Source organism: Watersipora subatra, chromosome 11 (genome assembly GCF_963576615.1).
Source record: "Watersipora subatra chromosome 11, tzWatSuba1.1, whole genome shotgun sequence".
NCBI lineage: Eukaryota > Metazoa > Bryozoa > Gymnolaemata > Cheilostomatida > Watersiporidae > Watersipora > Watersipora subatra.
In genome coordinates, this window is record NC_088718.1 from 43,245,015 (window position 1) to 43,383,919 (window position 138,905).

Below are 138,905 nucleotides of genomic sequence, written 5' to 3' on the forward strand. Positions count from 1 at the left end.
GGCCAAGTAAATCATCTATCGTATTGTTAAGGCTCCACAAAACATTTCTCATCTTCACCCTTTCTTGTCCCATTATCAAATCTATTGTGCATTTTTCACAGACTCTATAAAGATTTTAAGAAGCCATGGAAATATCTAACATGTAAAAAACACAAATATAATAATAATAAACAATGAATAATAATAAAAATGCTCTTTGCGTCTTGCAACAAAATTCTTTAACCTTGAAAAAGTCTTTGTGTAATCATTAAAAATAAACTTTACTGTTCAAGAAGTTGCGTTTTCCACAAAATACTTTATTCTAAAAACCTTTGAACATGGTGAGCAGACTTCATTTACTGGTCCTGAATCAGTAAACTAACTCAGCACTGCCAGACATTCATCTAGTTTTCACATGATACTAAAAACCATTTATTGAAACAAGGTCACAGTAAATTTGTGAGCTTTTGTTGTGATAAAGTTAGGAATAGAATATTTGATTACAATGTATAAATAATTATTTATTATTAAATCAGTAACGGTGCATCTTAGGTTAGTACAACGCGCATACGCGTTGTGCGTTGTATTAATATGCATGCGCGTTGTATACACGTGCATATTAATGTATACACATTATTAATATTAATGTTTAATAATAGTAGTAATAATGTTATATTATTATTATTCAATATTCTATTTATATATATAGTCTGTTAATAAAACAGGTCTAAAACATAATACAAAGTATTCTATTTATTTTCTATTGACCGTTGTATATGCGTTGTGATGATAGTGTATGAGCGTTGCATCGGCAATGTTTGTGCATTGCAAGTGCCTTGTATGTGTGTTGCGCATGCATTGTATGCGCGTTGTACTGACCTAAGATGCACCGTTACCATTAAGTCTAATATAATATCTATCATCTATATATCTCGCCATCTCTCTCTTTCTCTGTCTGATCATCCATTTCTTCGTTCATTCATTCTTATGCTTGCCTCTCTATCTGATGTCTGATGTCTGTCTGTCGGTCAGGTGTCTGTGTGTTTGTCAGACTGCTTGAGTACCTGTCTGCCTGTCTGTCAGACTACTTGGGGTACCTACCTGTCTGTCTGTCTGGGTACCTGTCTGTCTGTCTGTCTGTCCCTTTGACTTGCTGTTTTCCTGTCAGTCTGGTTGTTTGCATGTCCATCTGACAGTTTAGTCTGTTGATGTCTGCATGAAGGGCGGACCATCTGTCTGTCTGTTCACCTGGCCGCCTGCCTGTTTTGATGTCTGCTTGTCTGTTGGTCGCGCTGTCTGACTATTTGACTTGATGACCTATTCATCAGTCAGTACCTCTATCTATCACTCTTCCCGTCTACATGCCTGTTTTATCGTCTGCCAATATGCACGTCTGTGTGCTTGCTATGATGAGTCTGGCCGTATGCTAACCAGCTACAGCTTTAGGTTGAAAATAGATCAGTGTAGCCATAATTGTTTTGAAATATCATGATGCAAGCGGCTCAGCCAAATATTTTCCTTTTCAAGTATTTTAAGCTAAAAACTGGATAGTTAAAACTTTAAATGCCATTGTAATAACAGTTATTTAGCAGATGAACTTTTGATTTGATAACATCCATTTACACATTAAGGACAAAAAGCCTACTGATCATTTTAAATTAACCCACTAAAACAGTAGCTTTCCTTATGTGTTTAGCTACTTTAGCAAAAATATAACTTGTTTGCAAATACACAAATATATTAAAATAAGTTTGAGATTGAGCCTCGAACCAGTTAATCATTAATAGTACTAGCTCAGTACTATCCATTTAAGTTACTTCTAATTATTAGTAGTAGTAGTTAAGTACTATCCATTGAAGCTACTCCCAGTAATTAGTAGTACTATCTATTCAGTCAGTCCCAGTCATTTTTCATCAAAGTGGAATGCTTAGAATGGCTGAGCTTTTCATCAATGTTTTTGTAATATCGCCTAACTTTAGCTTAAGCGTGAATAAAAGTTTTAACAAATGTGTTACCTTCGACCTGAAATCCCTTTAAGTGTCTTAGTACAAATTTCACACGCTTCATCCGTCTTAGGAGTTGTCGTGTTAACGTGATAGAATTTAGCCTCTTGTGAGTCAGATGGTTTATCAAACCTTGACACTGTTGTCATGTCTTTATGACCACCTCTAGGCTGGCTCACTATATGAGCAGCAGGTAAACACTGGTAGCTGCAATTTAGACACTATATTTTACAAATCTAAATTATAAAAAGGTTTTACTGTTCTAAGTGAGTAAACGAAACCAAAGATGTTAAATCATTTTTGTATGAATTTGCAACAACAATTTTTTTTATTTTTGCGGCCTATTTTCCTGATCTTGATAGACTTTCCGTGAGTTAATCTCCATGCGTTCACTATCATAGCGTACCAAGCACATCGCTTTCAATCAACAGCAAGTTCTCTATGAGTCATTCCATTACAAAAACATTACAAACGTGTTAGTTCTAATATGGCCTATAGGTCAGTCATTAATAAATGACCAGCCATAACCATATAGGTCTGTCATAACCATGTAAGTCAGTGATAACTATGTAGGTCAATCATCACTATATAGGCAAGTCCTACAGTAATTACGTAGGTCATTCATATTTATATAGGCCAGCTCTAACTAAATAGGTCATAGAAAAACTATGTAGGCCAGTCCTACCACATACATGCATTAGACACGCTGTTTATAATATCTGCTCTTCAGTATTATTCTTATAGTGCTATTCTTACCTAGTCACCAAGCAAAGAGCTAAGCTGTAAACTTAGCTCTTTGCTTAGCCAACAAAAGGAACTAGTTGTAAGTCAACTTGTCAACAGTTGATGACGGTGACGGGCGATAACTCACTAATCATTGTCAACAGGAAATGAACTTTGTTTGCTCACTAATAAACTCTGGTTTTATTAATAGACTTACCAACTATGAGTGTTGCCATTCACGATAGATCCAGTTCTGTTGATTATTCTGTTCATAGTCTTTCGACATATCTGCTGATTATCACCAATGGATGGGAGATGAGTTTGCCTGCTCGCTAAGTTCCTGATTTTAGACCCCAAAGTTGTCGCCTTCGTTGGAAAGGTTTGGTGCAGCGAAGGGGTTGTTTTGGTTCCTACACACAGATCACTAGGAAAAATGAAGCTGTACGCCATTAGATACGACGAGTATAATAAACAACTAGAATAGTTTTAGTATATGAAGTATGAAGAAATTTCTAAAAATGCAAAGTATGTAGGCCTACATGTAGATCTTTGTTTTCTTAGTAGATACATTTATTTTAAAGTTTTTGCCATTAAATTCTATTATGGTGTCACACAGCTATAAAATAGAGGACATCCACACAGGACATTTTTGCTCACACCTTTTAGTACATGTTTTTGTTTCATATTCTAATGTATTATTAAGTTTTTGCTTGTACAACTCGTAAAGAAACCGAATCATTCATGTTTTTTGTTTAACTTGCGTAGTAAGTTCCTATTTAGTAAGTAAGTAGTAAGTAGTAGTAGTAGTAGTAGTAGTAGTAGTAGTAGTAGTAGCAGTAGTAGTAGTAGCAGTAGTAGTAGTAGTAATAGTAATAGTAGTAGTAATAGTAAGTAGTAGTAGTAGTAGTAATAGTAATAGTAGTAGTAATAGTAAGTAGTAGTAGTAGTAGTAGTAGCAGTAGTAGTAGTAATAGTAGTAGTAGTAAGTAGATCTCTGGCATGAAGCAACTTAATGTGACCTAATTTGGTTAGATGGCGTCACAAAGTAACGTAATGTTGACAATATGATAATAATAAAGATACAAAAATAAACAAAATATATAGATAAACCGATTAAATAAGCAAGATAGGATTCCACTGTAAAATATTGTAACAAGAAACGATTCTGTGAAAGAACTGGCCATATTCAAACTCCTCAGAGCAAATTATTTTTATAGTCAGATGTTAAATATGTGTCCACATGTTAAATATAGGCACCACTTTTGCGTAATTGTAAAAATTATATTTTTCGAAGAATAGAAACTATTAAAGCCAAGGTATTATGATCAGAACACAACATACACATGAAGTAACAAATTAAAACTTTCATAACATTGTAAATAATCGCAAATGAATGTCATACTAATGTTAAACGAACTGGTGGTGTAGAGTGAGATAATTGGTAAACCTTTGTACCAGTCAATTTGCTCAGACAATTATATATACATGTATTTCAAAATTGAAATCTATTTTGACCTTTTCATTCAAAATGTGCTCAGCATATAATACTTTGAGAATTTGTGACACTAAATACCCAAAATAGAATGGGCCGTTAAATTTGGTCTAAAAACGAAGGTACGAATATGGTTAAGTCATTGAATATATAAACTTGTTCTGGAGCCTTTGTACCTGACAGCTACAAGAGTGCTTTTGAATTATCTAGCTTCTACAAGTAGCCTTGCCTGTTGTTCTATTGTCCAATCCTTGTCACCACTTTCTCAGATGCCTTCTGATTAGCAAATGCTGTCACCAAGCCTAACGGGTCGTCTTAGGTACCGATATTCAACAATAAATTTACAAGACAACTATGGCACGTTGTTAAAAGCAGGTGTGTGTGCTTTTATTGCTTTATATGTCTTACTGCAGCCAATAAATTCTTTTACATTAATAGGCCATGCGAAGAAGTGGTATTATTTGGAGTTGCCCTTCCAATACTAGATTGCAATGAAATATATTCTTATGAAGTTATATCTTTTTGGTTTTATCAGCCGATTTTTTGCTTTAACTTTGGAATCAAAACAGCTGATAAGACAAATCAATGAGCAGTAAGAAGTGATGTTAGTCACACTGTTGTTAGAACATACTGTGAACTGGCATTCTTCCTCATCAAGTCATCAAGGAACATTTTGAGAGCTTGAATGTGCGGGATAGACCATGCTGAAGGTAAGATGCGTGTGGCACACTTTTTAGGAAATCATATACTGGCTGTATAATATACAACCAGTATATCAACAAATCAGTCAGTACATCAATCACGCCAGTCAACAATGTACAATCACGCCAGTACAACAAATCAAGATATTATCTTGATTTGTTTAACATTCTGATTTTTCAAGTCTTAAATATAATATCTACTAGCATTAAGCCTGACGTTGCCTAATATTTGGTTTATTTTCAATCAGATAGCCTGCAGCAAGCACATGGATTTTCAATGCAAACAGCTTCACTGCTTGTGCAACCACAATCCATGAATGCATTCAGCAACGACAATTGTGCTAAATGCATGCAAAGGCGCTTTCTTGAGTTTTCAATTAGATGGATGCTTACAAAGCTAGTTTTCAGGAAACAGAAGGAACTTTGAAACCAAATATGTTTGGTGGGAGTGCTGAAGGCATAGAGCATAAGCATAGAACATTAAATTTTTTGGAATTATCATTGATAGCTCACTAAGCTGGAAAGACCATATTGACAGCCTCCGTTCAAAACTTAGACAAAGCTTGTGTCTAATTTATATAGCATCAGGATTATTACCTAGAAATGTTTTGATTTTACTTTACAACAGTCTGATCAACAGTAAAACTATCTATTGTATTGAGGCTTGGGGAAATGCACCTCGGAGTCGCCTAAATAAAATTTTGGTAATTCAAAATCGACTATTGAGAATAATTTTTAATAAACCCCCAACCATCATACTTCTGATCTTTGCAAAAAAGCAAATATTCTACCTATACATGAATTATATCTTTTATATCTCATCATTAAATATAGATTGATTTTTTTATTATTTTTCTGATTCTCTGATGAAAGTACAAACAAACAAACAAAGAACACGTAGTTGCCTGCCACTTGCCATTAGCCTAGAACATTGCCAATGGCTAATTTGAGTAAGCTAGTATCCCTATTGCTAAACTTTGTAATAAGAGCTGTGAGAACAAGCTTTAGTGCTGTTGCTCTGTAACGCAAAGAGCTATGTGCATTTTAACCTAGATAGCGACTCATATCGCCTGATGAATCCAATACATCTCGCGTACCTCAATAGGTTAGTTCATCGCCTGGTGAACAAGGGGTTTCGAGATCAAATTTTCTGTGATATGGAGAGACTGAGATTTATATAAATAAATATATATATATATGTATATATATAATTATACATGAATATATATAGAATAATAAGGTACATGTATGATTAGATGTGATGAGAATTATGTTGGCTTCTGCCTTGGTTAGTGTACTTAGTGATTGGCAATGAAGTTGATTAGAGTTCAGCGAAAGTAGATAAGAGTAATAATAGTGGTGAGTCACCAAACCCCATCGATTTGAGGTTTTTGTAAATATCTTCATGTTTGTAGGCCTCAATAATCAAACGATTGACTTATAACTACTGTGTTTGTAGGCCTCAATAATCAAACAATTGACTTATAACTACTGTGTTTGTAGGCGTCAATAATCAAACGATTGACTTAAAACTACTGTGTTTGTAGGCCTCAATAATCAAATGATTGACTTATAACTACTGTGTTTGTAGGCCTCAATAATCAAATGATTGACTTATAACTACTGTGTTTGTAGGCCTCAATAATCAAACGATTGACTTATAACTACTGTGTTTCGAGCTTGTTGATGAAATTGTTTAGCGGCTGTATTCGCTAGTTTTTGAAAAAATAATTTCCATGCGAGTCAGCTGTGACTGAAAATAGAATATGAAGAATAACTCCTTGTTCGTGGATAAGTACAATGCTTAACACATTATTGCACATTTATATTATTATATATTATTATATTATTATTATATTGCACATGAATATTATTACACATTGACTTCTTTGAGATACGTATAAGGAAGCCAAAAGCACTTTTAAAGACACTTTTGTGCAATCTTTAGTAGACAGCTACAAACCGATATAAAAAAAGGATGAGTGGTAACAAAGTAACAATTACATAATGCTAATTGTATCTTTGATTGCGGATTATTTAGAGAGAAACAAATGAGCAAAGTGCTGGCAGTTGATTAATTGGGATACTCTGGTGATAAAGAGATGCTAACTTATTTGGTGCAAATGATTTGTTTGAAATAGAGAATGGATTAGAACAATACAAACATTGATGATTACCTTGCTTTGCCAAATACATTAGTTTGGCTAACAAACGCTGTCATTAGAGCCGCGATTTGATGCATTTGCCAAACGCTTTACATTTGATGAGCATATTCGCTTGGGCTAATTACGTCATCAACATAAACACAATTTTCATTATAAAATTCTACTAGGAATGAGCTTATCAATATGTACAGTACTTCTGTTTGTTACTGCAAATAGAGTGCAAGATCTAAGAATAGCGTTAAATATGTAATTTCATGAATATATAATGCTAGCTTTAGCATTTTAAAAAGTTGCTGAGATTAGCTTGACTTTCTTTTCCATCCACTAAAACATTAATATCATGCCCAGCTATGTAGCCACTACCTAATAGCTATCAGTGTATTACATGTATATTGACAATGTATTTCTTACCAAGTTATGTAGTCACTATTTACTTAGTTACTAGCCTGCTTGCAAACTGCCATAGCAATCTCCCAAACCATCAGAGAGGCGCACAACTTGAGTACGGATAGCTATAACAAAACATTTTCTGCGCTTTCAATATGAAAATTAGAAAGACCAGTAGCTACAGTTTTTGGCTTATAGACATGAAGAGCTGTCCCGAATCAAGTAGAAATTGTTATTACTCGTGAAGGAGTCATCTTTACTCATGAAAAACCAGTTGGTCTCGTTGTAGCGGCAATCACTGTTGAACATTAACATCGACTTTGATTTATTTCTAAATGACAGTGACCAGTTTCTTGCAACTACCTCAGACTCTACATGTAAGTACTTTATTTTAGGTGATATAAATATTGATTATCTAGATAACAAAGCAAGACAAAACTATAAAAAACACAATTTCCTTATATAATTTTGAAAACGCTATTACAGTTCCAACAAGACTATTAAAACAAAAGCATTCCTGTTTAGATCATATTTCAACAAACACAATGGAAAACAACATATTTTTAGGAACTATTAAATGTGAGTTAAGTGATCATCTACCTACTTTTTACATAAGTACAAAAAACTCTAATTTTAATGATCAAATCAGTAACTTTTCAAAAATAAATAAACAATATATTCATTACGATAGATTAGCACAAAATATAACAAATACAAATTGGGATAATATCTTCATTTCTGAATGTCTCAGCACAAATTACTTTTTCTATTATATCAAAACTCTTTTCATTAAATCCCTTCAAAATCTGATAGCAAAATGCACTCTTGAGAGGTCTGGGTCCTTCGGAAACAAGAGATTCAAATATACCAAACCTTGACTGACCAATCCTTTGCTGAATAAAATTAAAAAGAAAAACAATATTTATTGCCAGTTATCTAAATCTCCTCTTCATACAAAATTAAAATTTAAATACAACAAATTCAAGAATCAACTGTCAACTGAATTGAAGAATACAAAGTTTTCTTATTTCGAGGACAATTTTAACAATTGCTCCAATGCTTCAAAAACTTGGAGAGTAATTAACACACCAGTATTGAACAAATCAACAACCAAAATTTGTCGAGTACCAACCCAACTTGAAGCTATTTTCAACACTTCCAATTCAATATGTTCAGATATAAAAACAGCTAATGAATTAATACATATTTTACTAATGTTGGACCCCCGCTAGCTAAAAAGCTTCGAACTGAAATTTTGAGCTACAGACTATCCAATTACAATCCAAGCTTTGAATTACATCCAGTTACCAGCCAAGAGATTATAGACACAATAAGTTCTTTAAGCGAAAAGAAAGCTGCTGTCTTATATGGTATTACAAACAAAGTTATTAAACGCAATGCTACTTCTTTATGCTGTATACTCTCCCGCATCATAAAAAAAGCATAACTACACAAATTATTCCAGATGGTATGAAAATTGCAAGAACTAACCCTCTGTATAAAAAAGGAAACATTAATAAATGTGAAAATTATAGGCCTATCTCGGTTCTTCCAATATTTAGCAATATTACAGAAACACTTATAAATTTCCCAATCATTGACTATCTTGAACGCAATAACATTCTAGACTCTAATAATTTTGGTTTTAGAAAAAAAATTGGAACAAGAGATGCAATTATTTCCTTTACAAACCAAGCATTCTAAGCTTTTAACAAGGGAAATTGTGTTCTTGGTATATTTGTAGACTTCAGCAAAGCATTTGATACTATTGATCATCTTATATTGTTATTAAAATTAAAGTCTATTGGTTTCATATTAACATCTATTAAATGGATAGAAAACTATTTAAAAGATCAAAGTCAAAGAACAAAAATAAATACTACCCTGTCAGCACCACAAACTACAAAATGTGGTGTTCCTCAAGGATCTGTATTGTGTTCAACTTTGTTTTTAATATATATTAATGACTTAGCATGTCAATTAGAAGTACTTTCACCAATATTATATGCAGACGATATTAATCTTTTTTTAAATCCAAAGACCTTCACAAGCAAATAAATTTGATAAATAAAGACCTAAAGATCCTTCCGAGTTGGTGCAACCAAAATAAACTAACAATTAATTTCAACAAAACTTGCTACATTTTATTAAAAACCCACAAAACTCGTACCACTTTAATGAACAATCACTACTAATTAATGGTCATCCAATAAATAAATCTAACAATATAAAATTTTTAGGAGTACTTATTGACCCTAAGCTGAATTGGAGCAATCATATATCTAAACTGTTAAAAGACTTTAGACCTTACGCTGGGTTGTTTTTTCGATAATTTCAGTACCTCTCTAAGGATGTTTTGCTAATTCTGTACAATTCCTTCATCAATTCCAAACTCTCGTATTGTGTTGAGGCATGGGGAAATGCTCCAGACGGCTACATAAACAACATTAAAGTTTTTAAAAACCATTTACTCAGAATAATTAACAAGAAAGCTTATGATTTTTCTGCTAATCCACTATTAAACCTAAATAGAATTTTAACTATTAAAAAGTTATACAAATGCAAAGTACTGATAAAAGCACATAATAAATTTTATGAAACAAACCAAAACAGGACAATAACACATTTAACTACTCGTCAAACACGCATAAACCTTAAAATACCATTGTTTAAATCAAAAGCTGGTCAATGTTGTTTGGATTATCAGGAGTCATTGCTATGGAATCTACTACCGGTTACACTGCGTAAAATTGTAAATGCTAATTCTTTCAAAAATGAACTGAAGCGCTACCTCAGACAACCAGACTAGACGAATTTAACTAGACAGGCTTCTGCTGACTCTACTTTCAGGTTCCATGCCTTGTTTAGCCTTGCTATTGCGCACAAGGACCTCACCATCACCTCCCTTGAGTGAAATTTTTTCCCCACTTTTCTTGTTCTTGTATACTGTAAGAAACACTCTTCATATTATTTTTTGTAGTTATATTTTAGAAGAAAATAAACAAAAACAAACAAACATATAGATACTGAAATATGATTGGACAGACTTGGCTAATTGCTTACCAGCCATAAACTGAGTTGGCACAAATGGAAGTAAACACTAAAACCAAGATCTGAAGCCCATGCTGATACAACAGCTAAAAGTCAAATATCAATATATTTAGTAACACAATAATTATATTTGTGATTATGAGTAAGATGACCTAGTCACTAAAAAGTCAAACGTAAAAAATACTCATATGTTTGTAATTATTTAAACAATCACCATAGTAGGTTATCTATTTAAATTGTTACCATAATAGGTTATCTATTTAAATTGTTACCATAGTAGGTTATCTATTTAAATGGTTACCATAGCAGGTCATCTATTTAAACTGTTACCGTTGAAATGAAAGAAAGACATGCATTAGCTATGCATCAGGATATCATCCATCTCCAATTATAAAAACAAGATCGGCTTTTGTTGAAATCTGATACATTTTTCAAAAAAGCGAAAGCTTCAAATTTTCACAAAAAATGGAGACCATCTTTAAAGCAACAAAGAAGTAACCTGTAATAGAAACAGTTGAAAGTTTTGCAAACTATTTAAATGGACAAAGATTGATCAAATTGGGACATTTATTAATATGCTCTGTATGTATTTGCTCCATCTAGCTGTTGTCTCATGCAGTGTAGGAATACGTGATCAATGCCGGGACCTTCTTGTATTCATAGCTCTAATTGACCTGGGCACATATTGATACGGAGTGGATCATTTGAAAAGGCACTAACTACTGAGATTTCATTGTGTGTTTACGCAAAGGACCATAAGTAATGATTACAGATGATTGGCTCGCTAAGTTTCCTTTAGACTTGTGTAAACATTAAGCAATCCTTTTCCATAACTTCCTTCATTGCTGCCATTGACAGCTGCCGCCTTGTATGCATTGAAGGGAGGCTCACACGACTATTAAAACCTTGTACAGATAATGCTGAAAACTCTCTGGTACGCGCTGTGAATCCGATAAAAAGATGGCTTCTGCTCAGATTGCGGTAAGTACTTCAGAGTTTAGCATTTCGGTAAAAAACACAGAATATTTAACAAAGCTTCTATGTTTGGAATCAGAAAGTAACCCTTGCAACCAACGAGTTTTAAGATGTCTCATACTTATTTATAATCTACTGATTGCATTATGGAGTTACATAAACTTCAACTTTTCATTTGCCGCTGTTCGCAAGCCTTTTGTGAAATATGAGGAGATGAGGAAGGCTAAACTCTATTGAATTGAGTATATTTTGTGTTTGATATATATACATCCTAACTTCATGATTGATGAAAGGGTGAATATCTAATGAAAAAGTCATGACGATAAAATTTATATCTGCCATGTTAAGCTACCAGAACATACATGTGTTAAAGGTACCCAACTTGCGAATACCACTACACTCTGCTGGTACGGTATGGCATTTTCTAAACCGATAGCTAACTTCTGTTTGCTGCTGTTTGCTAGCCTTGTGGCAAACTATAAGATGATTGATGCAAAACTCTATTCAATTTAATAGTTTTTAATTTGCAATAAGCTTAGCAAAGTACATGGTTAATCTAACTGAACAGTTAAATGTCAATCTACAAGGGACAAACATTCATACAAAGAAAACACAAGACATAAAAGTTGAAACTCATAGCTGCCACGCTAAGCTAATAGAATACATGCGTTAGAAAAACTCAGGGCGCAAACACCCTTTACCTTCTGCTGGTCCGGAATTTTCTAGACCGGTAGCTACTTTAAAGCAAAATCTTTTCATGTAAAAATAGCTGGTGGTATAGTTGGCCTGCCATACTTTACATGCTGGTAGATAAAGGTAAATTTATGTATAGCTTCCATAGCAATTCAAGTTCTATAAGGCTGACATGTCTGTAAAGTGGCTAAACTGGTAGATGTCATTAGAAAGCCAACTTCTTAACAACTTTTAACGTTAAAAATTTATTTCTTTCTCTGAACAGGAGTGTTTTGTTTAAACCAGATTTAACTTGTGAGTACGTACATAGAATTGTTACACTTTATATATAGTAAGTAATTGGGGGAATATACTAATGTCAGCTCGGGAGTAGGTAACTTGAGGAGGATATACTTAGTATATCTCTGAGGCTGCTTATATCTCACTTAGGCTGACCGGGTACTAGTCTAGTACCCTGTCAGCCCTGAAGTAGGTAACTGAGGGATATATACTAGTACCCTAACAGCCTTGCAATAGGTAATTTAGAAAGATTTACTAGTACCCTGTCAGCCCTGGAGTAGGTTACTGAAAGATATATAACAGTACCCTGTCAGCCCTGGAGTAGGTAACTGAGGGAGATATACTAGTACCCTGTCAGCCCTGCAGTAGGCAATTTAGAAAGATTTACTAGTACCCTGTCATCCCTGGAGTAGGTAACTGAGGGAGATATACTAGTACTCTGTCAGCCTTGAAGCAGACAATTCGAGGAGGATATACTAGTACCCTATCACATTTTGAGGAATTTGTATATAGCCCTAGTTTATCCTACTAAGTTGTACATAGTATAACTTGGTAGGACATACTGCGACCATGTAAGCCTTTTTACAGGAATAAGAGGTGATGAAGAGTAGTGTGTGAGAGAATTCAGGTGTACCTAGCTAACGCCATATCTCCTGAACAACTTCCTCTTTGATATCGAGTAACTCATCTGATAATCTGTACAACTTTTGTATGCATAAACATCATAGAGCCTTGACAAGCTCCATTGAGCACTCGCTTTGTTTTTTAGAAAAACAAATTATTCTATGCACTCAGGTTCAACCACTTATTAAGATGAAAACCAAACGCGATGAGAAGTGAATAGCTTTTGTGTGATGACAGCGATTAAACTATGTCATTCTCAGTATAACTCATTGAGGCTCTATTACATGTATTTTATAAAGCCTAGAAGCTGGTCAGTGATAGTTTCTGCTCAGTGATTGCTCAATCATAATTTTTTTTGTTAGTTGCAGCTTGTCTGCCCTAGAATTGTATTGCACTCTTCTATCCAACACGAATGCCAGATTTGATTTCTTGTAGAGACAGGTTTTGTCTCATCAGGTTGCACATGTCCAAGTGTTTGATTTGTGAAAGTGCAGGCCGCTTCATTTTAACAAAGTTCTTTTGCTCAGCTGATTTGAGACTGACACCCTCTAATATTCTGTAATTGTAGCTTCACACTATTGTTAGAAAGTGCCTAAACTACTATTTTCAGATAGAAACCATCTATGAACTTTTACCTCAGTTAAAAGCTAACTGAAAACTTGCAAATTTGTTTGTTATATTATCTGTTAGCTAATCTATGTAGTTGCTCCAAATTACATGTAGTTGTTTACGGTTTTGCTGTTATAAAGAGTTGTGTCCTCTTTAAGATGCCTGCTATAACAGATGCAGCCAGTGGAATAGTTTAAACATTCTTTTTAGTATGAGATGTTTAACTAGGTGCTGAGGCTATTAATAAGAACCTCTGCAAACATAGTCTATGACTTAAACACTAGATATCCTTTAAACTTGCATATCAAACCACTGCTAGTATTGTACTAAGAAAGTTTGAAAGGCGCTGTAACTACCGCTACTAGATAAATATGCAATGTATCATAATCAGGTTGCGTCAGAATTTTGTTTTAAAGTGAAACTTCAAAGTAAGTTGAAAGTGTAAGCGATAAGCAGTGACTGCACTTGCTGCCACTTATCAGTGATGAGTTACACACTTACCGGGGTGCAGCATCCAGCATGTTGGTGTTTGTTGAGTGGTCTTTTACATAACTTGTCTCTCATTGGCTAGTTGTGCACTGCTTTTTCAATAACAGAAAACTCGGTTAAATAACGCTGGTAGAGGAACTGCCCTGACCACTATACAGTCAAGGTAAACATTAGTAACAAAAGAACAAGTCATGAAAACACGAGCATGAAATCTTCAACAATGACTAGATGACGCTCAATGAACATTTGTGTTTACATCAATCTATGTTGGCCTTTATTTAGTCTGACAAGTAGTACATACGCGTTTTAATGCGCATACAGTGGAGTTGTACATGTGCAGTACAAGTAAATAAATGTTGTAATGGTAAACTCCGCTGCTTTCACAGTTATATCAGTCATGGCCTAGTGGTCTAAAGGGCCAGATCTGTGACTAGGAAGCTGATGTTCAATTCTCACAAATGCCATCAAGCATGTTTCCCTTGCCACTGGGTTCAGGCATGACTAGTCAATACTACAGGGTCATCGCTTGTGCAGCTCTTAAAACCTGCATAACTTTCGCTGCACATAGTCAAGCAGAGATTATACTTCATATTTGAAAAAACTTTATGCGTTCATTTGAGAGAAAATAACATTTTCTGTTCCAGTGAATGACTCAAATAAGTTTGTCCAACATTTGCAAGGTTAAAATATCGAAACAAATCTTTACTATAATAAGACCTGTGCCTGTTTGTCCCCACGAGTAGATGTTGGGATTAAAATTGCATAATGCTGGATTCAAACTCATGAGTTTTGGGTTTACAGACAGACACTCTAGCAACTAAACTAACCTATCAGCCAACATTTTTTATAAGTGCGCAGATAGTTATTACAACTGATGTTCCGGTCCGTCTCGGTGCACTGGTCAGCTCAGGTACTTGTAGATATATCCAAACATAATTGTTGGTCAATTTCAACTCATTTTTTGAGGAGCATAAAGTTTAGACTGACCCTATTGTGAATTACTAACACCTGCGAAGGAAGAGTTACAGTGGACTCTCGCTATTTGATTTTAATTCGTTCCAGTGTTGGCATCGAAAAGCAAAACTTTGTATAGCGGAGTATAGAAATCCATAGCAAATATCTAATGCAAACATTTCCTGGTAAAAATAATCAAAATTTGATATACTTACTGCCCATATTTAAAATTAGTAACAGAATAATATGTTAACCTTAGTAACTATAGTTACCTTCAGTAACTTTAGTATATTTAGAGATTATGAAGTGATAGTGAATTTAGTGATAGTGATTATGCAACAAAATGTAAGGGTACAATGAAATATGCGCTGTACATACTATAGGGCATTCTTACCTTTGAGGCAGTTGTATAATATAAACGTTGAATGTAACTTAAACAAGTTTAGTTTACTAAACAATTACTTGAAGCTAAGTTTTATTATGTATTTTTAACTCTTTTACCGAACTTAAACTTTTTCCTCCCAAAAATTTCATCTTTTTTCTGTTTCCAGTTTCGTTTTGACAATGATTAGTAATGAATATCACCAAACTGAGTGATATCGAGCATTGCATCTCTTTTACTCGTTAGTAGAGAGGTTTCGGTGAATAGCATATCGGCATATTTGTTATTCCGACCTAGTCAGCACACTGACTGCCAAATTTGAATTTTGATAAAAATATTTGTTGATCTCAGATGACAAAAATATTTTGTATAGAAGGCAAAAAATCAGTGCATTCTATATTGCAAGGCGAAAAAATTGTATAACAGGTCCATCGTAGCCTGAAAGCGCAATGTACCTCACTCTGCTACCATATTGTGAACACGTATGGATAACATAGATATGATCAGCCTCACAAACCAGAGAGACAATCGATTAGCATTTCAATAATGACTAAGAAGTATGTTTGCCAAATGCTTGCTCGTACCTTTGGCTGTCAATCAGGTGCCTCGATCATAGCAATAGTGTTTATATTGGTCTAGCCTCAGTCACTGTGTAAATAGAATATTACTAGATGGTTGCAATAATGCAGTACAATACATATGCATTACAACTAAAAGTGTGATAATTATTAGTGCAATTAATATGCATTACAACTAAAAGTGTGATAACTATTAGTGCATTCCATATGCATTACAACTAAAAGTGCGTACGTATTATAGCTATAAATAATTATCAAGTTGCATTGCAAATTAGATTCTATAATAGTCTAAGCTTTAATTATATCCTTTATAGGAGTTATGCTTTCCTTTAATAGGTATATGCTGATTCTCATGCAGGTAGAGGTTTGTTAGCTGAAAAAGCAGTCAGCTCATTTACCTAAAAACTACTGAGTGTTTTTATCCTAGGGTTAGTAGTAGTTAATATTTTAGTGATAATTTATAGTTTGAATTTCTGGTTTTAAATTTAAAGTTGTGCAAAGTTAAATTTACTACAATCCTACATAAGTATGAACTTAATATCACGTGTAGGGGGAGACTGAGACTACTATTAAACTCATGCATTCAAGAAAAATTTAAAGATATAACAGGTGTTCTTTAAAAAATTTGGCTGGTTTAACGATAGATGTGTTTTTGTGAGATTCAATTCACAAAATCATGTTGTTAAAGACAATCATCAATGCAGGCAAGCATAGCCCTAGGCCTAATTGAACAACTGCACTGATATACTCAAGGTCATTCTTTGTTTTCTCATTGCTTAGAAAACTGACATTATAATATATCATTTAACTTTCCTATATGAACGCTATAACTAAGTTAACAAATTACTTTGATATTATGGTTTTTGCGTAAAAGATATCTACTCTTCTATAGAATGAGAGACTGGTAGAAAACATACTGCTTATATTAGTATTTGTACTACTGGTGTACAATGCTGATAAAATTCTAATTGAAAAGGAACTTGATAGTGTTTGAAGGGAAAAATTAGGACTATTACCGAGCTCATGCACTCAAAGATAGAAAACATTTCATAAGAAAGCCACCGATTTAAGAAAATCAAATAGATTCTACAATGATTGTGTCTTTGTGAGATTCGATTGATGAAATCATGCTTCTTAAGGCAATCATCAAAGCATCGCAAACATATACTATGTATCCATTGTGTGGATGGCGTAAGTTTGAAAGTTTCCCTTTAGGTTATCTTGTTATAAGCATTTCAATGGACATTAATGTGTTGGAGATCAAAGTAGACGCTTTGTTAAACAAGATAAGGAATTGCCTACTCATATTTCATTTAGCAGCAAACTTTCAAAATAGGAATGAATAAATTGTCGAAAATGTTTATAATGGAATAACTTGCTTGGTGTTTTTTTATGCGTCATTCACAAGAGCCGTTTCCATCTTCTGCATTAAACATTTTATCTAAGTTACTGAGTAACAAATTTCGCCAGACTCGCTGGTTTTCGCCATTTTAATCTGATGGGTGATTCAAACCTTCTGATTAACTGCATTATGAACACATAATGGTAGCCTTAGCTCAAACATAATAGTATCCCTAGCTCACACATAATAGTAGCCTTAGCTCAAACGAAACACAGAACTGACATACTCAAGGTCATACTTGATTTTATTATTGGTTAAAAAACTGACCTGATAATATACCATTGAACAAGTTCATATGAATGCTATATTTAAATCACACAAGTTGCACTGAAATTATGATAATACCTAAAATTTATTTTTTCTGCTACGAAATGAGAGACCAATAATAAACCAACTGCTTATACTAATATTTGTATCACTCTGGTGTACAATGCTGATGAAATTACCTCAGTCAGAGCATAGAAAGAAATGTTTCCTTGTTCTTCATTGTTGAACACTTATAACAGCATAGCCACTGCTATGACTAGCTAGTGAGTGGGTTGTCTTGAAGAGAAAAGTAAACATAGAGATATCAATGCTTACAATGACATCTTCAATGAACTCCCTGTTTTTGAAAATTTGCGTTTGAAAATATATTTAAAGAGTAACTGGTGGTAATAACAATGAAGGCTCATGTTTTACGAGTTGATATCCAATGATGAGTACATGTTATGGGATATTGCCAACATTTTTATTTGTGTTAGCTATTGACTTTGAGAGCTTTATAGCCAGTTAAGTAGAGTTTCTCATACAAGTACTAGAAGCTTATGACTCACCTAATCGCTATAGCGTTTCTCTAACAGGAAGTTTGATGGCTTCCGTCACTAGAAGAAAAGAGAGTTTCTGTGTCGAGTTGCTTCGTTTATTCTGTAGATAGTGTATTGCTGCTCTAATTTGTTATATAACTTCAAAGCTATAATCCTTGCGATTGTATTAAAGTGCCACAGAAAACATGGATAGACTGAAGATCCTTACATATTTCTATGTAAAGTTTCTGTGATAGTCTACTAATAAACAAAAATGAATACAAAATAAATACTGCTTTAAATTCAGGTTGAAAGCAAATAGAAACAGCATAACATTGGCTATAAGTGAACGTTGTTTATATAATTTAGTCAAACGCTGAGATTAAGGAGCATTTTTTAATAAATCAGAATTAAAATACGACTTGGCATAGATATGATAAACAATTTGTCATCTATTAGAGTAAAACCACCAAAGAAACAGCTTTTTTCATTTTATGGCAGATTTCAACTCATTGTGAGGAAATGCTGACTTCGGAAATAATCATTTTTTTACGAGTAACTCTAATAGCCAAAACTAGTACCTCTGCAACAGCTCTGTTTTTTTGCTTTGAAAACATTGTTTTCTTTTTTTAAACAGTTCAACTTCTAGCAGTTACATAGAGCTACATAAGCTTTATGTTGGAGTGAGAGTGCCTCATTTATCATGCATGTAGCTTTTGTATATTGAGGTAGCTTCTGTTGAAATCTTTTGCTAACTGGTAGCCAAATCGAAAGTGCCAGAAATAATAATCACTTATTTTATAAACCACCACAGTTGATATTTCAAAGTTTGTCAACCAAAATATCGAAAATAATCTAAAAACCTAAACATGGTTAAATGTTAGGCTTCTATTATTATCAATTTACACCTAGAATTAAAAACAGCCTTTATGCTGATTTGAAAGAAACTAACTCACTACTTTTGACTACAGGTCAAGAAAAATGAAAAAATATTTTAAATCCAGCTGTAAATTTGAACATCAGAAAAAGCCGATATCTCTGTTTAAATAAGGCTCCCTTATGCACGGGTGATATAAGACTGCTGTCATAGTAACAAACTTAAAAATACACCCACAATCAACTCAAAAGTTGGTTTAAGAGAGATTAACCCGAGTTCTTAATCTCTAAATGATTTGGTGTTACAGGTTAAAGTGCTGGTGCTCATGCTTGCACTCAGCATGGCTGCCGCATCAACTACAAAGACTATGATGATGACAACCTCTTCAATTTTATCCACTGCTCAAAATAACAACTCTTCATCCTTTTCTAATGGAAGCCAAGCTGATGTTCAGTCAAATAGCACTCATAACTCATCACCTTCAACCAATTCAACTAATGATGACATCTCTCCCACTGCTGCCAACACAATGACCTCTGCTAATCTAGCAGGCATTGACAATACAAAACAAGCTGGTTTAGATGTCACCACAACGGAATCTATTACCAACACATCAACAGAAATCTTTAGCACCACCGCAACAACATCAACAATTGATCCTAATACTATTACAACGACCACTATGTCAGAAAAATTTTCTACGTCACCTTCTGTCAATACAACACCAGCTGATTTTAGCACCACCTCATCTGAATCTTATACCAGCACCACAATAGAATCAACAAGTGATCCAAGTATGAAATAAGTTTCATACTAAATCAGTCTTGCATATGAAAGTTTTAGCACCCACCTAGCGCTGCAGTATTAGATTTAACGTATTGTTTACTTGCTTCCTTATAGTCATTATACTGCTAACCTCTTTGAATATGATAACTGTTATGTACTGCTAGTCTCTATGCCGATGATAACTGTCATCTGCTGATATTGTCTATGACTATAATAACTGTTATGTGCTGCTAGTCTCTATGACTATGATAACTGTTATGTACTGCTAGTCTCTATGACTATGATGACTGTTATGTACTGCTAGTCTCTATGACTATGATAACTGCTATGTAGTACTAGTCTCTATGACTATGATAGCTGATATGTACTGCTAGTCTCTGTAACTGTGATAACTGTTATGTACTGTTAGTCTCTATGTCTATGATAACTGTTATGTACTGCTAGTCTATATGTCTATTATAACTGTTATGTACTGCTAGTCTATATGACTATGATAACTGTTATGTACTGCTAATCTTTATGACTGTGACAACTGTTATGTACTGTTAGTCTTTATGTCTATGATAACTGTTATGTACTGCTAGTTTATTTGACTATGATAACTGTTATATAGTGCTAGTATCTATGACTATGATAACTGTTATGTACTGCTAGTCTCTATGACTGTGACAATTGTTATGTACTGTTAGTCTTTATGTCTATGATAACTGTTATGTACTGCTAGTTTATTTGACTATAATAACTGTTATATAGTGCTAGTCTCTATGACTATGATAACTGTTATGTACTGCTAGTCTCTAAGACTGTGATAACTGTTATGTACTGTTAGTCTCTATGACTATGATAACTGTTATGTACTACTTGTCTATATGTCTATGATAGCTGTTATGTACTGCTAGTCTATATGACTATGATAACTGTTATGTACTGCTAGTCTGTATGACTATGATAACTGATATATAAGTATATTAGTTATCTTAGTCATAGACTCTAAGGATATCCTTAATTTGTGTTAATTTTAGACATTAATTTATTTGGCAAATAGTTTGATTGAACATTTTCTTTTCTCATGATTATTTGGCGACAGAACTGCTCTTCTTGTGATCATCCACTTCAGTCGTCTACCTTTTCTCATGGTTATTTGGTGACAGAACTGCTCTTCTTGTGATCATCCACTTCAGTCGTCTACCTTTTCTCAGTATATCATTCAGTTGTATTACAAGGTTGCTGTTTAAAGCAATAAATCCTTTTAACCATTATTCTTGAGTACAATCCGATCACGATACTCATTTTCTAAGTATTCTAAGAAGTTTTCCTTGACTGGCTGCTTTGACTTCCAAGTCAATCTGTGGTTAAATGTGAGCTCCATCCTGAATCAGCCTTATGTGTATAATGAGTACCTAGGTTCTCCTTCAAAATGCTAGAGCTGCATCCAATTTAAATTGTAGTACACCGCTACGTTGTTTCCCATTTAAGCTTCTACAAAATCTTTTCTAACCATTTTCATACAGCTAGTTCTTTAGGAGTTGTCTTATATTGTCACTGTGTTACTGTCACACTGTTCCTGCTTTATTTATCATTCATTGTCTCGAACCTTTTTCTTTCTATTTTATATTTGTACTTCATTCATTAATTCTCTAAATATTTACACCCATTACTTAACTTCTTATTCAGCCTGTACTCCCAGTCTTTTGTGTTCATCTAATCTATTCTCTAACTGAATTGGCAACAATCATGATTCTAAGACTATGCTTGCTCCAGCATGTATTAAGTCGTTGGTTCTCATTTCGTTGGTGAACTCAAAACAACTCACTGATTTGTTCAGCTTTTTTTTGCCTCTTATTTTATCCTTCGGTAACCTGAACACCGTTGCTGTTATACTTTTTGAATGCTCGTTTACATTTTTTCTCAGATCCTGTATTTTTTTTCTCCAACAGTGTGGCAACTTCCTCAAATATTCCTTGTTTCATTTTTATATCTCTTCCAGCTACTTAAATTATCATTTATAAATAAATCATCATCTACTTTTAATCATTTTTAATCTCATTCTTACCTTCTTTTTCAATTTATTCTTGTGTCTCTTGTCCTTGTACCTGGAATTCCTCAGCCTTATCTGTTAGTGTCCTATCAAAAACCTTACTCTTTATAACTTCAACTATAATCTCAGACACCAGCCTATGTGTTTTGTTTAGCCTGATTTGGTCAGCAATCCTTTCACCTGTTACACTAAATAAACTTCTCTCTTTCCAGATTTAATGCATTCCTTTTGATGGTTCTCAATAACTGGCTAGTTAAGGAAGTAAGAAGTTCATACCATGAATTTATTTTTTCTGTTCCATATTTTATTGCTTCGTAGTTTTGATTTAAGTAGCAGGGTGAAGAATGCCCTCTACCTGTTTTCCTAAGTCTGTATGACAAGAGTTGTTTAGCCTGGCTATTTTCCTCAGTGCTACAGTTTCTCTTTGTTGCTTTGTTAACTATTAAAATGAGTGAAGATGGTTATATATGTTGTCTACTCTAGTACTCCACAAAACTGCCACATTTTCTGTTGGAGTTTTTCCCCTTAGTATTTGAGCTTAACACGAGTCTATCGTTCAAAGCAGCAAGAGCACAGTTTAATGTCAGTCATCAGAAAGATATTAGTAAATTGTAGTGCAGATGTGCCCACCTATGAAGTTATTGTTGTGACTCGATACATCTGTTGCACTCTGTCTACATCACCATCACTGTGTGTGACATAGTAGCTACATCTTTATAACTGTGTATAGCATTGTGGTCAATCCATTACCACTATGTATAACTTTGCAGCCACATGATGCCCCTTGAGTCTAATATACGTAGTAGCTAAATTATCATCCTGAACATAACATTGTATCTACATTATTAACACAGGGTATAGCAATGAAAGGACATTATTAGCATTGTGTATAATGTTGCAGCTATATACTTAACTCAGAACATGTTTTAACCAGACCATTTGATTTCACTGTCATTTCTATATTACAGGTTACCTGGTTGTTGCGTTAGCAATAGATATTCCACTAGAAACAGAGTTGACAATTTCTTGGACAGGAAATGCTACTGGCTATTATATGGTGAGTAGAAACCGTAACATCTCTTAATTTTAATATTGTTCTTTGTATGGAGAATACACTAGTCAGTTCATTTTTCTCATATGCTCCAACAAATCATTATACAAACACCAAATTCAGCAAGTACCTTTCTGTTTTTTGTGTTCAGATTTTTCCAAAAAACTCATTTCTACTTGAAACTGTAGACTTTAAAGTAGTCCATTGACAACAATTACTCCTGCCATAAACTGCTGAATAGCTTGCAAAATTTGAATGTATTTAGCTACGTAAGTGTTTTAAGCTCCACATAAGTGGACTTACCTAAATACCTTCCAGTTATGTTTTAAAAGAACCAATAACTTACATATTTATCACTGTTTTTCACTGTGCTTATCACTGAACATGAGTATCAAAGATGTGAAATAACAGTCATTATACACTTATTGATTACTATTTAAATTTTAAATCTTTTGTGAAATATTGTGATGCTGCTGTTTGTGTGTTGTTTGCTGCCATTACCACATTTTATTCTCATATTACTATTTTAAAAAGTAACTCAATTTTTAGTAGAGCCACTTGGGTGTAAAAAACTGTGATTACTAAATCTTTCTGCTACCACAGGTTCAGCATGCTGTAACAGGGCAGACTTTGAACAACTCCTTCAACAACAGGACTAATGAAACTACTGCTACTATAACCAACTTAACACCTGGACAGAGCTATGATATTCGGGTTAAAGCCTTTGAGACTGAAACTGGTGATGCTGGAACACCGGGTCCCCTAGCTACTCTCACAACACGTAAGAACTAATCAGTGTCTGTTTCAAATGTTAGTAGTAACATTGTAGTACAGCTCATAGCAGAGTCAACTAGGTGTATTATGTTAAAAGAGTAGAAAACAGTATAATTAAGTACATAAACAGCTGGAAATATAACAACTTGAAGCAAAGTAATGATAGATCTGAATGGAGAGTGCTAAATCTAAAAACAGGGGTCTTCGATTTGAATTTTAGTTACAACAAGTTCTCACGTACAGTATTTTAAATTACTGTATTTTAAATTCTACTAGGACCTTCTCAGCCTACAGCCCTCAAAGCACAAGCCTTTGGAAGTGATATCATACTGACCTGGAACTACACGGAAGGTCACATAGTTGAGAAGTTTGCTTTGAGATGCTTTCCTTCTATCGGTAAGATGATAAGTAAGATTGAGTGATTCTCTCCTCTAATGTTTTTATAATTTCTTAAAGAACTCATCAAAAAGAATTGATTTGAAGTTGACAACTCTGATAAACATTCTAAAATATGTTTGAGATACTATAGTTGGTGTTAAGGTAGGAAGTTGACTCACTCACTGATTTTCATCGGCACTATATATTAGTACATATCTACTATATAAATGGCAATCGTTGTGTGTGTGTCCACCTTATAGAGTACCATACTTTTCAGACTATTAGCCGCTACTTTTTTTGATGGCATGAGCCATGCGCCTTATATAAAGGTAGAGCTATTCTGTGCTTTATTCTTTCACCGCTAGGTCGCATTAACAGGAATCTCCGGTTAGTGCGCCTCTATACCTAACCTATTCGTCGTTTTCCGTTTTCACACAAAAATGACGCATAATTACAACTCTATGAATTTCTTTTAGCTTCATGACATGCGATGCTTTTTTGTCCTCGACGTATTAGGGCTAATTTGGTTTCGACAAAACGATATCGACAATAGACTCTCTCTGTATTAGAATTTAGTGATTATATTCTATTAACGCTATGAAAAACGATGGCTTTTTTGCGTTGTTGTGAACCTTTATTTTCGGCTTTTCTTAAAGTTTAATTGCTAAATCGCCATAAAGGTTAATACTTTTCACGCAGACAATTGTATTATCTCGAGTAGGAATAGCCTCTACATGTAGAATCTAGATTTTCTCACCTTCGATCAGACAAAGACTCTACAATATTTGATTTTTACATTACATATCATCGTCGTACCAGTATCGTCGTATTCAGAGTTTTGATGGATAGCTGTTGGTGGAACAGTAACTTTTTTATACACACACTTCTATGCAAGAATTGTTATTATTAATTCAACATATTCAACAATTTTATTTTGTTTTCTCAGTTTGGATTAATTGTTTTATTACCGAATCATCTCATATTGTAATCGTAGCAAAACATTCAATTTAGCTATTACTTGCCAATTATTTCACTTTTACATCTAAACCCTTTTATAGTCATTTTATTTTTTTAATTTACTTGAATTGTACAAAACATTTTTCTCATGATACGGAGTTTAAAAGATGTTTGACAAATTTCAAAACCTTTACAGTTGTTTTAAGGTAGAACGGAAAATGTTGTTATATGTTAAATACAAATCAATTTTCTGTTCACATCCTTTTTTATTACCCGGACAACGTTGGGTTGTACAGCTAGATGTATTAGCTTACACATCTTTCCTTTTAAACCCAACCAATTAGTTTTTCGTAATTAATTTCACATTTTACAACAAACATTTGTAAGATTACTGTAAGATTTACCGTGTAAGATTGCAAGTATCAGATATTTTTCACTCTCTTATATTTACATACATTTACATACTTTGAGAAATATATATATATATATAGATATATAAATTTACATCCTCTTATTACATTTATAAATTTTTAATAACTTCTGAAGTTCATAATATAAGTTTTTTAAAGTTTGTTTCATTGTTGTTATTATTTCAACTTGCATTCTTTTAAACACAATTTGAGTATCGTGTTCAAAGTTTAAACATTATTCATTTTCCTATCACTGTTATTATTACTTGCTTAGTTTCCAATCTTTATTAATAATGCTATTCTTTTATTCAACCATTTTTGGCAGACATTGTTCTAATAAAACTTCAACTACAAAATACTACCCTATTTTGTCATAATATTTAGTATCGTTGTATTCAATGAATTGATAGATAGCTTCTGGTGGACCAGTAACCTTTTTATACCCACACACGTTTATGCAAGAATTGCTATTATTATTTCAGCATTGTCAGGAATTTTATTTTGTTTTCTCAGCTTGTATTAATTGTATCATTACCTTATCATCTTTTATTGCATTGTTGCAAAACCGACTTAATTTAGCTATTACTTGCAAATTATTTTACATTTACATCTAATCCCTTTTACAATTGTTTTATTTTTTTTTATTTTTTCAGACCGGCAGAAAACATTTTCCTCATGATATCAAGTTTGAAAGTTACAGTTGTTTGACAAAGTTTTACAAAGTTTACAACCGTTTTTATTTTTGCTCAAACTATTTCAACTACACAAAACACTTCTCTCATGATATGTAGTTTAAAAGTTAGAATAGCAAATATGTTGTATGTTAAATACAAATACATTTTCTGCCCAAAGACTGTTTTTACTACCCGGGCGACGCCGGGTTGGACAGCTAGTCTACATATACATATGTATATGATATATCAGCACTATATATTAGCACATGTCTACATATATAGTATATATCAGCACTATATATTAGTACATGTCTACTTATCTACTATAAAAATGGCAAAACATCTGTCTGTATATTTGTGTGGGTGCATGTGTGCGTGTGTGTTAGTCCACTTTGTAGAGCGATCTTTCCTTTTTTCGATTCGGTCGTATGAAGCGAACTGAATTAATAGGAGTAGTCAATATATTATAGAGCGGTCTTTTCTTTTTTGATTTGGTCGTACGAAGTGAACTGAATTAATATGAGTAGTCAATAAATTGCATAATGGTCTTTCCTTTTTTGATTCGGTCGTACGGTGAAATTTATAAACAATCTATTTCAGCATAGATGCCATTTAGACCGCCTATCGTTAAACCGAAACAGTCATGTTTTGCAGAAACATCATTGGCGAAATAGATTGTTTATAAATTTTACCGCAGTCGCGAAGCCAACAGAAGGTCACGTGATCGTTTGTCTTTTCCGGCTACCGAGAAAATATTTTCGCTTCGAAAATTATCTACTAAGTTTCTACTTTAAGAAGGTAAGTACTTATCATTCAATGTTGTATTTTCAATGATTTGCCACATTTCCACTTCTAAAAACTTTGCATTTGCCACTGTTGGTGATCGTAAACATGTTCATTTCCTTCCGCGGCTGAGTTACTTTTATTTTTTCCAGCTATGAGTACTACGGCTACTACAGAACTTGCACGGGTATCGCTACTGCATTTTACCTACTAAATTTCTGCTTCTAAAAAGTAAGTACTTATCATTCAATGGTGTATTGTCTATGAATTGCCACATCTCCACTACCTAAAAACGTTGCATTTGCCACTATTAGTGATAGTAAGCATGTTCATTTCCTTCCAAAGCTGAGTTACCTTTATTTTTTTCCAGCTACGAGTTCTGTAACTTACTACTACAAAACTTGCACGGGTGCTCCGAGCGTTGGGATAGGCGACGGTGAGAAGAAAGAGAGCAGCTGGTATCGACTTACTGTCACCTTGCTTTAGGCATGGCCAGCTGCACGTTGCCTGCTCAAAAGTAGGCACAAGCTGAAAACAATTGGTTCATACACCCGACAGAAAAACTAAAAAATGTTGTCTATCCGCAAGTGTTGCGTTGAACTAACATTGTGTTATTGTTATGTCATGCTATGTTCTTCATGTTCTGTTATACCTACATGTACATACTACCCACATGCAGCATTTTCTAACATATATTTCAGCAGGCCTATATATATATATTTTCATGCATTCGTTTTCCTTATTGTATCTCATAAAAAGGCTACCATGTTGGTGTTAAGTTTTATTATTGTAGGATGCTAATGCTGTATCTGCCTTGAAATCATGTTGTCTGTGCTGTTATACATATACATTTTATCAACATAGCCGCATTACTGCAGCACTGTTTGTATATACCATGTCATAACACAGGCTATAGACGAAGAACTGGTGAGCCAGAATTAGTGTTTCAAGCATGTAGAAGTCTCCATTCAATAAATGCTGGCCATAGCAAAATATTTTGTAGAATCTCTTGAAAGATGCGAAATTTTTTAATATTGCCAGTTTCAAAATTTCAGTTTGCCTAGCAATGTCAATTTTATTATCAGCTCTCTATACAACAATAGGACAACTCCAATTTGAGTGGCTTGAGACTGATGCATTGTAGACTAGCTGTAAAACATATTGCAGATTTCCATTGTTCTCCCCAACATTATTGACATGTATGACTGCATATGTGTGTGCATAGTCTGATCAGGCCAACCATTTCAGTAGACTGCATATTTGGAGTTGTTTTACAGTATGAAAGACAATTCTCAATAAAGCTTGCTGTACGTGAATCTGCTCCCGTAGACGGGTAATGCAGCTAGCGGCTTGGGTTTGGGGCTGTGGCTTCACTCGGGGATGCGCGAGGCCTTTTTTGCCTTGACTGCAGCTGGAGTCTTCAGGTGCGGTGCTCCGGATGAACGAGTTGGCGAGTGCTAGGCGATTGATTGCGAGGCAATTGATCGCAAGATGAGTTCAAGGCAGTTGATTGCGATGCAAGTGCGAGGCAATTGATTGCGAGGCAATTGATTGCAAAGCGAGTGCGAGGTGGTTGATTGTGAGATGAGTGTGAGGCTAGTATGAGACAGCTGATTGTGAGGCGAAAGCGCGGCGATTGATTGCGAGGCGATTGATTGCAAGGGGAGTATAAGCGTGCGGTTGTCAACTGCTCGGCAGGTCAAGACTGGATGGCCGAGTCGGGAACTCGGCGACAAAAGCGCGTAATCGTCAACTGCAAATATAGACGGGTATGAACGGATACATGAATCTAGAAGCATGAATCTAGAATATTCACTAGATTTTACATGTATCTAGCTGTAAAACACATTGCAGATTTCCATTGTCCTCCCAACATTATTGACATGTATGACTGCATATGTGTATGCATACTCTGATCAGGGCGACAATTTCAGTAGACTGCATATTTGTAGTTGTTTTTGCAGTATGAAAGACAACTCTCAATAAAGCTCTTGCTGTACGTGAATCGGTTCCCATAGATGGGTAATGCAGTTAGTATAATATATATCGGCACTAAATATTAGTACATATTGATATGTACATACATAGTATATATCATCACTGTAGTTTTAGTTTTATGTAATCATATTCATATACTTTGTTATTTTGGGATATTGGTTAAACAGCTTAATCTGTAAAAATGTTTAAACAATCTAAATGATCGATATACAATTTTAAATGCCATAAACTGGAAGTGGTTGATATACAGTTTTGAATGTTGCAAACAGGAGCTAAACTGATAGTTAAACTAATGTGATCATTACTGTAGCTCTGTAGTGATTTAGTCTATCAGTAAGTATTCACAGCCATAGAAACTAAGCAGCCATACCGCTATGTGCAGATCATATAAACATGTCTAGCTAGCTGAGTAAATGGGTGTGTTGATAGCCTGTGTTCAGGCATTTTATTTCTTGCACTTAGATATTGCGGCTAATGGCCTGAATCTATGTTTGTACATGTATTTATGGGCTAGAGTTTTGACCTACCTCAGTATTATACTAACTTAATCTTGAAAGTATATGTTCTAGTGTAGTTTTCATAACATACAATATATTAGTAGGCTGAGTACAGCACAGAGATAGGGCTTCTGCGGCATCTTCTAAATTTTTATCTGAGTTAGAACATTGACTCACCTCAACAAATATTAAACCATTTAATTCGAGAAACGCATGATCTAGTATAGTTCATATGGTATACAATATTTCAGCAGGCTGAGTACCAGGGCTACTACAGTATCTGCTGAAGAGTCTTGTGAGTTTTGTGAGAAACAGTTGTTATTTAAAGGTGGTTTCAGTCCATTTTTAGCAGATTGCCACTTAGTGTTAGCTGATCAGAATATATTTGCTAGTTACAACAACAGCAACAAGCAGCGTGGTGACTTTTCAGGTTTGCACCACGATGCTTTTAATAAAACCAAAAGTTACATAAAACTTTCACGTTGATAAAGTATAAATCTCAGAAGCGAGCAAAAGCTTTGGTAAAACTTAACATTCAGTGTATTGCTTAACAACCGGTTGTTTGTGGTTCAAACAAAAGTAGTCCCAGAAGTTGTGTGCTCATAGAGTTCTTACTGTGTAAAGGAGTGTAGCAAGAATAAAAATTGTTGCAGCAAAAATTAGTGTAGAGTAAACAGGTACATTAGCCAGGAATAAAAGAACTGCATTAATTTTATGTTTGTATTTAGAGAAACATAAGTTTCACAGAATGTACTATTTCTAAATAAATCGAAGCAAACATTTTTATTTTCCAATTTTGAACTTAACCAAAACTTTTACAACTAAACAGCAGTAAAGAAACCTTCAGATTAAAATAAATTAAGCATGCTTTATTATTTGCTGCTTTTTAGTTTATACAAAGAAAATTTTATGAACATACAATTACAAAATTATGACCATGAGACAAACTACAGTTAACTATTAACAAAAGCTATTTAAATATAAAATTTGGTGTAAAGTAGGACCCTTAATAACATATTCGTAAAAAATACATGTTCACATTTTACTTTTTAAATATATTACCTATAGTTACAAAGTAACAATATTACTTGTTTAGGTTGAACAATTGCTTCCTGTATACGTATTACACATGTATATAATATGATTGTAGGAGAATGTGGAAATACGTCAAGTATGAGCACAGACAATTCTACCAGACAATTCACACTTCCTAATTCTGTATTTGAAACAGAATACACATTCACCCTTACAGCTGTGTCACGCTCAATATCTAGCAAAAACACTGAAACTGACATAACTCCAGGTATTTTGCCATATACGTTACCATATTGTTGCAATATTTTTGATAAAATAACACAATAAGTTAAAAATAGATAAAAACACTTAGATTGCTGCTCTTTATTTATACCATTATCATTATCTATATATATTTCTCAAAGTCTGGCTGAAAATCTGTCTGTTGGAAATCCGGCTAAAGCTATTATTAGAACAGCTGAGCTGGACAACAATACAGACTCAAAGTCATGGCTTACCGTCATTGTAAGCCTAACCTTATTAACTAGCTTGGTGGAATTTTCCATTGGCAATATGCCAACCTACTAGCTTGAAAGGTACAGTTGTTTGAAAAAGTGTTAAAACCTTTACAGTTGTTTTATTTCTCTCTTAATTTATTTCAACTACACGACACACTTCTCTCATGATATATATTTTGAAAGTTAGAATGGCAAATGTTGTTATATGTTAAATACAAATCAATTTTCTGTCCAAATACTCTTCTATTACACGGGCAACGCCGGGTGACACAGCTAGTCATTAATATAGTACAGCATTAGCTAATTAACATAAATTTACATAAAAATTTTTGAACAATAGTATGGCTAATTTTTTCATGAAAAGATATAAGTAAAAGCATCAACACTGCAAAATATTTTACAGATGGACCAAGAAATCTCAGCGTTGTAACTGAAGACAAAGAAAATGTGACTTTAGGTTGGAGTGACATTAAGGGAGATGTATCCTACTATAGAGTCTACTGGAATGCTACAGTAAATATATAGCATTTCAGCTATACTAACTGATGTTTAATAAAAATTAGAAAAATATATCGTGTTGAAAGCGTCAGTAAAATTTATATTAACAAAGTTGCTGCCAGCACTGGTTACGTTAAAACTAGCAACAAAAAATATAATGGCTGAAAACTTTCTGTGTTCAAGAATTGCATATGCATAAACATAAGTGTACTTTTCATGGAAGGCAATATATGCTAATATATAGAAATGTACTTTTATATAATTCATCATTTTTGTTTTAGACCAAAAACTGTTGTAACTAATTTAAAATTTGAATTGTTGACTAGTCAACATACTAACTGTCACAGATCACCAGTTAGAATACCTATAAGTCTGATGTAATTTATCGAAATACCGTAGCGTACAATTTTGTAGTTTCGATGGCACACATGCTGCTGAGCAATAGGTTTCTAGCTTGTTTCAGCCTTTTAAAGTAAACACTTGAAGCAATGAATTGAGTAGAACATTTATACAAGTGGGTCTAAAGTGTAGCACAACTCCAAATTAGCTTAACTCACTCCAACTTGAAAATTATTAAACAGAAATCCTACACGTATTTAGTTTTTGTTGAGCTTTGCAACTAACATATTTTAAAGTAGCTCATCTGACACAAACATAAATGAAACTTTTTAATTTTTCTTGTTTTATTATTTTCTGATTATGTTATTAAGGAAAATGGAGCTAATAGCAGCTACAAAAACACTTCTGATGCCATGAAATCTACACTCCTGAGAACCCTTGAACCAGGCTACAGCTATGAGCTATCAGTTGTATCTATCAACTCTAACAGCTATATGAGTTCTTCAAGTAACATCATTGACTACACAGCAAGTAAGTGTTTGTCTACTCAAAATGCTGTAAAGATACGTGTCATAGAGAGGTGAGTGACAAAAGGGTAGCAAAGAGAAACTTAAAAAGGAAAGAATGGAGTGTCATTGAGCCAACATACATAACATATATCTAGAATGTTTGCACATATCTATAAAGGGATTAATTACCTGATGTGTAGACTGCTTAAGGTTGATGATTGTTTTTTTTTCAAAGTTAGATGACTGACTTGTTGCTGGCTAAACATAAAAAGATCAACAATGGCAATAATAACGACAATATTAATAATAACAATACAAGCAACATTAAGCAGTTCAATGAAAAGCTTGGTTGAAAGGCTCAATTCCACTAACTGGTTTCCACATTATGAGAAAACAACTTTGTTCTTTTTTAAGTTTTTTAAGCTTTGTTAGATATTTTTTTGATTTGATGGCAAAAATTGATAAAACTTCAAAATGTGCTTCATAAGTATTTCTATAATAGTTTATCTATCTTTAAAGTAGTTCCTCATGAATTAAAAGCCATTCTCTGAAAGAAGTTAATTTAGTAGACCAGATTGTCTAATGTTCATTGCAAACTGTTTGAAATGAGTTCATTAGCGAAAAAGATGGAGAAGGAGAGAAAAAGCGAGAGAGATGGAAAAGAGAAAGAAATAAAAGAGAAGAGAGAGGGAGAAAGATGGAGAGAGAGGGGGAGAGGGAGAGAGAGAGAAAGAGTGAGAGGGTGAAAGGGGGAGAGAGAGAGAGAAAGAAGTTAAGAGAGAAGGAAAGAGAGGGAGAGAAAAAGAGAAAGGAAAGAGAGGGAGAGGAAAAGGGAGCGAGATAATGAAAGAGCAATATATTGTGCGATAAAGCAAAGAGTGAGATGGAGTGAAAAAGAGCAAAACAGAATAAGATGGAAAAGGTTATGAAGACAAAAAGAATAAGATAAGGAGAAAGAGAGGATAATGAAGAAATTATAGAGTGGGAGAGAGACAAACAAATAGAAAAAGAGAAAAATAAGGGAAGCGAAAAAGGCAGATAAATGAAACGAGGAAGGGTAGATGGGAGGGAAAAAGAGTTAAAAAATGAGATAGAGTCAAAGTACAGCATAGAGTGAGAGTACAACATAGAGTGAGAGTACAACATAGAGTGAGAGTACAACATAGAGTGAGAGTACAACATAGAGTGAGAGTACAACATAGAGTGAGAGTACAACATAGAGTGAGAGTGCAAAATAGAGTGAGAGTACAACATAGAGTGAGAGTATAACACAGAGTAAGAGTACAACATAGAGTGAGAGTACAACATAGAGTGAGAGTACAACATAGAGTGAGAGTGCAACATAGAGTGAAAGCACAACATAGAGTGAAAGCACAACATAGAGTGAGAGTACAACATAGAATGAGAATACAACATAGAGTGAGAGTATAACATAGAGTGAGAGTACAACATAGAGTGAGAGTACAACATAGAGTGAGAGTACAACATAGAGTGAGAGTACAACATAGAGTGAGAGTACAACATAGAGTGAGAGTGCAAAATAGAGTGAGAGTACAACATAGAGTGAGAGTATAACACAGAGTAAGAGTACAACATAGAGTGAGAGTACAACATAGAGTGAGAGTACAACATAGAGTGAGAGTGCAACATAGAGTGAAAGCACAACATAGAGTGAAAGCACAACATAGAGTGAGAGTACAACATAGAGTGAGAGTACAACATAGAGTGAGAGCACAACATAGAGTGAGAGTACAATATAGAGTGAGAATACTACACAGAATAAGAGTACAACATAGAGTGAGAGTACAACATAGAGTGAGAGTACAACATAGAGTGAGAGTACAACATAGAGTGAGAGTACAACATAGAGTGAGAGCACAACATAGAGTGAGAGTACAACATAGAGTGAGAGTACAACATAGAGTGAGAGTACAACATAGAGTGAGAGTGCAAAATAGAGTGAGAGTACAACATAGAGTGAGAGTATAACACAGAGTAAGAGTACAACATAGAGTGAGAGTACAACATAGAGTGAGAGTACAACATAGAGTGAGAGTGCAACATAGAGTGAAAGCACAACATAGAGTGAAAGCACAACATAGAGTGAGAGTACAACATAGAATGAGAATACAACATAGAGTGAGAGTATAACATAAAATGTTGTACTCTCACTCTATGTTGTACAATGAGAGTACAACATAGAGTGAGAGTATAACATAGAGTGAGAGTAAAACATAGAGTGAGAGTACAACATAGAGTGAGAGTACAACATAGAGTGAGAGTGCAACATAGAGTGAGAGCACAACATAGAGTGAGAGTATAACATAGAGTGAGAATACAACATAGAGTGAGAGTACAACATAGAATGAGAGTACAACATAGAGTGAGAGTATAACATAGAGTGAGAGTGCAACATATAGTGAGAGTACAACATAGAGTGTGAGTACAACATAGAGTGAGAGTACAACATAGAGTGAGAGTACAACATAGAATGAGAGTACAACATAGAGTGAGAGTATAACATAGAGTGAGAGTAAAACATAGAGTGAGAGTACAGCATAGAGTGTGAGTACAACATAGAGTGAGAGTATAACATAGAGTGAGAATACAACATAGAATGAAAGTACAACATAGAGTGAGATGGAGCAAAACAGAAAGTTAGAGAGAGGGAAAGAGAGAGAGGGTGAGAGGGGGAGAAAGGGAGAGAAAGAGGTTAAGAGAGAGGGAGAGAAAGGGTGAGAGAAAGGGCGAGAGAAAGAGAGAGGGAGAGAAAAAGAGAGTGAGATAATGAAAGAGCAATATATTGTGTGATAAAGCAAAGAGTGAGATGGAATGAAAAGGAGCAAAAGAGAAGAGATGGAAAAGGTTATAAAGACAAAAAGAATGAGATAAAGAAAGAGAGAGGATAATGAGGAAATTATAGAGTGGGAGAGAGACAAAAAAATAGAAAAACAGAAAAATAAGGGAAGCGAAAAAGACAGATAAATGGAACGAGAAAGGGTAGAGGGGAGAGAAAAAGAGTTAAAAAATGAGATAGAGTCAAAGTACAGCATAGAGTGAGAGTACAACATAGAGTGAGAGTACAACATAGAGTGAGAGTACAACATAGAGTGAGAGCACAACATAGAGTGAGAGTACAATATAGAGTGAGAGTACAACATAGAGTGAGAGTACAACATAGAGTGAGAGCACAACATAGAGTGAGAGTACAATATAGAGTGAGAATACTACACAGAATAAGAGTACAACATAGAGTGAGAGTACAACATAGAGTGAGAGTACAACATAGAGTGAGAGTACAACATAGAGTGAGAGTACAACATAGAGTGAGAGTACAACATAGAGTGAGAGTACAACATAGAGTGAGAGCACAACATAGAGTGAGAGTACAATATAGAGTGAGAATACTACACAGAATAAGAGTACAACATAGAGTGAGAGTACAACATAGAGTGAGAGTACAACATAGAGTGAGAGTATAACATAGAGTGAGAGTACAATGTAGAGTGAGATGGAGCAAAACAGAAAGTTAGAGAGAGATAGAAAGAGAAAGAGGGATAATGAAAAAATATGTAGTGAAACGAAAAAAACATAGTAAAGATGACAAGCTACTCATCTCACTTTTTGCTAAAAAATCAAGAACAAAATTTTCTTAAAATTAAAGTTTTCATTATTAAATATATAAAACACTAGCATTGAGCGTTGGCAGGCAAAATGTAAACTGTGTGTGTGCAATTTTTACTTGAAACTAAAAGATTTTTTTCTAAACTATTCAGTAAAGTAAATTAATAGTTGTTTAAGGATCTGCCGTATTTAAAAAGTAATTATTGCCAATAAAGTAATATAACAAAGTAATTTAATGTAGTGATATGTATGTTGTCTACTGCTTGCTAAACAGAAAAAAATGTATCTTCTGACAAATAAACATTAAAATGCTTTTTTTCTAGTTTTCAATAACGCTTCTTGACAAAATGGCAGCAAATGTTTTCAACTCATAAAATGTTATGAAACAGAATTTAAACCATAACTGTCACATACAACTTTTATCGGATTCTGAGGTAAATCAGACACGCTGATTCCGATTTTGTACTCAAAATATCGATTGGTTCACTAACCGTCAAAGCCATGAAGGCTTTTTTAAAGCGTTTCAATATCTGTCTCGAAAACATCACAATTGGCTTAACAAGCTCTGCCCATAAATATTCGACGCAACCTAGCTTTTTAAGAACTCAAATTAAGAATGTTTAGACCGATTTAGAATAATAGAGATGGGTGTCTTAAAACCCATTATTATCTAAATTCAGCCTGTAAAATAATCTCAGTCTTTTATGAAAGGTAGATAAATTATTTAAAATTGTTTGTAGCTTGTTACACAATGTTTAATAGGCTGAATGCCAAGAAAAATGAGCTCAAAAAGCCCAATTTTATCACAAAATAGCATTGTTTTTGCGCTTTTTGAGCTCATTTTTAAATATGCAACGCTAAACAGCTTATCTGCCATTCAGGAAAGACTGAGGTTATTTTGAAGGCTGAATTTAGATAATAATGGGTTTTAAGACACCCATCTCTATTATTCTAAATTGGACAAAACATCCCTAACTTCCATTCTTAAAAAACTACGTTACGTCATGTATTTATGGGCGAAGCTTGTTGTGCCGATCGTGTTGTTTCCGAGACCGATATTAAAACGCTGTAAAAGAGCCTTCATTACTCTAAAAGTTAGTGGACCTACCTTTATTTTGACTACAAAGTCGTAATCAGCGTGTCTGATTTACCTAGTAAATACAATAGAAATTGTATGTTACAGTTATGGTTTAATTGCTATAATCACCAAGTTACATTCAGAATTGTCTGGGTAAAAACAGAAACATTTTTTCTTTATTAACAAAGTTGATCAAATTAGGAATGGCGTTAAATTGTCAATTTAATTTATTAGTGTTTAGCATCTGCTTGTCTTCAACGCTTCGTGTAAAAAAATATTTAAAACTTGGGGCCTATTTTTTGTATGAACTGCATACTATTTTGTTATACGCTGTTGTTAAATGCATTCAAAGTGTACTCAAAGAAAAAGGTGTTAACTAACAAACAAAGTTTCAATTTATTTTATAGTTCCCAAACCGGTGACAGGACTGCAGCTCACAAAAAACTCATCTTCTCTCACTTTTACCTGGACCTTTTCTGGTAGATATGACAAGTTTGACCATAGCCTCTCACCTAGCCCACCTCAAGGAGAAGGTAAATTATATCTTGTGATGGAATTTCAGCTGAACACTAAAATTATACCATAGCACAATATAAATTATTTTATTCTTTACCTACTTTAAATTTAATTGTACCAAAAAGCTTGATAGGCCTTTTCTGTATTAACTGCAAGAATAGTGCAAAGATCTGGTTAAAATGACACTCAAAACAAACAATACATATTTAGGTTTTTTGCGTGAAAAATATTACACAATCTCATTTTTCAACATTTGAAAAATTTTCAGCGGTCACTCGTAAAAAAAGATGCTGTCTAATTTTAAATCAGCGTGTGCTTCTTTTGAATCCAATGCTAATAAGGATACATAAAAACTTATGCACTAAAATGCTAATTTTAAGAAGAATGGGAAGGCTGTAAACCTGTAGTATGTGGTACTTTAGTTCTTCATACATGTAGGCTCCTTTGAGTACAAAACTATGCATTTTGCACAATGTTACCTCAAACATTGCAAAACCTTCATTATCAGAGATTTAAGTATGTATATATTTGTATGACAGGAAAACGGTGAAAAACTTTTGTTTTTATCATGTAAAATATAAGACACTTTTACATTAAGATTATGTAACAAACCAAAATTCAATGTTTCTACAAAATTTTCCTCTCAAAAACAAAACTAAAAAATGTTGTAAAGCCATTATAGCCGTCAAGATGCATTTATACAAGAAAAATTGGTTAGTAACTTTGAACTGCAAGCTGGGTATTTTCAAATCACATGAAGTTATTATTTTTATGTGTTACCTATTTTTATTTCTTTAAATTTATTACTGTTTAACGTAAAAAATACATAAGGTGATATGATCTGCACCATAAGGTTTCGTAGTTTACATTAAAGGTATCTGCATTTAGAAATCTATACTATAATAAGATCAGTGTCTGTCTGTTTGTCCAAATCCACTCTAGCAGACTTAGAAAAAAGTTGCACTCACACTGGAATCGAACACCAGACCTTAGACTCATAGACATTAACACTACCTTATCACCACTAAATTACCGTATTATATTGGTACTTAAACAAAAGTAAACGATTATCTGCGTGCATTCAGCTAATAAAAATATGTTAGCATGTTGATCTTAGTTTTGATGTGCAAAATGTTTTATTTTTGTCGTCGTTTATCGTTAGCAATGCCCAGTCGTGATAAACGCATTACAGCTAGAAATTTTTTCTAATGTTAGATCTATGGACTTTTGGTGAATGTTATTAAACAATAGTACAACCAAAAATTATTCACATTTATCAGTAATAATAATGCTGTAAAGTGTAATAATATTGATAAACCATCTGACTCGGATATAATCACAGTATTTTTGACAACAGCTGAAAGAGTGTTCGTTCTCATTTTGCAAGGCATTTGTGGTATTTTTTGTGGCATCAGCCCATTTAAAATTTCAGGATAATTAATTTAGAATCAAAATGTATTTATAGTGTTTATATATAATGTGGTTGAAAAGCTACGTCAATTGATATGCATCCTTATCAAATATCAGGTTTATTGAACCCGTAATCCCAGTATATTCAAGCAAATAAATTTTTTTGGTAGAGGAAGAATCAACTATTCACATAGCAATTATTAATTACAATCTTTCCTGAGGCTCGACATTGCCAATTTTCTAGTAATTATAAAAGTTGCAAAAGGAAATTTTGGCAATAATCTAAAAATTCAATAATTAAAGCAAATACTTTGCAAAAATTCTTTCGCTATTAATGATGATTATTAATTTGGTATCAAAAAGTTTTTATATACCATGTGAGTTAAAAGTTATGATGATTTATATACGTTCCTATCAATTATTAAGCTTCACTGAATATGTAATTACAGTATATTCAGGCAAAAAAAAACAAATTTGATAGCAGAAGAGTTAATTATGCACATACTGGTTACTCATGACAATGTTTCCTTGTGCTCGGATGGCCTAGTAATTACTTGTATCAGTAATTATAAAAGTTGCAAGATTAAATTTTGGCAGTCCTATAAAAATTCAGTAACTAAAGCAAATATTTTGTAAAAAACCTTTAGCTTTTAAAATTGTTAAAATATATTGTAATAGGTTGCTAGTAAAGTTATAAACAAATTTGGCACTGACCAAAAACAGGTATTTGTGAAATTTATTAATTAACAGAAGCATGACTACAACTGGTAGTTATCTAATCTTAGCAAGGTAAAGTAATAAAATTGTATGACAACTGTCTACTTGTGTACTGTTAATTAAAGACTGCTAGTAGTTAGTGTATGCATGTCAGGTGGCTGGAGAAAATAAGGAAAAGTTTTTACATATATACTTTAACAAAACCTTTATAGATTTTATCAGAAAGTATCAATATTTTTCTATGGTTTGCGATTGTTTTTTATGTTCGGTGTGACATGACTGCCAAAATACTTAAATATTAAAATCAACCAGACTTTATACCAGTTCAAATACTCGAGAGAAAAATACATGCAAAAGGATGCCACTAGCTGTTATAGTTGCAGCATTACGCGTCTTTATTCTGTCAGTTCATTTGCAACTATCAACGTCATAATCACACCTTCGCATTATCTGATCATTTTAATCGTAATCAAGTTTTATTGATTCTAATCTTAAAATCGTCCTGGCAATCAGATCACCTCAAATATCAAAAACAATCACAAACAATAGAAAAATGTTTATACTTATTGATAAAATCTATTAAAACTTGGTGGAAGTTCTTCTTTAGAGGGAATGCTGTATTTTACTATAAACATAGAAATCATTGCATCAGTACTGGGTTTTTCTTTAAGGGGAATGCTGTATTTTACTATAAACATAGAAAGCATTGCATCAGTACTGGGTTCTTCTTTAAAGGGAATGCTGTATTTTGCTATAAACATTGAAAGCATTGCATCAGTACTGGGTTCTTGTTTAAAGGGAATGCTGTATTTTACTATAAACATAGAAAGCATTGCATCAGTACTGGGTTCTTCTTTAAAGGGAATGCTGTATTTTGCTATAAACATAGAAAGCATTGCATCAGTACTGGGTTCTTCTTTAAAGGGAATGCTGTATTTTGCTATAAACATAGAAAGCATAGCATCAGTACTGGGTTCTTCTTTAAAGGGAATGCTGTATTTTGCTATAAACATAGAAAGCATTGCATCAGTACTGGGTTCTTCTTTTAAGAGAATGCTGTATTTTGCTATAAACATAGAAAGCATTGCATCAGTACTGGGTTCTTCTTTAAAGGGAATGCTGTATTTTGCTATAAACATAGAAAGCATTGCATCAGTACTGGGTTCTTCTTTAAAGGGAATGCTGTATTTTACTATAAACATAGAAAGCATAGCATCAGTACTGGGTTCTTCTTTAAAGGGAATGCTGTATTTTGCTATAAACATAGAAAGCATTGCATCAGTACTGGGTTCTTCTTTAAAGGGAATGCTGTATTTTGCTATAAACATAGAAAGCATTGCATCAGTACAGGGTTCTTCTTTAAAGGGAATGCTGTATTTTGCTATAAACATAGAAAGCATTGCATCAGTACTGGGTTCTTCTTTAAAGGGAATGCTGTATTTTGCTATAAACATAGAAAGCATTGCATCAGTACTGGGTTCTTCTTTAAAGGGAATGCTGTATTTTACTATAAACATAGAAAGCATTGCATCAGTACTGGGTTCTTCTTTAAAGGGAATGCTGTATTTTACCATAAACATAGAAAGCATTGCATCAGTACTGGGTTCTTCTTTAAAGGGAATGCTGTATTTTACTATAAACATAGAAAGCATAGCATCAGTACTGGGTTCTTCTTTAGAGGGAATGCTGTATTTTGCTATAAACATAGAAAGCATTGCATCAGTACTGGGTTCTTCTTTAAAGGGAATGCTGTATTTTGCTATAAACATAGAAAGCATAGCATCAGTACTGGGTTCTTCTTTAAAGGGAATGCTGTATTTTGCTATAAACATAGAAAGCATTGCATCAGTACTGGGTTCTTCTTTTAAGAGAATGCTGTATTTTGCTATAAACATAGAAAGCATTGCATCAGTACTGGGTTCTTCTTTAAAGGGAATGCTGTATTTTGCTATAAACATAGAAAGCATTGCATCAGTACTGGGTTCTTCTTTAAAGGGAATGCTGTATTTTACTATAAACATAGAAAGCATAGCATCAGTACTGGGTTCTTCTTTAAAGGGAATGCTGTATTTTGCTATAAACATAGAAAGCATTGCATCAGTACTGGGTTCTTCTTTAAAGGGAATGCTGTATTTTACCATAAACATAGAAAGCATTGCATCAGTACTGGGTTCTTCTTTAAAGGGAATGCTGTATTTTACTATAAACATAGAAAGCATAGCATCAGTACTGGGTTCTTCTTTAGAGGGAATGCTGTATTTTGCTATAAACATAGAAAGCATTGCATCAGTACTGGGTTCTTCTTTAAAGGGAATGCTGTATTTTGCTATAAACATAGAAAGCATAGCATCAGTACTGGGTTCTTCTTTAAAGGGAATGCTGTATTTTGCTATAAACATAGAAAGCATTGCATCAGTACTGGGTTCTTCTTTTAAGAGAATGCTGTATTTTGCTATAAACATAGAAAGCATTGCATCAGTACTGGGTTCTTCTTTAAAGGGAATGCTGTATTTTGCTATAAACATAGAAAGCATTGCATCAGTACTGGGTTCTTCTTTAAAGGGAATGCTGTATTTTACTATAAACATAGAAAGCATAGCATCAGTACTGGGTTCTTCTTTAAAGGGAATGCTGTATTTTGCTATAAACATAGAAAGCATTGCATCAGTACTGGGTTCTTCTTTAAAGGGAATGCTGTATTTTGCTATAAACATAGAAAGCATTGCATCAGTACAGGGTTCTTCTTTAAAGGGAATGCTGTATTTTGCTATAAACATAGAAAGCATTGCATCAGTACTGGGTTCTTCTTTAAAGGGAATGCTGTATTTTGCTATAAACATAGAAAGCATTGCATCAGTACTGGGTTCTTCTTTAAAGGGAATGCTGTATTTTACTATAAACATAGAAAGCATTGCATCAGTACTGGGTTCTTCTTTAAAGGGAATGCTGTATTTTGCTATAAACATTGAAAGCATTGCATCAGTACTGGGTTCTTCTTTAAAGGGAATGCTGTATTTTGCTATAAACATAGAAAGCATAGCATCAGTACTGGGTTCTTCTTTAAAGGGAATGCTGTATTTTACTATAAACATAGAAAGCATAGCATCAGTACTGGGTTCTTCTTTAAAGGGAATGCTGTATTTTGCTATAAACATTGAAAGCATAGCATCAGTACTGGGTTCTTCTTTAAAGGGAATGCTGTATTTTACTATAAACATAGAAAGCATTGCATCAGTACTGGGTTCTTCTTTAAAGGGAATGCTGTATTTTGCTATAAACATAGAAAGCATTGCATCAGTACAGGGTTCTTCTTTAAAGGGAATGCTGTATTTTGCTATAAACATAGAAAGCATTGCATCAGTACTGGGTTCTTCTTTAAAGGGAATGCTGTATTTTGCTATAAACATAGAAAGCATTGCATCAGTACTGGGTTCTTCTTTAAAGGGAATGCTGTATTTTACTATAAACATAGAAAGCATTGCATCAGTACTGGGTTCTTCTTTAAAGGGAATGCTGTATTTTGCCATAAACATAGAAAGCATAGCATCAGTACTGGGTTCTTCTTTAAAGGGAATGCTGTATTTTACTATAAACATTGAAAGCATAGCATCAGTACTGGGTTCTTCTTTAAAGGGAATGCTGTATTTTGCTATAAACATAGAAAGCATAGCATCAGTACTGGGTTCTTCTTTAAAGGGATTGCTGTATTTTGCTATAAACATAGAAAGCATTGCATCAGTACTGGGTTCTTCTTTAAAGGGAATGCTGTATTTTGCTATAAACATAGAAAGCATAGCATCAGTACTGGGTTCTTCTTTAAAGGGAATGCTGTATTTTACTATAAACATAGAAAGCATTGCATCAGTACTGGGTTCTTCTTTAAAGGGAATGCTGTATTTTGCTATAAACATAGAAAGCATTGCATCAGTACTGGGTTCTTCTTTAAAGGGAATGCTGTATTTTGCTATAAACATAGAAAGCATTGCATCAGTACTGGGTTCTTCTTTAAAGGGATTGCTGTATTTTGCTATAAACATAGAAAGCATTGCATCAGTACTGGGTTCTTCTTTAAAGGGAATGCTGTATTTTGCTATAAACATAGAAAGCATTGCATCAGTACTGGGTTCTTCTTTAAAGGGAATGCTGTATTTTGCTATAAACATAGAAAGCATTGCATCAGTACTGGGTTCTTCTTTAAAGGGAATGCTGTATTTTACTATAAACATAGAAAGCATTGCATCAGTACTGGGTTCATCTTTAAAGGGAATGCTGTATTTTGCTATAAACATAGAAAGCATTGCATCAGTACTGGGTTCTTCTTTAAAGGGAATGCTGTATTTTGCTATAAACATAGAAAGCATTGCATCAGTACTGGGTTCTTCTTTAAAGGGAATTCTGTATTTTGCTATAAACATAGAAAACATAGCATCAGTACTGGGTTCTTCTTTAAAGGGAATGCTGTATTTTGCTATAAACATAGAAAACATAGCATCAGTACTGGGTTCTTCTTTAAAGGGAATGCTGTATTTTGCTATAAACATAGAAAGCATAGCATCAGTACTGGGTTCTTCTTTAAAGGGAATGCTGTATTTTACTATAAACATAGAAAGCATTGCATCAGTACTGGGTTCTTCTTTAAAGGGAATGCTGTATTTTGCTATAAACATAGAAAGCATTGCATCAGTACTGGGTTCATCTTTAAAGGGAATGCTGTATTTTACTATAAACATAGAAAGCATTGCATCAGTACTGGGTTCATCTTTAAAGGGAATGCTGTATTTTGCTATAAACATAGAAAGCATCGCATCAGTACTGGGTTCTTCTTTAAAGGGAATGCTGTATTTTGCTATAAACATAGAAAGCATTGCATCAGTACTGGGTTCTTCTTTAAAGGGAATGCTGTATTTTACTATAAACATAGAAAGCATTGCATCAGTACTGGGTTCTTCTTTAAAGGGAATGCTGTATTTTGCTATAAACATAGAAAGCATTGCATCAGTACAGGGTTCTTCTTTAAAGGGAATGCTGTATTTTGCTATAAACATAGAAAGCATTGCATCAGTACTGGGTTCTTCTTTAAAGGGAATGCTGTATTTTGCTATAAACATAGAAAGCATTGCATCAGTACTGGGTTCTTCTTTAAAGGGAATGCTGTATTTTACTATAAACATAGAAAGCATTGCATCAGTACTGGGTTCTTCTTTAAAGGGAATGCTGTATTTTGCCATAAACATAGAAAGCATAGCATCAGTACTGGGTTCTTCTTTAAAGGGAATGCTGTATTTTACTATAAACATTGAAAGCATAGCATCAGTACTGGGTTCTTCTTTAAAGGGAATGCTGTATTTTGCTATAAACATAGAAAGCATAGCATCAGTACTGGGTTCTTCTTTAAAGGGATTGCTGTATTTTGCTATAAACATAGAAAGCATTGCATCAGTACTGGGTTCTTCTTTAAAGGGAATGCTGTATTTTGCTATAAACATAGAAAGCATAGCATCAGTACTGGGTTCTTCTTTAAAGGGAATGCTGTATTTTACTATAAACATAGAAAGCATTGCATCAGTACTGGGTTCTTCTTTAAAGGGAATGCTGTATTTTGCTATAAACATAGAAAGCATTGCATCAGTACTGGGTTCTTCTTTAAAGGGAATGCTGTATTTTGCTATAAACATAGAAAGCATTGCATCAGTACTGGGTTCTTCTTTAAAGGGATTGCTGTATTTTGCTATAAACATAGAAAGCATTGCATCAGTACTGGGTTCTTCTTTAAAGGGAATGCTGTATTTTGCTATAAACATAGAAAGCATTGCATCAGTACTGGGTTCTTCTTTAAAGGGAATGCTGTATTTTGCTATAAACATAGAAAGCATTGCATCAGTACTGGGTTCTTCTTTAAAGGGAATGCTGTATTTTACTATAAACATAGAAAGCATTGCATCAGTACTGGGTTCATCTTTAAAGGGAATGCTGTATTTTGCTATAAACATAGAAAGCATTGCATCAGTACTGGGTTCTTCTTTAAAGGGAATGCTGTATTTTGCTATAAACATAGAAAGCATTGCATCAGTACTGGGTTCTTCTTTAAAGGGAATGCTGTATTTTGCTATAAACATAGAAAACATAGCATCAGTACTGGGTTCTTCTTTAAAGGGAATGCTGTATTTTGCTATAAACATAGAAAACATAGCATCAGTACTGGGTTCTTCTTTAAAGGGAATGCTGTATTTTGCTATAAACATAGAAAGCATAGCATCAGTACTGGGTTCTTCTTTAAAGGGAATGCTGTATTTTACTATAAACATAGAAAGCATTGCATCAGTACTGGGTTCTTCTTTAAAGGGAATGCTGTATTTTGCTATAAACATAGAAAGCATTGCATCAGTACTGGGTTCATCTTTAAAGGGAATGCTGTATTTTACTATAAACATAGAAAGCATTGCATCAGTACTGGGTTCATCTTTAAAGGGAATGCTGTATTTTGCTATAAACATAGAAAGCATTGCATCAGTACTGGGTTCTTCTTTAAAGGGAATGCTGTATTTTGCTATAAACATAGAAAGCATTGCATCAGTACTGGGTTCTTCTTTAAAGGGAATTCTGTATTTTGCTATAAACATAGAAAGCATTGCATCAGTACTGGGTTCTTCTTTAAAGGGAATGCTATATTTTACTATAAACATAGAAAGCATAGCATCAGTACTGGGTTCTTCTTTAAAGGGATTGCTGTATTTTACTATAAACATAGAAAGCATTGCATCAGTACTGGGTTCTTCTTTAAAGGGATTGCTGTATTTTACTATAAACATAGAAAGCATTGCATCAGTACTGGGTTCATCTTTAAAGGGAATGCTGTATTTTACCTTAAACATAGAAAGCATAGCATCAGTACTGGGTTCTTCTTTAAAGGGAATGCTGTATTTTACCTTAAACATAGAAAGCATAGCATCAGTACTGGGTTCTTCTTTAAAGGGAATGCTGTATTTTGCTATAAACATAGAAAGCATAGCATCAGTACTGGGTTCTTCTTTAAAGGGAATGCTGTATTTTGCTATAAACATAGAAAGCATAGCATCAGTACTGGGTTCTTCTTTAAAGGGAATGCTATATTTTACTATAAACATAGAAAACATTGCATCAGTACTGGGTTCTTCTTTAAAGGGAATGCTATATTTTACTATAAACATAGAAAGCATAGCATCAGTACTGGGTTCTTCTTTAAAGGGATTGCTGTATTTTACTATAAACATAGAAAGCATAGCATCAGTACTGGGTTCTTCTTTAAAGGGATTGCTGTATTTTACTATAAACATAGAAAGCATAGCATCAGTACTGGGTTCATCTTTAAAGGGAATGCTGTATTTTACCTTAAACATAGAAAGCATAGCATCAGTACTGGGTTCTTCTTTAAAGGGAATGCTGTATTTTACTATAAACATAGAAAACATTGCATCAGTACTGGGTTCTTCTTTAAAGGGATTGCTGTATTTTACTATAAACATAGAAAACATTGCATCAGTACTGGGTTCTTCTTTAAAGGGATTGCTGTATTTTACTATAAACATAGAAAGCATAGCATCAGTACTGGGTTCTTCTTTAAAGGGATTGCTGTATTTTACTATAAACATAGAAAGCATAGCATCAGTACTGGGTTCATCTTTAAAGGGAATGCTGTATTTTACCTTAAACATAGAAAGCATAGCATCAGTACTGGGTTCTTCTTTAAAGGGAATGCTGTATTTTACTATAAACATAGAAAACATTGCATCAGTACTGGGTTCTTCTTTAAAGGGATTGCTGTATTTTACTATAAACATAGAAAGCATTGCATCAGTACTGGGTTCTTCTTTAAAGGGAATGCTGTATTTTACTATAAACATAGAAAGCATAGCATCAGTACTGGGTTCTTCTTTAAAGGGATTGCTGTATTTTACTATAAACATAGAAAGCATTGCATCAGTACTGGGTTCTTCTTTAAAGGGAATGCTGTATTTTGCTATAAACATAGAAAGCATTGCATCAGTACTGGGTTCTTCTTTAAAGGGATTGCTGTATTTTGCTATAAACATAGAAAGCATTGCATCAGTACTGGGTTCTTCTTTAAAGGGATTGCTGTATTTTACTATAAACATAGAAAGCATAGCATCAGTACTGGGTTCTTCTTTAAAGAGAATGCTATATTTTACTATAAACATAGAAAGCATAGCATCAGTACTGGGTTCTTCTTTAAAGGGATTGCTGTATTTTACTATAAACATAGAAAGCATAGCATCAGTACTGGGTTCTTCTTTAAAGGGATTGCTGTATTTTACTATAAACATAGAAAGCATAGCATCAGTACTGGGTTCATCTTTAAAGGGAATGCTGTATTTTACCTTAAACATAGAAAGCATAGCATCAGTACTGGGTTCTTCTTTAAAGGGAATGCTGTATTTTACTATAAACATAGAAAACATTGCATCAGTACTGGGTTCTTCTTTAAAGGGATTGCTGTATTTTACTATAAACATAGAAAACATTGCATCAGTACTGGGTTCTTCTTTAAAGGGATTGCTGTATTTTACTATAAACATAGAAAGCATAGCATCAGTACTGGGTTCTTCTTTAAAGGGATTGCTGTATTTTACTATAAACATAGAAAGCATAGCATCAGTACTGGGTTCATCTTTAAAGGGAATGCTGTATTTTACCTTAAACATAGAAAGCATAGCATCAGTACTGGGTTCTTCTTTAAAGGGAATGCTGTATTTTACTATAAACATAGAAAACATTGCATCAGTACTGGGTTCTTCTTTAAAGGGATTGCTGTATTTTACTATAAACATAGAAAGCATTGCATCAGTGCTGGGTTCTTCTTTAAAGGGAATGCTGTATTTTACTATAAACATAGAAAGCATAGCATCAGTACTGGGTTCTTCTTTAAAGGGATTGCTGTATTTTACTATAAACATAGAAAGCATAGCATCAGTACTGGGTTCATCTTTAAAGGGAATGCTGTATTTTACCTTAAACATAGAAAGCATAGCATCAGTACTGGGTTCTTCTTTAAAGGGAATGCTGTATTTTACTATAAACATAGAAAACATTGCATCAGTACTGGGTTCTTCTTTAAAGGGATTGCTGTATTTTACTATAAACATAGAAAACATTGCATCAGTACTGGGTTCTTCTTTAAAGGGATTGCTGTATTTTACTATAAACATAGAAAGCATAGCATCAGTACTGGGTTCTTCTTTAAAGGGATTGCTGTATTTTACTATAAACATAGAAAGCATAGCATCAGTACTGCGTTCATCTTTAAAGGGAATGCTGTATTTTACCTTAAACATAGAAAGCATAGCATCAGTACTGGGTTCTTCTTTAAAGGGAATGCTGTATTTTACTATAAACATAGAAAACATTGCATCAGTACTGGGTTCTTCTTTAAAGGGATTGCTGTATTTTACTATAAACATAGAAAGCATTGCATCAGTACTGGGTTCTTCTTTAAAGGGAATGCTGTATTTTACTATAAACATAGAAAACATTGCATCAGTACTGGGTTCTTCTTTAAAGGGAATGCTGTATTTTACTATAAACATAGAAAACATTGCATCAGTACTGGGTTCTTCTTTAAAGGGATTGCTGTATTTTACTATAAACATAGAAAGCATTGCATCAGTACTGGGTTCTTCTTTAAAGGGAATGCTGTATTTTACTATAAACATAGAAAACATTGCATCAGTACTGGGTTCTTCTTTAAAGGGAATGCTGTATTTTACTATAAACATAGAAAACATTGCATCAGTACTGGGTTCTTCTTTAAAGGGATTGCTGTATTTTACTATAAACATTGAAAGCATAGCATCAGTACTGGGTTCTTCTTTAAAGGGAATGCTATATTTTACTATAAACATAGAAAACATTGCATCAGTACTGGGTTCTTCTTTAAAGGGAATGCTGTATTTTACTATAAACATAGAAAACATTGCATCAGTACTGGGTTCTTCTTTAAAGGGAATGCTGTATTTTACTATAAACATATAAAGCATTGCATCAGTACTGGGTTCTTCTTTAAAGGGAATGCTGTATTTTACTATAAACATAGAAAACATTGCATCAGTACTGGGTTCTTCTTTAAAGGGAATGCTGTATTTTACTATAAACATAGAAAGCATAGCATCAGTACTGGGTTCTTCTTTAAAGGGAATGCTGTATTTTACTATAAACATAGAAAACATTGCATCAGTACTGGGTTCTTCTTTAAAGGGATTGCTGTATTTTACTATAAACATTGAAAGCATAGCATCAGTACTGGGTTCTTCTTTAAAGGGAATGCTATATTTTACTATAAACATAGAAAACATTGCATCAGTACTGGGTTCTTCTTTAAAGGGAATGCTGTATTTTACTATAAACATAGAAAACATTGCATCAGTACTGGGTTCTTCTTTAAAGGGATTGCTGTATTTTACTATAAACATAGAAAGCATTGCATCAGTACTGGGTTCTTCTTTAAAGGGAATGCTGTATTTTACTATAAACATAGAAAGCATTGCATCAGTACTGGGTTCTTCTTTAAAGGGAATGCTGTATTTTGCCATAAACATAGAAAACATTGCATCAGTACTGGGTTCTTCTTTAAAGGGAATGCTGTATTTTACTATAAACATTGAAAGCATAGCATCAGTACTGGGTTCTTCTTTAAAGGGAATGCTATATTTTACTATAAACATAGAAAGCATTGCATCAGTACTGGGTTCTTCTTTAAAGGGAATGCTATATTTTGCCATAAACATAGAAAACATTGCATCAGTACTGGGTTCTTCTTTAAAGGGAATGCTGTATTTTACTATAAACATTGAAAGCATAGCATCAGTACTGGGTTCTTCTTTAAAGGGAATGCTGTATTTTACTATAAACATAGAAAACATTGCATCAGTACTGGGTTCTTCTTTAAAGGGAATGCTGTATTTTACTATAAACATAGAAAGCATTGCATCAGTACTGGGTTCTTCTTTAAAGGGAATGCTATATTTTGCCATAAACATAGAAAACATTGCATCAGTACTGGGTTCTTCTTTAAAGGGAATGCTGTATTTTACTATAAACATTGAAAGCATAGCATCAGTACTGGGTTCTTCTTTAAAGGGAATGCTGTATTTTACTATAAACATAGAAAGCATTGCATCAGTACTGGGTTCTTGTTTAAAGGGAATGCTGTATTTTGCTTTAAACATAGAAAGCATTGCATCAGTACTGGGTTCTTCTTTATAGGGAATGCTGTATTTTACTATAAACATAGAAAGCATTGCATCAGTACTGGGTTCTTCTTTAAAGGGATTGCTGTATTTTACTATAAACATTGAAAGCATTGCATCAGTACTGGGTTCTTCTTTAAAGGGAATGCTGTATTTTACTATAAACATAGAAAGCATAGCATCAGTACTGGGTTCTTCTTTAAAGGGATTGCTGTATTTTACTATAAACATAGAAAGCATAGCATCAGTACTGGGTTCTTCTTTAAAGGGATTGCTGTATTTTACTATAAACATAGAAAGCATAGCATCAGTACTGGGTTCTTCTTTAAAGGGATTGCTGTATTTTACTATAAACATAGAAAGCATAGCATCAGTACTGGGTTCTTCTTTAAAGGGATTGCTGTATTTTACTATAAACATAGAAAGCATAGCATCAGTACTGGGTTCTTCTTTAAAGGGATTGCTGTATTTTACTATAAACATAGAAAGCATAGCATCAGTACTGGGTTCTTCTTTAAAGGGATTGCTGTATTTTACTATAAACATAGAAAGCATAGCATCAGTACTGGGTTCTTCTTTAAAGGGATTGCTGTATTTTACTATAAACATAGAAAGCATAGCATCAGTACTGGGTTCTTCTTTAAAGGGATTGCTGTATTTTACTATAAACATAGAAAGCATAGCATCAGTACTGGGTTCTTCTTTAAAGGGATTGCTGTATTTTACTATAAACATAGAAAGCATAGCATCAGTACTGGGTTCTTCTTTAAAGGGATTGCTGTATTTTACTATAAACATAGAAAGCATAGCATCAGTACTGGGTTCTTCTTTAAAGGGAATGCTGTATTTTGCTATAAACATAGAAAGCATAGCATCAGTACTGGGTTCTTCTTTAAAGGGAATGCTGTATTTTGCTATAAACATAGAAAGCATTGCATCAGTACTGGGTTCTTCTTTAAAGGGATTGCTGTATTTTGCTATAAACATAGAAAGCATTGCATCAGTACTGGGTTCTTCTTTAAAGGGAATGCTGTATTTTGCCATAAACATAGAAAGCATTGCATCAGTACTGGGTTCTTCTTTAAAGGGAATGCTGTATTTTGCTATAAACATTGAAAGCATTGCATCAGTACTGGGTTCATCTTTAAAGGGAATGCTGTATTTTACTATAAACATAGAAAGCATAGCATCAGTACTGGGTTCTTCTTTAAAGGGAATGCTGTATTTTACTATAAACATTGAAAGCATTGCATCAGTACTGGGTTCTTCTTGAAAGGGAATGCTGTATTTTGCTATAAACATAGAAAGCATAGCATCAGTACTGGGTACATCTTTAAAGGGAATGCTGTATTTTGCTATAAACATAGAAAGCATAGCATCAGTACTGGGTTCTTCTTTAAAGGGAATGCTGTATTTTGCTATAAACATAGAAAGCATTGCATCAGTACTGGGTTCATCTTTAAAGGGAATGCTGTATTTTGCTATAAACATAGAAAGGATAGCATCAGTACTAGGTTCTTCTTTAAAGGGAATGCTGTATTTTGCTATAAACATAGAAAGCATAGCATCAGTACTGGGTTCTTCTTTAAAGGGAATGCTGTATTTTGCTATAAACATTGAAAGCATTGCATCAGTACTGGGTTCTTCTTGAAAGGGAATGCTGTATTTTGCTATAAACATAGAAAGCATAGCATCAGTACTGGGTACATCTTTAAAGGGAATGCTGTATTTTGCTATAAACATAGAAAGCATAGCATCAGTACTGGGTTCTTCTTTAAAGGGAATGCTGTATTTTGCTATAAACATAGAAAGCATTGCATCAGTACTGGGTTCATCTTTAAAGGGAATGCTGTATTTTGCTATAAACATAGAAAGCATAGCATCAGTACTGGGTTCTTCTTTAAAGGGAATGCTGTATTTTGCTATAAACATAGAAAGCATAGCATCAGTACTGGGTTCTTCTTTAAAGGGAATGCTGTATTTTACTATAAACATAGAAAGCATTGCATCAGTACTGGGTTCTTCTTTAAAGGGAATGCTGTATTTTACTATAAACATAGAAAGCATTGCATCAGTACTGGGTTCTTGTTTAAAGGGAATGCTGTATTTTGCTATAAACATAGAAAGCATAGCATCAGTACTGGGTTCTTCTTTAAAGGGAATGCTGTATTTTGCTATAAACATAGAAAGCATAGCATCAGTACTGGGTTCTTCTTTAAAGGGAATGCTGTATTTTACTATAAACATAGAAAGCATTGCATCAGTACTGGGTTCTTCTTTAAAGGGAATGCTGTATTTTACTATAAACATAGAAAGCATTGCATCAGTACTGGGTTCATCTTTAAAGGGAATGCTGTATTTTGCTATAAACATAGAAAGCATAGCATCAGTACTGGGTTCTTCTTTAAAGGGAATGCTGTATTTTGCTATAAACATAGAAAGCATAGCATCAGTACTGGGTTCTTCTTTAAAGGGAATGCTGTATTTTACTATAAACATAGAAAGCATTGCATCAGTACTGGGTTCTTCTTTAAAGGGAATGCTGTATTTTACTATAAACATAGAAAGCATTGCATCAGTACTGGGTTCTTGTTTAAAGGGAATGCTGTATTTTGCTATAAACATAGAAAGCATTGCATCAGTACTGGGTTCTTCTTTAAAGGGAATGCTGTATTTTACTATAAACATAGAAAGCATTGCATCAGTACTGGGTTCTTCTTTAAAGGGAATGCTGTATTTTGCTATAAACATAGAAAGCATAGCATCAGTACTGGGTTCTTCTTTAAAGGGAATGCTGTATTTTACTATAAACATAGAAAGCATTGCATCAGTACTGGGTTCTTCTTTAAAGGGAATGCTGTATTTTACTATAAACATAGAAAGCATTGCATCAGTACTGGGTTCTTGTTTAAAGGGAATGCTGTATTTTGCTATAAACATAGAAAGCATTGCATCAGTACTGGGTTCTTCTTTAAAGGGAATGCTGTATTTTACTATAAACATAGAAAGCATTGCATCAGTACTGGGTTCTTCTTTAAAGGGATTGCTGTATTTTACTATAAACATAGAAAGCATTGCATCAGTACTGGGTTCTTCTTTAAAGGGAATGCTGTATTTTACCATAAACATAGAAAGCATTGCATCAGTACTGGGTTCTTGTTTAAAGGGAATGCTGTATTTTGCTATAAACATAGAAAGCATTGAATCAGTACTGGGTTCTTCTTTAAAGGGAATGCTGTATTTTACTATAAACATAGAAAGCATTGCATCAGTACTGGGTTCTTCTTTAAAGGGATTGCTGTATTTTACTATAAACATTGAAAGCATTGCATCAGTACTGGGTTCTTCTTTAAAGGGAATGCTGTATTTTACTATAAACATAGAAAGCATAGCATCAGTACTGGGTTCTTCTTTAAAGGGATTGCTGTATTTTACTATAAATATAGAAAGCATAGCATCAGTACTGGGTTCTTCTTTAAAGGGATTGCTGTATTTTACTATAAACATAGAAAGCATAGCATCAGTACTGGGTTCTTCTTTAAAGGGATTGCTGTATTTTACTATAAACATAGAAAGCATAGCATCAGTACTGGGTTCTTCTTTAAAGGGATTGCTGTATTTTACTATAAACATAGAAAGCATAGCATCAGTACTGGGTTCTTCTTTAAAGGGATTGCTGTATTTTACTATAAACATAGAAAGCATAGCATCAGTACTGGGTTCTTCTTTAAAGGGATTGCTGTATTTTACTATAAACATAGAAAGCATAGCATCAGTACTGGGTTCTTCTTTAAAGGGATTGCTGTATTTTACTATAAACATAGAAAGCATAGCATCAGTACTGGGTTCTTCTTTAAAGGGATTGCTGTATTTTACTATAAACATAGAAAGCATAGCATCAGTACTGGGTTCTTCTTTAAAGGGATTGCTGTATTTTACTATAAACATAGAAAGCATAGCATCAGTACTGGGTTCTTCTTTAAAGGGATTGCTGTATTTTACTATAAACATAGAAAGCATAGCATCAGTACTGGGTTCTTCTTTAAAGGGATTGCTGTATTTTACTATAAACATAGAAAGCATAGCATCAGTACTGGGTTCTTCTTTAAAGGGATTGCTGTATTTTACTATAAACAAAGAAAGCATAGCATCAGTACTGGGTTCTTCTTTAAAGGGATTGCTGTATTTTACTATAAACATAGAAAGCATAGCATCAGTACTGGGTTCTTCTTTAAAGGGAATGCTGTATTTTGCTATAAACATAGAAAGCATAGCATCAGTACTGGGTTCTTCTTTAAAGGGAATGCTGTATTTTGCTATAAACATAGAAAGCATTGCATCAGTACTGGGTTCTTCTTTAAAGGGATTGCTGTATTTTGCTATAAACATAGAAAGCATTGCATCAGTACTGGGTTCTTCTTTAAAGGGAATGCTGTATTTTGCCATAAACATAGAAAGCATTGCATCAGTACTGGGTTCTTCTTTAAAGAAAATGCTGTATTTTGCTATAAACATTGAAAGCATTGCATCAGTACTGGGTTCATCTTTAAAGGGAATGCTGTATTTTGCTATAAACATTGAAAGCATTGCATCAGTACTGGGTTCTTCTTGAAAGGGAATGCTGTATTTTGCTATAAACATAGAAAGCATAGCATCAGTACTGGGTACATCTTTAAAGGGAATGCTGTATTTTGCTATAAACATAGAAAGCATAGCATCAGTACTGGGTTCTTCTTTAAAGGGAATGCTGTATTTTGCTATAAACATAGAAAGCATTGCATCAGTACTGGGTTCATCTTTAAAGGGAATGCTGTATTTTGCTATAAACATAGAAAGCATAGCATCAGTACTGGGTTCTTCTTTAAAGGGAATGCTGTATTTTGCTATAAACATAGAAAGCATAGCATCAGTACTGGGTTCTTCTTTAAAGGGAATGCTGTATTTTGCTATAAACATAGAAAGCATAGCATCAGTACTGGGTTCTTCTTTAAAGGGAATGCTGTATTTTGCTATAAACATAGAAAGCATAGCATCAGTACTGGGTTCTTCTTTAAAGGGAATGCTGTATTTTGCTATAAACATAGAAAGCATAGCATCAGTACTGGGTTCTTCTTTAAAGGGAATGCTGTATTTTGCTATAAACATAGAAAGCATAGCATCAGTACTGGGTTCTTCTTTAAAGGGAATGCTGTATTTTGCTATAAACATTGAAAGCATTGCATCAGTACTGGGTTCTTCTTTAAAGGGAATGCTATATTTTGCTATAAACATAGAAAGCATAGCATCAGTACTGGGTTCTTCTTTAAAGGGAATGCTGTATTTTGCTATAAACATAGAAAGCATAGCATCAGTACTGGGTTCTTCTTTAAAGGGAATGCTGTATTTTGCTATAAACATAGAAAGCATAGCATCAGTACTGGGTTCTTCTTTAAAAGGAATGCTGTATTTTGCTATAAACATAGAAAGCATAGCATCAGTACTGGGTTCTTCTTTAAAGGGAATGCTGTATTTTGCTATAAACATAGAAAGCATTGCATCAGTACTGGGTTCTTCTTTAAAGGGATTGCTGTATTTTGCTATAAACATTGAAAGCATTGCATCAGTACTGGGTTCTTCTTTAAAGGGAATGCTGTATTTTGCTATAAACATAGAAAGCATAGCATCAGTACTGGGTTCTTCTTTAAAGGGAATGCTGTATTTTACTATAAACATAGAAAGCATTGCATCAGTACTGGGTTCTTCTTTAAAGGGAATGCTGTATTTTACTATAAACATAGAAAGCATTGCATCAGTACTGGGTTCTTCTTTAAAGGGATTGCTGTATTTTACTATAAACATAGAAAGCATAGCATCAGTACTGGGTTCTTCTTTAAAGGGAATGCTGTATTTTGCTATAAACATAGAAAGCATAGCATCAGTACTGGGTTCTTCTTTAAAGGGAATGCTGTATTTTGCTATAAACATAGAAAGCATAGCATCAGTACTGGGTTCTTCTTTAAAGGGAATGCTGTATTTTGCTATAAACATAGAAAGCATAGCATCAGTACTGGGTTCTTCTTTAAAGGGAATGCTGTATTTTGCTATAAACATTGAAAGCATTGCATCAGTACTGGGTTCTTCTTTAAAGGGAATGCTATATTTTGCTATAAACATAGAAAGCATAGCATCAGTACTGGGTTCTTCTTTAAAGGGAATGCTGTATTTTGCTATAAACATAGAAAGCATAGCATCAGTACTGGGTTCTTCTTTAAAGGGAATGCTGTATTTTGCTATAAACATAGAAAGCATAGCATCAGTACTGGGTTCTTCTTTAAAAGGAATGCTGTATTTTGCTATAAACATAGAAAGCATAGCATCAGTACTGGGTTCTTCTTTAAAGGGAATGCTGTATTTTGCTATAAACATAGAAAGCATTGCATCAGTACTGGGTTCTTCTTTAAAGGGATTGCTGTATTTTGCTATAAACATTGAAAGCATTGCATCAGTACTGGGTTCATCTTTAAAGGGAATGCTGTATTTTGCTATAAACATAGAAAGCATTGCATCAGTACTGGGTTCTTCTTTAAAGGGAATGCTGTATTTTGCTATAAACATAGAAAGCATTGCATCAGTACTGGGTTCTTCTTTAAAGGGAATGCTGTATTTTGCTATAAACATAGAAAGCATTGCATCAGTACTGGGTTCTTCTTTAAAGGGAATGCTGTATTTTACCTTAAACATAGAAAGCATTGCATCAGTATTGGGTTCTTCTTTAAAGGGAATGCTGTATTTTGCTATAAACATAGAAAGCATTGCATCAGTACTGGGTTCTTCTTTAAAGGGAATGCTGTATTTTGCTATAAACATAGAAAGCATAGCATCAGTACTGGGTTCTTCTTTAAAGGGAATGCTGTATTTTGCTATAAACATAGAAAGCATAGCATCAGTACTGGGTTCTTCTTTAAAGGGAATGCTGTATTTTGCTATAAACATAGAAAGCATAGCATCAGTACTGGGTTCTTCTTTAAAGGGAATGCTGTATTTTGCTATAAACATAGAAAGCATAGCATCAGTACTGGGTTCTTCTTTAAAGGGAATGCTGTATTTTGCTATAAACATAGAAAGCATTGCATCAGTACTGGGTTCTTCTTTAAAGGGATTGCTGTATTTTGCTATAAACATTGAAAGCATTGCATCAGTACTGGGTTCTTCTTTAAAGGGAATGCTGTATTTTGCTATAAACATTGAAAGCATTGCATCAGTACTGGGTTCTTCTTTAAAGGGAATGCTATATTTTGCTATAAACATAGAAAGCATAGCATCAGTACTGGGTTCTTCTTTAAAGGGAATGCTGTATTTTGCTATAAACATAGAAAGCATAGCATCAGTACTGGGTTCTTCTTTAAAGGGAATGCTGTATTTTGCTATAAACATAGAAAGCATAGCATCAGTACTGGGTTCTTCTTTAAAGGGAATGCTGTATTTTGCTATAAACATAGAAAGCATAGCATCAGTACTGGGTTCTTGTTTAAAGGGAATGCTGTATTTTGCTATAAACATAGAAAGCATTGCATCAGTACTGGGTTCTTCTTTAAAGGGATTGCTGTATTTTGCTATAAACATTGAAAGCATTGCATCAGTACTGGGTTCTTCTTTAAAGGGAATGCTGTATTTTGCTATAAACATAGAAAGCATTGCATCAGTACTGGGTTCTTCTTTAAAGGGAATGCTGTATTTTGCTATAAACATAGAAAGCATTGCATCAGTACTGGGTTCTTCTTTAAAGGGAATGCTGTATTTTGCTATAAACATAGAAAGCATTGCATCAGTACTGGGTTCTTCTTTAAAGGGAATGCTGTATTTTACCTTAAACATAGAAAGCATTGCATCAGTACTGGGTTCTTCTTTAAAGGGAATGCTGTATTTTGCTATAAACATAGAAAGCATTGCATAAGTACTGGGTTCTTCTTTAAAAGGAATGCTGTATTTTGCTATAAACATAGAAAGCATTGCATCAGTACTGGGTTCTTCTTTAAAGGGAATGCTGTATTTTACCATAAACATAGAAAGCATTGCATCAGTACTGGGTTCTTCTTTAAAGGGAATGCTGTATTTTACTATAAACATTGAAAGCATTGCATCAGTACTGGGTTCTTCTTTAAAGGGAATGCTGTATTTTGCCATAAACATAGAAAGCATTGCATCAGTACTGGGTTCTTCTTTAAAGGGAATGCTGTATTTTGCTATAAACATAGAAAGCATTGCATCAGTACTGGGTTCTTCTTTAAAGGGAATGCTGTATTTTGCTATAAACATAGAAAGCATTGCATCAGTACTGGGTTCTTCTTTAAAGGGAATGCTGTATTTTACCATAAACATAGAAAGCATTGCATCAGTACTGGGTTCTTCTTTAAAGGGAATGCTGTATTTTACCATAAACATAGAAAGCATTGCATCAGTACTGGGTTCTTCTTTAAAGGGAATGCTGTATTTTGCTATAAACATAGAAAGCATAGCATCAGTACTGGGTTCTTCTTTAAAGGAAATGCTGTATTTTGCTATAAACATAGAAAGCATTGCATCAGTACTGGGTTCTTCTTTAAAGGGAATGCTGTATTTTGCTATAAACATAGAAAGCATTGCATCAGTACTGGGTTCTTCTTTAAAGGGAATGCTGTATTTTGCTATAAACATAGAAAGCATTGCATCAGTACTGGGTTCTTCTTTAAAGGGAATGCTGTATTTTACCATAAACATAGAAAGCATTGCATCAGTACTGGGTTCTTCTTTAAAGGGAATGCTGTATTTTGCTATAAACATAGAAAGCATTGCATCAGTACTGGGTTCTTCTTTAAAGGGAATGCTGTATTTTGCTATAAACATAGAAAGCATTGCATCAGTACTGGGTTCTTCTTTAAAGGGAATGCTGTATTTTACCATAAACATAGAAAGCATTGCATCAGTACTGGGTTCTTCTTTAAAGGGAATGCTGTATTTTGCTATAAACATAGAAAGCATTGCATCAGTACTGGGTTCTTCTTTAAAGGGAATGCTGTATTTTGCTATAAACATAGAAAGCATTGCATCAGTACTGGGTTCTTCTTTAAAGGGAATGCTGTATTTTACCATAAACATAGAAAGCATTGCATCAGTACTGGGTTCTTCTTTAAAGGGAATGCTGTATTTTACCATAAACATAGAAAGCATTGCATCAGTACTGGGTTCTTCTTTAAAGGGAATGCTGTATTTTGCTATAAACATAGAAAGCATAGCATCAGTACTGGGTTCTTCTTTAAAGGAAATGCTGTATTTTGCTATAAACATAGAAAGCATTGCATCAGTACTGGGTTCTTCTTTAAAGGGAATGCTGTATTTTACTATAAACATAGAAAGCATTGCATCAGTACTGGGTTCTTCTTTAAAGGGAATGCTATATTTTGCTATAAACATTGAAAGCATTGCATCAGTACTGGGTTCTTCTTTAAAGGGAATGCTGTATTTTGCTATAAACACTGAAAGCATTGCATCAGTACTGGGTTCATCTTTAAAGGGAATGCTGTATTTTGCTATAAACATTGAAAGCATTGCATCAGTACTGGGTTCTTCTTGAAAGGGAATGCTGTATTTTGCTATAAACATAGAAAGCATAGCATCAGTACTGGGTTCTTCTTTAAAGGGAATGCTGTATTTTGCTATAAACATTGAAAGCATTGCATCAGTACTGGGTTCATCTTTAAAGGGAATGCTGTATTTTGCTATAAACATTGAAAGCATTGCATCAGTACTGGGTTCTTCTTGAAAGGGAATGCTGTATTTTGCTATAAACATTGAAAGCATAGCATCAGTACTGGGTTCTTCTTTAAAGGGAATGCTGTATTTTGCTATAAACATTGAAAGCATTGCATCAGTACTGGGTTCTTCTTTAAAGGGATTGCTGTATTTTGCTATAAACATTGAAAGCATAGCATCAGTACTGGGTTCTTCTTTAAAGGGAATGCTGTATTTTGCTATAAACATTGAAAGCATTGCATCAGTACTGGGTTCTTCTTTAGAGGGAATGCTGTATTTTGCTATAAACATTGAAAGCATAGCATCAGTACTGGGTTCTTCTTTAAAGGGAATGCTGTATTTTGCCTTAAACATAGAAAGCATAGCATCAGTACTGGGTTCTTCTTTAAAGGGAATGCTGTATTTTACTATAAACATAGAAAGCATAGCATCAGTGCTGGGTTCTTCTTTAAAGGGAATGCTGTATTTTGCCATAAACATAGAAAGCATAGCATCAGTGCTGGGTTCTTCTTTAAAGGGAATGCTGTATTTTGCCATAAACATAGAAAGCATAGCATCAGTACTGGGTTCTTCTTTAAAGGGAATGCTGTATTTTACTATAAACATAGAAAGCATAGCATCAGTACTGGGTTCTTCTTTAAAGGGAATGCTGTATTTTGCTATAAACATAGAAAGCATAGCATCAGTACTGGGTTCTTCTTTAAAGGGAATGCTGTATTTTGCCATAAACATAGAAAGCATTGCATCAGTACTGGGTTCATCTTTAAAGGGAATGCTGTATTTTGCCTTAAACATAGAAAGCATAGCATCAGTACTGGGTTCTTCTTTAAAGGGAATGCTGTATTTTGCCTTAAACATAGAAAGCATAGCATCAGTACTGGGTTCTTGTTTAAAGGGAATGCTGTATTTTGCCTTAAACATAGAAAGCATTGCATCAGTACTGGGTTCTTCTTTAAAAGGAATGCTGTATTTTGCCTTAAACATAGAAAGCATAGCATCAGTACTGGGTTCTTCTTTAAAGGGAATGCTGTATTTTGCCTTAAACATAGAAAGCATTGCATCAGTACTGGGTTCTTCTTTAAAGGGAATGCTGCATTTTACTATAAACATAGAAAGCATAGCATCAGTACTGGGTTCTTCTTTAAAGGGAATGCTGTATTTTGCCTTAAACATAGAAAGCATAGCATCAGTACTGGGTTCTTCTTTAAAGGGAATGCTGTATTTTGCTATAAACATAGAAAGCATTGCATCAGTACTGGGTTCTTCTTTAGAGGGAATGCTGTATTTTGCCATAAACATAGAAAGCATTGCATCAGTACTGGGTTCTTCTTTAAAGGGAATGCTGTATTTTGCCTTAAACATAGAAAGCATTGCATCAGTACTGGGTTCTTCTTTAAAGGGAATGCTGTATTTTGCTATAAACATAGAAAGCATTGCATCAGTACTGGGTTCTTCTTTAAAGGGAATGCTGTATTTTGCCTTAAACATAGAAAGCATTGCATCAGTACTGGGTTCTTCTTTAAAGGGAATGCTGTATTTTGCCATAAACATAGAAAGCATTGCATCAGTACTGGGTTCTTCTTTAAAGGGAATGCTGTATTTTGCCTTAAACATAGAAAGCATTGCATCAGTACTGGGTTCTTCTTTAAAGGGAATGCTGTATTTTGCTATAAACATAGAAAGCATTGCATCAGTACTGGGTTCTTCTTTAAAGGGAATGCTGTATTTTGCTATAAACATAGAAAGCATTGCATCAGTACTGGGTTCTTCTTTAAAGGGAATGCTGTATTTTGCCTTAAACATAGAAAGCATAGCATCAGTACTGGGTTCTTCTTTAAAGGGAATGCTGTATTTTACTATAAACATAGAAAGCATTGCATCAGTACTGGGTTCTTCTTTAAAGGGAATGCTGTATTTTGCTATAAACATAGAAAGCATTGCATCAGTACTGGGTTCTTCTTTAAAGGGAATGCTGTATTTTACTATAAACATTGAAAGCATAGCATCAGTACTGGGTTCTTCTTTAGAGGGAATGCTGTATTTCGCCATAAACATAGAAAGCATTGCATCAGTACTGGGTTCTTCTTTAGAGGGAATGCTGTATTTTGCCTTAAACATAGAAAGCATAGCATCAGTACTGGGTTCTTCTTTAAAGGGAATGCTGTATTTTGCTATAAACATAGAAAGCATTGCATCAGTACTGGGTTCTTCTTTAAAGGGAATGCTGTATTTTGCTATAAACATAGAAAGCATTGCATCAGTACTGGGTTCTTCTTTAAAGGGAATGCTGTATTTTGCTATAAACATAGAAAGCATTGCATCAGTACTGGGTTCTTCTTTAAAGGGAATGCTGTATTTTACTTTAAACATTGAAAGCATAGCATCAGTACTGGGTTCTTCTTTAGAGGGAATGCTGTATTTTGCCATAAACATAGAAAGCATTGCATAGGTACTGGGTTCTTCTTTAAAGGGAATGCTGTATTTTGCTATAAACATAGAAAGCATTGCATCAGTACTGGGTTCTTCTTTAAAGGGAATGCTGTATTTTGCTATAAACATAGAAAGCATTGCATCAGTACTGGGTTCTTCTTTAAAGGGAATGCTGTATTTTGCCTTAAACATAGAAAGCATTGCATCAGTACTGGGTTCTTCTTTAAAAGGAATGCTGTATTTTGCTATAAACATAGAAAGCATTGCATCAGTACTGGGTTCTTCTTTAAAGGGAATGCTGTATTTTACCATAAACATAGAAAGCATTGCATCAGTACTGGGTTCTTCTTTAAAGGGATTGCTGTATTTTACTATAAACATTGAAAGCATTGCATCAGTACTGGGTTCTTCTTTAAAGGGAATGCTGTATTTTGCCATAAACATAGAAAGCATTGCATCAGTACTGGGTTCTTCTTTAAAGGGAATGCTGTATTTTGCTATAAACATAGAAAGCATTGCATCAGTACTGGGTTCTTCTTTAAAGGGAATGCTGTATTTTGCTATAAACATAGAAAGCATTGCATCAGTACTGGGTTCTTCTTTAAAGGGAATGCTGTATTTTACCATAAACATAGAAAGCATTGCATCAGTACTGGGTTCTTCTTTAAAGGGAATGCTGTATTTTACCATAAACATAGAAAGCATTGCAACAGTACTGGGTTCTTCTTTAAAGGGAATGCTGTATTTTGCTATAAACATAGAAAGCATAGCATCAGTACTGGGTTCTTCTTTAAAGGAAATGCTGTATTTTGCTATAAACATAGAAAGCATTGCATCAGTACTGGGTTCTTCTTTAAAGGGAATGCTGTATTTTGCTATAAACATAGAAAGCATTGCATCAGTACTGGGTTCTTCTTTAAAGGGAATGCTGTATTTTGCTATAAACATAGAAAGCATTGCATCAGTACTGGGTTCTTCTTTAAAGGGAATGCTGTATTTTGCCTTAAACATAGAAAGCATTGCATCAGTACTGGGTTCTTCTTTAAAGGGAATGCTGTATTTTGCCTTAAACATAGAAAGCATAGCATCAGTACTGGGTTCTTCTTTAAAGGGAATGCTGTATTTTGCCTTAAACATAGAAAGCATTGCATCAGTACTGGGTTCTTCTTTAAAGGGAATGCTGTATTTTACTATAAACATAGAAAGCATAGCATCAGTACTGGGTTCTTCTTTAAAGGGAATGCTGTATTTTGCCTTAAACATAGAAAGCATAGCATCAGTACTGGGTTCTTCTTTAAAGGGAATGCTGTATTTTGCTATAAACATAGAAAGCATTGCATCAGTACTGGGTTCTTCTTTAAAGGGAATGCTGTATTTTGCCTTAAACATAGAAAGCATAGCATCAGTACTGGGTTCTTCTTTAAAGGGAATGCTGTATTTTACTATAAACATAGAAAGCATTGCATCAGTACTGGGTTCTTCTTTAAAGGGAATGCTGTATTTTGCTATAAACATAGAAAGCATTGCATCAGTACTGGGTTCTTCTTTAAAGGGAATGCTGTATTTTACTATAAACATTGAAAGCATAGCATCAGTACTGGGTTCTTCTTTAGAGGGAATGCTGTATTTCGCCATAAACATAGAAAGCATTGCATCAGTACTGGGTTCTTCTTTAGAGGGAATGCTGTATTTTGCCTTAAACATAGAAAGCATAGCATCAGTACTGGGTTCTTCTTTAAAGGGAATGCTGTATTTTGCTATAAACATAGAAAGCATTGCATCAGTACTGGGTTCTTCTTTAAAGGGAATGCTGTATTTTGCTATAAACATAGAAAGCATTGCATCAGTACTGGGTTCTTCTTTAAAGGGAATGCTGTATTTTGCTATAAACATAGAAAGCATTGCATCAGTACTGGGTTCTTCTTTAAAGGGAATGCTGTATTTTACTATAAACATTGAAAGCATAGCATCAGTACTGGGTTCTTCTTTAGAGGGAATGCTGTATTTTGCCATAAACATAGAAAGCATTGCATCAGTACTGGGTTCTTCTTTAAAGGGAATGCTGTATTTTGCTATAAACATAGAAAGCATTGCATCAGTACTGGGTTCTTCTTTAAAGGGAATGCTGTATTTTGCTATAAACATAGAAAGCATTGCATCAGTACTGGGTTCTTCTTTAAAGGGAATGCTGTATTTTGCCTTAAACATAGAAAGCATTGCATCAGTACTGGGTTCTTCTTTAAAAGGAATGCTGTATTTTGCTATAAACATAGAAAGCATTGCATCAGTACTGGGTTCTTCTTTAAAGGGAATGCTGTATTTTACCATAAACATAGAAAGCATTGCATCAGTACTGGGTTCTTCTTTAAAGGGATTGCTGTATTTTACTATAAACATTGAAAGCATTGCATCAGTACTGGGTTCTTCTTTAAAGGGAATGCTGTATTTTGCCATAAACATAGAAAGCATTGCATCAGTACTGGGTTCTTCTTTAAAGGGAATGCTGTATTTTGCTATAAACATAGAAAGCATTGCATCAGTACTGGGTTCTTCTTTAAAGGGAATGCTGTATTTTGCTATAAACATAGAAAGCATTGCATCAGTACTGGGTTCTTCTTTAAAGGGAATGCTGTATTTTACCATAAACATAGAAAGCATTGCATCAGTACTGGGTTCTTCTTTAAAGGGAATGCTGTATTTTACCATAAACATAGAAAGCATTGCATCAGTACTGGGTTCTTCTTTAAAGGGAATGCTGTATTTTGCTATAAACATAGAAAGCATAGCATCAGTACTGGGTTCTTCTTTAAAGGAAATGCTGTATTTTGCTATAAACATAGAAAGCATTGCATCAGTACTGGGTTCTTCTTTAAAGGGAATGCTGTATTTTGCTATAAACATAGAAAGCATTGCATCAGTACTGGGTTCTTCTTTAAAGGGAATGCTGTATTTTGCTATAAACATAGAAAGCATTGCATCAGTACTGGGTTCTTCTTTAAAGGGAATGCTGTATTTTACCATAAACATAAAAAGCATTGCATCAGTACTGGGTTCTTCTTTAAAGGAAATGCTGTATTTTGCTATAAACATAGAAAGCATTGCATCAGTACTGGGTTCTTCTTTAAAGGGAATGCTGTATTTTGCTATAAACATAGAAAGCATTGCATCAGTACTGGATTCTTCTTTAAAGGGAATGCTGTATTTTACCATAAACATAGAAAGCATTGCATCAGTACTGGGTTCTTCTTTAAAGGGAATGCTGTATTTTGCTATAAACATAGAAAGCATTGCATCAGTACTGGGTTCTTCTTTAAAGGGAATGCTGTATTTTGCTATAAACATAGAAAGCATTGCATCAGTACTGGGTTCTTCTTTAAAGGGAATGCTGTATTTTACCATAAACATAGAAAGCATTGCATCAGTACTGGGTTCTTCTTTAAAGGGAATGCTGTATTTTACCATAAACATAGAAAGCATTGCATCAGTACTGGGTTCTTCTTTAAAGGGAATGCTGTATTTTGCTATAAACATAGAAAGCATAGCATCAGTACTGGGTTCTTCTTTAAAGGAAATGCTGTATTTTGCTATAAACATAGAAAGCATTGCATCAGTACTGGGTTCTTCTTTAAAGGGAATGCTGTATTTTACTATAAACATAGAAAGCATTGCATCAGTACTGGGTTCTTCTTTAAAGGGAATGCTGTATTTTGCTATAAACATTGAAAGCATTGCATCAGTACTGGGTTCTTCTTTAAAGGGAATGCTGTATTTTGCTATAAACATTGAAAGCATTGCATCAGTACTGGGTTCATCTTTAAAGGGAATGCTGTATTTTGCTTTAAACATTGAAAGCATTGCATCAGTACTGAGTTCTTCTTGAAAGGGAATGCTGTATTTTGCTATAAACATAGAAAGCATAGCATCAGTACTGGGTTCTTCTTTAAAGGGAATGCTGTATTTTGCTATAAACATTGAAAGCATTGCATCAGTACTGGGTTCATCTTTAAAGTGAATGCTGTATTTTGCTATAAACATTGAAAGCATTGCATCAGTACTGGGTTCTTCTTGAAAGGGAATGCTGTATTTTGCTATAAACATTGAAAGCATAGCATCAGTACTGGGTTCTTCTTTAAAGGGAATGCTGTATTTTGCTATAAACATTGAAAGCATTGCATCAGTACTGGGTTCTTCTTTAAAGGGATTGCTGTATTTTGCTATAAACATTGAAAGCATAGCATCAGTACTGGGTTCTTCTTTAAAGGGAATGCTGTGTTTTGCTATAAACATTGAAAGCATTGCATCAGTACTGGGTTCTTCTTTAAAGGGAATGCTGTATTTTACTATAAACATAGAAAGCATTGCACCAGTACTGGGTTCTTCTTTAGAGGGAATGCTGTATTTTGCTATAAACATTGAAAGCATAGCATCAGTACTGGGTTCTTCTTTAAAGGGAATGCTGTATTTTGCCTTAAACATAGAAAGCATAGCATCAGTACTGGGTTCTTCTTTAAAGGGAATGCTGTATTTTACTATAAACATAGAAAGCATAGCATCAGTGCTGGGTTCTTCTTTAAAGGGAATGCTGTATTTTGCCATAAACATAGAAAGCATAGCATCAGTGCTGGGTTCTTCTTTAAAGGGAATGCTGTATTTTGCCATAAACATAGAAAGCATTGCATCAGTACTGGGTTCTTCTTTAAAGGGAATGCTGTATTTTACTATAAACATAGAAAGCATAGCATCAGTACTGGGTTCTTCTTTAAAGGGAATGCTGTATTTTGCTATAAACATAGAAAGCATAGCATCAGTACTGGGTTCTTCTTTAAAGGGAATGCTGTATTTTGCCATAAACATAGAAAGCATTGCATCAGTACTGGGTTCATCTTTAAAGGGAATGCTGTATTTTGCCTTAAACATAGATAGCATAGCATCAGTACTGGGTTCTTCTTTAAAGGGAATGCTGTATTTTGCCTTAAACATAGAAAGCATAGCATCAGTACTGGGTTCTTGTTTAAAGGGAATGCTGTATTTTGCCTTAAACATAGAAAGCATTGCATCAGTACTGGGTTCTTCTTTAAAGGGAATGCTGTATTTTGCCTTAAACATAGAAAGCATAGCATCAGTACTGGGTTCTTCTTTAAAGGGAATGCTGTATTTTGCCTTAAACATAGAAAGCATTGCATCAGTACTGGGTTCTTCTTTAAAGGGAATGCTGTATTTTACTATAAACATAGAAAGCATAGCATCAGTACTGGGTTCTTCTTTAAAGGGAATGCTGTATTTTGCCTTAAACATAGAAAGCATAGCATCAGTACTGGGTTCTTCTTTAAAGGGAATGCTGTATTTTGCTATAAACATAGAAAGCATTGCATCAGTACTGGGTTCTTCTTTAGAGGGAATGCTGTATTTTGCCATAAACATAGAAAGCATTGCATCAGTACTGGGTTCTTCTTTAAAGGGAATGCTGTATTTTGCCTTAAACATAGAAAGCATTGCGTCAGTACTGGGTTCTTCTTTAAAGGGAATGCTGTATTTTGCTATAAACATAGAAAGCATTGCATCAGTACTGGGTTCTTCTTTAAAGGGAATGCTGTATTTTGCCTTAAACATAGAAAGCATTGCATCAGTACTGGGTTCTTCTTTAAAGGGAATGCTGTATTTTGCCATAAACATAGAAAGCATTGCATCAGTACTGGGTTCTTCTTTAAAGGGAATGCTGTATTTTGCCTTAAACATAGAAAGCATTGCATCAGTACTGGGTTCTTCTTTAAAGGGAATGCTGTATTTTGCTATAAACATAGAAAGCATTGCATCAGTACTGGGTTCTTCTTTAAAGGGAATGCTGTATTTTGCTATAAACATAGAAAGCATTGCATCAGTACTGGGTTCTTCTTTAAAGGGAATGCTGTATTTTGCCTTAAACATAGAAAGCATAGCATCAGTACTGGGTTCTTCTTTAAAGGGAATGCTGTATTTTGCTATAAACATAGAAAGCATTGCATCAGTACTGGGTTCTTCTTAAAAGGGAATGCTGTATTTTACTATAAACATTGAAAGCATAGCATCAGTACTGGGTTCTTCTTTAGAGGGAATGCTGTATTTTGCCATAAACATAGAAAGCATTGCATCAGTACTGGGTTCTTCTTTAGAGGGAATGCTGTATTTTGCCTTAAACATAGAAAGCATAGCATCAGTACTGGGTTCTTCTTTAAAGGGAATGCTGTATTTTGCTATAAACATAGAAAGCATTGCATCAGTACTGGGTTCTTCTTTAAAGGGAATGCTGTATTTTGCTATAAACATAGAAAGCATTGCATCAGTACTGGGTTCTTCTTTAAAGGGAATGCTGTATTTTGCTATAAACATAGAAAGCATTGCATCAGTACTGGGTTCTTCTTTAAAGGGAATGCTGTATTTTACTATAAACATTGAAAGCATAGCATCAGTACTGGGTTCTTCTTTAGAGGGAATGCTGTATTTTGCCATAAACATAGAAAGCATTGCATCAGTACTGGGTTCTTCTTTAAAGGGAATGCTGTATTTTGCTATAAACATAGAAAGCATTGCATCAGTACTGGGTTCTTCTTTAAAGGGAATGCTGTATTTTGCTATAAACATAGAAAGCATTGCATCAGTACTGGGTTCTTCTTTAAAGGGAATGCTGTATTTTGCCTTAAACATAGAAAGCATTGCATCAGTACTGGGTTCTTCTTTAAAAGGAATGCTGTATTTTGCCATAACCATAGAAAGCATTGCATCAGTACTGGGTTCTTCTTTAAAGGGAATGCTGTATTTTGCCTTAAACATAGAAAGCATTGCATCAGTACTGGGTTCTTCTTTAAAGGGAATGCTGTATTTTGCTATAAACATAGAAAGCATTGCATCAGTACTGGGTTCTTCTTTAAAGGGAATGCTGTATTTTGCTATAAACATAGAAAGCATAGCATCAGTACTGGGTTCTTCTTTAAAGGGAATGCTGTATTTTGCTATAAACATAGAAAGCATTGCATCAGTACTGGGTTCTTCTTTAAAGGGAATGCTGTATTTTGCTATAAACATAGAAAGCATAGCATCAGTACTGGGTTCTTCTTCAAAGGGATTGCTGTATTTTGCTATAAACATAGAAAGCATAGCATCAGTACTGGGTTCTTCTTTAAAGGGAATGCTGTATTTTGCTATAAACATAGAAAGCATAGCATCAGTACTGGGTTCTTCTTTAAAGGGAATGCTGTATTTTGCTATAAACATTGAAAGCATAGCATCAGTACTGGGTTCTTCTTTAAAGGGAATGCTGTATTTTGCTATAAACATTGAAAGCATTGCATCAGTACTGGGTTCTTCTTTAAAGGAAATGCTGTATTTTGCCATAAACATAGAAAGCATTGCATCAGTACTGGGTTCTTCTTTAAAGGGAATGCTATATTTTGCTATAAACATAGAAAGCATTGCATCAGTACTGGGTTCTTCTTTAAAGGAAATGCTGTATTTTGCTATAAACATTGAAAGCATAGCATCAGTACTGGGTTCTTCTTTAAAGGAAATTCTGTATTTTGCTATAAACATAGAAAGCATTGCATCAGTACTGGGTTCTTCTTTAAAGGGAATGCTATATTTTGCTATAAACATAGAAAGCATTGCATCAGTACTGGGTTCTTCTTTAAAGGAAATGCTGTATTTTGCTATAAACATTGAAAGCATAGCATCAGTACTCGGTTCTTCTTTAAAGGAAATGCTGTATTTTGCTATAAACATTGAAAGCATAGCATCAGTACTGGGTTCTTCTTTAAAGGAAATGCTGTATTTTGCCTTAAACATAGAAAGCATTGCATCAGTACTGGGTTCTTCTTTAAAGGAAATGCTGTATTTTGCTATAAACATAGAAAGCATTGCATCAGTACTGGGTTCTTCTTTAAAGGGAATGCTGTATTTTGCTATAAACATAGAAAGCATAGCATCAGTACTGGGTTCTTCTTTAAAGGGAATGCTGTATTTTGCTATAAACATAGAAAGCATTGCATCAGTACTGGGTTCTTCTTTAAAGGAAATGCTGTATTTTGCTATAAACATTGAAAGCATAGCATCAGTACTGGGTTCTTCTTTAAAGGAAATGCTGTATTTTGCTATAAACATAGAAAGCATTGCATCAGTACTGGGTTCTTCTTTAAAGGGAATGCTATATTTTGCTATAAACATAGAAAGCATTGCATCAGTACTGGGTTCTTCTTTAAAAGAAATGCTGTATTTTGCTATAAACATTGAAAGCATAGCATCAGTACTGGGTTCTTCTTTAAAGGAAATGCTGTATTTTGCTATAAACATTGAAAGCATAGCATCAGTACTGGGTTCTTCTTTAAAGGAAATGCTGTATTTTGCCTTAAACATAGAAAGCATTGCATCAGTACTGGGTTCTTCTTTAAAAGGAATGCTGTATTTTGCCATAACCTTAGAAAGCATTGCATCAGTACTGGGTTCTTCTTTAAAGGGAATGCTGTATTTTGCCTTAAACATAGAAAGCATTGCATCAGTACTGGGTTCTTCTTTAAAGGGAATGCTGTATTTTGCTATAAACATAGAAAGCATTGCATCAGTACTGGGTTCTTCTTTAAAGGGAATGCTGTATTTTGCTATAAACATTGAAAGCATTGCATCAGTACTGGGTTCTTCTTTAAAGGGAATGCTGTATTTTACTATAAACATAGAAAGCATAGCATCAGTACTGGGTTCTTCTTTAAAGGGAATGCTGCATTTTGCTATAAACATAGAAAGCATTGCATCAGTACTGGGTTCTTCTTTAAAGGGAATGCTGTATTTTGCTATAAACATAGAAAGCATAGCATCAGTACTGGGTTCTTCTTTAAAGGGATTGCTGTATTTTGCTATAAACATAGAAAGCATAGCATCAGTACTGGGTTCTTCTTTAAAGGGAATGCTGTATTTTGCTATAAACATAGAAAGCATAGCATCAGTACTGGGTTCTTCTTTAAAGGGAATGCTGTATTTTGCTATAAACATTGAAAGCATAGCATCAGTACTGGGTTCTTCTTTAAAGGGAATGCTGTATTTTGCTATAAACATTGAAAGCATTGCATCAGTACTGGGTTCTTCTTTAAAGGAAATGCTGTATTTTGCCATAAACATAGAAAGCATTGCATCAGTACTGGGTTCTTCTTTAAAGGGAATGCTATATTTTGCTATAAACATAGAAAGCATTGCATCAGTACTGGGTTCTTCTTTAAAGGAAATGCTGTATTTTGCTATAAACATTGAAAGCATAGCATCAGTACTGGGTTCTTCTTTAAAGGAAATGCTGTATTTTGCTATAAACATAGAAAGCATTGCATCAGTACTGGGTTCTTCTTTAAAGGGAATGCTATATTTTGCTATAAACATAGAAAGCATTGCATCAGTACTGGGTTCTTCTTTAAAGGAAATGCTGTATTTTGCTATAAACATTGAAAGCATAGCATCAGTACTGGGTTCTTCTTTAAAGGAAATGCTGTATTTTGCTATAAACATTGAAAGCATAGCATCAGTACTGGGTTCTTCTTTAAAGGAAATACTGTATTTTGCCTTAAACATAGAAAGCATTGCATCAGTACTGGGTTCTTCTTTAAAGGAAATGCTGTATTTTGCCATAAACATAGAAAGCATAGCATCAGTACTGGGTTCTTCTTTAAAGGGATTGCTGTATTTTACTATAAACATAGAAAGCATAGCATCAGTACTGGGTTCATCTTTAAAGGGAATGCTGTATTTTACCTTAAACATAGAAAGCATAGCATCAGTACTGGGTTCTTCTTTAAAGGGAATGCTGTATTTTACTATAAACATAGAAAGCATTGCATCAGTACTGGGTTCTTCTTTAAAGGGAATGCTGTATTTTGCCTTAAACATGGAAAGCATTGCATCAGTACTGGGTTCTTCTTTAAAAGGAATGCTGTATTTTGCCATAACCATAGAAAGCATTGCATCAGTACTGGTTTCTTCTTTAAAGGGAATGCTGTATTTTGCCTTAAACATAGAAAGCATTGCATCAGTACTGGGTTCTTCTTTAAAGGGAATGCTGTATTTTGCTATAAACATAGAAAGCATTGCATCAGTACTGGGTTCTTCTTTAAAGGGAATGCTGTATTTTGCTATAAACATAGAAAGCATAGCATCAGTACTGGGTTCTTCTTTAAAGGGAATGCTGTATTTTGCTATAAACATAGAAAGCATTGCATCAGTACTGGGTTCTTCTTTAAAGGGAATGCTGTATTTTGCTATAAACATAGAAAGCATAGCATCAGTACTGGGTTCTTCTTTAAAGGGATTGCTGTATTTTGCTATAAACATAGAAAGCATAGCATCAGTACTGGGTTCTTCTTTAAAGGGAATGCTGTATTTTGCTATAAACATAGAAAGCATAGCATCAGTACTGGGTTCTTCTTTAAAGGGAATGCTGTATTTTGCTATAAACATTGAAAGCATAGCATCAGTACTGGGTTCTTCTTTAAAGGGAATGCTGTATTTTGCTATAAACATTGAAAGCATTGCATCAGTACTGGGTTCTTCTTTAAAGGAAATGCTGTATTTTGCTATAAACATAGAAAGCATTGCATCAGTACTGGGTTCTTCTTTAAAGGGAATGCTATATTTTGCTATAAACATAGAAAGCATTGCATCAGTACTGGGTTCTTCTTTAAAGGAAATGCTGTATTTTGCTATAAACATTGAAAGCATAGCATCAGTACTGGGTTCTTCTTTAAAGTAAATGCTGTATTTTGCTATAAACATAGAAAGCATTGCATCAGTACTGGGTTCTTCTTTAAAGGGAATGCTATATTTTGCTATAAACATAGAAAGCATTGCATCAGTACTGGGTTCTTCTTTAAAGGAAATGCTGTATTTTGCTATAAACATTGAAAGCATAGCATCAGTACTGGGTTCTTCTTTAAAGGAAATGCTGTATTTTGCTATAAACATTGAAAGCATTGCATCAGTACTGGGTTCTTCTTTAAAGGAAATGCTGTATTTTGCCATAAACATAGAAAGCATAGCATCAGTACTGGGTTCTTCTTTAAAGGGATTGCTGTATTTTACTATAAACATAGAAAGCATAGCTTCAGTACTGGGTTCATCTTTAAAGGGAATGCTGTATTTTACCTTAAACATAGAAAGCATAGCATCAGTACTGGGTTCTTCTTTAAAGGGAATGCTGTATTTTACTATAAACATAGAAAGCATTGCATCAGTACTGGGTTCTTCTTTAAAGGAAATGCTGTATTTTGCCTTAAACATAGAAAGCATTGCATCAGTACTGGGTTCTTCTTTAAAAGGAATGCTGTATTTTGCCATAACCATAGAAAGCATTGCATCAGTACTGGGTTCTTCTTTAAAGGGAATGCTGTATTTTGCCTTAAACATAGAAAGCATTGCATCAGTACTGGGTTCTTCTTTAAAGGGAATGCTGTATTTTGCTATAAACATAGAAAGCATTGCATCAGTACTGGGTTCTTCTTTAAAGGGAATGCTGTATTTTGCTATAAACATAGAAAGCATAGCATCAGTACTGGGTTCTTCTTTAAAGGGAATGCTGTATTTTGCTATAAACATAGAAAGCATTGCATCAGTACTGGGTTCTTCTTTAAAGGGAATGCTGTATTTTGCTATAAACATAGAAAGCATAGCATCAGTACTGGGTTCTTCTTTAAAGGGATTGCTGTATTTTGCTATAAACATAGAAAGCATAGCATCAGTACTGGGTTCTTCTTTAAAGGGAATGCTGTATTTTGCTATAAACATAGAAAGCATAGCATCAGTACTGGGTTCTTCTTTAAAGGGAATGCTGTATTTTGCTATAAACATTGAAAGCATAGCATCAGTACTGGGTTCTTCTTTAAAGGGAATGCTGTATTTTGCTATAAACATTGAAAGCATTGCATCAGTACTGGGTTCTTCTTTAAAGGAAATGCTGTATTTTGCTATAAACATAGAAAGCATTGCATCAGTACTGGGTTCTTCTTTAAAGGGAATGCTATATTTTGCTATAAACATAGAAAGCATTGCATCAGTACTGGGTTCTTCTTTAAAGGAAATGCTGTATTTTGCTATAAACATTGAAAGCATAGCATCAGTACTGGGTTCTTCTTTAAAGTAAATGCTGTATTTTGCTATAAACATAGAAAGCATTGCATCAGTACTGGGTTCTTCTTTAAAGGGAATGCTATATTTTGCTATAAACATAGAAAGCATTGCATCAGTACTGGGTTCTTCTTTAAAGGAAATGCTGTATTTTGCTATAAACATTGAAAGCATAGCATCAGTACTGGGTTCTTCTTTAAAGGAAATGCTGTATTTTGCTATAAACATTGAAAGCATTGCATCAGTACTGGGTTCTTCTTTAAAGGAAATGCTGTATTTTGCCATAAACATAGAAAGCATAGCATCAGTACTGGGTTCTTCTTTAAAGGGATTGCTGTATTTTACTATAAACATAGAAAGCATAGCTTCAGTACTGGGTTCATCTTTAAAGGGAATGCTGTATTTTACCTTAAACATAGAAAGCATAGCATCAGTACTGGGTTCTTCTTTAAAGGGAATGCTGTATTTTACTATAAACATAGAAAGCATTGCATCAGTACTGGGTTATTCTTTAAAGGGAATGCTCTATTTTGCCTTAAACATAGAAAGCATTGCATCAGTACTGGGTTCTTCTTTAAAGGGAATGCTGTATTTTGCTATAAACATAGAAAGCATTGCATCAGTACTGGGTTCTTCTTTAAAGGGAATGCTGTATTTTGCTATAAACATAGAAAGCATAGCATCAGTACTGGGTTCTTCTTTAAAGGGAATGCTGTATTTTGCTATAAACATAGAAAGCATTGCATCAGTACTGGGTTCTTCTTTAAAGGGAATGCTGTATTTTGCTATAAACATAGAAAGCATAGCATCAGTACTGGGTTCTTCTTTAAAGGGATTGCTGTATTTTGCTATAAACATAGAAAGCATAGCATCAGTACTGGGTTCTTCTTTAAAGGGAATGCTGTATTTTGCTATAAACATAGAAAGCATAGCATCAGTACTGGGTTCTTCTTTAAAGGGAATGCTGTATTTTGCTATAAACATTGAAAGCATAGCATCAGTACTGGGTTCTTCTTTAAAGGGAATGCTGTATTTTGCTATAAACATTGAAAGCATTGCATCAGTACTGGGTTCTTCTTTAAAGGAAATGCTGTATTTTGCCATAAACATAGAAAGCATTGCATCAGTACTGGGTTCTTCTTTAAAGGGAATGCTATATTTTGCTATAAACATAGAAAGCATTGCATCAGTACTGGGTTCTTCTTTAAAGGAAATGCTGTATTTTGCTATAAACATTGAAAGCATAGCATCAGTACTGGGTTCTTCTTTAAAGGAAATGCTGTATTTTGCTATAAACATAGAAAGCATTGCATCAGTACTGGGTTCTTCTTTAAAGGGAATGCTATATTTTGCTATAAACATAGAAAGCATTGCATCAGTACTGGGTTCTTCTTTAAAGGAAATGCTGTATTTTGCTATAAACATTGAAAGCATAGCATCAGTACTGGGTTCTTCTTTAAAGGAAATGCTGTATTTTGCTATAAACATTGAAAGCATAGCATCAGTACTGGGTTCTTCTTTAAAGGAAATGCTGTATTTTGCCTTAAACATAGAAAGCATTGCATCAGTACTGGGTTCTTCTTTAAAGGAAATGCTGTATTTTGCCATAAACATAGAAAGCATTGCATCAGTACTGGGTTCTTCTTTAAAGGGAATGCTATATTTTGCTATAAACATAGAAAGCATTGCATCAGTACTGGGTTCTTCTTTAAAGGAAATGCTGTATTTTGCTATAAACATTGAAAGCATAGCATCAGTACTGGGTTCTTCTTTAAAGGAAATGCTGTATTTTGCTATAAACATAGAAAGCATTGCATCAGTACTGGGTTCTTCTTTAAAGGGAATGCTATATTTTGCTATAAACATAGAAAGCATTGCATCAGTACTGGGTTCTTCTTTAAAGGAAATGCTGTATTTTGCTATAAACATTGAAAGCATAGCATCAGTACTGGGTTCTTCTTTAAAGGAAATGCTGTATTTTGCTATAAACATTGAAAGCATAGCATCAGTACTGGGTTCTTCTTTAAAGGAAATGCTGTATTTTGCCTTAAACACAGAAAGCATTGCATCAGTACTGGGTTCTTCTTTAAAGGAAATGCTGTATTTTGCCATAAACATAGAAAGCATTGCATCAGTACTGGGTTCTTCTTTAAAGGGAATGCTATATTTTGCTATAAACATAGAAAGCATTTCATCAGTACTGGGTTCTTCTTTAAAGGAAATGCTGTATTTTGCTATAAACATTGAAAGCATAGCATCAGTACTGGGTTCTTCTTTAAAGGAAATGCTGTATTTTGCTATTAACATTGAAAGCATAGCATCAGTACTGGGTTCTTCTTTAAAGGAAATGCTGTATTTTGCCTTAAACATAGAAAGCATTGCATCAGTACTGGGTTCTTCTTTAAAGGGAATGCTATATTTTGCTATAAACATAGAAAGCATTGCATCAGTACTGGGTTCTTCTTTAAAGGGAATGCTGTATTTTGCTATAAACATTGAAAGCATTGCATCAGTACTGGGTTCTTCTTTAAAGGAAATGCTGTATTTTGCCATAAACATAGAAAGCATTGCATCAGTACTGGGTTCTTCTTTAAAGGGAATGCTGTATTTTACCATAAACATAGAAAGCATTGCATCAGTACTGGTCTCTTACATGAAATATGTACTTAGCAATTTTTCATTTCGCTGCCTGTTTGTTTAGTTTAAAGTCGAATCATTCATGATGAAACATTCAAATCTTATTTCTGGTCATTCAACCCGCCGTATTTATAGTAAAAATTAACGCTATACAATTAAAATTAAATTACCTAAGGCATTATGGGTCAGTCACATGACCAAATAAACTACATAAACATAGTAGAATGTAAGCTCAATTTATCAGATCATGTGTGGATCTAAACACTACATATTCAATATAGTGAAAATAAAATACCTTTTCTTGTTGAGGGAAGCAAAAACTGTCAATTAACTGAGCATTATATCATATTAATTAATAATAGCTTATCAATAATAATTAATTGTTATGCAATATTGTGAATATGATTACCTTTACAATTAATTTGTAATAGTGATAAAAATTAATAATCGATAACATGTGGTAGACGGAATATTAGAGAAATTATTTAGCCTGAACACTACAGAACTGAGATAAAGTCTAAGCTAGTAAATGTATGGTCTACACCATACCTCATTCATTTGTAAATTTACGCATGAAGAACGATTAGATAGCAAAGCACTTACACAGCTTATCTACTAGCTTTATGCTTGGCTAGGTAACAATCATTAATTAGATTTTTTTCTCAATATTAAAAGAAAACCGCACCAAGTAGGATATCATAAAAATTAATGTGTTCCCGAAAGACTTCTTTTACCTCATATGGCAAGAACCTATACAAATACTTTAGATCCTATATGCCTGTACCAAATAGCTGGCAACCAGTTAGCAAAACTTGAATATATGTAGCTCGCAGTCATTGACATTGGGACCTGCGCAAGCCTTAACGTATAACAGAACTAATCATATGGCAACTGGTCTTACTTCTTTGTCCAATAGATATCCTGCTGAGACGGAATGTTCAAACTAAAGTTGAAAAGTAAAAAATTAGCTTGGGGAAAACTTTGACCAAGTGTGAAGTGAGCAACTCATATTCAAATTGGTTTGAGGAAGTTTTCAAAAACGGGAAATTTTTCTAAATCAGGCAATTGGAGGAAGACTAGATCAAATTACAGAGAGGGTCTCGCAGAATATTGGAGGTTAAACTGCTGTCGTGCCATTGTCACAGCTCATTAACAGATATTTGCAGATAATTACCTGCAATTTACAAAGACACTCGCTCAATATAATTTCTTTTACCAAGGTGTTGAGGGTAAACCTATGGTTATGTTGAAGCTTGTTCAGAAAGAAATATAAACCTTACTTTTACGCTGAAAGTAAAAATTAAGAGAGTGTAAAGGAAGAAAACTGAATTGAGATATGTACTGGAAAACAAGATGTGTGATTTCTATTTTAGGTGATGTGATTAGTGAGTCTGGTCTCTATAAAATAACATACAATAACCTTACTGTGGACACTGAGTATAATTTCACAGTGAGGACACAAGTTCGAGATGCCGCTAATGCTAGTAGTTACAAGTTTAGTGAAATCACTACTGTTGGTGGACGTACCGATAGACTAGGTAAGTACAGACTTAAAACCAAATAAGTTTTAAATGGTTGATTTGGTAGATACTATGTAAGCCATGGTTTGCTAAATTAAGGGTAACTTACAGTAGGTCAGTTGAATTTTTCATGAATATGTATTACCTAATAAAAAAAGAGATTTAAATTGATTCTCTAGTGATCATGACTAGAGACTATAATATTAATAGTATATCATGATTACCGAGTATAGTTTTCTTAACATATCATGGCTACTTACTATAGTATTGCTAATATATCATGACTACAGACTATAGTATTGTTAATATATCATGGCTACTTACTATAGTGTTGTTAATATATCATGGCCACAGACTATATTATTGTTAATATATCATGGCCACAGACTATAGTATTGTGAACATATCATAGTTACTGACTATAGTATTGTTAATATATCATGGCTACTGACTATAGTGTTGTTAATATACCATGACTACAGACTATAGTATTGTTAATATAGTATGGCTACTGACTATAGTGTTGTTAATATATCATGGCCACAGACTATATTATTGTTAACATATTATAGCTACTGACTAAAGTATTGTTAATATATCATGGCTACTAACTATAGTACTGTTAATATATCATGGCTACAGACTATAGTATTGTTAATATACATAGATATATAAACCTAGATTGGCCAATAATAGCTATTCCCATCGGTTGCCTTGTCAGACTTAAATAGCCTGGTGTAACATCATTGTATTGTACCTCACGCTTGACTGCACTGTTATTAACAATGGAGCTAATGAGGAGAATTTGACAAAATCACTTTTTTTTCACATAAAAACCTTCTTGTATACATAATCCATTAAACTAAAGCAATTATGTGATAATATCGGATAACCACCTTATATTAAAACTATAAAAGCTATGAATTGTTGCGAACAAATCATGAGCTATCAGGGCTTTATCTGCCACCCTCTCCTGTCCCCATTCTCTCTTTTCCCCTTCTCCAAAGAAGTGAGAAGGGGAAAAGAGAAAAGGGAGAAAGGAGGAGGTAAATAGCCCACCCACTCAAAGAGCCAGACCCTGGCTAGGAAAATAGACTAATATCATACTGCGCTAAACATGACTAAATATGATGAGTATGCAAGTATGTCTTAAGTAAAAAATGAGACAGAATGATTATTTTACAGCTGGCTATGTAGCTGGCTAGGTCACTAAAGCTGAAATGGAATGATTGTATCACTAGCATCGTGGATGTTACTAACTATTATGTAAACCAGGCAAAGAATTTCCTAATCACAGTTAAGAATCGTGGTGGCTTGACTTTGTCTTCGCCTGTGGTGATTGAGGTTTGCAACCACAGTGAGAAAGCGACGAGAGTGTTGCTTAGTAGTGCTGGATTAGTGAAAAACTTTCCTAGGCTAGTACTAATTGCCACCATGGAGAAGTTGCTGAGGTTCAACACAATGCTATTGTTTAAAGGTTGACTTGCAATAAAATTCACATTACAGTTATTTGGTATCAAAAGATTCACCATGTCTTACTCTTTTGTGTTGTAGGTGCAAAATATGTGGAAATGTGATTACAAGCTCTTAAAAGCTCAAAAACAAACAGTTAATTGCAGCCACACGAGACCGCCGTAGTTTGGAATCGCTTTCCAAAACGGCTCAAATGGGACATAGTTGTTACAGGATGGTTTCTGTTGACACTTTCATGCAACTTCATTCATCAAAATATTTCCACAAATATACTTCACCCATTCAATAAAACCATTTCTATTGTTCTTACGCGTCTGTTTTATTGCCATTGTAATGCTGTCACTTTTAGCAGTGATATCTTATAACTTAGCATAACAAATCGTTAAACTTTTAACCTTAGCTCAAAGGAGTACATATCATTGTCTGATAATCATGATGAGCCTGTTGGCCACCTGTGATAATCGAAAAGTGCTGCAAAAATTATTTTCGAAGTATTGGGTCACGTGATCGGATTATGACTTGACGATTGAATAATGCCGAAAGAAAACTGTAAAGTAGCGAGCATCTATATTTGATACGGGGTATTCGGTAAAACCCGAAATGTTTGTCATAAACTAGTGCTACGATAAGTTCTATATTTAGTTTTTTATTGGCTTTTCAATTCATGTGAGAACATCACGTGACAAGACGATAACTAAACTGTAATGACTACGTCAGAGAAATAAACAGATTCCAATCTACGGCGGATTTTCGTTTTTGAGCTTTTAAGAGCTTGTAATCACATTTCCACGTATTTGGCACCTACCACACAACAGAGTAAGACATGGTGAATCTTTTGATACCAAATAACTGTAATGTGAATTTTGTTGCAAGTCAACCTTTAAGCTACAAAGAAGAGTCCATCTCAATACCATTGAGGCATTTACAACGAGGTCATCCTGAGGAACTTAAAAGCGCGTCTAAGAACTTTCAATCCAACAAATTTATTTTATTTTTAGTTTCTTTCACTAATACCAAAGGTTTAAGGGAAGTGATGGATTTTTGCTTTCTACTATGCTGGGTTATCTATTTCTATAATTGTAAAGTATTTTTTAACTAATCTCTTGTTGATTATAATAGCAGTTGAAAATAAAATCTGTAATAAAAACACTAGCCAAATCATGCCATTAGTCTATCACCCATTGAGTAGCATTGATCCACCAATGTCTAGCCATAAATTGTAGGTTGCATCTATAAACCAAGCCACAAAATATAATGATTGATGTGATAATGGTTTCTTTTATCTTAGTTTATTGATGTCACAACATTATGCTGTAATAGAACTATCTCTTAACCTTAAATGAATAAAAAATCGCGCGTGCTGACCCGGTCCGACCCGATCTTGGCCCTCATTGCTGAACCTGAGTCTGGTTCGACCCTGCATTCCTTGGTCTCATTCCAGCTCTAGCTAGGAAAGCCATTGATTCCATTTGCCTGATCAGATCAAAACTTCACAGGCTCATCATATTTAGTCATGTTTAGTTCAACCTGATATTAGTCTTTTACCTAGCCAGGGTCTGGCTCTTCGGGTGGGTGGGCTATTAGTCCCCCCTCTCTTTTCCCCCTTCTCTTTTTTCCCCTTCTCGCTTCTTCTTTGGAGAAGGGGAAAAGAGAGAATGGAGATAGGAGAGGGTGGCAAATAAAGCCCTGATAGCTCATGATTTGTGTGCAACATTTCATAGCTTTTATACTTTTAATCTAAGGTGGTTATCAGATATTATCACAGAACTGCTTTAGTTTACTTGATTATGTATACAAGAAGGTTTTTATGTGAAAATAAATGTAATTTTGTCAAATTCTTCTCATTAGCTCCATTGTTAACAATAGTGCAGTCAAGTGTGAGGTACAATACTATGACGTTACATCATGCTATTTAAGTCTGACAAGCTTTTTCCCTATTGGCCAATCTAGGTTTATATATCTATGTTAATACATCATGGCTAATGACTATAGTATTGTTAGTATATCATGGCTACAGACTGTAGTATTTTTAACATATCATAGCTACTGACTATAGTATTGTTAATATATCATGGCTACTAACTATAGTATTGTTAATATATCATGGCTACAGACTGTAGTACTGTTAACATATCATAGCTACTGACTATAGTATTGTTAATATATCATGGCTACTAACTATAGTGTTGTTAATATATCAGGGCCACAGACTATAGTATTGTTAACATATCATAGCTACTGACTATATTATTGTTACTATATCATGGCTACTGACTATAGTACTGTTAATATGTCATGGCTACTGACTATAGTACTGTTAATATATCATGGTTTCTTACTATTCACCTACTTTATTCATAAACACAATCATTTTGGCAGAAGCCTGCATTTTCAACATCTATCTATATGTATACATTTCTCAAAGTATGTATGTCTGTCATTCCGGCTATAGTTATAGCACACGCTGATTATTTTACCGATGTGGCCACGCGTTACGATGCCCTTGTTAAAATCCTTTTGGTGAGAATCAATTACAATTACAATTACAAGGCTAATTCTTCTCACGTGGATAACTGTATTGTCTCCGTGAAAAGGGCCTCTACATTCTCTTGCTGTTCAATCAGACAAAGACAGTCCGATATCTCATTTTTACTTTTGTACCAAGGTTGAAGAGTACCATTATTGCCGTATTTAAAGTTTGGATGGATAGCTTCTGGTAGAACAGTAACATTTTTAGTAACACACACATTTCCAAGCAAAAATTGTTGTTATTACTAATTCAACATATTCAAGAGTTTTTTTTTTCAGTTCCTATTAATTGTCTCATTACTGAATCATCTTTTATTGTAATCGTGGCAAAACAGACTTAATTTAGCTATTACTTGCTAATTATTTCCCATTTACATCTAATCGTTTTTATAGTTGTTTTATTTTCTTTAAATCACTTGATCTGCACAAAACATTTTCTGCATGATATGAAGTTTAAAAGTTGTTTGACAAAGTTTGAAGACCTTTACCGCTGTTTTTATTTTCTCTCTTAATTTATTCCAATTACACATAATACGTTTTAGATGGAGTTCCAGGACCTGTCGAGAATCTTCAGATCATAGCTAATTCTTATAACCTGTCTGTGAGTTGGAATCTTCCACTTAACACAAGTGGAACTATACAAAAGTATAATATTCAAGTCAGCACATCTCAAATGCTTGTTTCAAACAGGAGTGTAAGTTTAACAATTTATACTATTACTAGCTGTGCCACTCGGCGTTGCCCGGGTAATAGAAAAGTCTTTGGACAGAAAATTGATTTGTATTTAACATATAACAACGTTTGCCATTCTAACTTTCAAACTACATATCGTGATAAAAGTGTTTTGTGTTATAAACAATGAGAAGTAGTGAGAGTTGCTCGCCATTAGCCAGTTTAATAATGTGAGCAAACAGCTTCTTGTGACGTGAAGCTATGACCCGCGTCGTACGCAAAGCAGTTAAGTATTTGCTCTCATATGATGGCTTACTTTGGCAAGCTAGCAATTAGTTTTCTGTAGTCTAGTGGGTAAGGCGGGACACTGGTGAAGGTAGGGTCTGAGATCAAATGTTCTAAGGTACGCAATATTTATTCCCAGATTTTAAGATCTATAGTCGGACAATCAATCCTACAAACATACGACATATTTTAGAAATATGTATATATATAGATTTATTAACCAATGGTACGGTGATATATTGCAGAGAAATTTTTCCCCGTAGTCCTCAACCTATTCTGGTTATATTTTGCAAAACTATTGAAACCAGGAAATAGTTTTATGGTAAAAAATAACCAACCACGGTTCTGACAATTATAAATTTGAATTTTGGTAAAATTGTTATGCTAAATAGTTACAAGAAGTTTGAGTGCAGATGTCTTTCGCAAAAAGATTTTTAATTCCATTTAAAAAAGTCTCATATTAAAAAATTCAGCTGCTGTGCCACAGTTTGATCATTGTTTGAGATTTGTTCTGGCAGCATGGAAGTAAAAATATTTGAACTGCTAATTAAAAAATTTCTTTAACAATAGCTTTAATTTATACTTGTGAGCTATACTATAGCTAATTTATACTTATAAAGCTTGTCTACTGTTGAACTAGATTTTGCCATCCTAAAACTGAAAGTAATTTAACTTTGCATTTTGCAAACAAAAGAATATCAACAGCAAAAATTGGCTTTTCTTCGTAATAGTTACATGACCTAGCCTTCCTGGATAAAACTGAAGTTGTGGCTTATTTCACTTTTAAGGGCATTTAAAATCTCTGTTAATAACTTCTAGTTTGTCATTGTGCGCGCACATGTTTCTGTTAGAATGTGTGAACACTACTTGTTTTATATTTGCTGACCAAGTTCATCGAAACCTCCCACGCATAAGCTCTGCGCCATCCACTCGTTTGAAAAATAATTGGTTTGAAACTCTGTCTGGTTCTTGACAACCCACCTGCTTGCTGTCAGGTTTAAAATGAAAGAAATCAATTTTGATAGACTCATCTCATAGTTAAAAGTGTTGATATAAGTTGCCCTACTACTTAAATTATTATGTAGAATATATCTGTGCATTGTGAGGCTTCAGCATGGTTGGACAGAGAGCAATAAAGTGAGAAGTGCATTTAGCTAGAGAGTAAACAGGTTACTCAACTCTCCTACAGCATTGCTACTTTTACAAAAACTTTATTAAAATATCTAAATTGATGATGTGGTATAGTGATATGCATGAATCTTTAAACGTAACTCATGATTTTTACTCACTGACCAAATATTTATTGTCAGCAGCAAAGATTTTAAGCAATATCCAAAGTTAGTGTGAATGTGGGGGCTTGTCAAGGTTCGGCTTTCCTAAACAAGTACCCATCTTTATTAATGCTCATCTCCAGAGACCATCTCATGATAAGTGAGATCTCCAAACTCTATCAATCAGCTCACCTATTTTATGAAAAGCTACTTATCATCCTCTCTTAATCATTAGTCTCAAACTCAGATGAAATTTTACAAGCATTAATTGGTCTATTGGAAGTGAGGCAGGTAAAACCAGGCAAGCATATTATGAAAAAAAAGTTTTTCATTTAAGTGCCTGTTGTCTAGTGGCTATCTAATTGTTTACATACATACACTTGTAATACCTTGTACAAGTATTCTCTATTTACATACGCTTGTAATACCTTGTACAAGTATTCTCTATTTACATACGCTTGTAATACCTTGTACAAGCATTCCCATTTAAATACACTTGTAATACATTGTACAAGTATATTCTATTTACATACACTTGCAATGCTCTGTACAAGTATTCTCTGTTTACATACACTTGTAATACCTTGTACCAGTATTCTCTAATTTACATACACTTGTAATACCTTGTAAAAGTATATTCTATTTACATACGCTTGTAATACCTTGTACAAGTATTCCCCATTTAAATATACTTGTAATACATTGTACAAGTATATTCTATTTACATACAATTGTAATACTGTTCATGTTATTTACGTAATTGGGATTCACTTTCTTGTCTTGCTGTTCTAGCCACATTTAATTTTGTTATATTTCATAGACTTCAGGAACCTTCATAAGAATATCTGATGGAATCAGGCCATATACAAACTATACTGTATCAGTAAGAGCTATGACCAGCTTTCCTCAATGGGGGTCTGCAGCTACAGGGGGAACTAAAACTCTGCAAGCAGGTAGTTACATAAAAGTCTTCATTTCTGACAAGTAAAATGCCATGTATGTCAAATTGTATTTGATAAAAGCTGTTGTCTGCTCAAGTAATAAATATAAAATGAACTACTGTAGTTTAGTGATTTTGGGCTGTGCAATAAATTAAACACAAATATCTGGTGTTATTTACCAAAAGTTATTAAATATAAAATAATTTGTTTTATGTTTGCTGTTTAAGTTTAGTTTGAAATTTTTAATTTGAATAGAGTAAAATAAATTGGGAACACAAAACTAGACTTAAGATACATAAATTTAGCCTCTTTCAATACGCCACAGTGTTATTTGTATATGACTCTCTAAGTCTTGAAAACGCAGAGAGTGAAATAACAAATATTAAAATAGGCTAGCTTTAAAGCTAGTAAGGAATGATCGCTCTGCAAAATCTACTGGCAACAAAGAACATAAAAATTGATTTATTTTAAAAATGATAAAAGTGCTAATTTACCTTATAACTTTGCTAGCCCATATGTTATGTTTTAATGTACATGTATGATTTAAACAATTAAACTTCAACTTTTCAGCTGATAATAGCTTCCCGAATTGACTGAGTTTTGCTTTGTCCAAGTCCCAATTATTCCACCAGTGGAATCTACATGTAACTTATAAGGTAGCCTTCCTTTGTTGTAGCCCCAACTGCTCCACCAGCAAGTTTCACTAGTATCTCCAGTTCTTCTAGTTCAATAGAGCTAAGATGGTCAGCAATTCCGGAAGAATACAGAAACGGTATCATTATGTGAGTAGACAACTCCACTTTAGTATCATAATACAGACTTGTTTAGCTATAAGCTTGAAGCAGTTTAAATAAATTTAGCATCTTTTAAACATTTTTGAATTTATTTGAAACTGAAATGTTCTCTATGGAAATTAAGCATACAAAATAGAGACTATGACTAGCAAAAACTGGCAAAAAACAAACGATGCCAAACATTTTCATTGTCGATAATAAATAGCTTTACTTTTTAGCATACTAGCTATCCCGCAGAGTCTTTGAATACTAAATATCCCACAGAGTTTTGAAACGGATTTTCACTGACTCAAACAATAAAAACAGCTGAAATCTTTTGAGCTTTGAAACTCTCTAAAAGTCAAAAATTATAGTCAATTAAGATTCTAACACACAATCATAAAACACTAGTGTCAAGGCTTTTAAGCATTATAAATGATAAATCTTGTGGTAGCTGATATTTAAAAGTCTGTAAGTATATTTCATACTCATAACAGATTGGCCACAATAGTGCTGGAGTCTTTTCTTGAAAACTGTTGGTCATGAGGCTTCAAAGTTTATCTATGAGTTCTATTTTTGCAACTTATGTTTCTAGCAAAATGTTTGTTGTAGAACAGAATTATTGTGCAGCCTCCTTAGTGACTGGTATGATTATCTAATAGAACTAAAATAAAACTGATGACAGAAGCATTAAAAAGATAGCATTTTCCTGTGTTTGCAATGCTATGGCTTTCCTTTTGGTAGCATATTTTTCTAAAAAGTGTTAGCTTATTTTCAGACTTAAAATATTCGATCAATACACTGTTGAAGTTGTCTTTTTCTTATCAAATGTTTTACTTTTAAATACATGAGCTTGTAGAATAAACAAATGTGCAATCAGTTTAATGCCAGCCACTAAAATATTGATCCTTCAAAGGAAACTGCAGATTCGTTTTATTCTCCACAAGAACTAAAGACACTGAGTGTTAAGGCAATATAATATATATATTTATATATATTATCATATAATGCATATATTTATATATTATAATATATATATTTATATATTATCGTGTAATGCATATATTTATATATTATAATATAATACGTTTATTTATATATTATAATATATATTTATATATATTATCATGTAATGCAATTATTTATATATTATATATATATTTATATATATTATCATGTAATGCATATATTTATATAGTATAATATATATATATTTATATATATTATAATATAATTTATCATATCATATCATATATTTATATATTATAATATATATATTTATATATATTACCATACAATGCATTTTTTGTATATTATAATATATATTTATATATAATACACACATTTATATATTATAATGTATATATATTTATATATATTATAATATAATACATATTTTTATATATTATATATTATAATATAATGTATATATTAGTATATTGTAATATGTATATTTATGTATTATAATATAATATATATATATTCATATATTACAATATAAACTTTTGTATATCATAATATAATGTATATATTTATATATCATAATGTATGTATTTATATATATTATAATATAATGTATATATTTATATATTATAATGTATAAATTTATATATATTATAATATAATGTATATATTTATATATTATATTACGGGTATATATATTTACTAGTTGTAACACCTAGCGTTGCCCGGGTAATAAAAAGTCGTTGCACAGAAAATTGATTTGTATTTAACATATAACAACATTTGCCATTCTCACTTTCAAACTACATATCATGAGAGAAGTGTGTCGTGTAGTTGAAATAAATTAAGAGAAAAATAAAAACAACTGTAAAGGTTTTAAAACTTTGTCAAACAACTGTACCTTTTAAGCTATATTAGCCTGGCATATTGCCAATGGAAAATTCCATTAAGCTAGTTAATAAGGATAGGCTTCTAATGACTAGTACTCCATGGCCTTATGCCGGCATTGTTCAGCTCAGCTGTTCTAATAATAGCTATAGCCGGAATGACAGACAAACAGACTTTAAGAAATACAGTCAAACATGGATAACTCGTCCACGGATAGCTCGAACACATGGTTAATTCGAACATTTCCTTTGGTCCGTTCCCACGTAATGATAAATTGCTATAGATAACTCGAACTCAACACTGTTAATTCCAACTGTTTTTTTGCCCAACAGCTACCGAAACGGTTGTTTTCGCTTTAGAAAATCACTTTATTCAAAGCCATAGAGGTAAACTTCATCTTTTCGTAATTCATAAGCGTCGTTATTACCACCATCGGCAAAATATTTTTGTCAACGACTTTTCTAAAAGTTTGGTGAAATTTGATTTATACTACGATACGATGAATAGCACGGGCTAGCCGGGTCACGCGCGCAAGAATTTTCGCCACGCACATACAAAACAAAAATCGCATGTTGTTTTGTATGTGCGTGGCGAAAATCCTTGCGTGCGTGACTCGGCTAACCCGTGATGAATAGTTTTCCGACGTTGATTCCGTGTTGAATCAACGTCGGAATGTTGAATGTTTAAAACGTCTTAAAAATTTTTGTAATTAAACGTATACGTTGTCTGAGCTACAAAAAACTATTCATCGTTTGACCTAAACACAGAATACGTGTGTACATTCAATAAGTATCTATTAAAAAAGCGTGAGTGATATAGAATGTACCGTAAAACCTCGTAAAACTTCTAATTGAACTGCCTCGGAGTGTTGCTCTTAACGAATCCCAGGTAAAGTAAGGTAATCTGCATAAACTTCAAGAAAAAACGGCAAAATTGATCGTGGGTAAAACCCCAAAAGAAAAAAATGTCTTTTCTTTTGAGCATTTCAACAACGATCAAGTTTTGCCAATGTCAATCTGAAAAACGTCCTGGCAATAACATCACCTCAAACAACAAACCAATCTCAAGTGATTGAAAAATCTCTATACTTTTTCATGAAAACGTTTTAAACTTTACATTAGAAGCATTTAATTTGAAACAAGCCATTTGTGCTTTTGATTTATATTATAGTTTGTATATGTACATGTATCTACTAATAAATAAGTAAATATATGGACTTGTGACAGTGCTCTGATAATTTGAATGCTCTGATAATTCGAACACTTTTGCTCGGTCCCTTGAAGTTCGAGTTATCCATGTTTGACTGTATATATATATATATATATAAATATATATTATAATATGATGTATATATTTATATATTATAATATATGTATATGCATTTATAAATATATTATATATATACAGCTTTGAAATATAAATACATACATATAAATACGAAGATAAGTATGACTGATAGGCTGATAAGGTGTGGACTATTAAATAAGGAATGATTGGTACCGTGAGTTTTAATGGTCAATTTATAGACTGATAACATAACATTGTTATGTAGGGGATACATTCTGTCATACAACGAAAAACGTGTCAACATATCAGCGAGTCGAACAAACCACATTATTGAAGGACTGTCATCCAACACTGCATATAACATCACATTAGTAGGCTATGTGATCAGGAAAGGTGAGATACTTGAAGGAAGATCGGCTACAATTGTTGAAACCACGAAAGGAGGAGGTAAGTTTATATGATATTGTTTTAAATATTAATGATGGTGAAATTAATGTTCTTTTATTGTAGCTTTTAAAAACTTTGAATAAACTAAAAACAGAAAAACAAGGAATGAGCTGAAGGGTAAGAGAGGAGATGGAAGGTGGATGCAATGACAACTCGAGGGAAAACAATTGATTTTTACTCTGAATGAATTAATTGAGCAAAACAAACAGATTGTTGAAAGTTTCTCTTGAAATAAATGGTAAGACAAGCTTATATATATTTTTTTTAATTATAGTTTTAGTTTTATTTGTGCAAAAAATGTAAACATAAATACAGTTATTACCTTTCAAATAAAAATAAGCAAACCCCTTCTTGTACTACAATTTTAGTTCCAAGCTCACAAACCCTCAGCAGCTCTGTGAGAGAAGGTTGGATAAATGAAGTTTCAACGACCTACATTCAATTCACTCTCACCAATGACTTCTCTGAAATATTCTCCCAGAAAAATGGACAGATCATTGAATACCAGATCCTTGTGCTCGCATCTGAATCAAACGATGGCTACCGCAAAGGTGAATGTGAAATGTTTTATTTTTCATTAAATTTTATATTTGCATCTCAATTATGCTTTGTACAGTCGAGCATCCCTCTTGTTTATAAAGTTTGAATATTCAGTTTATTGACAGAAACTTTATTAGCTGCTCTCATCTTGACAGTTGGGAACAAAGAGAAAGCTTCGTATAAAAAAGCTATGGGTACCAATAAGCAAAAAGCTTCCAGAAAGCACAATGAGAAAGCACAATGAGAAAGCACTATGAGAAAGCACTATGAGAAACCATGGAACAGCTATAATTATTGCAATAGTCTGAATATGAAGCTAATTCTTCATATTCAGTATGATATCTGCCTCATAATTTGAAACTTTCACAGTTTAGAGCAGATGTTTCTACCAGATCATATGTTAATATATTTTATTTACCCCACCAACCAGCAAAAGCATGTACTATACCTTTTTAATAAACACTTCAGAAAATTACACTTGACCTTGAAATTAATACATTATATGAAACTGCGCAGAAACATGAAGTCACTTGTGAAGATGTAAAAGGGTAATGAAATAATTAATAATGTTTTATTTTTACTTTTCTATATAAGTATTGCCATGATCATGCACAAGTTTTGAGATCAAAGTCATTGGAGCTCAGCTTACTCCCAGTAACATTCAAAAGAACTAATTTGATTTATAAATTTCTAATAACCTTTATATTTAGTACGTTTTGTTTTTAATTTTTACTAGCTTCTTTGCTCAAGTTCATAAAACTATAACACTACAAGACCGACGCTGTAACATTTGATATCTTTTAAGTATTTATTAACAATTGTGCAGCTAGCTGTTTTCTGTTTGGTCGACACGTCCGACGATCTATCTCGACAAACTACAACGTCATGGAAGTTGAATATATGATAGATATAATGCTTTGTAACTGTTGTTTTTCTCACAAGTGCAGCGAGATATGTTACTATTAAAATTAAATTTGAGAAGTTTCTCTTTTTTGAAACTATGTTATATTAAATTTTTTACGTAGTGCGAAGCATAAACTTTGCATAAACATAATTTTTTACCTTATCTGGAATTTACATTATAAGAGATATACGTTATAGGAGCTTCTACTGTACATGTATATAGATTTGACAAAATGTGTATTTTTATACTTGACTTGCTAGGACATGACGCTAGTAATTTAACCAGACTGTGTAGAGACATAAATTTTGCACTTGTTACAATTTAGCTACAAGCTTGTCTGTTATTTAGACACAGTTGTTAAGAGCATCAACTTAGAATACTATTTGTTGATTAATTAATAATCGTATTTGTCGTTAGATGGAACAGGAAAATCTGAGATCGTTCAATCTTGGGGCCAGGCTCAAAGTTATAAAGGAAAGTCTCTACAAGCTTATGCGATTGGAAGTGTTGTTGCAGCTTCACAGGCTAATCAAAGGTATTTTGGTTCTATTTCACCTTCATTTATGATTCACAACACTTTAGACTCTTGAGATTGTGACTAAGTTAACCTCGTAGTACGCGGACTCTGAAAATTATTTCCTTTTCACACCATCTCATTATCACACTGCTTGTTATGATGTTTCAAGGTTGACAGTTTTGGTTAAAAAGTTACTTCAAATTTGAAGGGAACTAAATAGAAATGGCCCTAGGTCACATGACCTGATGTGAACAAATTAAATTTGGTATCATTGCCTAGCTAAAATATTAGTTTTGCTGGCCTATGTAGAAGTTTTCCACTTGAAAGAATATTTATGGTAGGAAAACTGTGCAAAACATGCCACTAAAATATGTTACATTTGTCACTACTAAGGGGTAAATCTGTAACTAGATGCTTTACTGCTATAAGCAGATGTGACATGAAAAGTTAATTAACTGTACCCTGTCATAAACTTTTCATTAACCTTACCATAACTATAATTTAAATTAATTTGTGTTTAATATTTATTATAGTTATTTAATCTTTAGTACTAAGAAGTCTGTGTTTGTCTCCTTTGGCTGACCTTATGCTGACCTTTTGACCTTTGGCTGTTGAGGAGGATTAGGTAGTTTTACAGATGCTTACACAGCCCTTTATACGAACAGCTATAGTCAAAATTGAGACAGTAATTTGTTTTCAATGCTAAAAGACTGTAAATTTACAGCTTATATGTACTATATTTAAAGCCATTAAACAAATTTTATACTAGCAAAATAAAATTTTTTACACAGCATAAATTTTGCTGACTCAGGAGCTTTTGTATTAGTTGTATACCATAATCATTTATCATATATGAATGATCATATATACCATGTTACCATATATTATTATCTATTAGAAGAGGTGGGGCGACTCTAAAGACAGTAGGGGATGATGATGACTGTGAAGTTGGTGAAGAGAAGTACTGTAACGCTCATCTTAAACCCAACACTAACTACTGGTGAGTAATTGCTTACATCTCGCATCTTGCAGAAATCTCTAACAACAGAAAGCTTTGGAAGCTTTCTCATTTTCATTAGACTGTATTTCCAATAAATTTTGTTTATCATTTGTTTTTAAAAACATATTGAGCAGCTTAATCAATATGCAAACCTCAATAGCGCTTGTTTTATGAAATGCATATACATGTATGTATATATTTGGTTTTTTTATGTAGAAAAATTGTTTGAAACCCTTGAAGAAGCAAGGCACTAAGAACCATGTCAAACCTTGCACCGCTTTTTTCTACCTATCTGGTCATGTCTTACCCTCTCATATCCTACCTTCCCCTACCCTAACGTTCTGCTCTACCCTGTTAGCTCTACCTTGTCTTGCTCCTGAACTGTTATTCTCTGTCTTATCCTGCCTTGACTGGCACAGCCCAAGCACAACCTGTTTTGCTTTTAAACCGCACAATCATACCTAAAATTACCATGTCACATAAATGCAACTATTTTGACTTTTGATGGAAGAACTGATCAATTATTTGTTTGTACCAATTAATTTACATCAAATGACATCAGAACTTTTCAAAACCTTACACCGTTTTAAGTAACAGTATAAATTCTGATAAAAAGGAAAAGTTGATTATGAAATACAAATGCATTGATTCAAGTACATTTAGTGCAAGTTAAAGTAACTCACACCACATATTTATTTAACTCGCTATGACTGAACCTACAATTCTCTTCACGTATCATGAAGGTGAAGTAACTATAAAACCTTTTCCTGATTATTATTATTATTATTTGTTAATTTAGTCTTTTTAAGTAGTTGAATTATTTACGTATTTTTAAAACATGCATTGGCTCTAATGCTATATGAAGATCCTTGAAGTAATAATAATGTAGGCTTTAGGTTGCGGATTGAATTACAAGACATAATGCCTTTTCATAAAAACGTTTGCTCCAACTTATAACAGTTTTGACACGCTAAAGAATTGTAATCAAACTTTTTACATCTAAGAATGAAAGCATTATTTTTAGCAAAACGTAGATAAAGTGTATTTTTTATTGGCTGAACTGATTTTCATGCAAAGCAACTTCAGCAGAATACAAGTATTGAACTCTAATCTAAAAAAACTAGATGATAGTCAACTTTTGGACCAAATTGTTCTAACAGCAAAAATATTATTCGTCACACATGCTTAAAACAGCATGTTACTTGTCTCTTGATTGTTCACTTTTTACTCATACTTCAGTCTCGTAACTGGTAACTAGTACGAGCTGTCAATGTGATTGCCAGTCTCTCTCTCTCTCTCCCTCCCTCTCTCTCCCTCTCTCTCCCTCTCTCTCCCTCTCCCTCTCTCTCCCTCTCTCTCCCTCTCTCCCCCTCTCTCCCTCTCTCTCCCTCTCTCTCCCTCTCTCTCCCTCTCTTTCCCTCTCTCTCCCTCTCTCTCCCTCTCTCTCCCTCTCTCCCTCTCTCTCCCTCTCTCTCCCTCTCTCTCCCTCTCTCTCCCTCTCTCTCCCTCTTTCTCCCTCTCTCTCCCTCTCTCTCGCTCTCTCTCGCTCTCTTTCCCTCTCTCTCCCTCTCTCTCCCTCTCTCTCCCTCTCTCTCGCTCTCTCTCCCTCTCTCTCGCTCTCTCTCGCTCTCTTTCCCTCTCTCTCCCTCTCTCTCCCTCTCTCTCCCTCTCTCTCCCTCTCTCTCCCTCTCTCTCCCTCTCTCTCCCTCTCTCTCCCTCTCTCTCCCTCTCTCACCTTCTCTCTCTCCCTCTCTCTTTCTCTCTTTCTCTCTTTCTCTCTCCCACTCTCTCTATCTCTTTCTCTCTCTATCTCTCTCTCTCTCTCTCTCTCTCTCTCTCTCCCTCTCTCTTTCTCTCTCCCTATCTCTCTCTCCCTCTCTCTTTTTCTCTCTCTCTTTTTCTCTCTCTCTTTCTATCTCTCTCTCTCTCTCTCTTTTTCCCTCTCTCTGTTTTTTTCTTTATTCCACTGTCGGTTTAACCATGACTGCCTGACAGTTTTGTATTTATTTCTGACTTTTATTCGGCTCTGTTTTCTGCCTTTGCTTACAACTATTAATACTAATAATCACGGTTCAAACAAACATTGCTTGGTTCTGTTGCTACAATTCTTGTTTGTCAAGCATATACTTACGAGGATGGACTAGTGGGGAAGGCTACGCTGACTCGGAGTGCGTTGTGCAAGAACGAACAAAACTTGACATCATTCCAATTGCTATTGGAGCGGCTGCTTTTTTGGTTGCCGTGATATTACTCATCATAGTTATGGTTGTACTAAAGAAGCGTAAAGACAGGTAAGGCAACTCCTTGTGATTAGCAATAATTAGTCTCTTTAAACCATAATTGCCACGTACCAATTTTATCATATTTTTTAGATAAATCAAACATGCTGATTCCAATTTTGTACTCAAAATAAAGATTGATCCACTAACTTTCAAAGTAATAAAGGCTTTTTACAGCGTTTTAATATTGGTCTCGAAAAGAACACAATCGTCACAAGTTCTAAATTATGAATTTAGAATGATAGAAATGGGTGTCTTAAAACCCATTATTATCTAAATTCAGCCTTCAAAATAACCTCAATTTTTTCTGAAAGGAAGATAAGCTATTTAACGTTGCGTATTTAAAAATGAGCTATCAAAGCATGATAACAACGCTACTTTGTTATAATAACACATTTTTTTGAGACCATTTTTCTCGATTTTCAGCTTATTAAACATCCTGTAACAAGCTACGAGCAATTTTAAATAGTTTATCTACCTTTCATAAAAAAACTGAAAAGATTTTGCAGGCTGAATTTAGATTATAATGGGTTTTAAGACACTCATCTCTATCATTCTAAATTGGAATAAATATTCCTATAGCTATATTGCTATAGCTGATATCGGCTACTGTGTTTAAGTTGCAGCATTACGTGTCTCTATTCTGTCAGACTCTTTGCAACTAAAGACGTCATAATCGCACTCTCGCTTGATCTGTGTGTTTTAACCGTGATGAGCATTTTCAGTGCAATCAGGTTTATTCAATTCTAATTTTGAAACATCCTGGCAGTCAGATCTCCTCAAACATCAAAAAGTATCACAAATGATAGAATAATATCGATAATTTCAGATAAACTCTACTAAAATTTTGTGTAAGTTCTATTTTACTCAAAAAGCTCAACAAGGTTACAATTTAGTTGTTGTCTGATTCATATCTGATGATATGTATGCTGATTGACTGATTGATATTATATATTTATTAAGTAAACAAGTAAGCTAATAACTTGAACTCGCATATTTTCTGCTAACATTTTAAAAATGTAAGTTGCAGACTAGGGGGTGAATCTCCAAAATTCATGTCTCGAACAGACTCACCTACCTGGTCTGGAGATAATACAGAAACCGATGAGCAAGAGCAACCGGCACCTGTTTCACAGAAAGATTTTGTAGCTCACACTGAAAACATGCATAAAGACCAGAACTTCCTGTTCTCTGAAGAGTATCAGGTATAATTCAGACTCTTAATAGCATCCAAATAGTATAACACAGACTCTACCACCAAGTCTGATTCAAGTCTGATAAACGTTGTGTGAAGCTCATTGAATATATTCGTGTCTGCAAAATACAGCGTAAACCTTATTGCGCCTATGCGTGTCTGAAGAGTACAATGAAAAGCTCGATGAGCTTAATCTATATTTGAAGTGTACAACAAAGAGCTCATTGAGTTTGAAATTAGCTGAAGAGTGTTAGCTAAAGCTCATAGAGTGTGATTTATTTCTGAAGAGCATCATGAAAAGCTCATTGAGTTCAACACTAGCTGAGGAGTTTTATGTAGAGTTTGATTTAAGTTTGAAGAGTACGATGTAGAGCTCATTGAATACATGTGTAATTCTAACAGATCAATCATTAGGCATGCTTCTGTTGTTAAATAAGCAAAAGAGATGTCAGTGCACAATTAATCAAGTTGTATGATGGTTAACAACTATGAACTTATAAAGCTGTTGAGAGAAGGCCATTTGAAAAGTTACTAATAAAATGTTGAAACAGGTTTGCTCCAAAGTAAACCTTGTTTTCATAAACTTTTTAAAAATATTCTTGTGCATTCAATGTGTGTAGCTTATGGCATTAAAATCTTTTTTGTGAAAAATGTTTTTACTAATGTATCTGTTAACATATTTGCTTAATGTTATTTTGTGATGATTGCAGACTTTGCTGAGGATGTCTCCAAAAAATCGACATAATGCAGCTGTTTTGGAGCCGAACACTTCTAAAAATCGTTGGGTTGACATTCTTCCCTGTACGTATGCTTAGTTATACAGTGTGTGATGTTATACAGTGTGTGATGTTAAACAGTGTGTGATGTTATACAGTGTGTGATGTTATACAGTGTGTGATGTTATACAGTGTGTGATGTTATACAGCGTGTGATGTTATACAGTGGGTGATGTTATACAGTGTGTGATGTTATACAGTGTGTGATGTTATACAGTGTGTGATGTTATACAGTGTGTGATGTTATACAGTGTGTGATGTTATACAGTGTGTGATGTTATACAGCGTGTGATGTTATACAGTGTGTGATGTTATACAAGGTGTGATGTTATACAGTGTGTGATGTTACAAAAACTTTAGTGTCTATCTTAAAACATCTGAATTTAAGACTTGGTTCAAAGTCAATTTGCTTCATTTATAAAAAGTCTAGCAAACTGGGGCAAATATTCTAGCACAAACACTTTTTAGAGCTGAGTAAAAAAACAGTAATAAATACTTTGAGTTACCATATGTAATATTGAAAAGCACAAAGTATAAAAAATGTATGTAAAAACTTACAATAAATTTAGTTATAATAACAATCAGTAAAAAAAGACTTCATTGTTAGATCTAAGTAGAAGTTTAGGCCCGACAGTTTGTAAATTTGGTCATTGACAGAGAGTAGAAGTATGCAAGGTAAGATGACTTCAACTAACACTAGGTATAGTTAAAGTTACCTTATTTTGTGTAACTTAATATTTTAATATTTAGCTTCTAATTTTAATAAACTCTTCCACTTTTACTTGCAAAACTGTAGCAAGTCAAAAAATGAATCTTTTTCTTGTTTGCTAGAAGTTAATTCATAATTCGAGTCCAGGACTTTTTCCAAGGCTAGTTTCCTAAACTTTGTGTGTAGAGACAAAAGTAGTGTTTGATTTAGAGCTTCCATAATTGTAGATTGATAAAAAATACTGTAAAATTATTCAAGAATCTTTTATTCTCATGCAAGTTGATTTTGTACAGCAATCAGGCTGCTATATTAACTAATTTGTAAGAAGGCTTTCAAACCTTTACTTTTCATTCAGGTCACTCTTTTGAGACCTGACTAATAGCATTGGCTTGAGACTAGCAGATACCAGTTAATAGCGAATTGTACTGTTACGTGTATACATATCATGGCCCATTGCTCGGTGTATCTAGCTATAGCTGTTAAAACCTTTTAGCAATATAACGAGGATATTGCTGCGCAGCACCAAGCTGCTACGATGACACACCAGCCTCCCCTTTGCCACCAGCCTTCACCACCACGGCGATACACGCCTGCAGCAGAATGCTGTCATCGATCTCACGGCAGTCCCTACTGCCGACCAATAGGCTAACCAATCAGCAGCCTCACTGCTAACCAATAGACTCTCAAGTCCGATCTCCAAAGCTCAAATTGCTTGTCAGTAGAAGTACAGCAATGCAGACGATCAGCTCACTTGCTCTCCACTGAGCTTTCTGCCAAGCATTTGTTTAACGCCTGCTTATATAGCAAGACCTGTTAGTTCCACTCCCCCTCGGCTTTTTCTTGGTTTACCGGCTAATCACTGAAAAGCCTCGGATATTTACATAATATCCCACAAAACCTAGGAATGAAAAACTTGCTTTGTGCTGAGTTTGATCTGGGAACCTTCTGATTCATCAAGCAATAATTTAACAAATTAAGCTACGCGAGATGCAATGAATACATTAGGCGATATGAGTTGTTATGTCGGTTAAAAAGTGCGTAGCACTCTGCGTTACACAACATCACTAAAGCTTGCTCTCACGGCTCTTATTAGTAAGTTTACCAATACAGATAGTAGCTTACTAAATTAAATTAGTCATTGGCAATGTGTCAGGCTAATGTAAAGTGGCAGGCAACTACATTACTTGCCACTGTTTATAAGCAGTTTTTTAATACCCATGCAACGCCAGGCAGTTGGCTAGTATATGTATATATTTATATATACATATATTTACATATATATATGAGTTCTGGTGTTGTTAGCTGTAAGCTCTACTATTTCATACTCTTGCAAGTAACTTCGCTTGAATTTCTTTAATTTTGCTTCTTTTAAAGAAGTTTAGCTTAAAAATGAGTTTAATAACTAGTCCTACTTTTAATCTCTATTTATCTATTTCAGTTGACCATTCTCGAGTGAAACTTCTACCTGCAGAAGAGGAAATTGGTTCAGACTATATCAACGCTAACTACATGCCTGTAAGAATTCTTTAATGTATTTTACCGATGGCCACAGGATGCTAAATTGTTTAATTGCATATTTATGGCTATCTTAACTTAACCTTTGTAAACAATGTTTTTTTAATAGAATAAGGGGTGAAACACACACATTAACAATTTTTTACAAATTAATTACTTTTTGTAAATCATTGTTACAAACCTAGAGAAAGAGCTGCCGTCGATAATTTTTACAAATTAATCACTTTTTGTAAATCATTGTTACAAACCTAAAAAATGAGCTGCTGTCGATGTGTCCTTTTTAAATTATTATTTCTGCTACCGTAGCAAACTAAAGTAGCCCAGTTTATTGTGTGTAGCTCAATCCATTCTGAGTGATTCAATATGTATCATTTGCTTTAACTTTCATTTGCATCATCAGTTTAAGATGTTTTTAATGCTGAGAAAGTTATAATTGTATAAAAAAGTTTTATATCTAATCAATAAACTCAACTGCAGCTTTGGCGCTTAAAACAATGATTTGCATTTAAAAATAGGTACCAGAAGTCTTGCAAGTCAGTCGGTTATACTGTTCAGAAATAAATAAAATATAGTAGTTACTAAATACTAGCCAAATCCACTTTTGACATTTCTATGGTAAAACTTCTCAACTCAACCAGGCAAGTTGTTCAAGTTCAGTTCAGTTTATATAATACCTATATTATCAGGATGACACCACTGACAAACCATAGGAATGTTTTTGTTCTAAACACACATCTTGTGTATGATGTTGTAATTACAGTTAATAAAGTTATGATGCAATTAAAATGATTTTAATATAATTTGGTTTATATAGACATCACAACCATAAAATTTGATGAAACAGAAAAAAATGAACTTTTGTGAGCTTGAATAAATTTGTGGTATACATGGATCTTTTAAAAAACAATAAATGAATAATTCAGTATACAATAGTTGGTTTACTGGTTCTGTTTTATGCACTCAATTTATACTCAGCATCACAGATATAATAAAATAATTACCCAATGAATACTTACTTCACAAGCTAGGAGTCTAAATCTTTACTTAAACAATAGCCGTGTTTTAAGCCAGGTTGATAATAGTTATGCTACGCACAGCAACCAACAGTGCTAGCTCTTCACCCAAAGTGCTTTAAATGTGAGTATTTTAGGCAGAAAAATGTTTTAATAAATTTAACTGGTGTAATCAATGTAATTACAATCATTCATCACTAGGATCAGTTGAATAATAATTGTAGTGTAGTAGATTAGATCCCTGGCCTTCAAACCTAAAGATTCCAAGATGAAATTTGTTGTAAAGCGGAGTTTTAATTGCTAGATTTTACTTGTTATAACTGGACAGACAGTGGAACTGATATTCATATATAAATGTAGATTCCTTGCGATTATGTTGATAAAACCAAGCCGCGTCATGCAAGTTTGTATCAAATAATTTTTAATAATGTAGGGATTCATGTCTCGCAGAGAATACATAGCTACCCAAGGTCCTCTTCCTGGAACCATCGATCACTTCTGGAGAATGGTTTGGGAGCAGAATGTTTCTACAATTGTCATGTTGACACAGCTGATTGAAAAAAGTAAGTCTTTATGAAAATCAATCAATCAAAGGATCACAGATAATAGCTATTAAAGTTTAATTACATATCTTGATAGAATAATTAAAATAATTTTATTTTCAAATATTTTATTATGTGAATATAGTTAAATATAGGCATACAAATAAGACTTACGTTTTCAGAATAAAAATGTCAATGATGCTGAAAGACTACTAATATAATCTTTGCCCAGATTTTGCTTTTGCCATTATTCAAGACAAATAACTATTTTAGGCAATTCGCAGCCACTATTTTGGTTTTGATGCACTTTTTATTTGCATAACATTATTAGGATAATAGAACATTTTTAGGATAATAGAATATTATTAGGATAATAGAGCACAACAGCTGATAAAAATAAAAATGTTTCAAATAATTCTGACTTGGTTTACTTATGTGCCTAGTAAAATGTTGACACAGATTACTTTTAACGCTGACAACTTTTTCATTCATGCAGAACTTGAAGCAATCTAATACTATTTTTTGGGTGTCTGAACTGAACATTAAAGTAACTAAAATGAATACATTTGTATATAGCAAAACTATGCATAAATAAGAAATCTATACATATACATATATACATTGTATATAGATCGCAACATAGTCAGATCTCGTCAATGATTCTTTTTTCTATCTTCCTAAATGGAAAGCTGTATTAATGTTAAACATCAGAACTGTCAAACAATCCTAGTTTTTTGTTGTATCTTAAAAAGTTTGAGTCGTTTCTGTTATACACTGTAAAACAAACATGCTTTACAGACAGGAGGAAGTGTGAACAGTACTGGCCAGATGAGGTTGATGAAGGATCAGCGTATGGAGATTTAGTGGTTACTCTGGTATCCACTTCAATACTACCAGAATACACTATTCGAATCTTTGATGTTCAGATGGTAAGTGCGTAGATGTAGATATATTCCCATGCTTTATATTCTTGAAGCTACGCTCTTTGTTAATGAGTTAAAGAATTATACACAAATATAAACAATTTGGTTTGGATTTTACGCATGATCAAGTCTTGTTGATTTTAATCTTAAAACAACCGGCCAGTCAGATCACCTCAAACATCAAAAACAATCACAAGTAGTAGAAAATTTTTGTAAGTTCACCATAAATATTTTAAATGACCGATTTTTTTAATGTTAGCTAATAATTTGTTCTACTGATAACCATTAGAACAGTCTTCGAGCTGCAGGCACTTATTATTTTTAAAACCGCTTCTCTACCTTCACCATCTTACAGAAAGATGCAAAAAGAACGGTCAAACATTTTTCTGTGTCTTTCTGGCCTGACTTTGGATGTCCAGAAGAAACCTCAAGTCTGCTAAACTTGGTGAGGGTGGTGAGAAGCCACTTGAAGCCTGAGCCAAGAGGCCCTTTGGTCGTACACTGCAGGTATTTTCATTTACTTAATTGGTGTCTGGTAACTCCTAAAACCTCAGGTTAATCATGGCAAAAAATGGAACTTTGGTACAACACAATTTAAATCTAAAAAATTTGTACACTAACACAAAATAAGTGGTCAAAAGATTTTCAACAAAAGATTGCAGCGTTTTTTTAGCTTTATAAATAAAGGAGATATTCTTAGTCATACATACACTAGAGAAAACTAGAGTGACAGTACTCTAAAGATTAAAAAACCTGTAATAGAGGAGAAATCTTGGATAAGTTTTCTCTCATCTTTTCTATTAGATTTATATATTTTTTAAAAGTAATATATATCATATCAAAGAAACTAAGTTGAAAGGAAAACTCCAAACTCTATGAGTTAAGTAGAGAGACAGCCTGACAAGCAGCAAGCGTAAAAAATGCTGTGTCCTATATATATATATATATATATGTGTCATGATCACAGAAACCATGGTTAAGTCGGGATGATAAGATTTAGAGTTGTTTGCATTAACAAAAGGAGAAAATTCTCACAATTATTTTGCAAAAAAAATTTTGATTCTAGCTTAATTACAACAGGTTTTATGGTCAATAAACTGAATGCATGTTTACCATCAGTGCGAAAACCTAGTTCCGAGAAAACTGGTGTTAAAGTCTGAGAAACGAAAACCGATGCACAGTTTTTTTTGCATTTCAAAACGTCGTAGCAACCAATATTAAGAGGTTGTGATAATTATCTAGATTTCTGTATTTGTATCAAAAAAATTATGCTGAATTTAAAAATTTAAACAGATTTTGGCTGGTCGTCGTAGAAATAGCTGTATATCTATAAGAAAATGTATTACTGTGGCAGATTTGTTACTCCTCGTATTATACAGCTCATTTCAAGTGCATGCTTACTTACATTATTAGTCAACCCCGCGTCATTAACCCATATATGGTCATTATTACCATATATAGTCATTATGCCCTTATATGGGCGGGCTGCAACCTATATAAAGGAAGGCATAGCCGCAGTGGGGGCAGTTGTTTTGTAGTCTAGTCAATACAATTATACACACACACACACACACTCTCTCTTCATTTCTCGCTTGAACGGTCAGCAAGAATTAATGCAGGATAGTTGACCAGTATAGGCATCATCGGTCAGCTGGTTGACTACGGGGGGGGGGGCCAGCAGCTAAAGGTGCCCTGACTGGGTCGACCTAATTAGTAGCAGAGAGGTCGACCTAAGCTAATCAGACGACGGACCTTAGGGTTGATGTGGTCTTCTATAATCACATACAGTTATAGGCACGGCAAGCTAATGTAAGCCGACCTGTCGGGTCGCCATTAGGTACACTGGTAGACCAAGACAAAAACCAGTACACTGGTGGCAGCGGTGGGATCGTCTGACCATGCCTGGAAGGCGGTCAACTAGGAGAGAGGCAGCTGAGGCTGACCTCCATCAAGCTGATCAGTATGGGCGGATGGCTGACGCCATAACTGAGGCTTTACGGCAATTTCGACCAGAGAGGGACTTCAAGCCCCCTAAGTTTGATGGCAGTGATGATGTTGAACTGTTCATCAGTCAGTTTCAGGAAGTAGCTGAAGCTAATCAATGGTCTGCAGGGTCAGCACGTCTGCACCTCAGAGAGGTGCTGAATGACGGTGCTAAAAGCTGTGGCAGGGGAGAAACTACAGATGCCATCTTTGCAGCCTTGAGAACTAAATTTGGTCTGACAGTTAGAGAGGCCAGGAGTCGATTAAACCTCAAGAAGGAAGTCAAGGTTAGCTTGCAAGATCATGCTGCGGAAGTAGAAAGACTAGCCAATATAGCTTATGCTGATCTGCCTGAGCACCATCGTGCAAATATGGCATTAGATGCTTTCTCCATGACATTGGGCAACACCTATCTACAGAGGCATCTGTTAGCGGTGGGAGCACAGACTTTGGGAGAGGCAGTGCAGGCTGGAAATGACTTTCTGCAAATTCAGCCATTTAATCCTTGGTTGACCCAAAGGTCAACCATCATGGCTATAGATGGGGAGGAAGAGGATGACCCCAAGGCAGCCCAGGTCGACCTCCCACAAGCTACAAAATCGGCTACGTTGGAAGATGTCCTTGTAGCCCTAAAGGAGCTGACCACCTTGATGACAAGACTGGCGGTCAATGGTAGCCGACTCAGAAGCCAAGGTCGGACTACTCCAGAGCCGCAGCAAATCAGAAGGGCGACTAGCTGTTGGGAATGTGGAATAGTCGGACATGGCAGACGACAGTGTCCTCAGATGGTAGCTACCCAGCCAGCAAGAAACCAGCAGCAGGGAAACGGACATCGTCCACAGCAGTAGGGGGACATACTGACTGTGGACCCTCAAACCAGAGAAAGCCACCTTGGCAAACCCCACGTCGGACAGGTCGACCTCAGACCCCCCATGGGTCGACCTCAGTCCTACTACAAAACTCCTTTGACTCACTAACTGAGCAGCAAACAGAGGAAATCCAAATCCCAAACCCAGTGGTTACAGAAAAGCTCCAGACAAGGAGACGGCGTAAGAGGTGGCAGCACACCGGTCGGACGACTCAGCAGGTCGGTCCTGAGAGAGTGGCTGCGGACACCCTTTGGAAACCGTACAGTAGTAGCTATTTCTTACCTGGGAAGATTATGGGCCGACCTGCTCATTTCCTGATAGACAGTGGATGCACCTCCAACCTACTCAGCCGTCATGTCTTTGACCGGCTTCCCGCGGGGTTGAAGGCTCAGTTGGTAGAGAGAACAGACTATGGCACGATGGCTGATGGGTCTCGCCTAAACTTTCATGACATGTTGACCCTACCCATCCGAGTCAGAAGTGTACAATTGACTGTATCACTTCTTGTATGCCCCCTAAAAGAAGATGCCATCATCGGGATGCCATTCTTGACAGACCAATGCTGTGAAATGAATTTCCAAGAATCCACATTGGTAGTGAATGATCAGAAGCTGATCTGCACAGATCGGGACGGACGACCCTTGGTGAGCAAGGTGCAGGTTGTCCGTACCATGACACTTCAACCTCGGTCGGAGATGGTGGTTACATGCCGCCTCACGACCCACACCTACCAACCCTTAGGAATGGTAGAGGGATCAGGAGATCGGTACATGGTGGCTGCCAGCCTCCACCTACCTGATGAGAAGAGAAGAGTGGCCCTGTGTTGTTTGAACCCGACAGATTCCCCTGTACAGGTAGCATCGGGAACTGTGGTTGGCAGCTACACAGGAGTCGATGAAACTGAAATCGGCCAGCCCTGGACAGAGGGGGGGCCAAAGGGAGCGAGACCAAGCCAGGATACCCGGCCTGACCCAAAGGTGGCTCCTCACGTGAAAGAGCTGCATAGCCAAGCTATAGTGCACTGTAGGAGTGACTACGACAGACAACAGGTAGTTAGGCTCCTTGATCAGTATGCCGATGTTTTCAGTAAAGGGGATGGAGATGTGGGTCAGACTACCTTGGTCCAACATGAGATACCCACGATAACGGATGCTCAACCCATTCGGCAGACCCCATACAGGGTTGGCCCTGAGAAGGAAGCGGAAATAGATCGGCAGGTCTCTGAGCTGGCCAAACAGGGAATGATAGAGCAGGCATATGGAGCTTGGAGCTTTCCTGTGGTCCTGGTCAGGAAAAAGGATGGAACCTGGAGACTGTGCATTGACTATCGGAAGTTGAATGCGGTCACTAAACAGGACGCATATCCACTTCCTCGAATTGATGACAGTCTGGATGCTCTGTCAGGCAGCAAGTTGTTCAGCACTCTCGATTTGATGAGCGGCTATTGGCAGGTACCCCTGTCGCCGGGAGCGCAGGAGAAATCAGCCTTCATCACGAGAAGTGGGCTTTGGAGATGGAAAGTGCTGCCTTTCGGGCTGACGTCAGCCCCTGCCACGTTCCAGATGCTTATGCAGCGAGTGCTGCAAGGGCTCCACTGGAAGACGCTCTTGCTGTATCTGGACGACATCATAGTCATGTCAGCCGACCTCCAGAGTCACCTGTCTAGGCTGTCAGAAGTACTAGACAGGCTTCGACAAGCCGGCTTGAAACTAAAACCATCTAAGTGTACCCTCATGCAGACAAAAGTGAAGTACCTCGGACATGTGGTGAGTTCGACTGGGGTAGCCACGGATCCGGAAAAAGTGGAAGCGATCCACAGGTGGTCGGAGCCAACCGATGTGACTCAGCTGAGGGCTTTTCTCGGCACTACCGGTTACTACCACCGATACGTGCCCGACTACGCTTCAGTTGCCAAGCCCTTGACACTACTCACGGCAGAAGGGTCCACCTGGAAGTGGGGTCAACCTGAACAAGAAGCTTTCAGTCACCTCAAGTGGCTTTTGACGCATGCCCCTGTACTAGGCTACCCAGATCCGACCTTAGAGTACACCCTTGACACAGATGCCAGCAACGTCGGAACTGGGGCCGTATTGTCCCAGGTCCAACAAGGACAGGAGCGAGTTATCGCCTATCACAGCAAGACGCTCTCCCCTGCGGAGAGGAACTACTGTGTCACGAGGCGAGAACTCCTGGCGGTGGTGTTAGCCGTGAAACATTTTCGGCCCTATTTGTACGGTCGAGAGTTTGTCATCAGGACCGACCATGCTTCCCTAGTCTGGCTGCACCGGAGAAAGGAACCTTCCTGTCAGATAGCACGGTGGTTGGAAAGCTTGTCGGAACACAGATACAAGATCGTGCACCGAAAGGGAGAGAAGCATGGAAATGCTGATGGCCTGAGTAGGCAACAGTGTGAAGACTGCAAGCAATGTGCCTCAATAGATAGACGAGATGGTGGGCCTCCCCGCTCGGAGATCTGTAAGGAATTACAGGAGGGGACGATTCCATCAAGTTGAGTTCCCACGGGAAATCTGGATGAGATTGAGTGGCCACTTCTGCCCCAGCAATCCCAGAGATGGAGGAACCAAGCAGTGGGCGTCTCGGCAGATGTGGAGATCGACCAGGTCGGACCCAACAGCGGGCCTAGGAGGGACAAGGAGGCCGGCCCCAGGCCAATCCAGGAGGGCGACCCTAGTGTAAACAAGAAGGTCGACCAAGGCTTACTTCAGCCCCCTATTATAGAAAAACGGCCCTCTGCACAGACGAAAGCTGGCGAAATTGTTGCGCTACAAAAGAGAGCAGAGACGGCAATCGGGAAAATTTACCAGGCAGTGTTGACTGGTAGACCCATAGATGCCCAAGTTTTACAACTAGGCGACCCAGAGTTGAAGAGGCTAGCCAACATGTTTTCACAGCTACGGATCGATCCCGACGGGGTCTTGACAGCGACAATCCCAGGAAATGGTAGAAGCAAAGCAGTCACCGTCTGCCCTTTGCCTGTGCGGCAAGACCTAATCTGGGAGACACATAGACAGGCCCACAGTGGCGTAGATCGGACACTAAAAAGGGTCCAGTTTGACTGGTATTGGCCAGGAATGACCAGTGACATACGTCAGACGGTAATGTCCTGTGAAGTATGCCAACAGGCCAAACATGGCACTGGTGCAACAACCTCCAATAGACAGAGGCTCTACGCTGGTCGACCGTGGCAGAGATTGGCTGTAGAACTGGTCAGCCCCCTACCCTTAACCACCCGAGGAAACATCTGGGCTCTTGTGATGACCGACCACTTCACTAGGTGGTCGGACGCTATCGCAATCCCAGATGCCACCGCGCCTACAGTGGCCAGTACGCTGGAGGAAAGGGTTTTCAGTTATTTCGGATTGCCAGAAATAATCCATACTGATCAGGGGGCCCAGTTCGAATCTGACCTATTCCAGGAGCTGTGTCGACTTTGGGGAGTCGAGAAGTCAAGGACGACTCCATACCGGCCTGAAGGTAACGGTATAGTTGAACGGAATAACAGAATACTCGGAGACTCCCTGCGAGCCCTCCTTACGGGAAGAGGACAGGAGGAGTGGGATCTCGTGTTACCACATTTAATGAGAACACTGAGGGGGATTCCCCATTCAGCCACTAAAGAAACTCCAAATTACATGATGCTCGGTCGGGAGTTGCGCCTCCCTGACCAACTCCAACATGGGAGTTCAGTGGAATCTTTTCAGAGTACGAATGAGTACGCTATTGCAATCCAAGATCGGCTCTTATAAGCCCATGAGATTCTCAGGCACAGGCAGTCAGAAATCGTGGCTGAAGACACCACTGAACCACCACTGTTCAAGGCTGGCGACCTGGTCTGGATGACCCGCAGACGTCGACGGAAGGGGGAGAACTCCAAGTTGTCGGCCAAGAGAGTTGGGCCTTACCGGGTAATCCAAAGCTTTCCAAATCATACGTACACAATCGAACGCCGGGGACAGCGTTCTGTGCAGTCTGAACACCGGTTGAGGGCTTACAAACCCTGCAGCAATTATCATGGAAAAGCCCCAGTCTTGCTTGAGCCTAGTAGAAGGCCTAACATGCGTGGAGTAAGGAAAAACTTTGGAAAAACTCAGGCAGAGCCTGTCTTAGAAGCTGAAAATGCAGAAAAGGCAAATAGGAAGGACAACTCCGAAGGTGGCGATAAGACAACTCCTAAGGAAGCTTTTGACAACCCAGAAAGCCAGCCTTCTAGTGGAAAATGCCGAGATACAGAAAACTGCACTCCAGCAAGTGCGGAGGCAGGAGAGTCAGCTGTCCACCGACAGCCAGACAATGTTAGCAGGCCTCAGAGGAGTAGGAATCTGCCTCCGCACCTGCGGGAGTATGAGTTGAACAGTATCCAATTAAACAATTCGGGAGCGATTACTTCATTGGCAGCGGCTAGTTTAAAATGTGCTGCCATGCCCCAATCATTCAGTCAACACCAGCCTCAGATTTCCGTTCGGACTGTGAGTGTACGTCCAGAGAGGTTGGAAATCTCGATGCCAAGGAAGTCAAAGTCAGCCGCTGACCGGTTGGGGTTAGAGGCTCAGCAATTGCGTAGGACGGCCGCATACTTAGAAAAGCTGGCCGACCAGCAAGAGGCCAGCCCGTAACTGTGACAGTAACAAGCGGTTTAGACTCATTTCCTTCTCTATTTTATCACCTCATTACTATTCTTTTTTATTTTTAGTATTATTTTTATATATGTCTATATAGACGGATAGCCGTCTATAGGGTCGGCGTATGTGGCAGATTTGTTACTCTTCGTATTATACAGCTCATTTCAAGTGCATGCTTACTTACATTATTAGTCAACCCCGCGTCATTAACCCATATATGGTCATTATTACCATATATAGTCATTATGCCCTTATATGGGCGAGCTGCAACCTATATAAAGGAAGGCATAGCCGCAGTGGGGGCAGTTGTTTTGTAGTCTAGTCAATACAATTATACACACACACACGCACTCTCTCTCTTCATTTCTCACTTGAACGGTCAGCAAGAATTAATGCAGGATAGTTGACCAGTATAGGCATCATCGGTCAGCTGGTTGACTACGGGGGTCAGCAGCTAAAGGTGCCCTGACTGGGTCGACCTAATTAGTAGCAGAGAGGTCGACCTAAGCTATTCCGACGACGGACCTTAGGGTTGATGTGGTCTTCTATAATCACATACAGTTATAGGCACGGCAAGCTAATGTAAGCCGACCTGTGGGGTCGCCATTAGGTACACTGGTAGACCAAGACAAAAACCAGTACATTACCTAATTTTGCAGATATTAAAAACGGCTTGGCAGTGCCGCGATATTGAGCACAACCGTAGTATGATCAACAAAATGTTAAAAAATAATAATAGCAGTAACATATTGCACATTATTGGTCACTTTATACTTTGATCTTGCAAATTCGAATTATTTTTCTTATAATCAAATCTTATAAAATCGAATAATTATTCTTATAATTAAATATTGTAAAAATCTTAAATGAATGGTTAAGAATATATCATGGTCATTCCCTTTACTTACACTGCTTTTGGCATCAGTTGGAATACCAAAGTGTTATATAAACGTGTGTACTCACATGCGGTTGATGCCAAGAAGAAAGCCCTCTCAATCTCCCCACGCCTTTATACTCTCGTAACCTCTCGTACTTCCCGTAACCTCTCGTACTTCCCGTGACCTCTCGTAACTACCTGTAACTACCATGACCTCGGGCATTAGCGTAGCCCGCGGCCCACCAGCTCGATTATACAACACAAAGTACTCATTATAAGTGTCCAAAATGTCGGAATATCCCTCAAATCGGCAAAAAAGAAACGATTACGTTTTTCGGACGCCATTTATCAGTACTTCCTGTTTAGCATAGCAACGGTTTTAAGGGGTTTTTCCGAGGTTTTAAGACATTTATTATCTAAACTGGCTTCAGATTCAGAAAGATCACTCTTTGATTAGACCAGAAGCATGTGTTATCAAAATCCTTACCAAAATTATAAATTCAGTTAGTGGAACTTAAAAGTCGAATAACTCAACTTCGTGATTTGCGACTTAACCATGGTTTCTGTGACCGCGACCCATATATATATATATATATATATATATATATATATATATATATATATATATATATATATAGAGCACAACGTTTTTATATATATTTGTATGCATATATATCTATATATATGTTTGTATATAGATACATATGTATATATATATATATTTCTATAGAGATATATCTATATATATGTTTGTATATAGATACATATGTATATATATATATCTATAGAGATATATCTATATATATGTTTGTATATAGATACATATGTATATATATATATATATATATATACAAATATATATATACAGATACATCTGTAGAAAACTTGATATTTATATACAGTACTTATATATATATACTATATATATGTATACAGTATACATATATATATATGTATATATGTATGTGTATGTATATATGTATATATACATCAAAGTTTATATATATATATACATATATATATAGACTTCCAACCGCGTCTGATGAGTCCATTGCACGAAACAAATTTGTAGCGCAATTATTAAAAATGTACTTTCTTCCTAGTATTAGATATATATATATATATATATATATGTATCATTGACACATAAGTGATACATATGTGATATATATATATATATGTATATATATATTTACATATATCAATATACACTCGATGTCTTACTCGGCAATGCATGTAAGATTCATTTCTCACTCCTTCCTTCCAAGCGCTGTACGTTGACTGATTGGGCACACTAGCACTCACGTTTATACAGGAAACAAAATTACCAAAGCTGATTTATAACACAGTTTCACCCCCTTTTTTGGCTGTTTTCAGTGCAGGGGTTGGCAGAACAGGTACATACATAGCAGTTGACAGGCTTCTTCAAGAGATACAAGAGAATGATGAAATTGACATCTTTGCCATGGTATTGGAGATGAGAGACTACAGATGCAAAATGGTGCAAACCGAGGTAATACATTCCTTCTGTTCTTAGAAAGAAAAATATAGTTGTTTAGCTCAGTGAATATTATTATACTGTGGTATATAAATGTGATAGCTAATAAGTTAATTAATATGGTAGGAACATTATAATAGCACATATTTTAATGCATTAACACTATAATTTTCAAATGCTGGTTTATACTAGCTCATGCATGTTCTGCTACCTGTCAAGTATTGTCAAATGTTTACATGTGGGATTGACACTGCCACATATTGTCACCTGTCAAGTAATGCCATCTGTAACATTAAGTCATCAACACACAGCAATTCATTTGAAGCTTTTGAAAGGGCATGTCTCAGCTGAAGCAATCTAAGCTAATATAATGGAGGCAGACGAGTTATAATAACTCAAAGACTTAACATTGTTTTAGCACCTTCCTGTCTGCTAAAATGTGATTTTACTTGCTGTATTCTTGATAAGAAAGCTATCACTACTAAGCTATCCAATCAAGGGTTTCATAACTAATAAGCTGTCCAATTGACAATGCTCTTGCTAAAAAGCTGCCAAATAAAGATTGCTATTCCTAATAAATAAACCATTGATGATTTTATCACAAACTAGCTCTGCTACCCGGCGTTGCCCCAGTAATAACAAAGTCTTTAGACGAATTGATTTGTATTTAACATATAACAACATTTGCCATTCTAAATTTTAAACTACATATTATGAGAAAAGTGTTTTGTGGTCTTTTGTGTAGTTGAAACAAATTAGGAGAGAAAATAAAAACAACTGTTAAAGTTTTCAAACTTTGTCAAACAACTGTAACTTTTAAACTTCTTACCATGAAGAAAAAGTTTTGTGTAGGACAACTAAATTAAAAATAAATAAAACAACTGAAGAGGTTTTCAAACAACCGTAAATTTAAAAGTCCATAACTTGAAAGAAGTGTTTTGTCGAAATAAATTAGAAGCCAAAACTAAATTCATCATAACTTCAAAATGTTGGACTATGCTTTTGTATTTAGGATTGTGTTGGATATAGATGCATAATGTTAAATGTATTTATAATGTTTGCAAGAACTTGAGCACGTCAGGCTAAAAATCAAGTGTGAAAAATTATAGACCCTTTCAAGGTAATTATATGAACTCTTTGAATGCTGCATCACTCGTGTCAGGTGTTTTGGTGACTTTTTTTTACTAAAACATGTCATTTGGTTTTGGCTCTTGTTCTGTTCTTACTTGTTCTATATAACCTAAATAAACAGTATTTTATAAGGACATTTACAGCAACCAAATATGGTTGATAGTACCTAACCTGGGTAAAACCTTCTTGAAAAAAGGACATCTATCTGTGATCTAGTTTAAATTGCAAAAGTCTAAGCCAATTTATCTTGCAGTTAGAAACAAGTTGTTAAAATAGCATAAAAGAATTTGAAAAAAGCTAGAATAAATTAATGCAGAGTTATAGGATGCAATGAGAATATATGAAAACCAGAAGTGGACTTCTAAGACTTCGTTCACTATTAAAAAGAGAACTAGAGAAAGTTTAATGACAGTCTCCTAGCCTCTCATTAAACCTAGCCCTTTCGTTTCAGAAACTTAGCACTGTCATTAAAGCCTAGGCTCATTTAATCAGAGGCTCCTAGCTTCTGATTGGCTGATGAGCGTCCGATTTGTCGGTGCAACCGGGCACTGCTAGGTTTCTCCGACACCGACTTTCAGATCGGTGCTGACACCGATCTTTCTGTTCACACCTACCGACACCGACACCGACTCATCAAATTTGTCTGTGCACGACAAAATCGGTGACAAAATCGGCCAGTGTAAACGCACCATAAGAAGAGTACGATTGACTAACAAATAAATGTGTATCATAAAAAATATAATTATTGATAGCCAAAATGTCCTAAGATGACTGACAATGAGTTTACCTACAAAGAAAGCTTCAAATTTATACTAAAATATATTGTAACGAAGTTAGACATAAAACGTCATACAAAAAGGTAAAACTTGTTCATAGAAATAAAAAGTTTTGGATTATTGATTTTTGCAAAACTTCTATTTTTTATCAGTTAGAATATCAGTTACTAACAAATATAGCACAGTTGTTTTAATATCTAATATATGTATAGAAGTTTATAGTATGATTGAACGTGGGTTAAGGGAGCTGTCACAAAGTTATAAAAGTTTTGCTAAATATTTAAAAACTGTTCACAACATCACGAAGGAATGCATATTATTTTGCTGCTATCTATTTCTTTTGCCACTATTAACTAAATACTTATATTTCTTTTGCCACTATTAACTAAATACTTATTCTAGCAGTTTAAAAATGCTTCATAAGCAATTTAAATATACCTCTATTTTAAAAATATTAAATTTTTAAGTATTTTTCAATCATGTTATGCAAATTTACCAGTCGTTAATTTTCATATGTTCTGAGCCATTACAGATTTGTGGAAAGGCGAACATGATCCTCGTGTCATGTTGGTGTTTGTGCAGAAGTGCAAAAATGACACCCAAAGTTATGAACAACAAAATAATACTTAAATAGTGTTTTTGGATATAAAAAACTTTGTTGATTGCAATGATTAATCTCTGAATAGCTCAATTTAGTGAAAATGAATTCTTTTTACCTCAGAAACAATATTAAAAGAAGACTAACTTAAGCCTCTGATCTATAATACTATTACTCATAATAATATTATTATTAATAATAATTATTTGCTAAAATATCTATTACTAGTTTAATCACATTGTCTGCAATACAAAAAAAACTTCTCTCAATATTCAAACTTGTTTTTTCATACTCTCACTCGATCTTACAATCTGCCAATTTTATAGGACCAATATGTGTATATTCATGATTGTCTGAAAGCTGCTCTGCTGTCAAATCTCTCTGCTCGCTACAAAGTGACACCTGAAAATAGAGAAAGTTCAGCAACACGGACATCTGATGATGAGACATCTTCCCTCATGGACCACACCTACGAGAATCACCCTGCGGGTTCGTGATATGTTTCACTTTTGAGTTATAAAGAAACAAACTGCTGTATGAGAATCTTGAAACTTGTAACATAAATCAATAAACAAGTAAATCATTCTATTGATTGAAGGGAGCGTAACAACGTTGGTAAAATATACCAGCTTGCTGCCAAAACAAAGTTTGGATAAATAATCGACGGAGCCTGCATTGACTGATTTTACTTCTTGAAATGTTACTCATTAGTCAGCAGTCTTAACCTTTAACAGTTTTATGCCATCCAATGAAATGTGCAATTTCCAATTTATATTTATGTCTACTTTCACAGGTCTTGAAGAGGTGATGCTAACACCAATGGGTGGCAGCGAATTGAATGAAAACAAGGAAGACGACTCTGAAATGAGATCGGAACTTTAGACATCTAACTGGAAACTATCAATATTATCTGGTTTAGTTAAGCTTTACTCGACATCATGAAATCTAGAAAGCCTAACTATTGTAGCAGCTAATTTAAACATGGCTAGTAAAACAATTTTAGTTACTAAATTTATAAGAAATATGAAAATTAAATCAAAAGGTTTTACGCAATCTATTTTGGTTATTATTTTTCTTGATGTTGAAATGGAACAAAATATAGAAGTGCTGCACAATGTTACAACATTAGATAAAAATTGATGGATTTAAAAGTGTGTCAACCTAATTAATAATTTTTTAAACAACAATAATGACAATAATAATGACCATATCCACTGAGAATACTATAGTAGCGATAATTCATAACTAATAAAAAATGTACACTTTTTTTACTGATATGATTTATCAATTTCTTTTGAACTTTACCAGCATCATCACTGCTTTAAATTCTAATGTGTTATAGCTTTTTATTTATCAAGATGAATGCTCTATCTTACTGTACACTTATTAAAATCACTTTTCTAATAATTATATGGTTTTGTCGTATAACATTGGATTTGAGTGGGTAATTACATTTTATTACTTTCCTATGCTTTCAACCTTTTTTTAAAAAATATTTAGCTTTTAGCATTTAATAGAAACTGTCATTCGTAATAAATTTTTTTTAATATATTCCCATAGAAATATCACTTAATAAAAACATATGGGTGGAAGTCTTGTTATTTAAATTATTGGATGCAGTACCGCCAAAATGTAAAATTACAATACTGATGAGCACAAAACTGTGTATATTGAAAGTTCAATCTAAAATTACAAAAAAGTACTCTAGAAATGCAAAATCTAGTGATCTTTAATACTTTATGCATGCATTTTTTATAGAAATAACTCAAATGTCGCCTAGCCTAGCAATTCTCATTGTGTTTCAGGCATCCATTTGGTGATATCACTTAATTGGTTCTGTTGAATAATCTTTTAAGCATTTGACAGGAAAAAGATGCCTAAGTAGTTTCGACAGTTCTTACAATCCCCATTGTTAAATATAAGTGTGATGTTAGAGTAATTAGAAATAAGAAGATTAACTCTTACCAGCTATAATATCAATAATAATTTTGCAGACTACATGCTTACAACAATCTGCTGCAAACGATATGGATAACTAATGTTTAGAAAATATAGGCAAAACAATTAAACAGTTTTTTCCTTTTATGACTGACACCAAAAGACACGTGTAACACTATTTGAACCATGCCAGCAACCACTGATTACTACAAACAATCATCCTTGTAGAAGTCTGAATACTTTGTTTTTAAATTGCTGACTTAAATACTGAACTAGTTACTAGGATCAGTTTGCTGCTCTGCTTGTTTATTGCTCTATCGAATGGGTTCAGTATAGCGAGTTCAGCTCAACTTCTCTTGGAAGCATATAATACTTGTACCACAAGATAAACTACAAGACATTAATGAGGTATCAAAGAATTGCTTACCATTACGTACATAAGTTTTTGTATGCTAATAGATTGACTATTATACTATGCAGTGATCATATTCATTATGTAAAACTTGCAATCGAACTTTTGTGGCTCTTTGTTACTATTAATCTCAAGTTCCAGTGAAAATATTTTGTGCTTATCTTAAGCTCTGCTTAATATAATAAATAACGTGTGTGCGTGAGTTCGGTTGTGTGTGGTGACTTTCTGTTATCATGTGGGTGGTATTTTGTTATTGGTGGTAGTGGTGGTGGTGATGGTGTGTGTGCGCGCGTGTGTGTGCGTGCGTGTGTATGTGTGGTGTGTGGTGTGTGGTAGATGGTGTGTGGTGTGTGTGTTTGTGTGTGTATGTGTGTGTGTGTGTGTGCGCGCGCGTGAGTGTGTATTTCAATAGCTGCAAGAAAACACTTTGTAACAAACTAGCTTATAGAAAGATGAAGAAATAATACAAGGCACTGTCACTGGTGCTGTTGCTGGCATCGTAGCTGGCGCTGTCACATGATACTCTGAACTTTAAACTCTAAATAGAAAAATTAAATGCGCTGACAATGTGTAGAAACTTGTTTGTTTGTTGAATAAAAAACTATTTGTAAAAATTTCTATTACCAAAATCATTGAAACAGAATAGAGCACAGCAAGAAAGCTTTTATAGTTAAACCATGTAGCAATCATTGCATGTTAGTTTATACAGCAACATTCCTGATGTAAAAGTAGCAACTGAACGTTGACTACAGATTGAACAGGTAAAGTTGTACTATTTGCTTGTTAACTAGTTAAACTGTCAAATCGGATATTCACTATATCACTGTTACTCGTTAAGTATTTAAGGTCAGTATGTTTTTCAAACACCTTACAAAATAGCAGAATAAATCCATCAAAAAATTGCCTAACACTGCGAGATGAAAGAATGCACAACATAAAAGAATGATGCCTTTTTTTACCACTAACAAGATTAGTTATGAGGAACTGACAATTTAAGATTTCGACACTAATTCTATTCCCTTTGCTATAAAATAAGAGTGAAAGTCTTTTTACAATGGGAAATTTCTGCATCTAAAGATGTGCTCAATATGTGGTACTTATATAGATTAACAGGCTACAGCAAGGGTGCCCTCTGATGAATAAAGGCATGAATTGTAAGATTGTCTCATGATTTCTGAAAGCAATGTAATTATTGTCCTTATTGCCAGCAACAATACAACAGCAACAGTTTTGTGAATTAAGGTGTTGACTGCGAGTATGTGTTTAATTTAAGTATTTACTTTGATTAATTAAAGTGTTCGTGTTCACATAGTTTTGCAAACACTTGTATACATTATAAAGAAATATTATGGCACAACAATGTGACCAGAGCCGTAGCGATAAGTCTATTGACCACCACGGTGGTAGGGCTCAGCCTTCAAGACACAGAGGAAGACCCGGCCATCGTTAGGGCACACAGGCTACTGAGAAGAAACTGAGAGACAGAAAAAAAGCTAAGAAGACAGTAAAACAAAAATTGATCATAGAACAAAGGAAAAGGGCGGAGCCTAAAATGAAAGTAAAAGTATGAAAGGAAAAAGGTTCGACCGTTTTGGCAGAGAGGTATGCGCACCATCTCTGCATGCTTCGAATGTGGTTTACTTCTTATCATGCATGAAAACATATATTTATTTAGTAACATATAATTATAATTCATTCATTCAAAGCATGCAGAGAGGTATGTGCACCATCTCTGCATGCTTCGAATATGGTTTATTGCTTATCATGCATGTAAACATAGAATGTAGCTAAGCTAGAATTTGATTGGTTGAAATTATAGAACTTTTCATTGAATGACTTGTAAGATTAAATGATTGGAAAGTCTAAATATGGATGCCCCTGCTTATTCTATAAATCAGATTTTACAGACACTCTAGTATAAAATAAATTTTTTTGTATGTAATTAGGTTCAAATATCATTATTTTAAACGCACTAAAAACTGAACTCCTTCATAGGGAAATTCATTTGTTAGCATTTTTTACTGCAAAAAATTTGACTAAACATGCATACAATTAGAACAAAGTCAAATTTAAAAAACTTGGTTGCAATAATTTACAGGGAATAATTCTACTCGCAATATCAGCCTAGTGATGAGCAACAGGTGGAGAGGGTTCATTTCCTGGAAAGGTTACAGGTGGTGGCAGGTGGGGACAAATAACAGATATGGCATTCTAATATTGTATTTATTTATTTTTGTCAAATCAACCCTGGAGTCTGCATACTCTAACAAACGATTGGCTAAATGAAACTCTGTAAAAATTATCAAGCGAAAGTACTGCTTTCTGCAGAAATAAGCTTTTGATAAATTGCATCAAAAACAAATACGCATCACAAAAAATTTTGCTAATATAATAATAGGAAGGGTATTATCTCCCTCATATTCTTTACTTATCGCTATAGAATTTAGGTCAAATGATCTTCACTGTCAATAATATGCTAGACAAAGATCAATACAGCTTTAAACATCAATACTACTAAATGTAAGATATTTTAACTCTTGCATTGAAAAACAGAATTCATTCTATTTTACACAAAATAAATGCAAGAAGTTGAGTAGTGCATATTGTATAATCGGTGCCATTAAAATTTGGGCTACAATAATGTAGGCAGCAATGACAGTTAGAAAAGTTATCAAAAATCACAGAAATTACGAACTTTAACAGAAGCTAATACATAATTATTGTAAATAAATTGACAAGGTAAACATAAGCTCTTTTTGGTTTTGTGTGCAGCATAACTAAACAGATAAGTTGATATGATCATATAGCAATGTCTCCTTTTAAAGTAAAACGAGTGTTCATTCTGTGTGAGTCTTTTGAGAAATGGAATAAGTAGCAACATGAAACAAGTTAAGACAATGATTACATGTTAGTTTATGTTTCTCTTTCTGTTTATGTTTATTTTTGTTAGTATTTACACTTGGTTGTCAGACAAAACAAACATGGTTGAGAGTTTGTGTAAGTCAAAGCTTTGACTATTAAACATCAGAGAATGACAAAGCTGTAGAAAAGATAGTTTTTTATGATATACATTTTTAACTGTGATTTATAAGTTTAGTTTTACACCTAGCAAGAAAACGTTCTTTAAACCATTCCAGTAAGAAAACACCAAAACAAAAAATTAGCAAAAATAAGCTATTAATAAATATATTGTAAAATGTTGGCTTTTTGGTTTTTTGCTCCTGTTTGGAACTGACACGTATGCGAACAAGTTAGCGGTAAGCCTACCATTGCCCAAGATTTCTTTCATGTTCAGTAGAAATTGTTACCCTACTTTTATGACAAACATCCATGATCACATTCACTAAGGGCAATCACCCTTAATACATGCTGAGGTGCATTTCTGTGAGTTTCTAATTAGACAGATGGTGGAGCAGTAAAGATAACTGTCGGTTCCTTTTACTGCTCTACAAGAACGAAGACAAGAGTGTAGGCAACAACATATAAGTAGATGAATCAATGTGTGCGCATTACAATATACAACATGCAGACAGACTGCCACTACCTCTGCCTTTTCCTTTCAGCTGGTCGTTATATAGTCAGCCAGCATGGTTGACTCCAGACTTCTGTGGTCTTGGCTTACTGGTCTCTGGTTAGCCAACTTTGTGTGCCAAACGTGCTCACCTACAACCAAGCCTCCTCCTGTGACGCTGAGAATCAGTCTGGCTGTGGCGTCGCTCATATGATTGGTTGGGCAGCTGGCCCTGATCTCGGTGCTCTGCCAAAGCAGGTCCATTTATATTAAAAATAAAAGTTCTAAGTTTGCTAGTTCCTGGCATTGCTTGTGGTGGACTGGCTTTTTAACATTAAATAAGCTACGGGTATCAGATGAGTGGAACTCTGCAGTCTGATCTTTTAACTTTTCACTCATGCTATCATTTTTTAACATCGCAAAACACTACTGTTGCTACTGTAAAAACACTTTTACAAAATCAAATGGTTGTCGGATTGGCATTTTTTGTAGGATGTCAATACCGTGAGCCTAATGTGATAAGTTATAGCTATAGGCTATAGCTATAGCTATAGCCTATAGCTATAGCTATAGCTATAGCTATAGGCTATAGCTATAGCTATAGCCTGTATGTTACTATCTTTCAATACACATTTTGTTCAGTTATTTTTTCAGCACTGCAATTTCAAATGACGTTGTTAGACAATAAGTGTTTTATAAGTATATAGGATGTAGTTAGATTTTGAAATCCTTTTTTAGCTAAGCTACATATTCTAATAAGGCATATTTTGTAAACTAGCATAAATCGATACTTCTGTTTGCAGACAACTGATATACAAATACAAAGACAGCAGCAATAACATTAGTAACTGCCCTGGTGCACTGTATGACTAATTCTAACTATACGTTGTTTTGTCTCAAAATTGAAGCAAGATAAGGTGACTATGCATTACGGAAGTACCATAGCTTGTTATCATTATGCAAACATGGCTGCTAGGTGGAGTGTTAGAGCTGTAATCCAATCAACTGATAACCCAGTTTACGATGTGATTGGAAGATTGAAAGACAGTCACTTGCCTGTTATAGCAGTAAGTTCCTGGTGAGGTAGTCAGTTTCTAGGACTAGAGTGAGCATAAAACTCTGAGAGATAAGAGATAAGCATGAGCCGTTATAAAACTTTGGTAAGTAATTAACTTCTAAGCTAATTGTGATCCTTTTAAAGTAGAATAAATTTCTTTGTTAAACTGCTAAAAGTTATAATTCTATGCAATAGTGAAATAAATTTAAAAAAATTATAATGAGAATTTTAGCATGATAGTATCATATCTAGTACTAATGAAAGTCTATTAGTTTACAAAATGCTATTTTTTGTGACTTTTATAAAAATACAAGAAGTTAGCTAAAGTTTAGAGGTGTTAAAAAGTTCTCTGAAGTAAATTGCTTCTATATCTACCTGGGACTATAATTACCTTTCTGCCCATCTAATTACCTACTTGTCTCTGTAATTGACTACCCTTGCATTTAATTACCCACCTGCTTCTCTAATTACCTATTGCACTATCTAATACCTACCTGCATCTCTTATTACCAACCAGCCTATCTAATTAGCTACATTCCTACCTAGTTACTTACTCGCTTCTGTGGCATCCTGCCTCTGCCATTTCAGCCTCCTTCATGAAACAGAACACAACATCTTTAGCACATCCATTTATTGACATCTTCAATATGGCGCTAGCCGAAGGAACTTTTCCATCAGTCTAGAAAGTTTCAATTATCAACCGATACTAAAGTATGCAAGTATGATAGCACCTAAGGACTTTTGTCCACTCACATCAATCTGCATCTTAGCTAAATATCTTGAGAGGCTAGTTGATAGTCACATTACATCACTACTCACTGATGAAAGCCAGTTTGCGTACAAGCCAAACTGATCCACCAAAGATTCTCTGATTGTACTTATAGACATGGTAATCAAACATCTAGATAAGAATGCTAGGAACGTTGTGCGTGTTCTATTTATTGACTAAACGAGTGTTTTTAACACCATCAATCCAGCGCTGTTAATGAGGAAAAAGGTTTCCCAGCCTGGCATTCATTCATACATATTCAACTTGCTGTGCTGCTTTTTAAGCAACCAAACACAAACTGTTAAGACCTCTGCAAATGCATCAGCAATAATCAAATCATCAACAAGAACACATCAATGGCACATCATCAGTCTCTTGTTGTTCTCATTCTACGTCTCAGACATGCCATGTCAGCACGATAACATCAAATACATCAAATATGTTGATGAAACAGTGGTCTGGGACTTCCTTACAACATTGCAAAAATAAAACCTCCAGGATGAAGCAGATAATTTCAGTAATTGGTGCGCTGACAGTGACCGTTTGCTAAACTCTAAAAAAACTAAAGATTTAATATTCAGTAACTGCTGCGATAACTCTTCCATTCAAAATCTAGTCAGAAACAATGCGACTATTGAGCAGGTGTCAGAATTTACCTATCTTGGCACAGTTTTGAACCAGAAATTAGAGTTTAAAGCGAATACTGAAAAGTGTGTATTCAAAGCTTGCAAAAGACTACATGTTATGAGTAAACTGCAGCATCTGGGTATCAACGCTAGGCTCATCACAACATGTTATAAACCTTTTATCAAAAGTGTTGTGACTTACCATCTAGTACTTGTCTTCTCCCATTTCACTAATGACTCTAAAAAGTTATTACAAAGGGTAGTAAAATCAGCTATGAAACTTAGTAGCGTTTCAGAGTTGCAGCCTGTCCAACAACTATATGACTGCCACTTAGCCATAAAAAGCTTAAGTCTGATAACATCAGAAGCCACATCAATCCTAATTTTGGCTAAACTACTCTCAGAACAACCTTCTATGATAAAATTTAGAGTGAACTTACAAAAACACTGTTTTAGATCTAAGTGTATATCATATTTTAATTACATTTTTACCAAGTAATATGATTTTTATGGTATTACATTTTTAATTTGTTCATGTATTTTTCAGTCAGCATCAGTTTTTTTGAGCATATATGCAAACAAATTTTATTTCTCTTACTAAGACAAATACACACACACTTTAACTAACTAACTAACTAACTAACTAACTTTTAACTACACGTATCATCTTCTCTATATACCTCTTCTGTAACTACCTGCCTCTACACATAACTTCCACTATGTCGACCCGCGTCTGTAGCTACTGACTTTTGCACCTATCTGCCTCTGTAAGTATCTAACTCTCTATGTACTCGTTTTTGTATGTACCCACTTTTACTTGCTTGCTGGTACTGACTTTTGTATGTATCCACATCTGTATGTACAGTCTTCTGTACCTAGAGGGCGTCAGCAGCTAATTGCCTTTCTGCCTATCACTTCTATTTTTTCTTGACTCTGTAGCTATCTGCTTTTGTACTTATATGCCTCTGTACTTACCTGTCACTGTAACAAACTGCATTTAAAAAGGAAGTATCACTGGTAGGACAATATGGTAATCATTTTGAAAAACCGAGATGCTTAAATGCAACTCAATTTGCTGCTGAGTCCTATTGATTATTAATATCATAACATGTGCTGTAGAAGTTTCTCTGAACTATTAGAAACATTTACAATGTGTATCACTTTAATTTTTGCACCTCAAAGTTAATTGGTGCCCTAATAACCTAATAACATGCTAAATTAATAAAATAAACAGTCTTTGTTGTTCTGACTCAAGTCCCCGTTTTGTCTAAAAGAAATAGAATGATATTAGAAAACAGCTCTTTTTTGATTGTTCATGACATGCCTAAACTTTCTGGTCTCCTTGTTTCACCATATTTTACCCAAGGCCTTTTTTAACTCAATATTTAGTATGTTTCTTTATAGAAAAACCTATGAATGTCCATAACTTAGTGTCTGCGTTTCAAAGGTTTATACTAATCATTTTGTGGTTTGCTATTCAGGCTCTTAGGCTATACATTCTCACATAAAAGACTAGTAAAACTATTTTACACCAAAGCTGCGCTGTAAAGCTAAATTGCTGATTCCTAAATATAGAACTTAGAGCAAAATGTTTTCAGTTTTTTAAACATGGTTCCCATACCAGCCGCAAGCATTGCCTACAGAATTGTTAAACTATCAGGATAAAATTGAACCGTACACCCTGAATACCTTTGATAACTACCAAGAGTAATTGTAAGATATGACGATGGATAAACATTTGCTAGAAGCAGAAGACAAACTTTTTCAACATGCATTGTACAAGTGAAACCATACATTTGTGCCTCGTGAGACAGCCATTGAAGTTTTGCTGCCAGAAGAGGAACAGTGTTTGTCAACCTCTGATTTAGACATTCTGTAGTAGTCTGACAATGCTGTAACTGGTGCCTAGCTTTATTTGAACATAAAACACACAGTCTCATGTTCAATGTTTTTCACGTGTGATCACCAGCGGGGTTACTTAGCCAATATGGCCACAATATACTAGCGCTTCAACAATGGAGGAAGGTAACAAAAAGCATTCTTCCACATACATGTGTGTGTGATAATGCACAAATTTTTGTAGCGTTTTAACAATAACACTGTCTAATGTGACTTCCATGTTTAGTTATGTGTATATCTGTGGTCATCACTCATATACACAAACCTTTTTAATAACAGCAACCAAATAAAATTTTCAAATTTAGTTGATGTTCTCTAGGCAGCTTTCTAAAGCAATTCCCTATGCATCTATTCAATACCCATGCTCAGTGGGAGTCTTTTTCTCATGGCAAATATTTGAAGTTGTATTATCCTGACATTTTCAATAGTCGGGAATTCTTTGAAACAAGACCTGTCATAGCAGTTACAGCATTTCTTATTGTTTGTTTAAAACCTATTACTAAAGGAGTATAAGTGAATTACGGGTAATTTCCTGTCTAATGTTCATTTAGCAGATAAGAACAGTCACCTTCAACTCGCCAATAATTTTTACGAAAGCTGAGTGAGCTGAAGTCATTTTCTTGAAATTTGTAATATATTTTTACTCCATAATTATTTTTTGAATGTAGTTGAAGTTAACAGGTCTTTCATCGATACCTTGTGAGCTGATAACATGTATTTTTACTTTTGTTTGACTTTCGTTATCCTCCTGCCTAAAGAAATTCTCCTATCTATCATTCAAGTAAGCAAAATTCAGATTAGTTCATAACTTGCCTACTTATAGCACCTATGCAATTGAACTGATTAAAGATCTGGTTTCATACCTAAGCCACATGAGTAGACAGTCTTAATCACCACGATTGACTACAACAAAAATATAGCATTTAATTCAGCTCCTAGTCTTGCTATTACATGTATGTTCACACCTCCATCTGAAGTTGTCTTCTCCTCATTAGCCTAAGCCAATAGAAACCATTAAACTGGATACATGGCTTCCGCTTATTTTGTCAGCTTATCACTGTAGTGATAACTATGTTGTACTTTGACTCTCTTAAGGTGAGTGAGAGGCAGTTTTCTTACCACATGCCATAACACAGGTCAAAACATCCAGCTGATAAGTATTTATTTAAATTGCGACAATGGAGGCGGCTTATTTCTCTTCCCCGGTTAAAACAGTTGCTTGTGAACACCATAGAGTACTATATAAACATTACTCCTCCAGTTATTGAGATCACTTGGCATTACTTGGAAAACAATAAATTGGCTTCAACATTGCGAGAATTCACAGACATTATATAAAAAGAAATCACAGTAGCTATCCCACTTTTGATTTCACATTACAAGCTGATACATGACCAAATCCAACGCTAAAAAAAGTCATAATTGGTGTTTGAGAGCAATCTTTGGCAATTTCCTAGTGAAAAAGGTTGATCCTACTGAGAAAAAACTGCTGGTTCCCTTTACTGCTCAACAAAAATTAAAGTCACCTAGTTCAAAGCTATAAGATATATATTAACAATATATATATGAATACTAGCTGTACGACCCGATTTTGGCTGGGTAATAAAAGAATCTTCGGATATAAAATTTATTTTTACTTAACATATGACAACATTTTCCATTCAAACTTTCAAACGGCATATCATGAGAGAAGTGTAGTGGTGTAGAAGTGTACTTGTATTTGTGTAGTTGAAATAAATTAAAAGAGAAAATAAAAACAGCTGTAAAAGTTTTCAAACTTTGTCAAACAGCTGCAACTTTCAAATTTCATAACTTGAAAGAAGTGTTTTGTTGAAATGAAATAAGGAAAAAAGTAAAATGTAAATGTGTCCTAATGTAAATATGAAATGATTAGCAAGTAATGGCTAAAAGTGAACTAAATCTGTTTTGCTACGGTTACAATAAAAATTTCTTTGATATACATTTATATGATTTTAGTTCGTTTCAGTATTGGCAAGCTATAGATGTACATAGAGAGGTACAGAAACCCATAGTAATTATCTAATGCAATTACTTTTTAGTAAAAATCATCATTATTAAAGTAGTAGGTATACTATAGGTGCCTACAATGACTTTAGTGCACTTTGTGGTTATGATCTGCAAGATAACGTAGCATTACAATGCACTACATGGAAAGTTCTTACCTTCGAGACAGACGGGTAACATCAACACTGAATCTCATTTCAATGAATTTAGTTTACTAAACACATACTTTAGAAAGTTTTACTATGTATTTTAGTAAACTTTAAACTTTTAACTAAAGCCTCATCATTGATTAATTTGCGAATCTGTTTTTCCCATAACGGATACCGCTGAACTCACCATGGTGAGCAACGGATATCTCCTAATAATGTATAAATTCAGTAGAAACATTGCCAAATTTCAAAAGGAATTATTGTCGATGTTGTTGGGCAGCAAAAATTCACCAAAATATATACGTAAATGATATTGGCTTTGATCAATAAGCTTTGTGTAGCTCAGTGGTATAGCGCTTAGATTTAAAACTTGCGATTGCAATCTCTGTGAGTTCAAATCCGTCATCAGGCGGAATGTTAAATAAACTTCCAGCAATATCTGGCTTCTGCATTTTTCTTGCTCCATTTATTAGTGAAGCAGGGGTGAACTCTTCAGCTAAGCTTCACTCATCGATATTGTCAGTTCATTGGTCACCTTGGTAAGTTGGTGTACCAATGTCAACTCTCTTGCTGTGCTACAAATAAGAGTGAGCCAGGCAACCAGCCCTGCGCTCAGTTATTCACTGTAACACTCTTTCTCCAGTAGAGGCACCGGGGGGGAGGGGGGGGACTGTTGATTTCGCACTGGGAGACGAAAGTAGTTAAGACCAGATGTGGTGCTGTTGTACTTCTAGTTTTTTTTTACCTCTGACTCGGCGAAGGCTCAATGTAGACAGCAAAGGGTTGGATGGCTTGCTGTCGGTTCTCCGGGCGCTTGTCGTAACTCCACACAAGTTACAAGGGCCGGGTTTACGCAAAACCTCGGTCACCAGAGTTCACGTGCCGATCCATAGAAATTGATCTCTTTCTTCAGCTTGGCAGCCAGCTTTGCTATTTGCATAGGTAACCTCTGAGTTGATGTCTTGGCTGAGGTTAGAGTCTCAAATGCTCAACCTTTGATAAACAAGAGATCGCGGCCTACTTGGGCAACTTGGCTCTCTTCACTTCCTCTAGTGACCTAATCAGTAGACATGCTCATGATTCTTGAAGAATGTCTAACTTGATTCACTCGGCTAGCTGTTCAGCATCTTCTTGGATGGAATGATTTGATCAGACATCAGTGTCTTTTGTGTGTTTCAACATGAGTGTCTCCAGGTAAAACAAGTTTGCCTATAGCTAACATGTGCCAAAGAATTATGGATGTTGACCATAGAACTGCTCCTCTCCTGTCTTCATAGACTTCCACAGACTCAACATACCTGCCAGAGAGTTTACCGTGTCAACCGGTTGAGTAATGTTAATAGGCTTGTAAAAAAATATATCGATATCGGTGGCCGTTATGTGAATATTGGTGTATCTCCAAGAAAGAACTTGCTCACTGCAACTTGCAGAAGCAAATGACCATGGCTCACTAGCCTTTTGATTTTGCTGCTTTTCTTCAGCTCTTGTAATTCTACCCAGGATGCTCTACAAAGTGGCCAATAGCTCTACCCACACTCCATACCAATCTGAACACCAAGTGATCGAGCTGGCTGAGGGTTGTACCAGGTGCTCCTTGCTCTAGACTTGAAAACCATTCTGATGCAAAACTCTGGGACTGGGCTGACTCTTCTAAAACATCACACTCCAGTCTTTGCAGCTGCCTTTAAAGCTATTTTAGCTTAACCTCAAGTTCTTGGCTAAGCCTTGAGCTTGTGGTAATTTCAGCCTTGCGTTTTACCAACTTTAACTCGGCTTTAGAATCCTCTCTTTGGCACTGGCCTCTTATATATTAAGGCTTCTGCAAGGTTCCATGGTAGTTGATGCTTTTCCTAGCTATTTTTGGTGAATATGGACTGTCTTCTGCTGGCTCTCATTTTGCACAAAATACTGGCTTCAGCGCTCTATCAGATAATTGTGGTTAGGCCAGATTTTAATTATCTCAGATGGCCACACAAACTCGGCCTGAGATTTTGGGTTAGTTTTCTTCTTCAATATTTTATTCAGGAGCCCAATCCAGTTTCCATTCCAGGGTGCATACATTAGAGACTTTTTCTAGTCTGCTTGCCGGATGGGCATTTGTTTTTCTCAGAGGTCTGCATGTAGCCCTAACAGGTTCTTCACCATCTCTATCACAAATTCAGTAAGGGCTATGCTTCATAGGTGGCTTCTTGTGGCTCATCAGGCAGACACAACTGTAGTTTGAAAACTAAAAGATTTGTCATTTCTCCCATAGCCATAAGTGGTGTACCACATGAAGCTCTCATCAGCGGAAAGAGCAGTCTGTCTAACTTTTCCTAAACCTGATTAAGCAGCAGGTTTTGCAACGAGCCCCTCAGCTGTCTATTATTGTGTTTGAATGCAATGTTGGCTTGCGAGTGCTAGGACGTTGTGTAAGTTTTTTTTCACCTGCCAGAGTTGGCACAGTTCAGTCTTCAGCTTTCTTTTAAACTGCACTCTCAGGTTGGTGTGGATCTGCATGGGAGTTCCATATAACAAAACATCTGTTCATTCAACGCATTAGCCAACACTGGGGCTGTGGCCTCCGGGTGAGCTAGGGCATTTTGCCATCTGGTGAAGTGCTACGTAAGCACCTTGACCTTCTTGTTTTCTCTTAATGTTTCAGGAGTTAGTCCTGCCAGGCTCACAGCTACCTTCTGCCAAAAGCACTTAAAATATAGTCTATGACTACTGCTGGCTGTCTTGGTGCACCTGTGCTTTGCCGCTTGGCAGACCTAACAGCTCATGAGCAATTTCCTCATTATGGGTGCAATTTATTGCTATTCACAATTGACTGATTATTCTTCTCAGTCATGAGTAAGCAAGGGTTTCAATCTTTCAAACAGTTGTCTCTCTCTGAAAGCTAGAGAACAGATCATGTAATAACAAAGCTAGTCATAAGGGAATGTTCAAGCCTCCAGTACCCTATTTGGTATAGCTTTAGAAATGACTCAATTTTGTGTAGCTCTTAGAGTTCCTGTCTTCTCAACTTCAGCGAATCCCGTGTCAATTCCCCTGATTGAGCAATGGAATGATACATGATGGGGATTAGTTCCTTGCTAATAGCTTGCACTAAGACCAGCTCATGGTCAGCACCATCTCGAGTCATTACTTGAGCTGTGCCCCAGAGTGTCACGGTAGTCTCAGTCTGTCTTGGACAAGCTTTCCTAGCTGCCATGGAAATAAATGAGCGTGTATGACTGACTGTATTGAACACGTCTTAAGCGACTCTTGACACAGATGTTGGACTTTCCTCGAAGTTATCCAACAAGGTCTGCCTCTTCATTGCAAGCTACCTGTAAGTCGGTCCTTTGTCTCTCAGCTTGATGAACTCACACTTACGGCAGTCCTCACAGGTCTGTTGGCTGAAACCATTGAAATTTCCATAGAGGTGTCTGGTTTGGTGTTATAGCGTGTACTATACATCGGCTAGAACTTCTAATCACCTGGTCACCTGGTTTGAAAGCTCTTTTTGCCGGTATAGCTATTGGTGATAAGCATATTATGTATGCAGAAGGAATGGCCATCTGTAAAAATAGGGCTGAAAACATTTTACGATCTTTACCACGACTAACACCTCTTTTTGGATTACACAGTAATTCCTTTCTGCAGGTGCCAAATCTTGCTAAAGCAAAAAATCACTCTATCTGTCCCTTCCTGTATTTCATGATGGAACAGCATCCTCTCTTCAGCCACTGGCATTAATATCCAGAATATACAGCCAGCTCGAATTGGGGTAGCTCAGTACAAGTGTTGAAGAAAGATGTTTCTTCTGCTTTTTGAAAGCTATATGCTCTCCCTTGTCCTAAGCCCACTTTTGACTTTTGCCAAAAAACTGGTGCAAAGTCGTGTTGTGGTAACACAACTAGATATGGATTGCCAATAATAGTTTACCGTACCCAGCCTTACAACTCTCTGAGCCTTGTGGAAGCTGGCCATTTTAGACTGACCATGTCTTTTCCGAGTCAGGAGATACACTCAAAGCGCTAACTGCATGTCCTAAGTAACACACTTGCAACTAGAGCAGCTCACATTTGAGTTTCAGTTTTAGTCCGACTCCCTTCAATTGCCAAAATACATTTTCCAAACACTGCAAGTGGGTGTCAAATCAAAGTCAAGGGCATTGAGAATGATATCATCCAAGTAGAGCAGCAACGTTCTCCAATGCAAGCTGAATAGTACACATTCCACTACCTCTGCCGGTGCCGGCGCAGAGGTAAGACTAAAGAGCAAGACATTCACCCTCCAGAAACTAAAATGGGTAGCAAACGCTAATTTATCCTGTGCATCGGTGTTCAAAAGTACTTGCCAGAAGTATCTGACTAAGTTCAGTGTACCAAAGTATTTCCTGTCAGACAAAACATCAAGGTTATCAATGTTACAATACAGGAGAGTGAGCATCCTGCTTGATGACAGCATTCAGCTGTCAGTAATTGATGCCGGACTGCCACTTGCATCCTTCTTCTGGACCTACACAACTGGAGAGCTCTAAGCTCCACCAGCTGGCTCAATAAATACCTTTCTCACCAGGTCCTGGGGTCAACAGTCAGCATCAGCCTTTTTCTTTGGTCCCAGCTTATGCGGAGGCTGCTGGTTAAGCCAAGTTGTCTTTTTCAGTGGGATGGAATGCTTCACCTATGAAATCCATCCACAACTCAATCGACAGTGCTAAATGTACCCTGGTAGAGCATCAGCAACCTTGCTTGATTCTTTGCCCACCTGGCTTTGTACAGGTTTTCCAAGTAGAGTGGCACTTCTGCTCCTGGCATACTTACACTCGAAGCTGTGTCACCCGAGGCAAAGAGGGGCCATTTGTCATCCACTTGATGGTTCTCCACTCCCATGTAAGTGTCATTGTTCTGCTTAATTTGTGAGGTTGAGGCAGCGCTTGACTATGCTTATCTTTGGTCTAGGTTCAAGCTTGTAACTAATAGTGGCTTTCCCTGACCGCCCTTTGTTACTTCTGACAGGCAGTAGTCTCTTGTAGTCACTTGAAATGAAAGAACCATTTTGGCTAGGTTTGTACCATAATGTTTGTCCCACCTGGACTTTACTGAGCAACAGCCGACTATCTTTTTGTACAGGTCAAAGGCTAATCGTTCACAGAAACAACAAGCTGCAAATTCTCTATCGAGCCTTTTAGAGCCACTAAAATTACTGGCTACTTGCTACCATGGCATCATTGCTAATGTGACTACCCACAAAGGCCTAACTGGTTTTTACATCACGGATCTGTGTGAGCAGTCACACGACTGTGAAATGTAGCCAAGTTCCATCAGCTATGAGACCTTGGCTGTCATTCTCCTCCAAGAGGTTGATCTGAGGCCTTGAGGAAACTTGTCAAACACTCACTTGCTCAGCAAATGGGTAGTGCACCTGAAGTCCATCAGGAACTGGACACGTCGCCTTTCTAACTGTTTGGGAAGGAAGTAGCTGATAGACTGGGTTTGGTCCAATGGGTTTGCCCTGGTTGGTTTTTCACCAGCCTTGTCTTGCAAAGCAAGTTCTTGGTGCCCAAACGCTTACTAGTTTTTTGTAATAGCCTTTTTAAGTGTCGTCTGAGTCTGACAAGTGGGTGTACAGTGAGCCGGCCCTCCCACCTTCAAGGCAGGCTTTCACTATGTGCCTGCCTGTTGTCCTTTAGATACTGCTTTGAGGCTAACCTCAATACACCACACTTTTGGAGCAGGCTCCTAGGCATCAGATCAAGCTAGCAGAATAGCGTAAAGCGAGTCGGATTGGCAGTTAAGACAGTCTTTTGAAATTGAACCAGCTGGGGTCCTTGGGGCTGATTTCTGAGAGCACGCCTGACAATGCAGCCTGGTGTAGCTTAGCCTGATTCAGAGCATGTTGTTATGTTCAACCTGTTCTCCAGGCACTTGAGATATAGTTCCTCTAGAGTCTTGTAGTATTCAAGAGCTGCGGTTAGAGTCTCCTCACCATAATGGCCAGTGTAGTATGTATAGACTTTACCCGTGTCAACTTTCTATTACTCTTCGGGCTTTCACAGGCTGAAGGTTTTTTTTGGCCTGACATCTGTGACCAGCAGCATGCTTGATCAGCTTATAAAATGGGTTTCCAATACGACATCAGCAAAGTTCCTTTTGCCGATGTTAGATTAGTTTTGAGTTGTAGTGAAACCAGTAGTTAGATATGCTGTTGCGGCTGTCTGCCATTTTTCCGGTGTTGAGGCTTTTTATTGGGGCAATTCTTCATTGTAGGAGTTTCTTTTTAGTTGAGTCCTATGGCTGAAATTTTGTTTTGCGTAAATGCTGGAGTTGCTTCGTTAATTACTGCGCAAGCAGTACCAACTGACAGACCATTTGCTCTTGAACCACTGCAGGTTGTTCACCCGATGAAGTCTTCACAGACCTGAGGTTTTCTTATAGACAGCCCTTTACCTGCACTTGAAGGAACTTCATCCTTGCTTGGATAACATTTGTCAGCATAAGAGTCAGAACTGGCAGCAGGTGTGGTTGCAGCCCTGCATGATTTGAGGTGCGCCAGAACAGCTTTTTGGCCATGTCTACTTTATAGGGTGTCTCTATAGGTGCCATCTTATTGGAAAAGTCTTTAAAAAGCCACACAGACTTGGAGTTCTACCTGGCAGGCGTGTCCCTAAAAAATTGTGATCGACTTCTTACCCAAAAGTGTTCAAATTACACCAAACTGGCCTAGAAAAGAGGCCAACTGAGCTCCAAGTGTTACGTTGAGAAAATTTTAAAATTGTTACATTGTTGAATTGAAACAGTGTCACATTTTAACATTTTCCCATTTTCACATTTTTCCATTGTCGCATTGCCAAACTGTCACCTTGTTAAATTTTCACATTGTCACCTTATCACATTGTTATATTGTTATGTTGTTACATTGTTACACTGTTATGTTGTTACATTGTTACGTTGTTACGTTGTTACATTGTTACGTTGTTACATTGTTACATTGTCACATTGTCATACTGCCACATTGCTTAGATGATGACACAGAATCTAATCTCAATCTAATCACAGCTCCGCTCCATTGTTATAGTTTCTTTTTAATTAAGAAACTGTCCTGTTTTTATTAAAAATTGTTTCCTAATCTTAGTTGTAAAACTTTCTAATTTGATGTTGATTGCTTAAAAGTTGATTTAAGAATGGGCATTACAAGGTACATAGTGTTTCATTGCAGGGTGCATTAGTTCTCCTGGTTTCAGTCATTCTTGGCAAAGTTGTCATAGTGACTACAACCAGAGTAACCCCAACAACTATTGGAGCAGGTGAGTTTATTTTTAGTCACTTTTTTAAAACCATTATGTAATAAAAAACAAGAAAATATACATGTAAGTGCAACCAGCATATTTTTGATTGATTCTAACACTGTTGAAAATCTACTAAAAGTTACACAGGAAGTTTAAAAACTTCATACAGTAATAAAACTTTCCTATTATGATTTACATCAACCTTACCAACTTTAAGGTTTGTCTTTCTCGATACGCATTTCATGATACTTAGTTCAAATGCTGATGATTCATTTTTACTCTGTAATACATGATATTAGTAGATGCAGCAATAATAAATATATGCATGTAGGTTACCACTTGCTCGCAAATATGCTAAATGAATAAAGTTATTTTATGAAAACAATTTCTAAAATAAAATAAAGTTGTATGCTAGTAACTACTTTTGCTAAAAATGTCGACTTTACTGCGGTGATAGCTCTTTTGCTAGAATATTAGTGAAGTTTAGTGAAACAGTTCACCATGCATACGAAAGAATATAAATAAAAAGTAGAAGTCAATAGACTTATCTATCTGTTTGGTCAATGAGTAGAGTGCAACCACTTGCTATGAACATACACTAAGTAATTAGAGTCCAATGTATCATAATGTTTGTAGATTCTCGTGGTACAAATATAGTAACATTAAAATACCAAAGCAAATCTAGCCTTAACGATGTGAAAAGGCCATTTTATCAATGTAGTTTATAACAATTGTGTTAGAAAAAAACTAGCTCTGATCTTCTGCCATTAAAATAGTTAGCCCTGATTCTTAATCTAAACCGCATAGAGCTTCACCAAACTTGAGACACATTTAGTCTGCCCAAGTCTACTTTGAAATTGTTTTATTTGTGATTGGGTCATTTGATGAAGTGTAATAAAATGTAAAAAATAAAGTAAAATATAATTCAGCGGAGCAACTTGAGATAACAATTAATTTGTAGCTTTAGTGGAATTAAATTACTGATAGCGGCTGTTGGTCACCGGGTCAATGTAGCAACCAAGGCATCTAGTTTTTATCTTTTACAGAACACCGCTGTATAAAACATATAAGGTTGTTTAGCTGTTATTTTGGTGCAATCCAATCATGAGATGGTATACATATAACATACCAATCATAGGATGGTATACATATAACATACCAATCATAAATCAGTATAAATATATTACATAGTCTATTGGTCTATTACTAGACCTGGCATTACATTATTATCTCTCATCTCTCTTGTCTTACATTAAACTTCTATAAAAGTACAACCTGAGATGTAGTACTAAGCAAAATATAATATATTAAGATAATCAACCTTGGAAACTTCTAGAAATTCCACTGTCATACAGCCCACGGCCAAAGTGATATTGGAAAAAAAAGAAAGGGTACTGATGGTTGAGAAATGCAATATTAGCAGTCAAACGGCACTGCAGTGCAATAGGATAACTGCAATGGTAGCTTTAATGTACTGGGTGTGGATGTTATTATATACAACAAATAGCAATAATGAAAGAAAAAGATTATATGTTTATATCTCTCCCCTGCAATAGGAGAAATGCAATATTGGCCTATATTAGAAGTAAAATGCACTGATATTATTACAATAACCAATATTATTAACATAGGAATAATAGAAAACCAATGCACAATTTTGTTTACATTTCAAAACGTCATAGCTAACAATATCACAAAGTTGTGACATTTATATAGATTTTTAGAAAATCTGTACTACGTAGTTTACAGATCATCCAAACATTCTGTATTCATCCAAACTTATAATTAGTTATTGTAATAATCTCATAAGAACCGTTAGAAAAAATATAATCGTCATTTTCTTTACTTACACTGCGTTGGACATCAGTTACATTGTAGAATACCAAAAGTAGGGTTCGAAACCTTTTCGAAGGGTTTTCCTCTGATTCTTTATTAGGTAGACCTGTGTTTGGCTGTCTATATCTCAGCTTCTAGTGGGTCAATCTCCTTGATTCTTTTTGTAGAACATCAGTCAACACCTCAAGATAACTAATAAAGCATAATAATATTATGCTTTCTCTATTCTTTAAATGTGTTTAAAATGTCAGTTACTTTAAAATCGGCAAAAATGAAACAATTTCAGTACTCCAACATTAATTTCAGAAACCTCCGGCAATTCGACAATGCTATAGACTGGTGAAATGTGCACGTTATTTTTTTCGTGAGATGCTCACGACTTAATCGTTCTATTCTCTGTTGCTCGGCATTTTTATTTCCGGTCTTGACTGATAAAAGTGGGGCTTAGCAAGTTTTAATAACGATTTTTGGCTAAATAAATCTGTCTATTTATGTATAATCCGATCAGATGGGTTAGTTTTAGGAATTTGCGGTAACCTTTCAAAGGCTTGGTAACATTTTTAAATAGGATTATATGCGTTTTGTATCATTATTATACTTAAACGACTTTACAGAAAAATAGTTAAATTTTTTGATAAGATTTCGTTACAAGGGTTTGGTGACCGCTGTTAACGGATAGTTTTTCGAGAGTTGTGTGCACATCTGCATTTATTACAAATCTCCCAAACCAATCGCTTCCCTCGTATTTGGTCGTGGGATTATGGCAGCTCTTAAAGTCGTAATTAGATTTAAGTCTAACAATCTCATGTTTATTCCTGAGTTACTTGTCTGTGGTTTTAGTTCCAGCAAGTGTACAAGACTAGCTTTGAAAATAAGAACACTACAGCTATAAGGTTAAAATGGAACAATGGTCAAGGAGTCAGAGATAATATTACGATATCTTGTACCGGCACTGCATCATGCTCGGAGTGGTCTAGTGATGAAAATGGTATTACCAGAGCAGTTATGCTGGCCTCAGAGCTGAGCAAACATATGAATTTCGTGTTGTTACTATGAGTAAAAACGCAACATCTAGTAACTCAGACTATGGTCCTACCACTTTAAGTAAGATTTCTGATAAACCTTCCACCCCCAGTACTAGAAGGTCTAACTGCTGATGATTATTATATATTACTAAGTTCTCTAGTCTCAATATGTCCTTACTAAAATAAGTTTACTATTAATCTACTGTCTACCAATCTAAAAGCATCAATGATTTGCTTAAACACAGTTGGTACAGAAATACAATAACCCTAAAACCCCTATTTGCAATGCATGATCCTTCAAATTAAAACTTTTTTCTTATAGTAGCAGTCAAATAAAGTTGCCTTTTAAATGAGAGCTGGTGTTGAATTTTTCAAATAGCCTATCAGAATCTTGAAAAAATAAATGTAACCTTTTCACGGGCAAAACGATTTTTATCAACGTTTTGAACTCACCTTTGACATTGACCTGTTTGGATGCAATAAATCTGTTGAATTAACTCCAAGTTGTAACAAATCTCTAAATTAAAATGCATTAAAAGCTGAGAAATACCTGTACCATTTAATATCTAAGGCTTGCATTTAACCTATGATGATTTTATACCTTTTTTCCTGATTTTCAATTTTTTGGAGCTTTCAATTCTTTAGTTCAGTTTAAATTTGATAGCAAATTTGATTTTAGAGCCATATCAACCTATGTTGTAGAAAGGCTCATTGCACTCATTAATGTATTTGCTACAGTTTGCAGCAAAAAATAGTTTTTATGTGCAATAAAAAATGAGTTGTTAGCTTCGACCTGTTGTAGGCCGAGTTTAGATGACTTTGAAGATGCTATGAAAATGCTATCATTCTGCAAACCTGAAAGCTATATATTAATAATTTATCAAATGCCACACATTTATGTTAAAAAAGTGACATAAACGATGTGCACTTATAGTACATTCAGAAACGAAAATGAACATTTTTGAAACAAAAAGTATTTGCATCATTTACTGGCCATTGTTGTTGCGTTCTGGTTGTTGCTTTCGTTGGAACGAACATGTGCTGTTTGTTCGATACCTTCCTTAATGGCTTCTAACTTCAACTCATTTTTTCTGCACTGTTGAATTAATCAATATCAGCGGTCAAACAATTTTTTATCAGAACAAAACTTT

The 138,905-nt window shown here is 35.0% G+C and overlaps 2 protein-coding genes across 2 annotated transcripts; both read left to right on the forward strand.

Annotated features, from left to right (window-relative positions):
- The first annotated feature begins 11,461 nt into the window (after positions 1-11,461).
- Positions 11,462-82,598, forward strand: LOC137408098 (mucin-21-like). Its single transcript, XM_068094492.1, has 11 exons — positions 11,462-11,482; positions 19,456-19,942; positions 22,941-23,029; positions 23,627-23,804; positions 24,074-24,193; positions 30,645-30,797; positions 31,430-31,539; positions 32,235-32,394; positions 37,482-37,607; positions 79,289-79,453; positions 82,462-82,598. The coding sequence occupies exons 1-11, from the start codon at positions 11,462-11,464 to the stop codon at positions 82,596-82,598; spliced, it is 1,746 nt and encodes a 581-aa protein (XP_067950593.1).
- Positions 82,599-90,948: 8,350 nt separating this feature from the next.
- Positions 90,949-116,238, forward strand: LOC137408099 (receptor-type tyrosine-protein phosphatase beta-like). The gene is made up of 14 exons (XM_068094493.1): positions 90,949-90,964; positions 91,333-91,515; positions 92,826-92,943; positions 93,824-93,925; positions 96,046-96,216; positions 97,235-97,409; positions 98,110-98,200; positions 100,323-100,399; positions 101,846-101,975; positions 102,753-102,883; positions 103,233-103,384; positions 112,624-112,759; positions 115,576-115,738; positions 116,043-116,238. Exons 5-14 carry the CDS (start codon positions 96,188-96,190, stop codon positions 116,129-116,131), a joined length of 1,173 nt encoding a protein of 390 aa, XP_067950594.1. The 5' UTR covers positions 90,949-90,964; positions 91,333-91,515; positions 92,826-92,943; positions 93,824-93,925; positions 96,046-96,187; the 3' UTR covers positions 116,132-116,238.
- The last annotated feature ends 22,667 nt before the right edge of the window (positions 116,239-138,905 follow it).

What these genes read in the sequence shown, in the direction of transcription:
- LOC137408099 (XM_068094493.1), top strand. Translation starts at nt 96,188, where the DNA reads ATGGTTGTACTAAAGAAGCGTAAAGACAG. An exon ending in GAATCTTTGATGTTCAGATG is followed by an intron (nt 102,884 to 103,232) that starts GTAAGTGCGTAG and finishes ACCATCTTACAG; the next exon opens with AAAGATGCAAAAAGAACGGT. An exon ending in GCAAAATGGTGCAAACCGAG is followed by an intron (nt 112,760 to 115,575) that starts GTAATACATTCC and finishes CCAATTTTATAG; the next exon opens with GACCAATATGTGTATATTCA.
- LOC137408098 (XM_068094492.1), top strand. Translation starts at nt 11,462, where the DNA reads ATGGCTTCTGCTCAGATTGCG. An exon ending in TGGCTTCTGCTCAGATTGCG is followed by an intron (nt 11,483 to 19,455) that starts GTAAGTACTTCA and finishes TTGGTGTTACAG; the next exon opens with GTTAAAGTGCTGGTGCTCAT. An exon ending in CCTAGCTACTCTCACAACAC is followed by an intron (nt 23,805 to 24,073) that starts GTAAGAACTAAT and finishes AAATTCTACTAG; the next exon opens with GACCTTCTCAGCCTACAGCC.